At 52.9% G+C, this 140,668-nt stretch overlaps 4 protein-coding genes across 6 annotated transcripts in view; 2 read left to right on the top strand and 2 right to left on the bottom strand.

Moving 5' to 3' along the window:
• The first annotated feature begins 202 nt into the window (after positions 1–202).
• On the top strand, positions 203–26,268 carry LOC122206112 (GRB2 related adaptor protein). Of its 2 annotated transcripts, XM_042914955.1 has the most exons (6): positions 203–475; positions 9,395–9,492; positions 13,493–13,615; positions 22,876–23,044; positions 24,885–25,058; positions 25,757–26,268. In XM_042914955.1, exons 1-6 carry the CDS (start codon positions 398–400, stop codon positions 25,838–25,840), a joined length of 726 nt encoding a protein of 241 aa, XP_042770889.1. In that variant the 5' UTR covers positions 203–397; the 3' UTR covers positions 25,841–26,268. The 2 variants fall into 2 exon arrangements, with proteins under 2 accessions (XP_042770889.1, XP_042770887.1); XM_042914953.1 differs by having other exon boundaries at positions 204–475; positions 24,885–26,267.
• Positions 26,269–26,493: 225 nt separating this feature from the next.
• SLC5A10 (solute carrier family 5 member 10) lies at positions 26,494–84,420 on the bottom strand. The gene is made up of 15 exons (XM_042914952.1): positions 84,307–84,420; positions 79,307–79,378; positions 78,943–79,047; positions 78,560–78,619; positions 77,884–77,988; positions 73,063–73,168; positions 72,682–72,762; positions 70,980–71,185; positions 67,078–67,213; positions 34,053–34,160; positions 31,612–31,762; positions 27,584–27,752; positions 27,201–27,416; positions 26,760–26,817; positions 26,494–26,638 (listed from the first exon to the last, which is right to left on the bottom strand). The coding sequence occupies exons 1-15, from the start codon at positions 84,418–84,420 to the stop codon at positions 26,532–26,534; spliced, it is 1,794 nt and encodes a 597-aa protein (XP_042770886.1). The 3' UTR covers positions 26,494–26,531.
• Positions 43,097–71,060, top strand: FAM83G (family with sequence similarity 83 member G). The gene is made up of 6 exons (XM_042914951.1): positions 43,097–43,164; positions 43,620–44,282; positions 56,985–57,152; positions 64,376–64,500; positions 65,240–66,497; positions 70,397–71,060. The coding sequence occupies exons 2-6, from the start codon at positions 43,761–43,763 to the stop codon at positions 70,805–70,807; spliced, it is 2,484 nt and encodes an 827-aa protein (XP_042770885.1). The 5' UTR covers positions 43,097–43,164; positions 43,620–43,760; the 3' UTR covers positions 70,808–71,060.
• Positions 84,421–99,419: 14,999 nt separating the features above from the next.
• The window catches only part of PRPSAP2 (phosphoribosyl pyrophosphate synthetase associated protein 2), a 45,461-nt gene continuing 4,212 nt past the window's right edge, over positions 99,420–140,668 (bottom strand). Inside the window, exons 2-12 of one of the 2 annotated variants that reach the window (XM_042915224.1) lie at positions 139,820–139,915; positions 139,414–139,564; positions 137,960–138,012; positions 135,508–135,574; positions 132,416–132,588; positions 129,360–129,475; positions 122,418–122,473; positions 114,975–115,123; positions 108,964–109,034; positions 103,550–103,696; positions 99,420–100,093 (exon numbers count right to left, since the gene is read on the bottom strand). In XM_042915224.1, coding sequence (XP_042771158.1) covers positions 99,935–100,093; positions 103,550–103,696; positions 108,964–109,034; positions 114,975–115,123; positions 122,418–122,473; positions 129,360–129,475; positions 132,416–132,588; positions 135,508–135,574; positions 137,960–138,012; positions 139,414–139,532 — 1,110 coding nt within the window. In that variant the 5' untranslated portion in view covers positions 139,533–139,564; positions 139,820–139,915 and the 3' untranslated portion in view covers positions 99,420–99,934. The remainder of the gene's footprint in view (positions 100,094–103,549; positions 103,697–108,963; positions 109,035–114,974; positions 115,124–122,417; positions 122,474–129,359; positions 129,476–132,415; positions 132,589–135,507; positions 135,575–137,959; positions 138,013–139,413; positions 139,565–139,819; positions 139,916–140,668) is intronic. The other variant, XM_042915225.1, reaches the window with a different exon arrangement.

The raw sequence follows: 140,668 nt of genomic DNA on the forward strand, positions 1-140,668 counted from the left end.
GAGTCCTGAGGGGCACTGGGCTTTACAAAATGTGCAGGGCAGATCGGCAAGTTGGTGGGGGTGATTGGGACCTTGAGATGCGATGCCCGAGCTGCCGGGGCGGCTTTGGGGTCACTTCTCTGGAAACCTCCGTATCTCGTCTGTGACTTGGGCCAAAGAGAGGATCCACTCCCGGGGCTCCCCGGGGACTCCCCAAGAGCCCTACCTGGCCTTTGGGGCCTGAGGCAGAGGCTCTCTGTGTTCTGTGACATGTCTGCTTCCTGTTTCTCCTCCCTCAGGGGAAGCCTCAAAGAAAAACGCGCTCTCAAAACAAAGGAAGACGGGTCCTCGACTGCAGAGGAAGCAGGAAGCTCTGACCCTGCTCTGAGCCCAGCTGCCGGGGCCTGGGGACAGCGGGATGGAGTCCGTGGCCCTGTACAGCTTCCAGGCCACGGAGAGTGATGAGCTGGCCTTCAACAAGGGGGACACGCTCAAGGTAGGGTGGCCGGGATGTGCTGAGTTGGTCACACATGGAATGGGGGGGGTGGTTAAGAATGAGGGCCCGGGACAGCCCCCCAAACAGAGTCCAGCTTCTACAGGAGGACGGGCCCGGCTTCCCCAGTTATTGTGATTCTGGACAAGCCACTTGCTTCCTCTGAGCCTCAGTTTCCTCATCTAGGAAATGGGGGGATAATTAATTAGGACCCGTCCTTTGGGGGCTGTTGTGAGGGTTCAAGGAGACGTTACCATAGTGCCTGGCAGGGGTTGGTTCAACACCCAGTTTTCCGGGCGAAGAATTTGAAAAGACAGCTGAAAGGAGGGAGGGAGGGAGGGAAGGACAGAAAAGCTCTTAGGAAAGGATCGCGTGGGCACACTAACCTCCTGGGGCTGAAAGAAATGTGCCCGAAGTGTAAGAATGAGCTTCCCAGCAGTGTGGAGAAAAGGGAAAGGAGAGTCCTACCACAGCTTGTGTCTCCTTGTCTGCCCCCCCTTTTCTTTTTTTAGTTTTTATTGTTTATCTTTGATTTTAGAGAGAGAGCGAGAGAGCACGTGTGCGAGCAGGGGAGAGGGACAGAGGGAGAGAGAGAGAGAGAGAAAATCTTAAGCAGGCTCCATTCCACAACCCTGGGATCATGACTTGAGCCAAAATCAGGAGGCAGACAGACAACCGACTGAGCCAACCCAGGTTCCCCTTTTGATGCACATCGCACCCCTCTAAGGTGGTCCGGGCCGACGGGTTTGTGGGCGCTCTCTCTGGCAACGTCCCTGCTTATAAGTCTGCATATGCAAGCAGAGGTCAGGGGCCAGATTCAGAAGCGGCCATGCCAAGATTTAGGCACTGGAGTCCCGCTGACGTATGTTAAGGAAGTCACTGCCCCCTCCCTGGGCCTCAGTCTCCACACTGGAGCAGCAGCCATTAGACGGGGTGTCTCTCCCCGCTGCTGGGCCCCGCTCTTGGCCCCAAGCTTCAAGCACAAGAGGAGGGGACAGGAATGCCCATTTGCTGACACCCCACCAGAGCCAGGTCCCGAGCTCAGCAACGCACACTAACGTCCCAGTTAAGCTGCCGAGGTGGGGAGAATCAGTGCCCCCTTTCACAGGTGACTAAACTGAGGCACAGGGAGGTGACACGACTTGCTCGGCATGGGGCCAAATGTGGGGTGCACCTACGTCCTTTGCCTCTGGAACCTTCATTCTGTCCCCGTGGGTCTGGGCTGGGGTTTGGGGAGCTCATGACGCTCCCCAAGAGGAACAGTGTCCCCTTAGGGGGCTCCCTTCCTCTCTATGCTGGGATGCCTGCCCTCAGGTCCACCTGAGGTGCCGGCTGGGGGCCCCGGGGACACGTGGCCATGTGGGGACGGGGGCAGGCTTAGCACCAGCACCACCTATAGCCAGGGTATGAGACCTTTGGTGAGAATCATGTCTAGTTGAGAGATCTTACTAATCTGAGAGCAGTTTGGGGTCTGTAGACCCAGATGTAGGGCTTGGAGGGGAGCAGGACAGGGAGGAAATAGGAATGAGGTGGGTGCTGGGCTCCAGCTGAGGGTCAGAGTGACCGGCCAGCGGTGGATGGGGATCAGTGGGCGTCCCCCAAGCGACCGCAGCGAAGGCTGTGAAATCTCCACTTTCCTCCCAGATTCCTGTGCCCGCGACCCCCACCCCCATGTCAGTCAAGTTTCCCCGCTAACTTCTGCTAAAGCGTCAGCCGACTCCTGGTGTGTTTCTTTTACCAGAAGTGCTGGCTAAGGCAGGAGTGAGTGAGCTCATGAGGACAGGGACCACACCAGGGCACCAGGACGTGAAACGGTGCCTGGCATGCAGTAGCCTCTTAGTAAGACATGGGGAATGTTGCAGGGAAGAAGGAAGGAAGGATTAAAGCGTTAGCTGAAACTTGGGCATCCCTTATGTCCACAGAGACTGACGAGGGGAGCTTTCAAGCTCCAAGAACAATGGAGGAATGCCAGGCAATGGGAAGAGTGGCCTTTTCTCCCCTTCCTTCCTTCCTTCCTTCCTTCCTTCCTTCTTTCCACAAACACTTGTCAAGCTATGGAGCACATACTTAGGCATTGTCCTAAGTGCTGAGGGTGTAGCAATGGAACAAGGCAAAGTCCCTGCCCTCCTGGAGCTGACATTCCAGAGAGTGAGTGACACCAGGAGGTGATAAATGGATTGACGAAATCAACCCAGGGAGATGAAATGCAGAGGGCCAGTGGGTGGGAGGGGACAATGGGACAGCTTTAGGTGGGGTCGTCAGGACAGTCTCTCAAAAGAGGTAACATCTAGTGGTGCCTGGCTGGCTCAGTCAACAGAACATGAGATTCTTGATCTCAGGTCATGAGTTGGAGCCCCACATTGGGCATAGAACTTACAAAAAAAAAAAAAAAAGAGGTAACACCTTAGCTGAGACCTGAAGGATGAGTTGGAACCAGCCAGGCAAAGAGCCGGGGGAAGAGAGCAGCAGGTGGGAGGGAACAGCTGGTGCAAAGGCCCTGAGGCAGGACCGTGTCAGTGTGTTTGAAGAGTTGAAAGAAAGGTCTGTGGCTGAAGTGCAATGAGGGAAGAGAATCACAGGGTAAGGGTGATGTTGGGAGGTAAGCAGGAATTAGGACCTGTGAAGGATTTGTATTTCATTCCAAATTTGAGGCATACTCACGGAAGAGTTTTCAGTAGGGACAAAGACTGGATCGAGTTTACGTTTTGAAAAGATACCAGAGGGGACAGGAATGGAAGCAGGAAGGGGCTCTTGCAGTCCACTAAGTAAGAAATAAAGGTGGCTTAACCTGAAAAAAAAAAAAGACAAGATATTAATGTCCTTAATATGTAAAGAGCTCTTATAAATCAACAAGAAAATCACAAACAGCATAATAGAAAAATGGGCAAAGGATATGAATGGGAAAATTGCCGAAGAAGCAACGTAAGCAAGTAAGTGCCCAATTTCACCAATAACAAAAGACGTGCGCCTTAAACCAAGTAATCGTTCCCCATTTGCCAGACCAGTGAACTTTTATTTTAAAAAGAATCTCCAAGTTTGTTGAGGATGTGAGAAAACATGCACTTTTACATGTGGGAGGTGGACAGGGTAAAGTGACGATCATTTTGATGGGAACTTGGGAAACATATAAAAAGCCGTAAAAATATCCATGTGTGTGAGCCGGAAATTCTGCCTCTGGGAACCCGAGATGTAATCAGAGATGTATGTGTGTTCTCTCATAAAGGACTCAGGGAGCACTCAGTGTGTCCCTGGTCCCATTCTCCGCCCTGGAGACTCAGCAAGGAGAAAACGGGCACAGTCGCTGCTCACGCAGCTGGTATTCTGGTGGCAGACGTGGGCCACAAACCAGATAACGAAGGAAAACACAGAGTTTGTCAGATGGGGAAGGTGTATAGGGAAAAATAGAGCAGGTGAGAGGTGGGGCACGTTGGCAAAAGCGTCTGCAGTGTGAAATTAACCTGCGTTACCGGCTTAGTGCCAAATATTACGCAGTCCTGAAAATGCTCTTTGGGGAGAGTGTTTCATGCTTTTTCTGCACATCTCACATGTTCTGCAACGAGCAAGCATTCCTTCGAGGGCCAGCTGAGGCGGTGGGATAGCACGTTCACGGTTGTGCAGGTGCAAGGTCACATTTATTTATTTCGGATTTGGATGGATTTTTTTTTTTTTTTGTATTAGCTTTATTTTGTTGGTTTTTTATTTATTTTTGTGTTAGCTTTTAAATTTTTTTTAACGTTTATTTTTTTATTTTTGGGACAGAGAGAGACAGAGCATGAACGGGGGAGGGGCAGAGAGAGAGGGAGACACAGAATCGGAAGCAGGCTCCAGGCTCTGAGCCATCAGCCCAGAGCCTGACGCGGGGCTCGAACTCACGAACCGCGAGATCGTGACCTGAGCCGAAGTCGGACGCTCAACCGACTGAGCCACCCAGGCGCCCCTTGTGTTAGCTTTTAAACAGACTTTATTTTTCAGAAGTTTTTGTTTTGTTTTGTTTTTTTACTTTTTAACGTTAATTTATTTTTGAGACACAGAGCGCTAGCCGGGGAAGGGCAGAGAGAGAGGGAGACATGGAATCTGAAGCAGGCTCCAGGCTCTGAGCTGTCAGCACAGAGCCCCACACAGCACTCGAACTCACAAACTGTGAGATCATGACTTGAGCCAAAGTCGGACGCTTAACCGACGGAGCCACCCAGGCGCTCCTTAGAAGTTTTCTTTTCTTTTCTTTCTTTTTTTTTAACGTTTATTTATTTTTGAGAGAGAGAGGCGGGGGCCGGGAGGGGCAGAGAGAGGATCTGAAGCCGGCTTTGCGCTGACAGCACAGAACCGGATGCGGGGCTCGAACTCACGGACCGGGAGATCATGACCTGAGCTGAAGTTGGTGCTTAACCGGCTGAGCCACCCAGGACCCCCCAGAACAGCTTCAGATTCACACGAAAATCGAGGAGACAGTACAGTGGCATCTGGGCCCATCTCTCCCTATCCGTAACATCTTACATTATTAACCCCATGCCATTTTTTCCCCCACGACTGTGACAAAGTGTATCAGGGGACACCAGAGAGGACAAAGTGGAGGGGACAGGGTGGGCAGGGGGCAGATTAGGCACCGTCTCTAAATATATAATAACCACAGCTGGTTCGTAATGGTTCGCTGTCCATTTCAAATTTCAGACCGACTGTCCTCTGTGTCCAAGCGATTTTGAGTTATTGCAATGGGATCGTCTGTTCTCCTCTATGCAGTTTGTCTTCTACAATATATCTGTGGCCTTGGATGAGCACTTAATTGTGTGGCTGCATTCGTGTGTCTACCTTGTCTTTCTCTGCATCCCTGGCAGAGACACAACCGATGTCCCCACGGGAGCTGCGTCACGTCCTGGGTCTCGTAAAGGCTGGAGGTGGATGGAGGTTGCTTCTGACTTGCATAGGTGCTCAGATCATCTTTCCAGATGGTGGAGGTGGAGGGTGAGGTCCCAGAGGCCACCAGGGTGGAGAAGGTGGGGGTGGCCCAAAGCCCACGGATGGTGATAAAGGGCAGCCCACGGGGTACGACACGGAGGGCACTTCTGGGAAAGGAGGAAATGCTCTGGCAGCCCCATTGACCTTAGGTGCCTGAGTGGCTCTGTCAGTTAAGCGTCTGACTCTCGGTTTGGGCTCAGGTCATGCTCTCACAGTTCAGGAGTTCAAGCCCCCCGTGAGGCTCTGGGACAACAAATCTTGAAGCTGCAGAAACCTACAACCACCATGCAATTTTTACCTTAATGGGCTGATGTGGCTACGTTATTAACTAACGAACATACTCAGAGTTTCTGCCTGGCTTTTATTTTTTTAACATGCTGTCTTAAAACATTCTTTACCCCGATTCCCGAGTTTCTTGGGGCCCCCTTAAGTTTTGCTCCCGAGGTGCCTCACCCCCCTCACTCTTGCGGAGCCCTTCCTCTGTGCAACTGTAAAATCGTGAGCATGATGTCACCCTGTGTGCCCCCTTCTCCCGGGGCGCAGCTCCTGCAGCCATCCCGTTGATCCTTCCAACCGGTGCTTCCTGAGCGCCCCTGAGGGCCAGGCCCTGTCCCAGAAGTGCCCACAGGCAGATCCCAGCCTCTGGGAGCCCAAGATGAGAACATCTGAGCTCTGGTCTTGGAAGAGACCTGGGTGGCACATAGACCCACACTGGACACACCCAGACATCACTTCCTGGAACAAAGCATCCTCCCCGGTTGGCTGGGCACGTCCGGGTGCACAGGACCCCACTGTTCCCAGCTGAAGGAGGGGGGCCGGGTGGTGGCTTCACCCCCATCTCTCCACGGATGACCTGGCCCCCAAGACCCAGACTCGGGGAGCCCACAGCCTCCTCGGCATCTCCAGAGACAAGGTCGATGGCACCTCGGACCCAATGCCGACAACCCTGAGCCCTCTAACCTGCTCCCCGACAGCCATTCCCGTGGCAGCCTGCCAGCACTCGGCCCAACCCCCTCGAGTCGTCCTGGCTGCTCCCCAACTGTCTCGTACCCGGCCGGTTGTTGAGTCCTGTCAGCGACTCTGCCGAAACCTATCCGGAACCTGACCGCCTCTCCACACCCCCTCCCCGACTGCCCTCCTCCTCCAGGCCTCCCCGGACCCCGGGCAGGTGCACAAGCTGCTCACTGCCCCACCTGCCTCTGCTCCTAGCCTCCCCAGTCTCCACACGGTGGCCATAACTCAGAGCCTGAGCCTCCCCTGCTGCCCCTCCCTGGCTTCTCTTGGCTTTTATTTTTTTTTTTTAAGTTTAAATTTATTTATTTTGAGAGAAAGAGTGAGAGCACGAGCAGGAGAGGGGCAGAGAGAGAGAGAGAGAGAGAGAGATAATCCCAAGCAGGCTCCGCACTGTCAGCACAGAGCCCGACGTGGGGCTCGATCCCACAGACGGTGAGGTCATGACCTGAGTCGAAATCAAGAGTTGGATGCCTAACGGACTGAGCCACCTGGGCGCCCCTTCTCTTGGCTTTTAAAGGAAAATCTGAACAGCTTCCCGTGGCATACAAGTCCTACGTGCTCTTGCCTGGCTGGCCTTCCCCACTTCTCCTCACAGTTCTGCCCTCCTGAGTCAACTCCAGACCCTCTGGACTCCTCTCGTTTCCGAGAGCAGGGCTTGCTACCACCTCAGGGCCCCCTGCACTGGCTGTTCCCTCTGTCTTGGACACCGTTCCCCGCATTTTCTCACATCCGGTTCCTTCCTGTAACCGGGGTCTCCGTTCGCATATCACCTCTTCAGGGAGGGTTTTCTGGACCACCCCCATCTGTCCCCTGTTGACAATCTGCCTGCCCTCAACCAGACATCCTCGATCTATTTCGGAGCACTTGCCACTAATTTAAGGTACCTGTTCAGTTGTTTCCTTCCTTCTTTATTGTCCGCCTCTGCCCACAATGTAAGCTTGTTCCCTGCTGTCTCTCTAGGACTTTGCATGGTATCTGGCACACAGCAGGTGCTCAGGAAATAACTCATGAGTGAATTCCCTGGCTGGGGACCTTGGGGTAGGACAGTGTCCTGGGTGGAGGGCACCCATGGGGGTAAAAGCCGGGGGCAAGCCAAGGTGTGAATTTCACCAGGGAGGAGCTGATCTGTCTCCTTGGTGTCAGTTTTCATGGCCCAGAGGGTCTGTAGCTTTTGGACAATTTTAACGGTAAGAATTCAGCCAATCTGGGGCACCTGGGTGGCTCGGTCGCTTAAGGGTCCAATTCTGGATTTCGGCTCGGGTCATGATCCCGTGGTTTGTGAGTCTGAGCCCCGCATCAGGCTCTGTGCTGTCCCTGGCTTGGGATTCTCTCTCTCCCTCTCTCTCTCTCTGCCCCTCCCTCGCACGCACTCTCTCTCTCTCTCTCAAAATAAATAAATTAACTTAAAAAAAAAAGAATTCAGCTAACGTAGCTAATGAGAACATCACAGATGAGAAAACTGATGCCAAGACTAGAGAGAGAGTCGGAAGCAGACGGACTAGCCCAGCCCCAGGCTCCAGGGCATCTTCCTTGAATCTGTGGCCATGGAAGACAGCCCACAGGCTTTAATTCTCCCATTAAGTTGGGGAATTATTTTTGTTTTGTTTTCAGCAAAAGTTTTCCTGAGTCAGCCACCTGCTTCCGTCTGTCCCCGGGGCTGCTGACCTTGCCCAGGCTACAGACTCAGGAAGGAAGGAGTCAACGGGGCCTGGCAGACAGACAAGGGGGTGCCTGCCTGCACGGCCTGGGCCCAAGGCAGCAAATCCCAGCTCTTCCTGGCAAAATGGAACTAAGTTGATGCCCTTGCGTCTGCCTGCCCCCCGGCCCTTTGCACCTGCAATGCCCCCATGGTAGCATGCTCTTCTATATCTGATGTTTTTTTTTCTCTCAACAAATACCCACTAGGATTGAGCCGATGTGCGCATCTGCTCCAGGACTGACAGGAGCGATGCCCCCTTGGCCTTGGGTCCAGACACAAATGGGAGGTAGAGTGGAGGTAAAAACCAGTGGGCCAGGGTCCCCCCAGACCAGCTGAGCCAGGAACCCCAGGCCCCAGAGTCCTGGCTTGCTGTATGGGCTCTGCCTCCCCGCTGCTGGGTGGCCTTGCTCGCCCCCCCACCTCTGGGCCTCGGTGTCCCCATCTGTGAAATAGCCTTTGGTGATGAGCTGTCCCACGGAAGGCTTGCCCCGGGGAAAGGAGGAAGGGGCCCCAAGATTCATTCTGTACATACTGTTCCTCCCTGCGGCTGCTTGGTTGCTCATCCACTGTAACTACCAGCCCGACTCGGGCTGTTTCAGTTCCTCTCGACCCACCTGTGGGGCTGCAGAGATCTCACGCCATGGACGAGGAGCCCATGTGACCTGGGCAGGCCAGGCCTCGGCCACGTCTCAGCCCAAAGACCTCCTTTATTTTGCTCTCTGGTGCCTGAATCCCCACCACCCTGCATTGTCACCCCTGAACTCAGATTATAAGGGTTGTTTAAGTGTAAGTGACCCCAGGTGACCACCGGTAGGTGCTGAGCTCAGGCTGGGGCTCCCCGACCTTCCAGGGTCCCTCCGACCTTCACCCCATGGCTCGGTGCACGGCATGCAAATGCTGCAGAAACCCCACGTTCAGAGGCACAGCTCAGGAACTGAGGCACCCCAGATCTGCCCCCCCCAGATCTGCCTGGGAGTCCAGCTCCGGCCCCCCTAAAGTTCAACGCACCAAAACCTCACTGGGTCCCCAGCTGTCCAACCTGGGGAGTCTGTGACCCTCTTGGGGACAGGCTGTCCCGGGCCCTGAAATCAGACACGGCCCTCGTGAACTGGGGCAGGTCCCCAACCCTCCCCTGTGAAGTGGGTCCTGGGCTGGCATGGGTGATGCCCACCTGGGGTCCTTGAGCGGCGAGACCTCAGCTGGTGGCAGCCGTGCCTCTTCGGTAAGCAAGTGACCGTTGTCCCTCCCGCCCGCAGATCCTGAACATGGAAGATGATCAGAACTGGTACAAGGCTGAGCTGCGAGGTGCTGAGGGCTTTATTCCCAAGAACTACATCCGCGTCAAGCCCCACCCGTGAGTGGCTGCCCCCCCCCCCCCTGCCCCGGCCCTACCCTCAAGGTGGCCCCAGCCCCTGCAGTCAAGTGTCCTCACCTGGCCTGGCCTGGGCGAGCCGAGCTGCCCGAAGGGCACCCCTTAAGCATGCCCCTGGCTTCTAGTCATCAGTGTCTATGCTGAGCAGGGGCAGAGGACAGAGATTCGAGGACCAAAGTGGTGGCAGGGTCAGGGCCAGCCCAGGCCACGCCCCTGAGGGCCTGGAACACCAGAGAACACCCAGGAGAGTGCTGAAGGGGACAGGGCCCCGGGCTCTCAGCCAGCTGGGCCACTGGCTGCGGTGGGGTCTCTGGCAGGTCCTGCTGTCTCTATGCCTCAGTTTCCTTACCTGTAATACAAGAAGGGCCGAGGCTTCAATCTGCAGAGGATTCTAGAGCTCTCTTTAAGAGTGGGTGTCATGTGTGGGGCCAGGCATCCTGGGACCTGGGACCTGCTGGCCCAGGGAAGCTCCCAGCACGCCCTCAGCAGGTGGCCTCCCACGCTGCTGCCCTGAGAAGGACCGGGGCCGACCCCGGCCCCAGAACAGGCCCAAGTGGCCGAGAACCTATGAAAAACCGACTGGATATGCCTGAGATGATGGTGGAGGTAGGCCCCTCACTCAGTCACTCGTCAAACACTAGCCGCAGCCCCAGGGGGCCTAGCTGGGTGATGCCAGAGACACATGATGAGACGCTGGGGTCGGAGCAGCCCCATCCTGTGGGAGCGACAGGTCATAAAGAAAGCACGAGATGGGAAGGCCGTCAGCATTGAGGTAACTGGGGAAGGCTCCTCAGAAGAGGTGACAATGAATGGGGTTTTGAAGGGTGTGTAGGAGTTAGCTAAGCAGCAGAAGAGGGAGGCATTCCTGGAAGAGGGGACAGAGAGGACAATGAGGAAGAGCCTGTGGCAGGAGGGCCTCAGATGCCAGGCTCACGGTGGTGGGGAGCGTGGCGATGGCTGAGCAGGGGAGGGACCCTGTCACAGGTGGAGGCGTGTGACAGGGCCGTGCAGGCTGGAGGGGACAGACTGGAAGCCATGAGGTGTGTGTGACGGTGAGTTAGCAGGGGAGGGCAGTGCAGGGTCAGGGTGGGAACTGGAGGGTATTTCCTCTTTATCTGCCTTCGAGTTATTTCCAAGCTGCTACCACCTCCGGCTTCCTGTGCGGGCAAGGCCCCGTCCCACCCACATCCCCAGCTACCCTGCCTGGGTTCCAGGCATCCCCAGCCTCCCCACGCAGAGGCCGCTGCCTCTAGCCGACATCCTGGGCTGCAGCTATGACATCCAGGCCCTGCGGTGGCCCTGTGGGCAGGTATCTGTCCCTCTGGCCTTATAGTCTTTCGGTCAATAAAGGGAGAGCACGAGGGGAGAGAGAGAGAGAGAGAAATGCCAGGTGTCCCAGGGAATCCATAAGCCAATGGAGGACACAGGCAGGAGTGACCACCGTGGGCCAGTGGGTCAGAGAGAGGCCGCCAGGGGGAGGAAATGGCCTGGTGAAGGCCAGAAGCCCGGAAGGCACAAAGCTGCTGAGGAGCCCTGAAGAGAAGCTCGCATTTGCTGACCCAAGATTTCGGTGCAGGGCCAGGCCTATCTGGGTGACGCTGGTGGCTGAGACAAGACCACACCTGTTGGAAGCAATGGAGGGTCCCCGTGTCTGAGGCCCTTGGGGTCCCGGGGGTCAGTTCTAGCCACCTACATCTGGGACAGAGCAGGGACAGGGGTGAGGCCCCCAACCCACCCACCAGGTCATGCCCAGATGTGTTCTTGGCTAACCTCAGCACCTTCCCTGGCCCCAAAATAGCGGTGGGGAAACTCGGCATCTGACTCAGCCCGTCGGGCCCCCGGGTGGGGGGGGAAGGGGAGGGGGAGGGCTGGGGAGGGCTGGGGCGGGCTGGGGTCCCAGAAGGCCTCATCCTACACCAGCCCCACTCCTTCCCTGAGCACCCCCACTGTCTCCCCTGCCTGCCCGGGGAGCCCCTGGGGGAACCGTGATACCGACCAGGGGCCCCAGAGGCACCCACCCGGCCGTGTGCCCGCGGCGGCCGTCAGGGAGGGCTTCCCAGAGGAAGGGCATGGTCCGCGGGGCCTGGAAGTTACAGTAGAAGTTTGCCAGGGAGGGCAGCAGACAGGCCTAAGCGAGTGCTGTGCGGGGAGGGGCGTGAGCCATTTCACAGCAGCCGAGGCGCCTGCAATCTCTCCAGGGCAGACAGTGGAGACAGCTGGATTCTGGGGGCTTCGGGAAGTGCTTGTCCCGCACCCCGTCCTTCAAGCCACCTGAGGACCAGCCCTGCCTTCTCCTGACGGGGGGCAGGGCTGGCCTCCTCAGAGGGTGTGGTTGCCGAAGGCTTTGAGGGTGACGGCCGCCCACACACTGACGCCTCCTATGGGGTTTTGTGGGTTCTTTGGAGACACCCGAGCCCTCAGGAAACGCCCACTCAGGGCCCCACTGGGCCCCTGCTCCTGAACGGTGCCTGCACCTGTGTCCTGCTGGGGGCCGCGGCCTCCCAGCTCAGCCTCCCGAACTCCGGGGACCCGGGCCGAGCTTTCCAGATGGTGGCCTTGAGCCCCCACACTCAGCAGCCGTCTTCTCTGCCTCCCCTCCCAGGAAATCCACCGTGAGATGGGCTCGGGGTCCCCACCAGTCTGGGGACAGCAGTAGGCTAAGCCTCGCTTCTGGGTGTGGTTTCCTCAGAAGCAGCACCTGAGCCGCAGTGGGAGGACGAGAACTTTCTTTTGGAGCGGGAGGCGGGCAGGGTAAGTAGGGCTGTGCCGTCCACACGGCCGCGGACGGCGGCAACAGACAGGAGGGGCACCGGAGGGAGAGGACGCGACACAGGCACCCCAGAGTGTTCCATCGGGGCAGGGAGGTGACTGTCCACATGCTCATCTCAGAGAATGTTCCGGGGGCTCGGTCTACCCTGCACACAGGCCTGTGTTAGTCGCCAGAAAAAAAGCCCCGGGGCCGAACCCTGGTGTTCGCATTTGGCCCAGCCCCGTGCGGGGACGGCGGGGACGGTGGGGATGCGGTGGGACACCACCGGCAGCTGCCGCTCCACCTATCGCCCTGGCTCTGGGCTTCGAGGGCTCGTCAACATCCTGACACAACAGGAAAAGTCCCACCTCACATCCGCCCCCGGTGCCAAACTCAGACTCAGGAAACATTTGCTGAAAGAGGGAAGGGAAGCTTGACAAGGGACAGAGTCTCTGGACCCCACCCGGGGTTGGCCATGGTGCCACCATGAGACTCTGGCTGTTCTGGGCCTCAGTTTCCCCAGCTGAACAAGAAAGGGCCCAGCCAGAAACCACCTGGACGCTACAAGGGTGGGCAAGGCCCAAAGAGGCCGGGGCTGCATGGGCCACACAGCGAGATGGGCAGGCCTGGCAGAGAAGCTGAGCCCCAGCCTTTTGTCTCCAGGTACTGGGGGCAGAGGGGCAGTGGGGGTCTTGTAGGACTTTAAGCATCTACCAATCACTTCTGCATTACCCAGTTCTATTTGGTCAGCTAGAAAAGGGGCTTGGACCTGTGAGCAAAAGTCCAGGCGGCCTCAGTCCGTGCATCTGTGAAATGGGTGCAGGGAAACTGCCCTCCATTTTCTCTTCTTTTTTTTTTTTTTTTTTTTTTTTTTCCACTTTTCAGAATCTCTCATCTAAAACAGAAGAGCTCAGCTGGGGTTGGCCAGGTCGAGGTGCCCTAAATTTTGATTTTTCTCCTTTCATAATTTCTCATTTCATAATATGTTTGCCTGGCTTGGGCTCAGGAGCCAGAACGCCGGGATCGGGTCCCCACTCCTGCCTGCCATGGCGTGTACCCTTGGGTTCGTTGCTGTGCGATTCTGAGCCTCGGGCTCCTCATCTGTGAAATGGGTGCAATCACATCTCCTGTGTCTCGGGACCGCCGTGAGGATCCGCGATGTTGGACGCCCGGCCCACGGGGAAGGGGTAGCCTGGCCTCCCCACTGCCCTCACTCGCCCCCTCTCTCTGCAGGTGGTACTCGGGCAGGATTTCCCGGCAACTGGCCGAAGAGATTCTGATGAAGCGGAACCACCTGGGAGCCTTCCTGATCCGGGAGAGTGAGAGCTCCCCAGGGGAGTTCTCTGTCTCCGTGAAGTGAGTTCTGACCCATGGGGGAGCGCAGAGAAGGGTGGAGAGAGTAGTCTCCCTGAGGGAGGAACAGCCAGAACCTGGAAGCAGGTGACTGTCGGGGGCGGGGTGGGGGAATGGCACGCACCCTGGCGTGTGGTCCAGAGTGGTGGGAATATGCTTGGAAAGGGGGTCGGGGCTGCCTGCAAGGCCTCAAGTCCCGGCGTGAAGGGTCTCTGGACATTATTCTCTGGGCAGTAGGGAGCCATCATAGACTCATCATGAGCGGAGGAAGAAGGATGCTAGGGTTTGATGTAATGGAGGCCAATGGGGGCGGGAGAAGCATTGAGACACCCAGGGCAGGTGTCCAGGACGTGCTATGTGGACAGGGTGCCACCATATGGTGCCGTGATTGAGATGAGGGACTGTGGGGCCAGGCTGCTTGGGTTCAGGTTCTAGTTCTGCCCTTTCCTGGCTGTGTGACCTTGGGCAAGTCACTTAACTTCTCTGTGCCTGCTTCCTCTGATGTGAAATGAGTAATTGCAAGGAATATGAGTCAATATATATATATTTTTTGAGTCAATATATTCAGAGCGATTGGAATACTGCCTGACATTGAAGCAGGGTCGCCGTGATGGGAGGGTCTGGCTTTGTGACCAGCAGCTCCTCGGGCATGACGTGGCAGTCTCTGGGCAGCGCAGAACCCAATCCCAAAGGCCACAACTAGGGCCATGGAGGAATCCAGGCTGGAAGGTAGAAACAGGAACAGGCATCGGGGCGAAGGGGTCTGGTCTCTGTGTTTCCTATTCTCAGGACCTGGGACAGTAGGACATAGATGCATAAATTCAAGGAATATTTTGTTGAGCTACATGTCCTGTGCCAGGCTATTCTAGAAGCTGGGGAAATGACGGTAAAAAAAAAAACCAAAGTTGCTGCCCTGATGGGTTTATGTCCTGGTGGGAGAGACAGACAGCATACAAGGAAGCAAAGGAATAGAGCAGGAGCCAAGGTGGTCAGAGATGGCCTCTCTGAAGAGGTAGTATGTTTTTAAATGTTTATTTTTGAGAGAGAGGCAGAGACAGAGCATGAGTTGGGGAGAGAGAGGGAGGGAGATGCACAGAATCCAAAGCAGGCTCCAAGCTCTGAGCTGTCAGCACAGAGCCCGACGCGGGGCTCGAACTCACAAACCACGAGATCGTGACCTGAGCCGAAGTCGGACGCTTAACCGTCAGAGCCACCCAGGCGCCCCAAAGGTAGCATTTGAACAAAGATCTGAACTTGGAAGTGGAGGCTGCCCAGGTCTCCAGGAATGAGGACCTGGGAGGAGAGACTTCTACGCAGAGGGAATAGCAAATGCAAAGGCCCTGGGGTAGGAATGCACCCGGGCCGTGTTGGAGTCCACAGGAGGTGGTGTGATAAGAGCAGAGAAGCAAAGGGGGAGAGGGTGAGGGATGTGGTCAAAGAGATGGAGCTGACAGGTCCTGACCGGGAGTTTTCTCTGGGAGCAGTAGGGAGCCATGGAGGGTCTTGAGCAGGGGGAGATGTGATTGGCTTCCATTTTTTGGCAGATCCCTCCGGCTGCTATGAGGAGGAGGGATGGTTGGGAGTAAGCAGAGCACTTGGAGGCCAGTGAGGAGCCAGGCCGGAGGTGGCGGTATCTGGGACTCTGGAGGGGGCTGAGGACATGAAAAGCGACCGGGGAGGGGAGTGGTGTGGATCTGCGAAGTCAGGGCCCCCAGCAAGATGCCGACTGTCAGGGTCTCCGCGGGAGGCGCCCACGGTGCCAGCTTTTCCTGTCACTGACCGCGGTATTGGGGTGGCAAGGTTGCCAGCGGGAGGGAGGGAACAAGCAGCGGACCCTGGAGCTTGGCAGTGTGGCCCCTAGGAGGCCGTTCTCCCGGGACTGGGTTGGTTCACGGCCAATGGCTTGATTGTCCAAAGGATAAATGAACACGGGGCCACTTTGTTGGTTAATGTGGGGGCTGGGGGGGGGGGGTGTGACAGGGCGCTGGGGTCCGGGGAATCCCAAAGAAGCAGAGAAAGAAAGACACGGACAGGGAGGCTGCTGGGGCATGTGTGTAAAAATGACCCAACATCGCGAGAGTTCTGGGCACTTACCTGATCCCCTCCAAGCTATGCAAGCAGCCGGCCAGTTCCTTTTACTTCCCTTCCGTCCTTGACCTCCAGGGAACAGACCGGTTATCCCAGGGGATGGGAATGGCTCTGGCCCTCTTTGAGCCTCTATTTCCCCATCTTAAAAATGGGAGCACTGTTGAGGCGCCTGGGTGGCTCAGTCGGTTGGGCGTCCGACTTCAGCTCAGGTCATGATCTCCCGGTCTGTGGGTTCGAGCCCCACGTCGGGCTCTGTGCTGACAGCTCAGAGCCTGGAGCCTGCTTCAAATTCTGTATCTCTCTCTCTCTCTCTGCCCCTCTCCTGCTTGCACGCCATCTATCTGTCTCCCCCAAACAAATAAGTCTTTAAAAAAAATTTTTTTAATGGGAGCACTGTCAGTGTGCATGTGTATGGGGGTGGGGGGGATGCTGTGAGTTCTTAGCTCTGATCCACCACCCCGCCCCCCGCCCCAGGATGGTCGTGGGCATCTGGAGTGCCCCCTGGGTCACTTCCCACTTCCACAGCTCAGCCTCCACTCCCCAGGATCCGTGCAAAAGCAGGAAATGGAAATTTTCCGTGTGCTGGCTGGCCAAGGGCCTGGTCAGCTGGGAATGGCGCCACCAGGTGGGCTGGTCCAGCTTCGAGGGGCTCCTGGAATCAGTTCAAAAGCCCAAGATCACCCAGCAAAGCAGGGGCACAGGGGACTCAGCCGGACAGCTTCTGCAGCTGGAGCTGAGGGGAGGTGGTGGCCCTGCCAACCCCCACCCTGCCTCTCCCTCCTCTGTGATCAAATCACACCTCCATGCACTGCCCTCTTCTGGCGATTCTTTGTAAGTGCAGCCCGGCTGGTGCAGGTTCAGACGCTGCTGTGTGTGTGTGTGTGTGTGTGTGTGTGTAAGTAAGAGAGAGAGAGAGAGAAAAGAGAAGAGAGAGGGAGGGGGAGAGAGAGAGAGAGAGAGAGAACCAAAGAGTGGGACAGAGAGAGGAGTCAAACCAAGGAGTGTGGTGGGAATGTAGACACGGCCTGGCCCAGGCGTCTCCACGATGAATGAATAAATACGGGCAATTCAGAGACAGGGGACACTTTCCACATGGTGAAGGAGGTGATATCTGAGCTGGGCCCTGAAGCCCGAGTAGGAGTTTGGTGTACAAAGAGAGGAGAGGCATGTCAGGCACAGGGACTAGCCAGTTGGACCCGGAGTTGGGGTGGGGCAGGGATGGGTTTGGATAGCAACAAGTCCGACCAGGAGGGGAGACAGGCAGTACTAGGAAGTAGTTGTTGAGCAGGGGAGCCAGCACCCACGTCCTGGGAAAAGGCCTGGGAGCATCTTTCGGAGAAATCCTAGCACATGCCCTTCCGCACGTCCCCCAGGGCATCCTGGCCGAGCCCCCCTCCCCCTCTCCCCCCCCCCCCCCCAGGTCAGAACCAGAAGGAGCTTCCAGGGCTCAGCTAGCTGTGGTTTTGTGCACAGCGTCACCAGGTGGCGTCCTCCACCCCCCAGTTTCGTCCCAGCTGAGCCACTCCTCCCAGGTCCTCCTCCCATTCCTGGTCCATTGTTTCTCCCGGGGGCCTTTCAGTGGCCCTTGGAGGATCACAGGCCAGGGATTAGAGTTGGAAACTGAGACTCAGAGGGCGTATATGGCTGGGAGTGTGGGCTTTTGAGCCAGAATCTCAGCTCTGATACTAGCTGTATAACCCTGGGCAAATTACCCTCTGAGCCTCAGTTAGTAAGTGCTCCAAAAATGCAAGTTATGCTAGTTATTATATTACCTTCTAAGGGCCACACTGCTTCCCAGCCCCCTGTCCCACGAACCCAGGGCTACTAGAGAAGGGGCAGTGACAGAGTGGCAGGGAACCCAGTTTTCGTCCTGACTTCGCTTCCCGTCCCCCCCACCCCACCCCGTGCCCCCGGGCAGGTCCTGGCTTTCTCTTGGCTGTAACGGCCTCATCTACATCATAGAGACAGCAACCCCCAGGTTGTGAAGTCCAGTGACTCGATGGCCATCCAGCAAAGTGACAGCTGTGCAGGTTCACGTGTGAGAGCATTTCCGCCTGCATCGGCTTGGCTCTCGGGGACTCTGACCCCATTCCACGTGGCATCTCCCGCATGCTCACGCCAAGCCCCATAAAGCTGTCAGAGGTGGGGTTTATGGGCCTGGGCTGCCTCTCGGAGCGAGAGCGGCCACGGCTGACTGCCCTTTGTGAATTTACAAAGGGCCGTCCGCCACCACTTCCAGGGGCATGTCTGAGCTGGCAGGCAGCAAGCCAGGGACCAAGGCTGGGGCGCAGTGCCCGGGCTGTGTCGCTTTTGTCCCACACTCCCAGCCAGCCTGAGGTGGACTTCTCCGCCTTAAACGGCAGGTTGCTCCCAAGCGAGGCATTTTGCTTCCGTTCAGGCCGGAAGCGCCCTGGAGTCAATGCACGTATGTTTGCTCTGGTCACCGAGTACCTACTGTGTGCCAGGCCTTGTCCCAGGTGCTTGGGATTCGGCCATGAACAAAATAGGACAAAGCTCCCTGTCCTTCGGGCACCCATTTCTACTGGGGTGACCGACAGGAAACAGTTATACAAATTATATAAAGTCTTGGAAGATGATAAAGGCTCTTGGGAAAGTGAAGCAGGAAAGAAATGGTAGCAGAAGGTGGAGGGTGCAATACTTTGCAGGCAAAGACAGAGAAGAAGTGATCCCCAGAAACCCCACTGGCAGGAAACGGGGGCCCAGAGAAGTGCAGTAACTTACCCAAGGTCACACAGCAAGGAAGAGCGGAGCGAGTGCCCATTGACCCTCTGCGCCCTGACAGACCCACCTTTCCTGAGTCCCAAAGACCCAGGGGTCCCTGCCAAGGTCCCTTTGGTTCGATTTCATGTCTGCTGCGGCACGTGTATTCCGCCCCAGCCCTTTTCTGAGGCTAGAGAAGGGCCATGCCTAATGGAGATCACCCGGTGGGGGTGAGCACCCAGACCTCTGCCCCGGAGGGCCCACAGGCCCCAGCCGGGGCAGTCCTGGGGCTCCTGACCTTACCCCAGCCTTGTTTATCCTGTCCCTTTGCTGCTGCCACTGTCCCTTTGCTGCTGCCACCAGGCCAGAAAAACCAGCCGGGCAGGACAGGCTGTTTCGAGCATCAGGACTCAGTTGGTCCTTGAGGCTTTTGTTACAGCCCAGAGGCCAGGCCCTGCCCCTCGTTCCCCCCACCCCGCCCACAGTGGGCGGGTGTGGGGGTCACACACAGAGACAAACACACCCACGGCTGCAAAGAAAGGGACTCACACATACAGTCATACAGTCGCACTCACGGAGCAGAGAGAGAAGGAGACCTCCCCCTCCCCCCCACACCCCTAGACACGAGAGACACGGACACCAGGCACACGCAGGCCAGGACACTCACACAAACACCGTGGGCACTGCCCACTGTTGTGGACCAGCTCCACATGGCCCCTCCTCTGGCCTCGCCCAGGTCGAGACCCCTTCCTGGCCGCCCTTCCCGCCTCCAGCTCAGCAGGGCTCACAGGGCACGGCTGTCTGCACTCAAGCCATCCCCCCTGCCCAGTTCGGGGGTCATCTGGAGTCAGACATGGATCCCCCTATGTGCCCTGCAGCTCCCCTGGGCCGGGGGGAGGGAGGGAGAGTCCACAGACGGTCTAAAGGGTTCTCAAACACCTCAAGGCTCCACCCGGGCCTTGAAGGATGGCTAAGGCCAAGACCACAGAGGAAAGGGAAGGTGTTCCTGGGGAGATCACTAGCAAGGGCCCCACGAGGCTGGAAGATAAGCTGGCTAGAGAGAGGGAGACTGCCCCAGATGCTGAGTCCTTGGGGCCACCCGATGGAAGTGGCCCTGCTCAGCCTCAGACAAGCGTGATCACTGATCAGGAGGGGCCACGCCTGGCTTACATGGCCGCCCCTGGCTGTGGGCAGGCCTCTCTCCTTTCTGGGTCCTGCTCTCCTCACTACAGAACAGGAAGGTTGGACCAGGTGGGAGAAGGGACAAGGCCCGTCATTTACTGAGGACCTACTATGCACCACACACAGGTGAGGGGCTGGAACACGCAAGCATCCCAGATTTGAGAATTCTCCCAATTCTCAGATTGGAAGGTTCTAGAATTCCTGGGTCCCTTGTCCCTTTCCTGTCTCATCTCCTCTTCTCTGCTCACCGATCGTCCTGTGTGATCAGGGAATGCTTTGTTCCTGATAACTTTCCTGGTAACTGAAGGTAACCTCCAAGCACCAAAAAGTTCAAAGTTGTGGTCCGTTGGGGTCGAGGTCATTTTCTTTTTCTTTCTTTCTTTCTTTCTTTCTTTCTTTCTTTCTTTTTCTAATGTTTAATGTTTATTTTAATTTTAGAGAGAGAGGGAGAGAGACGGATCACAAGCGGGGAAGGGGCAGAGAGAGAGGGAGACATAGAATCTGAAGCAGGCTCTAGGCTCTGAGCTGTCAGCACAGAGCCCGACGTGGGGCTCGAACCCATGAACCGTGAGATCAGGACCTGAGCTGAAGTCCGAAAGTTGGACGCTTCACTGACTGAGCCACCTGGGCGCCCCCTGGAGATCATTTTCACAGCTACTACCCCCTTATCTGTCCCCTTACCCAAAGGGGAGGGGCCGTCCTTACCCCAGGTTCCTCCTCCTGCCTCTGCACCAGGTGGCCCAGACCTGACATGGAGTCCTTGGGGTCCGTTTCCTGGTTTCTCACTTGCCCGGCTTCGGGTTGCCTCACTCCGCTGCTGGGAGAGACACTCCTCCCCGAACTCCCCTGCCAAAGTCTAGGGACCCGGGGAAAACCTGATCTCGCAGGGACCGGACACTAGGGAGTCATAGGGCTTAGAGGCTGCCTCAAGGGGAGCGTGTGGCCTCTGGGAGGCTGTGGCAGACCAGACAGGGCAGGAGGCACCGTCCGCCTGCCCGCCCTAGTTCCATCCCAGGAACACGGGCATGCATGTCGGCCGGCCGGCCGACAGCATGAGCGGCTTAGTCACCTGGGAACAATGCTTGCTGATGAGCGCCTTTGTCTCGGGTCTGGGGATCACTGCTCCACCCGGTCCCAAAACTGGCTCTCCTTGGAGCTAAGCTGCCCTGAGATCTGGATGTGTCTTAGAGAGGGTGTCGGGTCTATTTCAGGGTCAGGACACCTGGAGGGCTGGAATCACAGCTCAGAGCGGACCGGACAGGAGAGGGTTTCAAGAACAAAGCACCTGATGAGCATTTAAGCCTTGGGCCTTGACGCTCTAGTCCCTGGGTCTAGCCTCTCCCAGCTGGGCTAGCCCTCAGGGCCCACTCCGGCCTCCCTGCCTTTTCGGTGTGTAGTATGCAAGCCATTCTGTGCAGTGGGTCAGAAGAAGGCCGTACAAGGGGCTGAGGAACCCAGGGAGACCTCTGACTCTGACTGAGCTTGGGCCATTTTACCTGGGCTTTGAGGCATGAGTAGGAGCTTGACTCGAGAAGAATTTGGAGAAAACTGTGTATGCAAAGGCTTGGGGGGGGAGGTATGTTGGAGTGGAGAGAGAGATTCTGTGTGGTTTGGACCCCTTAACATGGGCAGGGTGGGAGGCATCCCACTTTGACCACCCCCCCCCCCCACACACTCCCAACACACGAACAGAACAGATTCACCTTAAACAATTATCTTCAGTCTTTAATCTTAAACCTTCAACCGAGCAGCACACCCGCCCCAGGACTGACGCTGGAGGAACCACGGGTCCCAGGCCTTCTGGGCTCTCAGCTCCACCAGCCACCTGGGCAGGAAGCCCTTCCACGGGCAGGTTCCTAAGCTGGCTTCTTTCTGCTGGGGAGCCGGGGTTCTGCTGTGTTCTCCCAGCAGATTCCCCCGCCTCCTGCAACCCCCCTCCGGGGAGTGCATCAGAGCCCCCCGTTGGGCAGGTGAGGAGGCCGAGGCCCAGAGGCCCAGGTGAGCTGACCAGAGCAAGGAAGGGTGGCCGTGGTCTTTTGGCCAGGCCCAGAGGATGAGAGGGAAGGCCTCCTGGGGATCACAGCCCAGGGAACAACGTGGTGCAGTAGCAGTCCTGGACTGGGGCTGACAAGGTCTGCGATGTTCCCCGTATCACAATTAGAATTATGATTATTGCTATTGTCGTACGACGAGAACCAGCAGGGGAGCATGCTAGAATGACGCTTCACACGTGGGAGCTTGGATGTGGCCCCAGCTCCGGTTTCTGTTGCCGCGTGTGACCCTGGGGGGGGTCACGGTTTGCACTCGGGGCCTCAGTTTCCCCACCGTACAAAGGGCTCGGTTTGCACCTCCTGGACCACGTGGTGGGGCCGGCCACCCTTGCAGAAGGGAGGGGAACCGCAGTGGTTTGTGCTGCCCATTGTCCTAACGCTGGCCCCACCTCTGGTCCCAGCCCATCATGGCCTGTCCTGGCCTATGGGACATGCTGTGTGCAGGAAGAGAGTATATGAAGCATATGAAGGTGAGGCTGGGCAGGTAATCAGAGCCAGATCTCGAGTCCGAGGTGTTAAGATTTTCTCCCGAGGGCAATGGGGAGCCATAGAAGGTTCTTGAGGTAGGGGGCAGATAGAGACATGAAGCATCCGACACACCTGAGCTCCTCTCCCACCTGCAGGCTTTGGTCTGAGTCAGCATGGTCTGAGGACTCACTCTTCGTGGGACTGTGAGGGCCGGGAGGGGGCTAGGGGAGATTGTCACGTCTGAGGGGCATATTGAAGAGGTGTGAGAAGAGAAGGCCGTTTATTGATTGATTGATTTTTAAAGTTTATTTATTTTGAGAGAGAGAGAGAGAACGAGTGGGGAAGAAGGGCAGAGAATCCCAAGCAGGCTCTGCACTGTCAGCACAGAGCACGAGTCGGGGCTTGAACCCACGGACCGTGAGCCCACGACCTGAGCCGAAATCAAGAGTCGGACGCTCAACCGACTGAGCCACCCAGGCAACCCCCTCCTCCGAGAGGAACCCGTTCAATGCTGCCAATTAGCCACAGGCAGCATTTTCTGAACCCTTTTCCAGAAGGAAGGTGCTACCATTATCCAGAAGCTGAGGTTTAGAGAAGTTCAGTGACCTGCCTAAGGTCTCACGTCGACCTGCCCTCCTGCCCTGCACCTTCTCCCCCGACTGCGGGTCTCAACCAGGGCTGAGAGGGGCGAGCTTCCAGGGGGAGGCAGAAGGGGGGCCCCCGGGCCCCGCTGAGGCTGCCCCTCTCCGCTAGCTACGGCGACCAGGTACAGCACTTCAAGGTGCTGCGCGAGGCCTCGGGCAAGTACTACCTGTGGGAAGAGAAGTTCAACTCCCTGAATGAGCTGGTCGACTTCTACCGCACCACCACCATCGCCAAGCAGCGGCAGGTTTTCCTGCGGGATGAGGAGCCCCTGCTCAAGGTAGAGCCCCCTCCCGCCCCCCCCCCCACATGAGCCTCCGCGGGGGGCCGGGACACCTGCCGGGTCTGGCCACCCCCCACCCCCACCGGCAGCCCCGCATCCAGCCCAGGCTCTAGAGTCCGACTCTGGTGGCACTGCGGTGAGACACGCAAGGGTGGGGACGGAGAGGGAAAGGAAAGGAAGGAAGAGAACGGACGTGACGCGGGGCCACCAGTGTCTGGCTTGTTCTCAGCTCCTGGCGCAGTGCGTGGGTCACAGTAGGCACTCGGTGTGAATTTGCGTGAATGAAGGTACAGACACCTGCCGAGCCTACTGGGTGCCGTGTGCGCTGAGCTGGGCTTAGTATGCTGGGGTCCTCATCTGGCCATTGCCCAGGTGAGGAAACTGAGGCGCAACCAAGACCACCCACCGGGTAGGCTCTGTCCGGGGTTCTGGTCCCGAGGAGCTGGTGTTGGGTGGGGTGGAGGCAGTGTGAGCGCTCGTGGGTGAGGGCCTGGCTGGGCTCAGGGTGTGTGTGTGTGTGTGTGTGTGTGTGTGTGTGTGTGTAGTGGGGGGTGGGTACCCAGCCGCCACTGGTCCTCGCAAGAACAGCAATTTGCTAGCCAGCCCTTTCATCAAGGGGCCCCTAGGACCAGCCCTCGTTCTCATCAGAATGATGATAGCAGCCAACAGGGTTATTAGCCCCGGTGTGCTGTTTCCTCTGGGAGGGGGGGTTCGGCAAGGCCTGGGGCTAGAGGTCAGGACCCTGGGACGGCCCAGTTGAGCCTGGGCTCTGCAGGGGAACCAGGGAGCATAGCCTGGGGCGGGGGAGAAGGGAGGCTGACGGACTGCTACAGAGAAGCTCCAGTCCTGCCTGTCCCTAGACCCCCACCACGCGTGACCTTCGTCCGTTCCTCAACTGGGCCTCGGTTTCCCGTCTCATGTGCCAGGAGGGTCAAACGGTGCCTCGGGAGACCCCCATTCGTGCACTCTGGGCCTCCAGGAAGCTGCCGGGCCTCTTAAATCTGATCCTGGGGCTGGGTCGGTGGCGAGCTCTCTGTCTGAGCCACCTTCCCTCCCCCTCCCCCTCCCCCCGCCAGGCCTCTGTCCCAGACCTCCTGCAACCTCTCCCCTTCACCGCCGTGGGCCAGGTCTGCCCTTGGAGAATGTGAGGGAGCCAGTGTGGAGCTGGCTGAGGGCTCCCCACACCGCCCCCCCCCCCCACCACTGCCTCACTCTGGCCTGGGCCCTGGGGGCACCCACCCTGTGGGAGAACTCCAGAGCTGGCTCAGTCCCCTAGGACCCATGCCACCTCCTACTTCCTGGGCAGAGAGCCGCTAATTACAGCCTGTCCACTGATCCTATCACCCATCCTGGATAAGATTCCGCAGGCTCAGAACAGAGATGCTGGTGGGACCGGTAGGGCCGGGACACCGGGTATAATCGTCACGGCGACAGGCTGACGTGCCTGCAGAGAGCTCTTGTCCGCCTGCCATTTGCGGGGGGGGGCGGGGGGGGGGAACTAAGTCCCACGAGGGTGGGGACTTACCCGAGGTCACCTCGGGGTATAGATAGGACAGGAACCCAGGCCTGAGAGCTGGGAGCGGCCCTGAGTGACATCCTCTCCCTCGAAGCTCGGTCAAGGGCACAGCGGTAAACTCTGTTCTTAGCTATGCACCACTTTACAGCTTACAAGGCCTGTTCCTGTGGCCAGGACAGTGGTGTTGGTCTGTGGAGAGGGTGGCGTAGACTTGGAGTGAGAACAGAGTCCAAGCTCAATTCTGCCCTCCCACCCACAGCAAATCACTTCTCTTGTTGGGGCCTCCTGAAAACCCCCACTAACCACCTCCTCCCCTCGCAGGGCCCCCGGGCCTGCTTTGCCCAGGCCCAGTTTGACTTCTCGGCCCAGGACCCCTCACAGCTCAGCTTCCACCGCGGTGACATCATCGAGGTCCTGGAGCGCCCGGACCCCCACTGGTGGCGGGGCCGGTTCTGCGGACGCGTGGGCTTCTTCCCACGGAGCTACGTCCAGCCGGTACAACTGTGACCGGGGTGGGGGCCCGGGGCGGGGGCAGAGCCAGCAGGCCATCCGCCCACCAGACACTGAGGTCCCCAGAGAGGACGCGGACGCCCCGCCCCGGGGTCCCACGGGGCTCAGCCTCACTGGAACGTGGACCTCCTCACTGCCAGGCCCGGGCTCCCGCTGCTTCATACAAACGGAGACGGGGCCTCGGTGCCCGAGGACCGCTGCGATGTTCAGTGCCCACCAGGCAGGGGGAGCTCCCAGAGCTTCCTGCTGGCCTCTTCCTGTTGGCTGCCAGCTGCATGGTGTCACGGGGCAGGGGGACAGAAGCCCCACTCACTCCAACCATCGATGGCCGCGGTCTCGGGGCTCTTGTATTTGGGGGCTCTACCCGAGGAAGCATGGGGGACGGGTTCACCTGGGGCTGACCATCTTCTGGGCCTCCCTGCCCACCCTCAGATGGCCCCTTGAGGTGTTCTGGCTACCGGGAAAGTGGCTTAGAGGTGAGGGACAGGCAAGGGGACTGCACGCACATTGACCTGGACCGATGGACGGACTCCAGGTGGAGACTGACTTCTCAGCAGCCCCCTGACGACTTCGGGCCCCACTTGGGTGTCCAACACCCTCACCCCACCACAGACACTTTGGGGAGGGCCTGCGGGAGGGGAGTGCAGGGATGAAAGAAACAGGCAGCTGTCCCTCTCCCATAGGCCCGACACGATGGACAAGCTCCGAGGGCAGGCCCCGGGCACAGCCACTTGGGGGACCTGGCTGCTCTGGCCTTCTCTGTTTAGGCCCAACTTCTGCCCGGACTGGGGTTCCCGGAGCTCAGGGAAGCTACAGGCCAGGCGGGAGGCCAGGGCCACCGCCGGACTTTGAGGTCTAACAGCATCTGGGATGGGACACTGGCCTGAGCACCGGCGGGGCGTCCGCATGGAATGTGCCACCAGCAGCCGGTACTGACTAGCCCCTGCCCAGGGCCTGGGCACTTTGGGGAGCAGGACGCATGAAACGGGGCTCCGAAAGTGCTTCGAATGCCAGGCTGATGGTGGAAGGGGCAGGGAGCGGGGAGGGAGGGAGGGGACGGCCTCGTGGCAGCCAGGAGCAGCTGGGATGGGAGGCAGGAGTCCAGGGAGGGGGACTCCCCTCTGCCCAGGGCCGTCTGGAGACCCTTCAAGCCCCAAGCTGCTCCTGACCTGGGCCCGTGTATTCAAAATAAAAACAGGAAAATGAGTATAAGGATGTCGATCGGAAACCTCATTTTCTTTGCTTTGTGCTGGTTTTGAAATACCGCCTTCTTTCTGTCCGTCGCCCCCCGACCTTTTTAGGACTCCTCCTTTGCCGGCTCAACTGGTGTGCGGGCACCGGACCGGCTACGCAGTCGCGAGGGGAGTCCCTGGGTCTCTGGGCCTCGGTGTCCTCAGTGAAAGCGAGGTAGGCCCGAGGATTCCGAGCGCTCCGGCCTTCCTGGCCACGGGGCCAGCGTCAGGCGAAGTAGGCGTAGAAGAAGATGTTGACACACATGAGCAGAATGGCGTTGAAGCCACACACACGGGCCCAGAAAGCGTGTTTCTGGGGTGTCCGGCCATCGCCTGGAGGAGGTAGGAGGAGGAGAGGGAGACAGATGAGGCCCACAGGGCCACACTTCGTACTCCTACGTCCAGGGTGCCTTGGGGTGGGAGACAGACTCAGAGCCTAGGCTCACACACGTACCTGCTTTGGCTCCCACGAGCACATCCTGAGCCAAGGTCCACCAGGTAAGGTTCTCAATCTGCGGAGAACGATCGGGACATGGGGGGGTGGCAGGACGGGGGCGGGCCCAGACAGGGTCAGGGGTCGGTGACGGAAAGTGGGCAGCTGGGTTCAAAAGGGGACGGGGGGGTCAAGAGCTAGGAAATTCTGTTTATTTTTTTTAAGTTGATTATTTATTTTGAGAGAGAGAGCAGGGGCGGGGCAGAGAGAGAGGGAGAGAGAGAATCCCAAGCGCTGTCAGCCCGACGTGGGGCTTGAACTCATAACCCACGAGATCACGCCCTGAGCTGAAGTCAACAGTCGGATACTTAACCGACTGCACCACCCAGGCGCCCCAAGAGCTGGAAGATTCTCGAGTCGCAGAGGGTCAGGGGTCAGAGTCAGGGGCCGGGGCAGGCTCACCTGGATTCCCTGGGGGGGTGACGTCAGCAGGCTCCCAGCCACCACAACGACCCCGCTGAGCACAAAGAGGGCGACGGCAAAATGCAAGTAGTGAATGCTCCTGAGGATGGCAGGCCGCGTGTCCGGGTCGCCGCAGCGGGGGGCGGGGTGCAGGAATTCCAGGACCAGCCGAGTGGCACCCAGGGCCAGCCCCACCATCAGGCCCCAGAAGGCCCCCTGGGGAAGGGGAGGCAGGGCAGGTGGACGGTGAGGGCCCAGGTTCCCCCAGCACGCACACGGGCGGCAGGGGAAGATGTGAGCCAGACGCAGCCCATCCGCGGGGAGGGGACCGAGCCCCGACCCCCCGGTCCTGTCTGCCCCGGTGCTGCCCATCCCCCACCCACCTGCTCATTGGCACGCCGCCAGAAGATGCCCAGAACAAAGACTGCGGTCACTGGGGGGGCCAGGGAGCTGGTCACCGACTGCATGTAGATAAAGAGCTGCCCGCTGTTGGAGTCCTGCAGGATGGGGATCCAGGCCACGCTGACGCCGACGAGCACCACGATGACCAGCCTGTGGGCAGGCAGTGGGCGTGCTCGTCCCGGAAGACCCTCCCTCAGTTCTCCCGCATCTCCCGCAGCCACTAAGATGCGCTCTCCAGCCGTCCCCTGCCACCCCAGCCTCCTCCCTGGCCTCTGGTCCGCTCCTCTAGGGATGTGGCCGGCCCTGCCCTGCCCCCACCCTTCCATGGCTTCCTGCCGCCTGCAGGTCCGCCCCGACTCCACCTGTCCCTGGGGTCTCCACTGCGTCAGCCCTCAGGGAGCCCCCGGCCATGGCCCCCCAGGCTCTCCTCTTTGTCTTCAAGGCACTCATCCCAGTGGACATACAGAGGTATGTTCGGGGGGTTTACATGCTCCCTGTCTGTCTCCCCGGCCCGGCTGGAAGCACCAGGGGAGGTGGGAGCCTCATCCATGGAGCCCACTGCTGCATCCCCTGGCATACAATAGGTGCTCAATAAACACTTGCCGGCTTCCTGAGAGGCCTGCGGCCCTCACATTCCAGCCAGACTGACCCCCCCCCCCCCCAGCTTCTCTAGTGCTGGTGGCCTCTGGCTGAAACCCTCCTTGCCACTAGAGCCTGAGGCTGCAGACCACCCATCACAGGGTGACCTCTGTCCTAAGAGTGCAAGGCTTGGGTCGGGGCCCGGACTCCTCAGCTCTGAAGCCTGAGACCTCTGGCCCGAATGAGCCCCTCTGCCTCCCTCCCCTGTGTGGACCCCTCCTTCCGGCCCCTGCCTGCCTCCCCTCTCGGTGCAAGGCCTCCGCCGCGGGGACGTGCTTCGCTGACTCATTCAGCAGTCGCCCGTTCAGAAGCCCACCGGAGTGCAGGGCACCGTGCGAGAAGCCCAGACTGGGTGACGAGTGGGCCCTGTCCCTCCCCAGCACGGACAGCAGGGCAAAGGAAGTAGATGAGTCTGTTACTCTGTCCTAAGGGCTGGGCTCAGGGAGCCCAGAGGAAGTATCGATCCCAGAGGGCTTCTAGGCAGAGGAGGGCCGCCCTCCAGCCTCGAAGAGGTGTGGGGCCCAGCTAAGGAGGCAGAGCTGGGGTCAAGTGTCCTATCTGCTCCTCCTTGGCTGAGTGCCCCTTGCCCCTGTGTCTTGGGTCACTTGGGCACACCTCACCCCCAAGGAGGGTGGTGGGTGAGACCCCCCTGGAACCCTAGACGGGACAGCAAGGGCGAGAGAGGCTACGTCTGCAGCTGGGGCGGGTCCTTCCTGTGTGCCTGTCCGCCCGCCTCCCTTTCTTCCCTTCCAGGCCTGAGGGAGAGGGTGGAGGAAGGAGGTACCACCTTGATTAAGGCTAATTAACCCTTAGCCTGGCAGGCAGGCGGGCGCTGCCCTCTTCAAAGGCATAGGCGGGCTCCACGGACACCCAGCCCACCCCGCCCTCCCCACACAGTCTTCTGCAGCCCACACCGGGCTCAGCGTCTGTGCGCGGGGCCTGGCCTCTCCGGGCCGGCCTGGACTGCGGCCCTGGCCTTCCCCCTGCTCTCCAGGGCTTCCCCTTCCAACTCAGTCACCATCAGGCTGCCAGAGAGACCCCAGGCCCAGAGGCTGTTCCTTCTGCCTGGAATGTCCTTCTCCAATTCCTCCCCTGGCTGACCTCCTCACCCTCCAAGGCTCAGCTCAAGGCCTTCCTCCTCCAGGAAGCCTTCCAACCCCACCCCTTCCTGCACACACACTGCTGTCGGGATGACTGACCCTCTCCATCATTCCTGGGCTACAGCTGCGGTGGTGGGGGGGGTGGCCCTCAAGGGCTTTGAGATCTCTCTGGCTCCCCCATATTGTTGAGCTTGATGCAGGATAATAGGGAGGCGTCGGGCACTCCTTGTGGACTGGATAACAGAGAATGGCAGACAGAAGGGGGGAGCAGGAGCAAAAGGCCCTGGCAAAGATCAGGGCCCCAGATGTGGGACTGTCACTTGCCCCAGGCCTGTGATGGCTCCTCTGGTGCCACCCCAACCTGATGAGACTGTCAGGGTCACTGGCATGCCCCTGCCTGTCCCTGCCCCACGATGGCCTCCTCCCCAGGCTTCTGGACATGCTCTGTTACCCCTCTCTGTGAGTCCCACACCTCCTTGGATTGAGGCTCCAGAGACCCAGGACCCCACACCATCTAGGAAACACAGCTTAAACGGTGTTGTTTTAAGCAGGAAGAGGCTGGAGGTGTTGGGGGGTGTCCCCGTGCTGCACGAAGGAGGCCTTTTCGAGCTGAACCCTGGCCCAACACCTAGCATGAGATCCTTTCCACTGCACCAAACTGGCAGCTGAGGGAACTGGGACCCAGAGAGGGTGAGCAACCTGCCCTGTATCACACAGCCTTATGCCCACAGGCAGGTTGGTGGAGCCTGGGTTGGCTGGGGCTTGACATGGTAGAAGAGGTGGGAAGGAGGGTCAAGGGCACCATGGCGGGGGGGGGGGCACCATGGCATGGCAGTTAGGACTTTGGCTTCAGGTGGGAAGAGGAGAGAAGCCTGCTTCTGAGGAAGCCAGGAAGTCAGGGGCACGAGACATGGGGGCCACTGAGCGGGCACTGAGGCTACCCGTGTCCCAGACCCGGGGACCCGGTCACACTCTGGGCAGCTGGAGGGCACTTGGTCCCGGGATGCCGAGCCTGGAAGGGCTTTGGAGGAGTCTGCCAGATAGGGGCAGGTTTTCGGGGCCACTGAGGAGGGGCGGGGGAACAATGCAGGGGGGGAGAGGAGGTCAAGGGGCCAGGACCTGCTGACACAGAAGCTTCGTGCAAGGCCGGAGGGAGAGGCTCCTTGTTTTGGAGGAGGCTGTGAGCCTACAGATGAGCTCACACTCGCCTGCTGAATGGCGTGTCCCGACAGAGCCCTTCTGACAGCAGTGTGGCTGACTTACGTCACTGGGCCACCTGCCTGGAGTTGCAGCAGAGACCCCGCCCTGAGGATGAGAGCCAAGGGCAGGGGGCCGCAGGGTGCGCTGTCGGTCAGACACGCACCAGAGGCTGGGCCCCTCGACCGGACGGGCGGAGTTGGGGGAGCAAGCCTCGGAGGGGCACGGGAGGGTGGGAGCTGGGAGAGGGCCCAAGCGGGCGGGCACGTTCACACACTAGGCACCAACCTCTCATTACCCGTTGCTGAGTTCACCCCAAAGGACTCTCCGCCGAGTACAGGGATGGAGGGCTGGGCCAGACATGGCCCCTGCCTGTCTTTGGGGGGGTGGGGGGCATCAGGGAGACAGGTGGACCTATAGGGGCCACATGTCCTGCGGGAGGAATCGGACCATGGTCCCTGTGGGAGGCTTAGAGGGGAGAGGGGCTCACTCCTCAGTCAGGCCTATCAGGGAGGGCTGCGTGGAGGAGGGGGGACACTTGGGCAAAGTCTAGAAAGATCAGGGAGGCTCTTCAAGGCGATAAGGAGGAGACAAGCAGGGCTAGGAGGAAACGGGAAGAAACTCAGTGGGGCCAGGGACAGCTGTGGCCTGAGTGTGGCCATCCTGAGAACTGGCTCTGGGCCCTCTGTGGGGCAGCTGGAAACCATCAGGAGGGCTAAGGGCTCAGATTTTAGGAAGACAGACAGATCCACAGGGTGACTGGGGAAGGGGGACTCTACCCAGCAGAAATGCCCTCAGAGATTCAGCTCAGAGTCCAAGATACATCTAAGATGAGGGCCGTGACCATGAACGGGTGGCCAGAGCGATGTGGGATGTGGGATGGACAGGACACTCTGGCTCCTTGTATCCTCTCCTTCCTGGGAAGTTCCTCTGCAACTGGCAAACTCCTACTCACCCCTCAAAGCCCCCCGTTGGTGGGGTCCCACGGGCCGTCGTGTGGCTGGGGAAGCCTGGGTCCCAGCCTGTCCCCGGTGCCTGGCACGACCCCTCCCAGCGCCCACCCCCAACCGTACCGGCCAATGAGCAGCAGCTCCCGCTCGCCGGCGAGGGGCCTCAGCCGCCTCCAGATGTCCATGGTGACAAGTGTGCTGCTGCTGTTGAAGATGGAAGTCAGCGACGACATAAGTGCGGCCATCATCACTGCAATCATCAGCCCCCGCAGACCTGGGGGTCGGGAAGACAGGGCCGCTGTGACTCTGCTTGGGAGCCCCTCCTGCCCGTGTCCTACTGGCTGAGGCCCCCCTGGTCAGCATCGGCCATGCACAAGTCCTCGAGAGCAGAGCCCCAGGGGGAGGGAGGCTGGAGGTTTCCGGGGACAGAGACCCAAACACAAGAGGCTGGGAGGTCAAGGGCCAATGGCGGGGTGGTGGGGGGAGGCGGGGGGGAGTGGAAACTTCTGGATTTGTGGCTTGCTGTGATTGCTTCTGCTCTTGAGGGTGCAGTTACCAGCACCTTGTTTCCACAAAGCCTTGCAGGTGAAAAAGCACTTTCACACCTAGGACTTCAAGTGACGGAAGCATTATTAACCCGTCTGACTGATGAGGAAGTGGAAGGTCCTAGCGGGAGGAGAGGTGCCCAGGGACTCTCCGCAGCCAGAGGCAAAACTCTGGGGTGGGGTGGGGAGAGGAAGGCCTGGGGCGGGACCCTCTGCCTGGAGGTCACAACTCGGTCAGGGCGCAGTGGCCCAGTGTCTGGGGTTTCCTGCCATTTCTTGTGGGTGGCAGGCCCCAGCAGGCACTGGGGGGGGGTCCCCTTTCTTGTTGGCTCTGTAGAAAAGGAAATGCAGTTCCAGGGGAAAACAAGGGGGCGTCCCCACCGAGGTGGGCAAGGCCCTTCTTTGCAAAGCCTTCTGGGGAGTCATGGGCTTGAGCGGAGCTGAGGGTGGGGAGCCCTGAGAGACAGAAGGACGCTCACTTTGTAACTCAGTGCTGTGTGGCGTAAGGCTGGTCGCCTCCCCTCTCTGGTTCTATCTCCAAGGCTTCTCGTACTTTTTCTTCAAGTGTCTAAGCCCCTCCTCCACCTCCGCAGATTCTCTGTCTCTCCTCCAACCCCTGCCCTAGGATAAACTTGACACAGGCCCCCTCCCCTGAGGACTCAGCCTCCTGGGTGCCATTTTGGCCTGGCCTTGCTTCTGTGCCTGACCTGCTGTGTGACTTACAAGCATCCCATGGCCTTCTCTGTTCACTTATCAGGCTGACTGGGCTGGCCCCCAAAGAAAAGCGAGTTAGGCCATGGTTTTCCCCCAAACATTTGTCCATCCTGTGTCTCTTGCTCGGGGAGCTGGATTAACTCGGGGTTTATTCTCTACCCGTTTTTCAGACAGGGAGCCGAAGGCCTAGAGAGAGGTTATGGTCCAACCATGGCTGGGGGCTTAGCGAGTTCCTCCCAGCCCCCAGAACAGAAGAGGAAGGTGAGGCCCAGAGGTGGGAACCCACAGTGAGGCCAAGCCTTGCGCCAGGCACCGTCCCTACATTCTTAGGTTTAATCCCAGCAACCACGCTGAGGGGTGGGTAGGCGTCACGATCTCCCAATTTACAAAGGAGGACGCTGAAAGGGACACGCCCCAAATATCTCAGCCAGCAAGTGGCAGAGCGGAGTTTTGATCCCAGGTCCGTGCACCCACATCCCCTGGGCCTCGGCACCCCGGGAGGGAGGGAGCGTGGGGCCAGGAATCCAGCTTCCACAGAGGAAGCCACAGGGAGGGAGGGAGACACTTAGGGTTGGAGAATCTGGTGGTGAAACCAGGCCGCGGAGGGTCTCAGAAGGCTCGGAGAGGCCCAAACCTGCCCACTGCTGCTACCAGCTGGGGGAGGCAGGAAGTCATGGGGGGCTTGAGCCCCGGATCCTAGCGGAGTGAGCAGTGGGCTTGGAGCCCCGGCAGACGGACTGGGGCATCTCAGCCACTCTAGCCATGGAGACGTCACTTTCCCCTCTTTGTGCCTCACTTTCCCTATCTGTAAAATGGAGCTAATAACTACCTCATAGCCATAACTGGGAAGCGGTCCGTAAAAGGGTCTGGCACCCAGCAGGCTGGAAGAAGAGACAGCGGCGACCTTACTCAAGGGCTCCGACAGCACAGGTTAAGAGGACGAGTTCTGTCTGGAGGCAGATTATCCGGGTTCAGAGCCCAGCTCTGCAGCCCAGCTGCCACGTGACCTTGGGCAGGTCTCTTAAGCTCTCTGGGTCTCAGTTTCCCCACCTTTAAAGTGGGGATGATAATAACAGCACTTAGGGTTCCTGAGAAGAAGAAGATGCAAATTGGTCACGTGGAAAGTCCTCGGAACAATGCCTGGCCCCTGGGGGGGGTGCCGTGAGCGTGTTCTCTGTTATACTATTTCCTCTTTTCCCCTAGGAGGGGAACGTCCCACGTGGGAGTGGCCTCCGCAGCCCCCAGGGCCCCTGGCCCTCACTGGTCCCGCCCCACAGGCCGCCCAGACCCCACCCCGAATCTCACCTACGGGCATCAGTTCCATGACCAGCTTGGGGTAGGCGATGTTGGAGCAGCCGATCTCGGCCCCACAGGCCCGAAGGCACTCAGACGGCACCACGCAGCCCACGTCATCTGCAGGAAAGGGACGCAGTATGTTCCACCTGCCCCACCCCATCCTCCCGACACACCTGAGCCCCTGGTGTGGCCGAGACCCTGGGCCTGACCTGCTCTGTCCGTCACCACCTCTGACCAGCAGCTACTCGGCCCCAGGTCTGTTTTCCAGGCTGGGTCACGAGGAGGGGGCTGGCCTCTATTCTGGTCCCTAATGCCTTGATTTTTTTTTTTTTTTTTTTTTCCTGTCGTCCTCTGTCACAACGCCTTCTCCCCCTCCCCGGCCAGGCCAGGGGGTTGCCTGCAGTGTGGCCCTGCCCATGTGAGCAGTCCGCCGTCTGTACCCATCTGGGGCGCTAGTCTCCCTCACCCCCCTCAGGCCCCCAGCTCTTCTCCCCAGAGGGGCAAATGCAGGCTAGAGGGGCACCTTCCTCCACCCCTGGGCTCAGAGCTTCAGGCTGGGGCCTTTCCTCCTGACCCTGACCTGGAGCTATGTCTGGGTGTTGAGGGAAGACCCCTAAAACACAGGGCAGTCAGATCATGTCCTGGTCAGAACTACCCGGCAGTTCAGCTGTCAACAAAACCCCTCCAGTCGTCGTGATGCCGGGCTCTTCCGGGCTCCTCTGGGCTTGTCCCCTTCCCACCTTGCCCCAGCCACAGGGGCCCCCCTGCCACCTGAGGCCTTCTCCACCAGCCCCTCTTCCCAGGCCTTCCCAGGGGAGGGAAGATTTTCCTCATCTCTTTACTCCGGACCACTGGGGACTGCTTGTTTGTTTTTGCTTTTCCAAGGGGCTGGTGAGCCGGTGAGGAGGGGGCTTGGTCTCACCGAGGCCACCTCCCCAAGGCCGGAGCAGCGCACACTAACTACTCTTTTGTTGAGTGAACGCGGGATTAACGGGTGTCCTGGACTGAACCCTACGCCCAGGCCGCCCTAGCAAGCTGTCTCAGCAGAACCCTGTTTGGAGGCAGGAACCACGGTGCCTGGCTCCCGTGTGACCCTGTTCCTCCACCGCCCCCCCGGCAGCCGGGACTCCCCAGCACAGTGTGGGTAATGGCGGTCAACCCCGCGGTCACGTGCTCCTCCCGTGGAACATTCTCTAAACACCTCGTGGCCCCCGTCCCTTGGGATTTTCCGCAGGGGCCTGCAGAAAGCAGAGTAGACGAGAAGATGGTGATTGTGGGGGAAGTTCAGAAACAGAAGCTCCAAGGGGACAGGAGTGAGAGCCGCTCTGAGGGGAGGGGGGCAGTTTGGGGGCTTAAATTTCAATATGGCGGCAGGCACCGGCATTCTTGGGACGCGCTGCTTCCTTTGCAGACCAGGCACTTCTGAGTTAAGTACTGTCCCCTCCGATGCTCTTTCTGAAAAGTTCCTCTATAGATGCCCAACCCACTGCAGGGGGGGGGTCTCAGATCCCCTTCCTCCAGGCCAGCGGGGCTGGAGCAGCATCACCCCACCCCCAATGACCTGGGATCCCGGTCTCTAGCCCAGACCCTCTCTTGAGCTCAGGGTATCGGGGACACCTGCTGCCTGTCATCCCTGGCACCTCCCACTCAGAGTGTCCAATCAGACGTGTCCTCTTCCCTCTCCCTGGCCCAGTAAGAGCTCACTGCCTTCTCTCCTCTCCCCCCATCCAGTCCCCCAGCCCCACGGTCTTCTTCTCCCACGGCCCTGCTGGCCTCACTTGGCCCCTTGCTCTGCTCTGTCTCCTCTCATACAGTTTGGGCCCCAGCTCCCCACTGCCTCCCTTCCATCCGTCCCATCCTTGCGAAATTACAGTTTCACTCAGGAGCCCCCTCCCCCCACACCCCTGGAGCCCTTGGCTTCCTGGAAACAAAATCCTTCCCACAGCATCTAAGGTCCTTGACAACTGGTCCCATCCAGCATGCACGCATCAGCCACCCTGACCTGCTTGCGTTTTCTCCTACACACCCAGCCCTTTGCCACCTCCGTGCCTCTGCAGACGAGGTCCCCTCCTCCCAGGGCTCTGTCCTACCCTTGTTTACCTCCTGCTCCATGGCCCATTGCAAAGGGCTTGTCCTCTGAGGCTTCCTCTGACACCCCCCTTTCCAAATCCTCCCCCCACAACCAGGGCAAAGCAGCTTCCTCTCAAAGGCTCCTGTGGCCAAGGACTGAATCACAATTGTTTGTATATTTTACCTCCCCCATTAGACTGGGAGCTCCCCAAGGGCGGACACTGGGTCTGAATCATCTCCCAGTCCTAGCTCTCAGTCAGTTCAGGGCTCGCCCAGAGGAGAGATCCTGTGAACATTTGCGAATGAATGAGTGAGTAACCAAGTAAGTGGTAGGGAGGAAGGAGGAAAGGCCTAGGAGGAAAGGAGGAGATGGAGAAAGGATGCCAGAAAGAGCCATGATGAAGGTCAGGCACTGTTTGATCCAGCTGCCCTATTTTCCCACCTGCAGCCCAGCGGGTGAGCAGATGAGAGCCAGAAAGGGCATAACTTGCCTGGGACCCATAGTCGGGCCCAGGACAAAGCCCAGGGCCCCACGGCAGGACTTCAGGGAGCACTGGGGTCCAGCACACAGAGGGCAGGTGATGGGTCCCTCCTGACAGGTTCTGGGCCTGCACTGGCTGGCTGTGGTGCTTGGAGGACCCAGCCCTCTTGGGAGAGTCACAGCCACATAATGGCTCAGAAAGCCGGAGTCAGGAGATTCTGGTCGAGTTTATTCAGCCCATTCCAGGCTCTGGGCTTGGGCCACCGCCTCTGGGCACCACTGGCTCACTTGCCAGAGTTTGTGCTGAACAGCAAGAAGAACCTCTCCTTTATGACAGCCGCAGAGGTGTCTCCACTTAAAGTCCCCCGAATATGCCACATTCAGGAGTGAGCAGCCTCAGGACAGTGAGGGCCAGAGAACTGAGAATGGGGCTTCTGAGTTTGCCAGAGAACCAGCTTCTGTGGGCCTGGGAGCTCCCCAACTAGGCTCTACTTTTGCATTGGCACCTCCGTCAGCCAGGGCTGACACCAGAAGCCTGGGAGTTGTCCCTCTCCTTGTCCCCCATGTTCTCCCTCCCTGCGGCCAATGCCACGTCCAGCCACTGGGCTTGGTGCCCAGGTGAACTCCACCTCCTTACTGTACTGTCTTGTCCCCTCTAACCCACCCACCCTGCAAGCCGCAGAGGAAACATCTAAAACCACTAACCTGCCCACCACCCTCCCTGCTCATATACTTCCGTGGCTCTCCATCCCTTGCAGGAGGGATCACAAGCCTCTAATTGTGCCATTCGTGGCCCTCTACCCACCTAGCCACTTTCAGCCACACCTCTGGGCCTCTGTGTTTTCTGTTCCCTCTCTCTGGAATACCCTTCTTTCCTTCATAAACTCAGGGAATTCATATGAATTCATACTCTCAACTTGTGGATGTCTGCAGGCTTTGGGCAATGGTACCAATAACTCGGTGACCTGTGACAGCTTCCGCCGGTGTTTGTTGATGGATTGAATGACTCTTCCCAATGAGGCCACTGGACACAACACCCTGAGGGCCAATCAAGGTGCTCCCCACTCCCTATCGAGGCCTGGCCCATCCCTGGGAGACAGTCCAGATGTGGATGTTGCAGTAAGGAGTAGGAGAAAAGCACACAGACCTGGGTTTAAGTCCAGCTATCCCAGTGCCCTACTGTGTGATCCTGGGTGATTATTTAAGGTCTCTGAGGCTGTTTCCTCCTCTGTAAAGTCCTTCTAGGGGACTTCCAGAGGCCAGAATTCAACCTCAACCTAAATGTCACACCTGATACAAAAATTAATTCAAAATAGATCACAGATTTAAATGTAAGATGTAAAAACTATCAAGCTTTTTCAGGGGGGAAATAGGAGAAAATCTTCAGGACTTATGGCTAGGCAAAGAGTTCTTAGACTTGACATCAAAAACAATATCCATAAAAGAAAAAATGGATAAAGTAGACTTCATCACAATTAAAAGTTCTGGGTAAGACACCTGTGAAAAGGATAAAAAAGAAAAGCTACAGAACAAATCAGTAAAGTTGCAGGATACGCAGTCAATATATGAAGATCAGTCGTGTTTCTAGACACTAGCAATGAACCATCAGAGTAATTAAGAAAACAGTCCCATTTATGATGGCATCAAAAATAATAAAATACCTGGGAACAAATTTAACCAAGGAGATTAAAGACTCGTGATGAAAATTATAAGACACTGATGAAAGAAATTGCAGATGATGCAAATAAATAGAAAGGTATACCATGTTCATGGATTGGAACAATTCATGTTGTTAAAATGCTCCTATCACCAAAAGCCATCGACAGATTCGATGTAGTCCCTATCAAAATTCCAACAGCATTTTTCACATAAATAGAGAAAAATAATCCAAAATATTCCTATACAACCACAGAAAACCCCAAATAGCCAAAGTAATCTTAAGAAAGAAGAGAAAAACTGGAGACATCACACTTTCTGATTTCAAACTATATTACAAACCTATAGTAATCAAAACAGTACAGTATTGGCACAAAAACAGACACATAGATCAATATAACACAACAGAGACTATATATATGTGTATGTATGGTCTCTCTCTATATATATATTCAATCAATTTATGACAAAAGAGCCAAGAATATACAATGGGGAAAGGATAGTCTCTTCAATAAATAGTGTTGGAAAAACGGGACAGCTACATGCACATGAATTAAACTGGACTGCTATCTCATAACATACACAAAACCAACTCAAAATGGACTAAGGATTTGAATGTAAAATTCCTAGAAGAAAACATGGGGGGGGGGGGTGGGAGTAAGCTCTTTGACGTTGATCATGGCAATGATTTTTTTTTATTTGACACTGAAAGCAAAGATCTTCAAAAAGACAAAACAAAACAAAAAAATGCCCCCAAATGAGACAATATCAGATTTAAAAGCCTCCGCACAGCAAAGGAAACCATCCACAAAATGAAAAGGCAACCTATGGATTGGGAAGAAATATTTGCAAACCATATATCTGATAAGGGGTTAATAGCCAAAATATATAAAGAACTCATACAACTCAATAGCAAACAAAACAAAAAACAATAACAACACGATCCAATTAAAAAATGGGCAGGGGTGCCTCAGTCAGTTAAGTGTCCGACTTCAGCTCAGGTCATGATCTCTCAGTTCGTGGGTTTGAGCCCCACATCGGGCTCTGTGAGCACAGAGCCTGGAGCCTGCTTCAGATTCTTCCCCGCCCCTGCTCATGCTCTGTCTCTATCAAAAATGAATATTAAAAATTTTTTGAAAACAAATTTTTTTTAAATAATAATAAAAAATGGGCAGAAGATCTGAGTAGACATTTTTCCAAAGGAGACATACAAATGGTCAATGGGTACCTGAAAAAAAAAATGCTCAATATCACTAGTCATCAGGGATATGCAAATCAAAACCACAATGAAATACCACCTCACACCTATTAGAATGGCTATCATCAAAAAGACAAGAGATAACGTGTTGGCAAAGATGTAGAGAAAAGGGAACCCGTTGTGTGTGTGTGTGTGTGTGTGTGTGTGTGTGTGTACTACCAATAAGAACATAAGTCAGTGCAGCAACTAAGGAAAACAAGAAAACAGTATGGAGGTTTCTCAAGGAATTAAGAATAGAAGAGTGTCTGGCTAGCTCAGTCTGTAGAGCATGGGACTCTTGGTCTCTGGATTGTGAGTTTGAGCCTCATATTTGGTGTAGAGATTACTTAAAAATAAAATCTTAAAAAAATAAAAATAGAACTACCATATGATCCAGCAATGCCACATCTGAGTATATCTATCTTTTTTTTTTTTTTTTTTGAGAGAGAGAGAGAGAGCACACACAGGAGTGCAAGCAAGTGGGGGAGGAGCAGAGAGAGGGAGAGGGAATCCCAAGCAGGCTCCATTGACTCGGGGCTTGATCTCACAAAGTGTGAGATCATGACCTGAGCCTAAATCAAGAGTCAGATGCTTAACTGACTGAGCCACCCAGGCACCCCGGGCATGTATCTTAAGGAAATGAAGTCACTATGTTGAAGAGATATCTGCACTCCATGTTCATTGAAGCATAGTTACAGTAGCCAAGACATGGAAACAACCTAAAGGGTCCATCAACACATGAATGGGTAAAGATGTGGTATATATATATGTACACACACACACACACACACACACACACACACACACACGTATATATACATATATATAATGGAATACTATTCAGCCCTGAGAAAGAAAATCCTACCATTTGTGACAACATTGGTGGACTTTGAGGGCATTACGCTAAGTGAAGTAAGTCAGACAGAGAAAGTCAAATACTGTCCGATCTCACAAGTGGAATCTAAAAAAGTCAAACTCATAGAAAAAGAGAGTAGAATGATGGTTACCAAGGGCGGAGGGTGGGGTGGGGTGGGAGGAAGAGGCGAGATGTTAGTCAGAGGGTACAAACTTCCAATTATAAGATGAATAAATTCAGAGGATCTAACGTACAGTGTAGTGATTATAGTTAATAATATTATATTCTATACCTTAAAAAAGAAGAAAAAACAGAAAAAGTTACAGACCAGCAGAAAATATATGTGGACTATATACCTGACAAAGACCTTGTATTTGGAATATATAAAAAGCTCTCAAAAGTCAAACAATCCAATTAGAAAATGGGCAAAACACATGAACAGACATTTCACCCAAGAGAACATACAGTGGCAAATAAGCATATGAAAATATGTTGCGTATCATTAGTCATTAGGAAAACGCAAATTAACACCATAATAAGAGATTATTACACACTTACAAGCATGGAAAAAATAAAAAAATTGTGACAACATAAAATGCCATCACGGATGTGGATAAATTAGATCACGCAGATGTTGTTGGCAGGAAAATAGACATAATACAGTACCTACACAAATGAATATGTATAATATGTATATGAATGTTCATGGCAGCTTTACTCGTAATAACCAAAAACTGGAAACAACCCAGTGTCCTTCAACAGGAGAGACTGTTAAGCGAGCTCTGGTGCATCCAGGCCATGGGATACTTGTCAGCCACAGAAATGAACAAGCTACTGATATACACGATGATCTGGATGATTCACCAGAGAATTATGCTGGGTGGAAGAAAAAGCTAATCCCTAAAGGTTAAATGCTGTGTTTTCCATTTATATAACGTTCTTGAAATAACAAAATTGTAGACATGGAGAACAGACCAGTGGCTGACAGGGGTTAGGGATGGAGATGTGGGTATGGCTGGCAAGAGGGAGGTCTTGGTGATGACAGAAGGGTTCTGCATCCCAATTGCAGGGGTGGCCACCCAAATCTACACAGGTGGTAAGGTTGCACGTGTGCATGAGCGTGCACGCCCGCACACACACGCACACACACACACGAACACATGTAAACTGGTGAAATCTGAACAAGTTCTGGAATGCACCAATGTCAACTTTCTGGCTACCGCATTATTGTACGATAGTTCTACAAGATGATACCACGGGCAGAAACAGGGTGAAGGCTGCACGCAACCTCTCTGTTGGTGGTTGGTTGGTTTGTGTTTTGTCTTTTTGTCTTAACAACTTCCTGTGCATCTGTAACTATGGACAGGTAACTGTAGAGGTTGGAGGGCTACGTGCCTTTCAGCCCTGAGAGTCAGGGCTCCCTTCATGAGCCTCCAGGCCCCTGTGCAGTCATAAGAACAAAAAGAGAGGCCGATGCCCAGAGAGATTCTTGATCTGGGCCCTCAGTGGCAGTGACATAAATCAGGCTTCAGGACTCCCAAGGCAGTGCTTGCTCACTGGGACTGTCTGCCTCTCCCTTCTGACTGAGTCTGGTAGGGAGGATGTGGGTGTATGTGTGCCTACCTGGGAGGAGCTAGGGGCAACTGTGGGGCTCTGCTCAGGGAGAGGCAGGGGCCTGGCTTCTGGGGCCAACCAGACACAGTGTGAAGCCCCTGTGGCTGGGGTGGGGGTTTCACGGCAGGGAGTATAGGACATGAGGCTTGAGGGGTCAGTGATGGGGACCACAGGGGTGCTGGGCCTGGAGAGAGCAGACACTGCTCCGGGCGACAGACCCAGGTGGATAGATGGTGGGGGGTTCTGGAACGGGGGAGGCCTAGAGATGCCACCAGCCAGCCCTCAGCAACACAGACCAGTGTCCTCAGGGCCCCCATCCCCACCCAAGCATGCCACAGCCCTGTCCAGATCCAGGTTTAATAGGCTCTGTTGTCCCTGCCCTTGCAGCCTGCTGTTAGATTTGGTCCCCACACCCCCACCCCCCAACCAGGGTCCCAAGCCCCAGGACACCGAGCAGATAGTTGGGCCTGACTCCAGCCCACCAGCAGCCCTCTCTGGCCCTCCCCACGCCAGGGTTCGGGTGGGCGCTGCTCATCATGCAGGACCAGTCCTGGGTAGGTACCCCTCCCAGCAGGGAGCCGGGCTCAGGGACTAAGAACTGGCTATCTATCTGCTCTGTCCACACGTGGCTCTGTAAAGGCTCCTTCCTGAGTTTGGGTCAGACTGTGCCCTATCCCTCCGCTGGGGGCTCCCAGCCCAGTACCCTAACTCTACTTCCACAACTGGACAGCTGCGTATCTGCACGGACTTCCCGTCCCACCCGGGAAACAAGGCACTGGTAGGGTTGGACCAAGGGTACGAACAGGTCCTCCCACCCCGGGGGCAGGGGGAGGAGCGGTGCGCTGGAGCGGTGCAAAGTTGTTGATCTGCTGTGTGTTCTCAGTAAGAACACTTTCCCTCTCTGGGCTGCATAGTTCCAAGACTTCTTGGACTTTGGTCCCTGAGCTTTCCAGAACTCGGCCACCTGGGGCTGGAGGCAGCGGAGGAAACCGGGAGCGCAACCACCCGAAGTCGGTGTCTCTCAGGGATTGGTGGGGGGGATGGGGGGTGGGTGAATCAGCTTCCGGCCCCGCCCCCCAGAGCGGCACGTGACCGCAGGTGGGGTGGGCGGGGCGGCATTAGTCACCAGCCCGCCGCCTGCCTGTGCGCTTCGTTCTCGCCGCAGGGCTCTCCTTGCCGGCTCTGTCCCCGCGCCCGCGTCCGCCCGGTAAGCGAGTCCTCCCGGATCCCGGACCTCCAACGCGCCGTCTGCCAGCCGCGCTTCCCCGAGCCTCCTCCGAGCAGGCCTCTTGGGTTGCCGGTCGTGGCGCCCGGAGATTTTAAGACCCCGCTCCCTTCCCGGAAGCCGTCGGAATGCTGGGCGCCGCTGAGCTGGGCCAGAGGCCATCCGAGTTGTCTCCTGCCTCCCACTCTTGGAAACTTCTGGGAAGTTCCCTGCTGGCTCTAGTTCCTCCCAGAAGTTGCCCAGGACTTTGGGCAGCTCCAGAATTCCTCTGGGATGTGGGTGCCCCCCGGCCCCCACTGATAGAGGCGCAGCGCGCCCTGGCGTGGGTCGCGCCCCGCCGTCTCTCCCACTGCCGCCCCACCCCCGCCCTGTCGCCCCTCCCTAGTCCCCGCCTGCACTCTGACCTGACCTCCGCGTTCTCTTGGACTCCCTCGCAGGTTCCCTATGGGCAGAGTTGCTGAGACGCCGGTGAAGCCCCAAGAGCGCGCGGGGCCGCAGTCGCGCGGGAATTAGGATCCCGACCTTGCTGAGTGCTGTGTCGCCCGCCCACCCAGCAGAAGCGTCGGGGCAGAGGCACCATGGCCTTCTCTCAGGTGCAGTGTCTGGACGACAACCACGTCAACTGGCGCTCCAGCGAGTCCAAGCCCGAGTTCTTCTACAGCGAGGAGCAGCGGCTGGCCCTGGAGGCCCTGGTGGCCCACGGCCGCGAGGCCTTCTACGAGGTGCTGAAGCGCGAGAACATCCGTGACTTCCTCTCGGAGCTGGAGCTCAAGCGCATCCTGGAGACCATCGAGGTGTACGACCCGGGCTCGGAGGACCCGAGGGGTGCCAAGTGGCCCCGGGGGCCCGAGGACAATGGGGTTGGTGACAGCGAGGAGGCCAGCAGGGCAGGTGGGACCCCCACCGAGGCCGAGCCACCGCCCTCTCTGGAGTACTGGCCCCAGAAGTCCGACCGATCCATCCCGCAGCTGGACCTGGGCTGGCCCGACACCATTGCCTACCGCGGTGTGACCCGGGCCAGCGTCTACATGCAGCCCCCCATCGATGGGCAGGCCCACATCAAAGAGGTGGTGCGAAAGATGATCAGCCAGGCCCAGAAGGTGAGGCAGCTGCTGGGCGGGAGTCCCCGGAAGGGAAGCTGGCTCAGTGGGCCTGCGTCCGGCCCCCAGCATATACGGAGACCGCAACACTGTCTCTCTCGTGGGTCACTTTGCTTCCTCCCTGGCTGCCTCCTCCCCTGCCCTCATCGGGTTCCTCAGTTTCTTTGCACAGGGATAGGGTACCCAGGTTCTCTGACAGGAGATGGTGGGTTACCCCATCTCAAAGGGCCTTTGTGCATTGTTGGGGGAGGGCTCTGATCTCCCCAGACGCTGCAAGCACGTTCCCCAGAAGAAGGTGCTGTGATGGGGTGGGGCCGGGAGAAATCTCCGGGTTTTCTCTCACTTACTGTCCCTCAGGATGGCTCTGATTCACCCCTGAGAAGCAGGACGCTCTCACACACGCCGTGAACCCTCTGGTGTTGCTTTTTCCTGGGTAGTGGAGAGAGTCTGGAGTGGTGGAGAAGGCCTGGAGACTAAAACACAGCCTGAGTCCATCTGAGGCTGGCCTGGAGGTCCGAGTTCAAAGGTGCCTTTTTCCTGGCTGTGCTGGGCGACGGAGAGCGCCTTGCTCGCCCTCTCTGAGCCTCTGTGTGAGCTTTGCAATGGCAGAATCTTTCCAGGCTGGGATGTAGGGGATGGGGGTGGGCCCTGGGTGGAAGGGGAGTGAATTCAGCTCAGGGTTGTCCGCCTGTGCATTTTGCCAGTGAAGGGACCTCAGGCTTTGCCTGTTCTCGACCCCTGCCGAGCCGTGCTGTACCCTGGTGCTGGTAGTCGTTCTCAGCCGACGCACTGACACACATCCTCGGAAGGGCCAGGCCGGGAACCGGTGCGCCTTCTTACTGAGAGGAATTCTCGGTTTCCAAGCACATCCTGACATGATTGGTAAAGCCTGCGTGGCGAACAGTGTTGAGAAATGTTCTGAAGCCAGGTCCGAGCTCAGTAGAGAGCAGCGAGTGATGAGCAATGTGTGTGTCCGCGGAGGTCTTTCTAGCAGAGTCTAACCCGTCCCCGGGCCCAGAGCGGGGCAGCAAATCGCACAAGCCCAGAACGCTGGCTTTGGGGACCATCCTGGCTGACAGGGCCTGGGGGAGCTCTTGGGCAGGGAACCCAGAAGTGGGTCAGGAGCTGACAAGGTGGCCACGGGTTACGTTTCTAGAAAGGTGGAGTCCCTGTCCCCTGAGGGGGCTGGCAGAGTCAGATAGCCCGTGTCTCGGAGCCTGGCTCTCGGCCTGATCCCAGGCAGCTTTGGGGCTTCGGGTTTCTTCTGGTATGTCAGCTGGAGGTGGTTAGGACCAAAGCTGAGTCTTTGGCGGTTGTAAAGATGGAATCGGGTGAGGAGGAGTTTCAGGAAGAGGAGGGAAAGGGGGAGGGGGAAGGGGCCTTCATAGTTCCTGGGCTGAATAACCCGCCCCGCACCTGCCATGGAGGGTGCTGCTGACACGGTGCCTGACCCGAGGGCCTGCAAACCAGTCCCCTGGGAGGGTCTGTTGGGATCCCATGACCCCTTTTTCAAAAATGGGAGAACGGAGGCCCTGGGTGGGGCTTGACCTGCTATGCCAGGGTTCCCCGTCCTCTGCTCCTCGCCTCCCCACCAGGAGTAGGAAGGAGGCAGACACCAGATCTCTGCTTGGCATGGGAACAGCCAGCCAGTCTAATCTCCCCCAGACAGAAGGACTGATGGCCTGGCCCAGTGATGGGGGCCAGATAGGGGCGCCTGGGGCCAGGCTGGGCACCGGCGCACCCTCCCCACGTGTCTGTGTCCGGGGCTAAGCCCCAGCCACCCCATGCAGTTCCATGGGCCCCCGAAACTTTGTTCCCCACAAAGGCCGTACCAGGTTACTGGCGTCGCTTAAGAGGACGTGGCTGGGGGGGGGGGGGGGACATCTGTCTCAGGTTTGAACCCCAGTCTGTGTGGTAACTGCGGTTGGCGCGGCCCCCTGATCGGCTGGCGTTGCCCCCTGTTCCCCTCAGAATGGGGCCCCCCTGCTGAGACTGCCCCATGCTGTCAGCCGGCAGGAGCCTTCCAGACCCAGAAGGAGGGTCTGAGGCAGTAGAGGCTCATCTGTCAGATGAGAGCACTGAGGCATGGAGGACAGGGATTTGTTCACACCCCGCCGCACCAGGGTGAGCCACGCCCCTGCTTTCCATCCTGGCTGCTTCCCTGTCAACTCCGTCCAGGGGGCCCGTGGCCAGCATGGTGTGTGGGTGGGCGGGCAATAATAACAGCCACTGTTTTCTGAGTGCGAGGCACTTTATAATTTCAGGTAGTGTTATCTGCCCATTTTTCAGATGTAGAAACTGAGGCCTGACAGCTGAGTCCCTGCCAGCGTCACCTAGCTAGTTCTTGCGTGGAGGGGTGGGGACCAGGCCTGTGTTGTCCTCAGACTCTAGGACGGGTCCCCTGCCCATCCTGGCCTGACAGAGCACAGCGACAGGCAGGGCAGGGAGGGGCGGCTCAGCCAAGCTGCCTGCGATCCTCCCATCGGCCCTGCCCCGGCTGCTTCCCAGGCCCCGGCGCTGGGCTGTGCCGCTGACGGATGCTGACGGGGGCTGACGAGGTGCTTTGCCTGGCCCGCCCGCCGCCACGGGGACCTCTCCCTGCCTTATCTCTCCCCATGAATCACCTCTTCCCCTGCGCCCCCGCATCCTCTCCTCGCCCCCCCAGCAGCAACGCGCGGAGAACACTCCCCCTCCCCAGGCCTGGGACGGGGAGCCCGCCGTCCAGCCGCTGGGCCCGAACACTGCCCGCCCCCTGCCCGCCGGGGCACCTGGGCCGGGGCGGCTGGTGCTGACTCAGGGCGGCCCAGCCCGCCACCTCCTCACGGCGGGCAGACCCTGGGGCAGGGAAGTGACACAGCACACGCTCAACCCGCCCCGGCTTGGCCGTCAGGGAGCGGCTGTGTGTCTCCGTCAAGACTTCTGAACCCCCCTCTTTCCCCAAAGACTAGAATGGAACTGGTACCAGGAGCCAAGAGTGCTGGGATCGGGTCCCTGCTCTGCCTCCGCCACTGTGCGACCCTAGACGAGCCTCAGTCATTTCATCTGTAAAATGGGTAACACTGAAGATTGTCAGGAGTCCCTTCAGCTCTGACACCCTGTTGCCCTGCGATTCTGGACTTCTCTGGGACGAGAGACCGGAGGGTCTTGGGTCTAACTCTACCGGCTGTGTGGCCCTGAGCAGGCAGCCTGTGCTCTGAGCTTTCTTCTAGCCCCATTGGGCTCCCAGTCTCTGAGATGGAAGGCCATCTGCCTGCCGCTCCCCCCCGGCCCCTGGGGAACCAGTGATTTCCCTGGGGGAAAACCTGCTTTGGGGTTCCAACTGCATACCAGAGGCCAGGCCTGTAGTATCATGCCCAGGAGGGATGAGCCCCAGTCTCTCTCTGTTGCAGCCTCGGAGAGAGGGGTGAGGCTGGGCTGGGTCCGGGAGGGGGCTGAGGAGGGAGTGCCCCCCTCCATGACATGGGCCCCCCCCGAAGGATCACTTCACCAGACCCAGACAGCCCAGGGAAGATCCCAGGGGCAGGTGGGAATCACGGACAGGTGAGAAGACGGATGGAGCACGAGGGAGAATGAGTTTCGAAGGTCGGACTAGAACCCACTTCTCGTGCCTGCCAGGCCAGGGCTTGGGAACGGAGACCCAGAGAAGTTAAGTTTCTTGCCTAGGGCTACACAGCAGGAGGAGACGGCAACCTCACGATGCCTGATTAACCCCACATCTTTTCTGTCAACCCCCTGCCTTCACACGCCGAAGTCTTGGCTCACGGCTTGGCTCCAGGAGAATAAAAGCAGCTTAATGAGGCATTTATTAAATGCCAGCTATATGCCAGGTGCTGAGCGGGCACTTTACCCCCATTGTAATCCTCCCGGCAACACCATAAAGTAGGTGTTGTCTCCTTAGTGCAGATGAGGAAACTGAGGCTTGGTGGAGTTCAGAGAGGGCAGGTATCCCGCTCACAGAGCTAACAGCGGGAGGAGCTGGACCCAGCACCCAGGTCTGTGGGCTCTGAGCCTCTTTTCCCCGGGAGAAAATGCATCACGGCCGATGTCTCTGAGCCCTGCCTCTGATGGGAGCTTTGGCGCCTTGCTGCTGGCCCCCAGCTTGACTCAGGACAGTAAAAGCACTTTCACGAGGCTCCTTGTCCCCAGCAGGCTCCCAGACACGGTGCTGTCCCCAGCGGGGATGGGGGTGGGGGCACAAGTATGACCAACACAGGACTGGGGAGACCAGGGCTACCGGCAGCTGAGGCCCCGGCGGGTCCCTTTGGAGCAGGAGGGAGGGCCCCAGGGACGGCCCGGTCAGCTGTTCGCGGGCCCCCGCCGGAGCACGGCTGGCCCAGGCTCGCGCCGCGAATCCGGGGAGTTGTCTCCTGCCCGCTCCAACAATTCCCAGCCCAGGCCCAGGGCCCTCACCTGCCAGGTGGGGAACATCTGATAACATCGTTCCAGGTGTCAGCTCCGTGTCTCCCCAGGCTTCCTACCCGACGGCGTTTGCATCTTAATTGAGAGTTTGAGGAGAGCCAGGAGGAGCCCTGCCAGGAAGGAGGGCACCGGCCAGCCTCTTGGAGCACTGGGGCAGGGGCGGCGCTCCCTCCCACAACCCCTGCCGACGTTATTCGCGTCGCAGAGGAGGACGCTGAGGTTAGGGCGCTCAGAGCGGGCCAGGGCCTGCGCGGGGCTCCACAGAGCCCCGGTCCCCCGGCTCGGCTGGCTCACCTCGAGGCCACCCGTCCTCGCCTTGGGCCAGCAGAGAGGGGCCGGTCCTCTCACGGGCCCCCGGCTCTCCTCTCCAGCTCGGCCACCCCCTTGCTATGTGACCGTGAGCCTCCGTTTCTTCATCTGCAAAATGGGGACTGGCCACGTGTCTTGCGGCAGTAACAGTGAGCCACCCACAAGCTATCGAGTGATCCGAGGATGCTCGGTGCGGGGCAGGGCCGCCCCTCCACACTGGGACCACGCCCTGCGTCCTGGCAGGCGCTGGTCTGCATGGGCTGCTCTAGCCTCCTTCGTGGCTCCCGAATGATCTCCAGGCTCAGGGATCTTCCCAGGGTAAACGCCACAGGGGGTGGGGGGCAGATGGGCTTGCATACCACTCAGACCCACACCCAGGCCTCTGCTGCTGTCTTGCCATGCTGTCCCAAGATAGTTGCTTTGCCCCTCTGACAGCACCTGTCTCAAAGCGTGCTGGGACTCAAATGGGAAAAGAGGTTATGTCAGGCCCTCGGTGTAATGTCTGGCATGGAGCTGGCATTTCATAAATACCAGTTCTCTTGGGTCTTCCTCCTTCCCTCTCGCCTGATAGCCTCTCTCAGGGAATAGCCTGGGTTGAGAAGTGGTGAGCTCCCCGTCCTGGAGGAGTTCAAGCAGGGGCTTGGTGGCATCCAGTAGAGGGGAGTGGGCATCAGGTGGCCCGGAGGCCTCAGGCAAGGAAGTCCTTTCCAGGCCAGTCTTCCTGGCGGATTAGGATGCTCAAGGACACCTCAGCATCTGTCACCCTTGGATCCCAGAGAAGCTGAGATTTTACAGGCTTTTGAATTTACGAGTCCGAGATTTTCCAGTTTGAAGATCCTCAGCTTGTGCCACGCGCTGATGACTGCGTGGTGGTCTGGTTGGCTGGACTCTGTGACTGCGGGACTCTGGGGCCCCTTGGGGCCAACGGGAAGGGGGAGGGGCCTGTCTTATCCACAGGGCGCAGCCCTGGTCACCTGGCCCTCCCCCATGCTCTGCCCTTTCCTCTGCAGCATTCCTGAGCCTTGGTGAGGAGGCCGATGTCTATCTGGGGAGGGCTGGAGACTCAGGGCAGGGCCCACGCGGCTGGATGGGGCTGGGCCGGGCCCCTGGACAGAGGGCTCTGGGTGTGACCAGTATAGTATGTGCTTCGACCCCGTCCGCTGCAGTCATTTGGCACTCAGGAGGCCCCAGCCTCCTTTAATTGGCCTTAATGAGGCTTCTGTTTTAATAATCCAGAGGGTGGGGAAGGTGCCAGGGCTGATGAATGTCAGAGGGGAGAGACCTCGGGTTATCCATTCCATCCCCCCCCCTCCCCGCCCCGTGTTATCGAGAAGAGAAACCAAGGCTTGGAGAATGGAAGTGCTGGGCTACGGGCTACCCAGGGAAGGAGTGGCAAATGCCCCAGGGCAGTGCTGATGGTCAGGAATTTGTTTCAGAACCCAGAGTGGGCTCTGGGGGGCGGTGGGTGGAGTCACAGCTAGAATGTACACAGGATCCCCCACGAGGGGAAGAGCCCTAAACAGGAGGTCTCTGCCACCAGCCGACTGTGTGGCTCTGGGACGGGGATTCCTCTCTCTGGACAATGGGAGTGGTCATCACTGCCCCCACTTAGTCCCTGGAAAAGGGACGCCTGTATGAGTGTCAGAAAGCTGGCCTGGTTATCCCGACCCTGGCTTGGGTCAGCACGTGTTATGACATACACAGACTCCCCCGCCAGGCCGCAGGACCAGGCTGTGCCCTCGGCGACAGGCCTTTGGAGCCAGAGGATGGGCAAACTGGTTTGGAGAATGCCAGAAGTCAGGGGGAGAGTCCCTCACAGTGGGGCCAGCGGCTTCCAGGTGTCCTCCTCAATGCCTGGAGAACCTTCTAGGCCTTTCAGACAGTGTCGCCTTAATCCTGCTACCACCAAGGGAGGGGTGGGGTGCAGGTGCAGGGGTTGGGGTATCTGTGGGGGGGGGGGTAGCAAAGTAATTGCCCTGCCAGTGAGGGAGGAGGAGCCTGTGGCTCCAACAGGGAGCCTTAACCCCTCCATGTGTACAAGGGGGTGGTGATAACTACAGGGGAGGTCTGCCCGAGATGAATCCTCCCAGTCTTTGTAGGTCTGAAGGGTCTCAAAATTTTGGTTTTGAAAGCTCTTTTCACCGGGTAGAGAATTCTAGGTTAAGAGTTTTTTGCGTTTAGTGCCTTAGAGATGTTGCTCCGGTGTTCCCTGGCTTGCGATGATTCTGTGGAGAAGCCTCCGTTTCTTTGTTCCTCACCATGTAATGGTCTTTTCCCCCCACTGCCTGCTTTACACATTTTCTCTTCATCACGGACTTCAAGTGATGTGATTATGATGTGCCTCGGTGAGGTTTTCTTCACGTCTCTTCTGCCTGGAATTCACTGAGCTTCCCCGACTCTGGATGTAAGTTTTCATCAAATGTTGAAATGCTATAGACACTATTTTTCAAACGTTCTTCTATCCTCCCCACCCCTCTCCACCTCAGCACTTTTGAGACTCCAGTAACATGCCTCCTGGACCTTCTAGGTGGACTCCCAGTCTGCTGATGCTCTGAGCTGATCCTGGTTGTTCAGTTCCTTACCATGTGTCATTTGGGATAGTTCCTATTGTGTGTCTTCAAGGTCATTCATCTTTTCTTCTATGGTGTCTAATCTGTTATTAATCTCATCCGGTGTATTTTTCATCTTAAATGTTGAATCGTTTTACATCTTGAGATTCAGTTGGTGGAGGGGAGCAGGGGAGAGGGGCAGAGGGAGAGAGAAAGAGAATCTTAAGCAGGCTCCACGCTCACCATGGAGCTTGATGCCGGACTTGATCCCACAACCCTGGGATCAGGACCTGAGCTGAAATCAAGAGTCGGATGATCTACCGACTGAGCCACCCAGTCACCCTTGGTTTGGTGTTTTTTACGCTTTATTAAGTGGGACTAGAGAAGACTTAATCCAGGGTAGAAGTTGGACTAAGGACCACCTCTGGCCTGCTGCCTGCTTGTAAATAATGAAACACAGATGCGTACATTTGCTAGTGTGCCGTCTGTGTTTGTTTTCATGCTGTAATAGCAGAGTTGAGTGGGTCAGAGCGATATGGCCTGCAAAGCCTGAAGTATTTACCATGTGGCCTTTACAGAAAAAGTTAGTTGGCCTCTGGTCTAGGCCTTATTTGCCCACTGCTCACGTACTATCCTTCTGAGGACTCTCCTGCAGGCCCTGAGTTTTAGAGGGGTGTGTGGTCTAGCTGAGGTGGGGACGTAAAAGATTCATGGTCCTGTGTGAGCACTGGTGACTGTCCCAGCTGCTCTTTTCTAGCAGTTTTGTCCCAGCCTGCGTGGTTTCCTCTGTGCATGTGATACTTGGTCACCAGCTGAGGGCTCGAGGGGAGGCCCTGTAGCGTCTGGTGCTCACTCTCTGCAGCCCCCTCTCCTCCAGTACTCCATCCTGAAAATTCTAGCTGCCGTGCTCCGGGCATGACTTGTCTCCTCAACTCCTGGAGACTGCCGGACCCCACCAGGGTCTCCCCCTCCGCTCTGCTGCATCCCAGAGGTAGCTGAGGTGGTCCTGGGGCTGACCTCATTCATGTCCCTTCTCTCAAGGGTCACTGTGCTTGCTGCAATCCTGTTGGCCACGGTTTCACAGATTGTGCCTGGTTTTTGTCGTGTTGTTGTTTATTGTTAAGGCGGGAGGGTCAGTGTGGGCTCTGTTCCTCTGCTGTGGCTTGAAGTGGAAGTCAAATCCAGGGTCTAGAGAGTCATCGTTCCAAACTTTAGAACAGTCTGCAGCATTCTCTGTGTTGTTCCCACGAACTGCCGCCATGCACCAGCCTTCCAGCTGGCTCGGAGGGAGGTAGGGATGGCGAGTGGTGATGCCTGGCCTGTCCACCCCGGAGTGCACTGTGGGTCTGGTGGGTCAGGACTCAGGTTTGTGTGCCAAGGAGGCAGGAAAGTGACAGCGGAGGCTCTGAGCTTGCCCCGTTCCCGCATTAATTCACACACACACACACACACACACACACACACACACACACACCACCCCCCACCAGGACACTAAGGTTCTTGCCCAAGGCCATGCGTCTTCCCATGCCGCCACCCTCTGCCTTAAATTGACAGACCCGCCTATATTTCCCAAGACCCAGCGAGGGCCAGGGACTTGGGTCCTTGTGCACCCTTGCTGTGACTGCGTCTGGGCTCCAGGGTGGGCGGGCTGCTTCTGTCTCCCCTGTCTGCTCTGAGCACTTTGAAGGGACAGACCACGGCTGGCTCTCTCTGAGCCTTCTCCACGCATCTCCGTGGCCGAGGAGGGCGGGGCAGGTGTTACAGGGAGCTCTGGGAACCTCTGACTTGGGTCTCAGAGTCCAGGCCTTCAGAAGACAGGTTGCCACTCAGCAGGTTGCTGTGGCACTTCCAGAAGTGCACAAGCGATTTGCGTTCAAATGGCAGAGAGGAGCTGGGAGCGGTATTTAAGTTGGGGTTTGACCATGGATAGGAGTCGTCCGTGTGGAAGAGAAAAGGAAGGTGGCCCAGCAAGGAGAATAGTGTGTGTGGCTCCAGGCCCGGGGTTTTAGGGAGGGGTCAGCTGGGTCAGGGGCCCCTGGGGAGAGATGCTGCTGCGGAGCCTGGGCCCACGGTCCGCAGTTTTCCGGGTTTTCCAGTTGCGTGCAGAACCCCCTAGCCGTCTCACTCCTGCCCTTCCTCCCCCGGTGCTTCCACAGACCTACTCTACCCACCGGTCCCGTGAGCACACTTCTGCTCCAAGAGTGGTTCCTGTGGCCACAGGGAATCTGAGAAACAGCTCTGGGGGTGCCAGGAGTTGCAGACTGGGTGTCGACCCAGGGAGGCGGGGAGTCCCGTGCCGCTGGTGCAGAGCTGGAGGCAGGGCAGTGGTGGGCACTGTGAGATGCTCCAGCTGGCCCAGACAAGCCAGGCAGGGCACCTGGGCAGGGCACAGGGTCACCTCCAGCTTCCAGCCTCCCCCTCCATCTTCTCCCCGGCTTTGGCCCTGGCCTTGCCCAGGACCTCTGCAGAGTGTGTCTCAGCTGGGACAGCAGGAGGTGGCTGGTGTTGCCCTCTGGGTGGGGCCAGCAGCTTTGCGCTCAAGCCACACTGTGGGCTGGATAGACCACAGCAGTGAGCCAGGCCGACACCCCCATGTGGCAGATACGGAAACCCGGGGCCCGGGAGGAGCTGTGGCTTGTCCCTGGCTTCCCTCATTGCTGCGGCCCAAGCCACTTGGTCACATTCTCTGTTGACAGAAGCTCCCTGAGGCCCGCCTTAAGCCAGGCTCCCTCCACGAGGGATCTGAACGGGGGGCTCTGCCCTTGATGAGGTCACCGTGTTATGGGCAGGCTGAGCCACCCAGACAATCAGGCAAGGGAGTGAATCCCTCCGTGCCTCAGTTTCCTCATCTGTAAAACGGGAGTAACAACCACTGCCTCACAGCATGTTTGAGAATTGAACGAGGTAGCCGTTATTGGGGCTCATTATACCATCCCACGGCGTGAGGGCCTGGGACCGCTCTCACTTTCTTAAGCAGAAGGCATGCTGGGTGGGGCGAGAGACCCGGGTTCTGGTCTCGAGTCTCTGGCCCCTGCTCTTCCATGCACAGAATGGGGATCTGCATGCAGAAGTCAAGGGCCTCCAGGAAGCCTCTGGTTCTGACTGGGCAAGCTGTGGGGGCCTCCGTGGGGAGCACCAAGCCCCCGCCCCCAGCATCATCCCAGGGCCTAGGGGGCACCAAGCACCCCTCCCTGCTCCCGGCGTCAGCTGGCACCTGTTACAAGCCCTCCTTTGACCACCCCCTGGCACTGAACCCAGTGTTTGGGGAGAGCTGGCGCTCAGCCCGGGGACCCTGTGGAAGGGATGCACCATGGGGGGCTGGCCCCAACAGGTCCAGCCCAACAGCAGATGATCCCTGGATCAAGCGCCCTACCTGCTAGAGGGCGACTGGGGAAGGACACACGTGGAGTGGGTCCTGCTGGGGCATGTCCCCCAGCCCAGGCCCAGGGCAGGTCCCCATCTGCCACAGCAGGCAGGGCCTGGAACCGGGCCTGACCGATCTGGTGGGGGAGACAAGGAAACGAGGGGTGATGGCTGCCTCGGAGGAGAAATGGGTTGGCTCTGCCCTTTCCAGGGGCGGCTTTATCCAAGGGGATCCCAGGGCTGGCTCTAGGGCTGTGGGATCCCAGGCGGGGAAGTCCCTGCCACCACCCCAGCCACCTCAGGGTCTCATCACGCTCCACCGGTGAGATCCAAGGCTGTTGTGAGCCCACCCGGCTTCCCTCGTGTCTCATCTGCCCTCTCATCCACCCCCTCGCCAAGCAATCTCTGGCCTTTCCTTAAACATCGCCTGGGACGGGGAACTCACTCTCTATCAATACCCTTTGCCTAACGTCGGGTCAGAAAGCGCCTCCTCAACTGGTACCAACGTCTGCCTCGACTGGCTCCTCCCTGCTTACCCTATAGCCCCTGCGTAGTCCGTACAAACTCCCTCTGCCCCACCCGAAACAGCCCCTCAGAGACTCAGAGCCAGCGAGCGGCTGTCCCCCAGAGAACGGAGTGAATCCTGGGCCTCAGCCACCATGGCGCCCTGGCTGGGCCCACAGCTCCACTGCACCCGTTGTGCCAAAGAGAAAGCTGGGCCCAGAGAAGCTAGGCGTCTTGCTCAGGGTCACACAGATCGAGTCCGGGGCAGGGCAGGGCAGGGAGGAGCCCAAATGGGCCTGCAGGGACCAGCTGGGTGAGCTCACCGGAGTGTGCAGACTCATCCCCAGCAGGTCCCAGGCTGCCTCTCCTTCACCCTGTGCCTGCGGATCCCAGTGAGGGGAGCCGGGCAGGCCACTCTCATGGTGGGGGTGGGGGTGAACTTGGCTCCCTAGCGGGCCTGGGTACGTTCTAGCCTGACTGTTCCCAGTTCATTGTATGGCCGAGTCCCTGGCCTCTCTGTGTAAGGCTTTTCCAGAAGGTTCTCAGACCCTGGACAGGGCAGTGGTGCCAGCCTTGAAGGATTGGAGGGGCTGGATGTCTGTGTTGGTTGTCAGCATCAGGCCCTGATTCTCATGGGCTCCCCCTTAGTGCCTGCTGGGACAGGGACGGACGGGGGACGAGAGAGAAGGCCAAAGATGGTCACCGAGCCCCACCAGGCCCGAGCGTCTGCTGACCACACAGGGGAGCTCATCCCAACCACCCTGTCCTTTCCCTGTTGCTTCTTCCTTCCTTGTGCTTTGACTCAGGCCAGTGCCCCTGCCTGTCCGGCCTGGAGCGTGTCACTGCCCACGTCGGGCTAGGGCTTGGGGTAGATGCACTCTGACGTCTTGGGGTCTCACCCTGAGCCCGGTCCAGGAGGCTTGAGGTCAGCCATTGTGAGGACAGATGTCACACGTGCTGGTTTGGACTCTGTCCAGCCAGGTAGGAGAGGTGGCAGCAGAAAGCCTGCCAAAGTCCACAGCAGCCCCGAGCTGCACGGGTGACCTCAAGAACAGCTGTGCCAGATGCTGCCTTCCTAGCTGTTGATACATCGGGTTGATCTCGGCGTCCCAGGGTGGCAGGTGGAGGGCGATGGTGTGGGCTGCTGTTCTGGCTCGGGAATGCAGCCCAGGAAGGGACCAAAACAGGGCGCCCCCGTGCTGAGCCCTGACACCCACAAGGAAGGCTGCTCTGGGGACTGGCCCTGACACGCTCCAAACCTCAGGCTGCAGCCCCCGACTCCAAGGTGTTCTGTCTTCCCTGCACCTGCCTCCCCGGCCAGGATACACAGGCTTTGTTCTCTGCAGTCTCGTGTTACGGAAACGGCGGGCACGTTGAATGTGCTGCTCCTCTATTTGCCGCTGCTCCAGAGAGTCCAGTCCCAGCCCCGAGGCCGTGGGGGGCAGGGCGAGCGGGGCGCCCAGAGAGGGTGGTGGGCGCGGGAGGGCTGAGTGTCCTGCCGAGGCACCTGTCCCCACCGCCGCGCTGCCCAACAGCCCCGGTCTCTTCCTGCTCGCAGGTGATCGCCGTGGTCATGGACATGTTCACTGACGTGGACATCTTCAAGGACCTGCTGGAGGCCGGCTTCAAGAGGAAGGTGGCCGTGTACATCATCGTGGACGAGAGCAATGTCAAGTACTTCCTGCACATGTGTGAGCGGGCCCGCATGCACCTGGGGCACCTCAAGGTGAGCTTGCCTGGTCATGAATGACCAAGCGGTCATTCAGTTGGTCAACAAACACTTGGAGCACCTGCCTGCTAGGGATGGAGTCCTGTGCTTGGCACAGAGAGTTCAGTGACCCTAGAGCCTCCTGCCAAGTGGTTGCCTGACCTCTGGCTGAATGCCCAGAGGGACGGGACACTACTTCCAACAGTCAGAGATAAGATAAATGTTGATCAAGGGTTGATCAGACACTGGAACCCACGCAAGGTGCCACATCACATGTTATTTCAAAGCAGCCCATGCCACACTGGTTACCTGTCTTTGCTTGCACACTGCCAGTGACAGGGTGCTCACCACCTGATCTCCAGCAGCTTCTTACATCCTATCTGGAGAGCTGTGACTCCCAGGAAGTTATTTTTGGGGGCTTAAGCCAGAATCTTTCTCTGTGTGACACCCACCCACCGGTGGATCTGGCTCTGACAGAGGCAGCTTCCTCGGGTTGAGGTCAGGCAAGGCTTCCTTGATGGCTGCAGAGTTGAAATAAACTTGAGGAGGGAGAGCAGAGTAGAAAGGGTTTTCTAGAGAAGGTCACCACGGAGCAGAGGTGGAGGGATCGGGGTGAACCTGGGTTCTTCACACTGCTTTGCTGTGTGTCCTTGAGCACATCACTTCCTGTCTCTGGGCTCTAGGGTGTCACTGGTCCCAAAGAGAGGCAGATGGGCCAGGGGGCTGGGCTCTTCCGCTCAGATACCCTGCACTTGATCCCTCGCTTGCGGGCAGGAGGAGCCCTCCTTCCACCCAGCTGTCATTTGGCACCTACGGTGGGCAGCACGTTCCCCAGAGAGTACAGATCAGTACGCATGACAACAGCTGACACTTCCATAGTATTTCACTTGGGTCGGCCCCATCCTAGACACTTCACATGGTTATTTTATTTATTCTGCATGATGACCCGATGGGATAGGGCAGTTGTTCCCATTTCACAGATGGGGAAATGGAGGCACCTGTGCAGGTGTTTAACTTGCTGCCCATTAGGTTAAACATATGGGGTGTGGGGGCTTCCTGGCTGAGCCCCAGCTTTTGACAGGTCAGAATCCCCTGGGCTTCAGGCCTGTGATCTGAGCAAAGTCCCTGGAGAAGGGGCGACGCCGGGCTGGTCAGTGAGGGGCTGGGCTCCTGTGCCTGTAATTTGTCAGTATCTGTCAGTTGTGCCCACCCATCCCCACTGAGGCCTTTCAAGTGGCTGTGGGCTCTCCAGGCGGAGAGTCTGTGGCTGTGGGGCCATTTTTATGTGGTCTCTCCGGCGGGCTGACCCCAAGCCCCGCGCTCACCCACCACCGCGCTGCCCGCCGTGTAATTAGCACCGAGCGTCGACTCCCGGGGCAGACAGCTCATGCTGGAGAGGTCCAGAGCGTGTAAGAGGCGTCTTTTGAAAGGTGACCACAGAAGCCTCTGCCCTGTGGGCAGCAGATCAGAGAACCTCCGGGCCCATCCCCACTGCACCCTTGCCGCGTGCCCAGTGCACACCCGACGCCCATCCCATTGCTCAGCGCCTGCATGCTCCTGGGGCAGGATGAAGAAGCTTGTCCATGCCAGGCGGGATCTGAACCCAGGATTGGCCGCTCCGAGGCCCAGCCCCCTGTCTAGTGCCTTTCCTCAGCAGCAGAGGCTCAGATGCGAGTCTGCTCGGAGCGTTCGGAGCTCCCAGGAGGTGGGGGGGAGGCAGGACTGGGCTGAGAACGTGACCCAGAAGGCTGCACGGCTCACTGTGCCAAGCCAGCGTGGGCCTTGGGCACGTGGCTCCACCTGTCTGAGCCTCCGGTGCCTCGTGGCCGTAATGATGTCTCATAGGGTTGTTTGAGGATGAAATGAGAGGAGACAATGGCTGTAAAAGCGCTCTGTGCGCTGAGGGGAGTTACGCGGCTGTTGGCAATAACAAGAAATTATAAACCCCAGGCCCCAGGCGGGGGAGGGTGTGTGTGAGGCCAACCCCCCAACACTTGAGCTTGAAATGAGGCCATAGCCCGAAGCATGGGAGGGGCAGCTCACCCCAGGGGTCCTTGGCACATTCTGCCCTGCTCACCACCTCCCTGCTCTGGGGAATGTTAGCAGGCTCTGCAGAGTGATGGGCCCAGGAGCTGGGTGCCAACGGAGGGTCAGGTACCTTCCTGGGAAAGAACGTGTGACCCTGACCTCCTCATTCTTGCTGTTGAGCCCGCCCGCTCCACAGCCTGGGCAGGTGGCCAGAGGCTCCTGTGCGCCCAGCCCTGGCCAAGTGTCACCTTGTCGAGGGCCTGCCTGCTCGGCCTACCTCCCTGCCCGCGGGCCAGCTGGGCCCGGACCTGTCTCAGGAGCACTTCCTTTGCCGGTAATCCCTGGCCCGCCCTCGGCTGCCCGCCACCCCTGCCCAGCTCTGCAGCGACCTGCCCTCAGCTCCTACGGGCCCAGGATACAGGTCTGACCCTGGTGGGGTCATCCTTGTGACTGTGGGGGTGTCGGGCACCAGTCTGGGCAACGCCAGGAGCCAGGCCTGCGCCCATCTCTGCCACCTGCACTGTAACCTTGGGCAGAGATACTGAATCTTTCTGGGCCTCGTTTTCCCTTTCCCTTCCCCTTCAAGCTGTGTTCCGGCTGGGGACTGCCCTCACACCCTCACCTCCAGGCAGCCCACCACCCTGCACCCGAGCCTCCTGCCTCCTGAGCCTCGAGCTCACACAACACATTCTGCAAACAGATTGTGTGGGCCAACCCCTCTCTTGCTCTTGATTTTGAGGTCAAGTGGGAAGACATGCACCAGCACCTTCCCGGGTGTGAGGGTCCCGGCCATCCCCGAGCACCCCAGCCTGCTGGCTCAGCTGGCCCCTGACTCTCTCAAGCAGGGAGTGTGGGAATGAGCCACGCCAGGTGACCCAGTCACATTTGGGGTGAGACTGAGGGCTGAGGGATGCCCCAGAGGCAGGGGGAGCCAGGCTGGGCCTCCAGCCTCACAGCTGAGACAGGACCAGAGCTGTGAGATGCCTGACTGATCTGAAAAGCGAGTCGGCTCTGTGCGGCCAAACTGGAAAAACCAGCAGCTACTTGGGCTAAGGCCGGACCTATTTCTGATGAACAAGAAAACTCCAGCCACCGTGGCCGTGGGAAGGCACTTGATGAGGATACAGGATTCAGCCTGTGGCTTGGGTTCCACGCTGGCCGGGCCAGCCTTGGCCCCCTTCTGGTGCCCCTCCCCTCCCGTCCGGCCGTCTCTGATCCTGGCCCGGGTCTGTAACGGACTCGGGGTGTGGGGCAATGCTTCTCAACCAAGCGGGGTTTGCCTGGCTTGGGATATTTGGCAATGTTTGGAGACTTTTTTAACGGTTGTGACTGGGAGGGTACTCTTGGAACCTGGCAGGTAGCAGCCAGGGACACTGTTAAGCGTGCACAGGACAGTCCCCACAACAGGGAATCGCCTAGCCCGGAATACCAGCAGTGAGCAGCCCACCGTAGGGGAAGAGCCAGGGGCCCCTCAGACATCAGGGTCCTGGAGCTGGGCTGGCTCAGCCCTGCCCCATCCCCTACCCCTGAGGGTGCTGCTCATCTCAGCTTCTTGTTGTTCATCCCAGCATGGGGACACGGGTGCTCTGTCCCCTGCAGTCTGCACGGTTGGCCCGATCTCGCTGTCACCGGCCAGACCCGGTCAGGATGTGTCTCCGGGCCTCCCCACTTCTCCTCGGGCCCAGGAGATGTTAGCAGGTCCCTGCAGAGAGCCACTATGGTCCAGCTGGGGGCTGGACTCCACCTACTGGGAGACCATGGGTCGGTCACTCCCCCTCCCTGAGCCCACCTGGCAGTCACACACGGCCGACAGTCCTGGCCTCTCTGGGCCTGACCTGTGACACTCTAGATATTTTCTGGTCCTCTGTGTCAGTCCCCTCTTGCCCCTTGAGCGGAACGGATCGTATCCCGGGCACACTGCATGTGGTGTCACATCCTACTTTGGCACCTCAAATTATGGAGCCCCCACTGGGTGCCGGGCACCTTGCTGGCCCTCAGCCACGTGCACCGTGGCTTCCTTCAGTCTTCGCAGCAGCCCCGAAGCATAAGAGCGGGTAGGCCCATTTCACAGGTGAGAAAACTGAGGTGTAGGGAGGCCCAGCTGGCATCCGTTTGGTGCCAGGACTGGAGCCATGTTTGACCAGAGCTCCGGGGGGAGGGGCACTGGGCTGGTCCCCTTTGCCTACCACTGTCCCCCGTGTGGGCCACGGCCAGCTCAGTACAGGGTCAAGTGGCATCTTTGTGAGCTTAAGAGGCCCCGCGGGGGATACAGGCAGGGCGCTACAGGTTTGCCCCAGCCTAGCGTCCCCCACGCCGTGCCCCATACGTGGCTGGGGCAAGAGCTGCTCTTGGAGCGGATGAAACGCTGCCCAGCCGTCCCCCCGATGTCCTCTCAGGGACCCATCACTGCCCCTTTGACACACGAGCAAGTTGAGGTTCCAGAGGGTCCACGGGCTTGCCCCGGCCACTCCTCTTGAGCCAGCCTGGGTGCCCTCCACCCTGCCTGCTCCGTGCTCTGCTGGGGGTGCCCCGGGGCTCGGAGACAATGCAGCTTTGTGGGATCCTCTCCCTGCGCTCACCCGAGCCCTGACTCCCGAGACGTTACCTCATCTGGGCCAGGCCCCATGGGGCGGGACCCACCCGGGAACAAACAGCCCCGGGATTGGATGGGCCTGAGAGTCGGGGCCATCCGTGCAGCATGCAGACAGGGAAACTAAGGCCCAGAGAGGGCCAGAGACCCACTTAGAGTCCCACAGCGAATCTGGCACAGCCAAGGCTGCCTCTCTCCTGGAGTTGAGTCACTCTGAGATGTAGGTGGTGACCTCCTGGGCCCTTCACGGGGCCACGCTTTGAGGTGGGCGGGGGCAGACACCGGTGAGGGGGGAATTGAGGCTGGTCTTCCGGGCTGAGGAGAGGCCTGTGGCCCAGCATGCAGAGCTCTGGGCCGGGAGCCCACAGAAGCCACAGAACCAGGCTGTGGTCGGGCGCAGGTGACTGGAAAAGGCCTCGAATCGCCTCCAGGATCTTTGTTACAACTTCTGGTCCCTGAGCATGCTCCGCGTTGGGTACAAAGTCACGAGCACTAATTGTCCTGGGTCACGGCCAGCTTCCTGCTGAGCTGGCTGTGTACAGACAGGCAGCCTGGGGGGCAGGGGAGCCGGCCCTGGGAGTAAAGGCTTATCTGCCTACTGGGCTGGGCCCAACACCCAGCGATTATTCAGCCCACAGCCAGGTGGACATCCATGCCCACCCCATGAGCTCTGGGTACTGCCCTGGGGCTGCCCAGCGGAGAGGGGTCTGAGACCTATCACAGAGGGAACAGACACAGGAGCGCCCTTGGGCCATGGGCCCGAGCGGAGGGCAGGCTCCTGCTCCCTTCTCTCTGCTGCCCCTGCCCTGACTCAGGCCGTCCCTCCCTGTCCTCCACTTCCTGCTTCTCATTCACTTCATGCGCCCTCCCCCCCTGCCCCACCGTTGGGTGCCAGAACTGTTCTTGAGGGGCAGCTCCAACCCGGTCACTCCTGCTCTGAATCCTTCCATGGCTCCCTACTGCCCACAGGGCTGAGCCAGGCCCTTAAGCAGGTGTGGGGTCTTGCATGGGCATCTGGCTGAGCCTGTTCTACAGGCTCCATCACCCACCCTCCTCCTGCGACGTCCTCTCGGGTCTTAGGCTGCTTTTGTTACCAGGCCTTTGTGTTCCCACGTCTGGAATGCTGCACCCTCTTCCTGCCTGCCCCACTCATCCTCTCGCCCTCTTTTGATGGCAGGCTTTCCCTGGAGCCTGTCCCGGCCCCCCACACTGGGGGCTCTAACTCATCTGCCTCCTCCCTCACCTCCAGCGGGGCGTCCTGGTCACAGTCCTTTCTGCGTGTGTGGCTGGGGGCTTGGCAGGGTTGAGGAATGAGTGTACGAGTGGGCAGTTAGTAAGCGGGGGCCAGTGAGTGGGCGAGGGCGACGGGGAAGCCACAGAGGTATGATGCCCTCTGGAGGGAGTGACTCCTGTCACAGTGACCCGTAGGCAGACCGATCAGGATGCTGTCAAGGGGGTTCCTGCCCCGGACAGGTGTCAGATTCACTGGGGCTTGTGTTAAAAATGAAATTCCCGGGGTGCCTGGGTGGCTCAGTCAGTGAAGCATCTGACTTCGGCTCAGGGCGTGATCTCGAGGTTCATGAGTTTGAGCCCCGCGTCGAGCTCTGCACCGGTGGTACAGAGCCCGCTTGGGATTCTCTCTCTCTCCCTGTCTCTCTCTGCCCCGTCCCCACTTGTGCTCTCTCTCTCTGTCTCTCAAAATAAATAGATAAAACAATGAAATTCCCAGCCTGACCCCAGTCCTCCGGAGGCACATCTCTGGGGGCACCCGGGAGCCTGGGTTTCTAACACACTCTGGGGAATTACCTGCACCAGATGAGCACAAGTGTCCTTCCCATCCTGAGGCTCTACTTTGGGGTCTCCTCAACTGTCCCCTCCACTCCTGGGCCTCAGCCGCACTCGCTTTGCCCTTCCTGGGGTCTGCTGTGCCCCAACTCTCCTGGTGGAAAGAGAGTGCCACAGGGTCCCACAGACTGCGCACCAGGGAGGCCTCAGGTGGTCAGAGAGTCCAGAGAAAGGCAGGAGCGACCTGGCTCTGACGGGAGGCAGTGGTGGCCCCGGGTCTGCTCCCTCTGGGTCTTCCCTTCCCTTCCCATGGTCTCTCGGGGCCCTTCTAGCTTGCTTGGAGCCACAGGGCCACTCACTCACCCTGGGAAGGCCACAGACTTGCCCGCGTGCAATCCCCAGGTTCCCCGAGAGCAGGCCCCCCCATCCCCAGCTGCACAGCCGCCAGAGGACTTTTCTAAATTGTGTCTGCACGCCCCTCCTGCTCAAGACCCTGCAATAGCCTCCCGCCACCTGCACCGGCTTTTCCCAAGCTGGCCTGGCCACGCAGGTCTTCTCCTGCCCAGGGCTGCCCTGTGGACAGCCTTCGGGTCACACCCAGACCACCCTGCCCCATCCCCTTTGTCACTGTCACCCCCCCCCCCCCCCCACTTTCTACCTTCATATCACTGCACTCGCCACCTTGGTCTAGACCCTGTGGTCCCCACGTACAGCACCCCCTTTCTCCAGGCCTCACTGCCCCATCCTTCCCCATCCGAGCCCCTGTCCCCCGCACACCCTGCCAGTGTGGTCAGTGCTCTGATCACATGTAATTCTGCCTCCTGTCGCCCCAACACAGAATCTCAGGGTGCGGAGCAGCGGGGGAACAGAGTTCTTCACACGGTCGGCCACCAAGTTCAAGGGTGCCCTGGCCCAGAAGTTCATGTTCGTGGATGGAGACCGGGCCATCTGCGGCTCCTACAGGTGACTCTCCAGCTTTCTGGGGGCTGGGGACAGAGGTGGCTCCGGTTCCCAGATGGTTTCTGCCCTTAATCCTGCCTTATGACACCCTGGTTATTCCGGTTCACTGGTCCCCAAACTGCTGAGGTGTGAGCGGGGCTGGGGCACGCCCTCACGCCGCCCGCCTGTCTCCGGAAACGGGCTGGGGAGGGCTTTTGTCTTTAAGACTGTTGTTCCAGCCTAAGGTGTCACCAGCCTAGAGATGGGTGTGGGCCAGGCGCACAGGGCGGTCACTCCTAGAGCCGCCTTCGAGGATGGGCCATGATGAGGATGGCTGTGGCCCAGCTCTGCAAGCCCCACCGAGCAGGGGGCACAGGGCGGGGGCTGCCCACAGCCACGCTGGGCTTGGCGGCAAAGTCACGGGCGATAGCACCTGCCATGTGCACGGGATGACAGCAGGGATGTTCCGGGCATTCTGTGAGCGGCCTTACAGGGGGCCCTAACCCCCAAGAGGAGCCCCACGCTGTGCTGTTTTACACAGGTGGGAGCGGCCTCGGTGTGAGCGACTTGTCCCAGACTCATGTCTGACCCCAAGGCTTGTGCCGTTCCCTGCCCCTGCTCGCTTCTTGGTTCCATCCGGGGCCCCGTGGCCACAGTCTGATGAACACCGGCCTGTGGGTGCATGGTGGGGGGCCCCAGGCTGGAGGGAGGGGGGCAGGCCCCCACGTGCCTGACCGGGCTGCCCCCTCCCCCTGTGTTGCAGCTTCACGTGGTCGGCCGCGAGGACAGACCGCAACGTGATCTCCGTGCTGTCTGGCCAGGTGGTGGAGATGTTTGACCGGCAGTTCCAGGAGCTGTACCTCATGTCCCACGGTGTCAGCCTCAAGGGCGTCCCCATGGAGAAGGAGCCGGAGCCGGAGCCCATCGTGCTGCCCTCCATGGTACCACTGGTGCCCTCGGGCACGGTAGCCAAGAAGCTCGTCAACCCCAAGTACGCGCTGGTCAAGGCCAAGAGTGCCGACGAGATCGCCAAGACCTCCTCTGAGAAGCAGGAGGGGAAGAAGCCCCCGGGGCTGCGGGGCGCGGCGCTGGCCGAGCGGCCGGGAGACCTCGCCGAGGCGCCCCCGCCTATCCACCCTGGGCTGCTCAACCTGGAGCGGGCCAACATGTTCGAGTACCTGCCCACGTGGGTGGAGCCGGACCCGGAGCCCGGCAGTGACATCCTGGGCTACATCAATATCATTGACCCCAACATCTGGAACCCCCAGCCCAGCCAGATGAACCGCATCAAGATCCGAGACACTTCCCAAGCTGGCACCCAGCTGTGGAGGCAAAGCCAGGACTGTGGCCCCACCCCCGGGCCCGGTGCCCCCGAGGACAGGGTCCCAGCTGAGAACGCTAAGAACGGCCTTCCCCAGGGGGACCCTGAGCCACAGCCCCCCGTGCCCAAGCCCCGGACAGTCCCTGTGGCAGAGCTGCTTGCCCAGCACGGCGGCGACGGTGTGGACTGGGCCCTGGAGGCCCCAGGGGAGGAGACGCCCCAGAATGGGACAGACCATGAGCCGCCCAGGACACCGGGCCCAGGCCATGCCCCACTCCAGCGGCAGGTGTCTGTGACCCAGGATGACCCTGACGGCCACGGAGCGGTGATCCCCAATGGGCTAGATGGGGACGAGGAGGAAGATGATGATGACTATGTGACCCTCAGTGACCAGGACAGCCTCTCAGGCAGCTCTGGCCTCGGCCCTGGCCCCCGGCGGCCCTCGGCGGCCTCCTCTTCTGTGTCAGACGAGTACTTTGAGGTGAGGGGGCGCTCAGCCCCTCTGCAGAGGCGCCACTCGGAGCAGGTAGCCAACGGGCCAGCCCAGCCCCCCCGACGACAGCTGAGTGCCCCCCACATGACCCGCGGGACCTTTGGTGGACCCCTGGGTGGCTCGCCGTGGGTCCCAGGTCGGGAGAGAGAAGAAGCGGGTACTCCAAGGAGGATGCAGGCTCCGCACTCCACGGACAAGGAGACCCAGGTGGGTCGGGGTCCCCGCACGTGAGGGGTCCTGGGAGCCCCTCCCCCAGCCCCAAGCACCCAGTGTGGTCACCTGCTGGGGTGCCGCATCCCCAGATCAGACAGCTTTGCACGCTATGTACAGATGGGGAAACTGACGAGCAGAGGGAGGGGGTAGGTGGCAACCACCCAGGGCCACACGCGTGGCTGGTCCCAACCCACGCTGGGCATCCACAGCCTCAGCGCCCCACAAAGTCAACCTAACATACCCAGAGATTTCAGACACTGGTGTTACAGGCAGTCAACTCTGCCCTGCCATAGCGGTTGACCCCCTCCCTTGTTTGCTGAGCGCACCGAGATGGTTCTTTCTAGCCCTGAGGTCACACGGCAGTAAGTGGTCCTTGTCTGGACCTTATGCCAAGCCACCTCCATGTCAATCCCTTTGATTATGGCCCTGGGGAGCACTCTCCTCCCCTCTCCCCTAAGGCTAGGAAACACCTCACATTCGTCCTTTGCCTCTCCTCCCGGTGAGCACTGCAGGTCAGGGACCCAGAACCCTGGACCCCCTGCAGCCCCGGCCCAGCCCCCGGTGTCTGTTCTACCTGGAAACAGTGCACGGCTGATCATGCCTGGCATGATGATCAGGCCCATGGGCAGCATCTTGAGGTAGCTGGCCAGGATGGAGCCCGCCTTGGCGTGGTTCAGGTCCCGGGCGGACAGCGACCGCTGCACGATGACCTGGGGGCACGAGGAGGGGGTGAGTCTCAGCCCCGCTTGGGGGTGCCTCTGTTCTGTATCACTGGCCTGGAGCTTTAAACCCAGGGATTTGGGGAAGCTTGTGGTCAAGTAGCAGAGGGGTGCTAGAAGTTGCCTGAGCGTGGCTCCCCATGTAGCCCGAGGCAAATCCTAACTGGGCCTCAGTTTGCAGATCTGCAGCATGGGAGGAGGGACAGATAATTGGAATCGATGGCATCTGAGATCCCTCCCAGCTCTGACATTATGAGTTTCTTTCTTTCTTTCCCTGTCTTTCTTTCTTCTTTCTTTTTCTTTCTTCTTTCCTTCCTTCCTTCCTTTTTCTTTCTTTGTTTCTCTGTGTCTTTCTTCTCTTTCTCTTTCTTTCTTTCTTTCTTCTTTTATTCTTTCTTCTTTCTTTCTTTCTTTCTTTCTTTCTTTCTTTCTTTCTTTCTTTCTTTCTTTCTTTCCTTCCTTCCTTCCTTCCTTCCTTCCTTCCTTCCTTCCTTCCTTTCACAGCTTTACGGATCGGGGCGCCTGAGTGGCTCAGTTGGTTAAGCGTCCAACTTTGGCTCAGGCCGTGATCTCGCGGTCCGTGAGTTCGAGCCCCGCGTCGGGCTCTGTGCTGACAGCTCAGAGCCTGGAGCCTGTTTCAGATTCTGTGTCTCCCTCTCTCTGACCCTCCCCTGTTCATGCTCTGTCTCTCTCTGTCTCAAAAGTAAGTAAACGTTAAAAAAGTAATAATAAATAAATAAATAAACAGCTTTGCGGAAGTATAATTCACATAGAGTTCAGCCACATAAACTGTACAAAACTAATACACAGTTTTAGTGTGTTTGTTCACAGAGTTGTACAATCTACACCTTCTAAATCGAAGCATTTTTCTTTTGGTGCTCTGCAGTTTAAGTCACCAGCTGCAGTTCAGAAGTAAGAATGTGTGATTTTAACCTATTTTCCAGACATGCTGGTTGAACGGAGAGCTCCCAGCATTTATTTTCCTCTGAGACATGATAGAGCATTCGTTACAGGGTCTGGAGGGGCAACCCTGAGTATGAAGGACAAGCTGACCTCAATCCTGCTTTGGCACCGGCTACCTCTGACTTGGGACAAGTCGTGGCCTCACTTGGGGCCTCGGTTTCCCTGTCTGGACGATGAGGGGGTTAGACGCAATTCTCTGATGTCCTGCGGGTGCAAGAGCCCAGGGCTGCGCTCCTCACGGAAGAGAAAAAGCAGTTCCCTAAAACCCTGTGTATTGTATTCCCATCATTTCGTTCTGTGCTCGTGGCGGGCAGCCCTGGGAGGCAGGGGTGGGGGGCAGCTGCCGTCACCCCATTCTGCAGCTGGAGAAGCTGAGGCGAGCGGCAGGGCCGGGCCCTTCCCTGCAGTGTCAGCGGGCTGCTGCGTCCCCACGACCTCTCAGCCCGGGCTGGGCCGGCAGCTGTTGCCCACTCCCCGTGCTCGGCCGCTTAACCTCCCTGATCCCCTGTGCCTTCATCTCTAAAGTGGGCTACTAACACTGACCCGCAGGGTTGCTGCAAGGACCGAGCGAGGCACCATGCAGGTGGCCCAGCTCACGCCCGGCCGGTCGCGAGTTCCCCAAGTTTAGGCTTCCCTTGGGGTGCGGCCTCGGGGTCAGCCACGGCTCAGTGCTGGCCCGGGCGCCACTCTGGGAAAGTCCTGAACTGGCCTGGTTGTCTGTCTGTCTCGGCCGTGAGGTGAAGGCGAGAGAACCTTCCCGTGGGTGAAACCAGGTTACGGGTGCCGCGCACTCACACCGGGAAAAATGGCGCTCGCTGTCCTGATTAACGTAGCTGCTGCTGTCACCTGAAAGGGACACTCCCCGTGAAACCGCAGGAGCAGCAGGTGACAGAAGGTGCATCGCCACAGCAGGCAGGACCCCAGGAGGCCCCCTGGCCCGAGTGCCTCCCTGCGTTTCAGACAGGGACACTGAGGTCAGAGAGGGGCTCCGTAGAGCTCTCTGCCCGTTGGGCCTTTCGCCTCCTGCCGTATTGGGTCAGTTTGTTTCTGAGTTCGAGTGTCAGTGACACATGGGAGATGAGCCAGGAGGTAGTGAAAAGTCTAAAGACCATGAAAAGCCCTGTGGCCCCAGCACACACAGCTGCCTTCTGGTGCTGACCAGAGTGGGCATCCTGGGGGGCTGGCCTGGCCCAGTGGCTGGGTGGAGTCAGGCAAAGCCCCTGCTTGCTGGTGAGGGTCACAGCAGAGCAGCACCAGGCACGTGGGATCCGGTGCAAAGGTACCTATGTCGCAGGGGTTCTGGTCCCAGTCCTGGTTGTGCCCCAGGCAGACCCAGCGGGACCCGGGGTGCAGGTGCCTGTATTGAGGGGTTTTGGTCCGAGGCCTGAGCGGGAAGACGCCAGGGAAGTGAGGCCGCAGCCGGGCCGTGAAGCCCCAGTGTCAGCGGCGTTCGGCCTCGGCCTCCCTGTGTGACCCTCCTCTCCAGGCAGCAAGGCCCATTCAGCCCTGACCTCGAGGCCAGGCAGCGTGCTGACTCACTTGGCCTTCGTGGGAAAATCTCCTGCCCTGTGTCCCGCCCAGAGACGGCAGTGTCAGCCAGGCCCACGCTGCGTGGCGAGGAAAGCAGAGGTGCCCGAGGGGAGTGGAGGGGCATGTCTTGCAGGGAAGGCTCTCTTCATTCATCCCATGGTGGCCGACCGGGTCGGCCCTTGGGCCTTGCTGCCTCACTCGCGCGGTGGGGTCCTTGGGTAAGATGGTTGTCTGAGGCTTTGCTGGCACAAGACCTTTTGCTGCCTGAACTGCCCACGGCCTTCCCGGGCAGGCGGAGCGGGGGGCATTGCCCGCCGCTGCCCAGAGGGGTAGGTGGCTGGCGGAGGTGACCTGATGCGTTCACAGCCCAGGGAGGACAAGATTCAGACTCCAGAAGAAGACCCAGCCCACGCAGTCACCAGCACTGCACCACCCGCGGTGGACGGGTGGAGAAGGCTGGGGCAGGAACGGTAGGAACTCGCCTTACCGTAACCGTGAAAGGCGGGACCCATCGCTGTGTGACACGAGGGGAGACTGAGGCACAAAGTAGTGAGGCGAACTTGTCTAGGACCGCCCGCTGGTGAGTGGCAAGGCCAAGAGGCATAAACCCAGGTGAGCCGGCTGCCGCCTGCCCCTGGCCCTTGGGGGGTCTCCTCACTGTCTCTGCTCTTTCTCTCCTAGGGCCAACAGATCCCCCATTATAGAGTCCCTGCCTCGGGGACCAGGGATAAAGATGGCTTCCTGCGGCCCGTGAGGACCTCGGGACCCCCGCGGTACCGCGTTGCGGCTGCCGATGGCACCCAGAGCTCTACCAGGAAAGCGAGCCCAGCCGTAACAAGCACGTACCCCTGGCAGGCCAAGGCTGGCCCCGTGCCCCGCACGCTGGCAGATCCCGGGACTCCAAGGCGGGCCCGAAATGCCAGCCCCCAGGCCGATGGCAGGGTCGCTGAAGAGCATCCAAGTCCTTTTGGAATCCCCTACTCCAAACTGTCCCAGTCAAAGCACCTGAAGGCCAGGACGGGCAGCGGCCAGTGGGCCTCATCTGATTCTAAACGGAGGGCCCAGGCCCCCCGGCACCACAAGGAACCCTAGCACCCTGTCCCTGGGCCTGGAGCCGTGCAGTCCGTGGCCTGTGCCCCAGCCCAGACTCACCACGCAGGTGTTCCTGGGGCCGCGCCAGGGATCGGCAGATGGGCCGCCCAGACTCTCCAGGGCCCATCCCGGAAGGCAGGAAGGTAGGGCGGGTGGCGACAGCGACACTCACCTGGTCAGTGCACCAGTACCAGGTGGCCATGATGGTCAGACCGAAGGTCATCCCAGTCCACGGGAGGTCCCCTGCGTGGGGGTCTCGGAACATGTGCATGGCGTCTGCACGGGGCAGGTGGCAGGTCGTGTTTGCGATGGTCCTGGATGGGACGGCCTGGGCGTAGGCTGCCGCCAGCTGCTCATAGCCGCCGATCTGGTCAAAGGCTGGAGGGGTCGGGGTGGGACGGGGACGGGCTGGTGGCCGATGGCCCTGACTCCGGGCCCCCACTTCCCGATGTACCAAACTTGACTTTTTCCCATCCACCTTTCCCAGTGTCTGGAGAGGCGTGGAGGGTAGAGGGTTTTCCAGAACAGGGGAATTCAAATGACTATTTTATTTGTATTTAAAAATAATACTATTAAATGAGCATTTTGCACGTGGACACCACAGTGTCCTCTTGGCCCCCGGACGCCTGTTGGCCTCGGGCAGGGGTTCTCTGCCAAGCTTCAGACTGTCGAATCAAGGAAGCAAAAGTATTTTTTCTTGGCATTGGAGGACCTTCCCGGGGAGTCTAAAAGTGTTAAAGTCCTGACCTGGGGCTCCTAAAGGATGTGATTTTGGCAGAGCTGAGGATGGCTGGCACGTAGCACTGAGAACAGAAACAAGTCCCAGAAGGGACAAGGGCATGACCAAAGCCACCTGGCCCACCGGCCGGGGCTCGAGCCAGAAGTCTTTCCTCTCGAGGCCAGAGCACATTCACTCCCTCACTGTTCCCGTCTACCTCAGAGTCAGGGCCCTGTGTGGCCAAACCCTGGCCCATCTGCGGCTTTTGCTGTGTCTGTAACCACCCCTCCCGTCCAGGCTGGGCCCGGCTGCCTGGGTCCCTCTCCTGCAGTGGGGTCTCCTCCCTGGTCTGAAAGCAAGCAGGTACACAAAGTCTGGATACAGGAAAATCCCTAGTCTCACCTGCAAGCCCCTCTCCCCTGCCTTTCCCAAGCAGGAAGCCTGCTCCCGGACTCCGGGCCCCCAGCCTCATTGCCGCCCGGAGCCCAGGCCGGGCCGGGTACTCAGAGCAAACGTACAAACACTATACAAAGATCGGAAATTACCAGGCTGGAGGATCCTACAGTCTGAGTCTGGAGGAGGCTTTCAAGGCCTCTGTTCACCCTCTGTGGGATCCTCCTGGCTCTGATCGCATACTTCCCAGGACGGGGAGTTCACTACCTATTTATTGAGGGAGCCCTCTGAGCTTCCTCCGGGTTCCTTGACTAGTATCACCGAGCTGTCTAAACCCTCTTCTCTCCTCCCCTGCCATCGGCCAGCAACCCGTAGCAGGACTTCTTGGGATTATGCACATGATTTTAAACAGTTGGAGCCCATCAATGCCCTGGCAGTGTTCGTGGAGTCCTGATGGTGTGCGCACCTGCCCTCGGCCCTACGTCACCATCTAGTCCTGAGCCAGGGCAGGTGCCGTGGCCCTGCATTCTTGAGTCCCTCCACACCAGACCGGAGCCGGCCCGGAGCTGGTGACAAGTGGCAGCTGGGCGACAGGTGGGAAAGGAACACACAGCCTCTTGTCACCCAGGGGAGGCTGACGGGCTGACCGCCTCGTGGCTCGGCCTTGCGAGTCCACCACCCCCTCCTCCCCGCCCAGGGCTGGCATCTGGGTCCTAACAGGGCAGACCCCCAAAAGCGCTGGCTGCGGGGGGCTACCCCTCACCTTTGACGGTCAGGATGACGGCCCCCACCACCATGATGAGCGTTTGCAGGGCGTCCGTGTAGATCACAGCAGCCAAACCCCCTGTGGGTAGAAAAAAGGGAGCTGGAGAAAGCTGTGCCCCGAGGGAGGAGGGACGGCGGTTCCACGTATGTGTCCCCTGCCCTCTCACAGGTGGGTGAGCTGTGGACCGCTCAGCTGGGCCGGCGGAGCCCGATTCAAATCTCCACCGGCCAGGCTGTGCGGGGAGGTGGCCCCCCGGCTCCTGCCCACCTCTCAGGCCCCTGCACACCTCTGCCCAGCCACGTGGACCTCCCCCCCCCGGGCTGGTGGTCAGGTCCTCTGTCCGCGGGCCCCCGCCCGACCCCCGCGAGGGCGCCGTACCTGCGATGGTGTACAGGGCCGTGATGGCGAGCATGAGGGTGGTGGAGAGGTAGAAGTTCCAGCCCAGACAGATGTGCACAAAGAGGGCCCCTGCGTACAGGTCGATCTGCGGGAGGGGAGAGGAAGTTGTGCGGAGGCCCGAGGTGACCGCAGGACTCAGGGCACCGCTCACTCGACGTGCGGCCTCAGTGCCCCCTGGACACGGAGGGAGAGACGCCCCACGCACACACCCACCGGTGCTGCTGGGAGGGCGGGAGGGGGTCGTGGCCGTGGACGAGCGGTTGTGCAGGGGATGCTGCTGATTTAATAAAGTCCCGAGTGGCCGATGTCCACCAAGGAGCAGTGTTGTTATTGAGTCTGGCCCCTGCCTGGAGATGTAAAGGAGGAGCCCTGTGTCCTTGGTTCCCAGGGGTCCGTGACAAGGAGGAGTCCAGGAGGGCTTCCTGAAGGAGGCCCGAGAAGCCTTACGGGCCTGAAGAAACAGATCTGCAGCCTAGGGCTCCAGGCCCATATCCGTTTGGGTGTGCCCCCTGTTCTCTGCTCCCCATTAGACAGGCGGCCCTGAAAAAAGACCAGACGTGTTCTGGGGGCAGGCCGGGGAGGGCAGGGGGGCAGTCTTGCTCACTGCCCTCCGGTAGGGTTGGAACTGAAGCCAGGACCGTGTCTCGGGCCAAGGCTGGTCCCCAGAGGCTGCACTGGATACAGACGCTGCCATCCCAGACCCTGGGGCAGCCTATGGGGCTGGAGTCCTAGTCCTGGGGTGAGCCTCACACCCCTAATTCTACCCCCACCCCCATACTGTACTGGGAGCCCAGGGAAGGAGGGCAGGACTGTCCTGTGAGCTCAAGGGGGCTCTACCCTGCCAGGTTTCCAAATGTGCCATTCTGGGCTTGCTCAGTTCGGGGGAGATGACCTGAAATACAACCTTTGGGGGGCCAACAGGCTCCCGAGAAGGCTGAGCGAGGCTGCGTGGGACCAGGGGGCACGGGGCCCCTTCGAACTACTGCAGTGCCTGGCCCGACATCCAGCTGACCAGCACCGCCCCGTCGGTCTTGTGGACCCCCGGTTCCCCCAGGCTCCAAGCCCTAAGGACACAGAGCCCCGGCCGAGCCCGGGTGTCACTCCAGAGCCTGTGTTCCCTGTCCCTCTCCCTCCAGGCCCCTCCTTTACCCTCCCTTGGAGAGACCAGCCAGTGTGGACTCTTGACAAGGTGCTTTGAGGAGATCGGCAGCCCGTCACTCTGGTCCCTGGCTTTGGTGGTGTGTGAGAGTGTGTGTGTGTGTGTGTGTGTGTGTGCATTCGTACGTGTGTCTACCTCCAGCTCCAGGAGAGAAGCCCAGGGTTGTGAATATCAGAGCAGGAAGGACTCTTCAAGCCCCCTCCCCCATCAGACCGGAGGAGACACAGAAGCCTGGGGAGGGGACGGACTTCCCCGAGGTCAGGTTCCAACAGGTATCAGAGATTGGAGTTGCCAGGTGAATGGGGAACAAGAGGTCTCTAGAAAGCAGCAGCCCCTTCCTCCCGCCCGCTCATCCTCCTGCCACCCAAGACCCCTCTCCGCACCCAGGCCGCCCTCAGAGCGGAGCCCTGATCTGTGTGGCTGGCCTTCAGGCCCCGGCCACTCATCTCTAAGCCCAGGTGACTCTGGCCACACCAGACTGGCCACCATTCCAGGCCCAGCACTTCACGGCCTCCAGGCCTCGGTTGGCCAGGTCCCTGTGCCTTGGGGCTGCCCAGTCCGCAGGCTCCATCTTCCAGAACTATCTTCTCCGACGCCCTGCTCCCCTAACCTCTACTCAGGGACTCCCGTCTGGGGCGGTGGGCCGCGAGGAGCCATGAGGACTTGGACAGTGTCAGCAGCAGTACAGGCCCAAGTGTGGAGGTGGGACTCAGCCGCTGTCCTCACTCCAGGACCCTGCACGGCATCCAGCGACAGCCTGTGCCGCAGCGAATATGAGATTGCCTACAGGCTCCCGGGGAGTCCCCGACCAGGAACTTTAGACACCACCCAGCCCGACTGGACCTCCCCTTCTGCAGCCCGAGCCCAGTCTCTTGGGGGCCCAGGAGAGCTGTGGCCTCGTAGAAGCTAAGAGCCCTAAACTGTGTCCCTGATCACATGGCTTTGTGGAGGTCATGCCGCCTCCTGGGCCTTGGTGGCTCTTATCTGGAAAATGGGTGAGCAGATATGGAGACCGGCCCAGGGGCAGGCCCAGCCTCCTCCATCCCTCTACAGAGCCCTGCCCTCAGTGGAGGCTGGCAGAAGCGGGGAGCGGGACCTCCAGGGGTGGCGCATCCCCATCGAGGCCACCACTGTCCCTTCAGGGCTCCAGAAACTTCTCACCTTTGCCACACCCCCTGGCACCTGACCCACCGGCCACTGCTGTTGATTCTGTTTCCAAAATACTCCCATGTCTACCCTCTGGCCCATCCCTTGGGAAGCCCCTCCCCGCCTCCTCCTGCACTCAGCTTGTTCAGAGGAAAATCAAGTTCTCTGCATTTCCACCACACACGGAATAAAATCCAGCTAGCCAGGCCCAGAGGTCCAGGCGTCGTCCACCAGACCCCCTCTGTCCCCTTCAGCGCTCACCCCTCCCCGAGCTCCACGGCTCCCTGCGCTCCCGCCTCGCCCCTTCCCTCAGCTGCCGCAAGCCTGGCCTTTCCCACAGAGACCACTCTCTCCAAAGGGAGCCTGCTCTCATCCTTGTAGATTTCAGCCTCGCCTCTGCTTCTTTGATCAACGTTTTTACTGTTATAATTGTATTCGTCTGTTTACTTATCTGTCTGGAACACTAAGCTCCCAGAAAGCAGGGAATGTGTTTATCATCCGGTGCTCAGCCAGGGCACACATTATGTATGTCAGGGGTTGGCACAGCAGAGACCACAGGCCAGATCCAGTCCACACACATTGGTGTGGAGTTTCTCCCTCCAGCAGCAAATCTGAGCAGCTCGTGTGTGTCCTGCAAAGCCAAAACTACTTACTTTCCAGCCCGCCGCAGACCAACTTAGCTGGCCCCTGGCGTGTATTTTTTTCATTCAGTCCTATGAGCTATGCCAGGCATGTAGCACTGGGGGCGCATCCATGAACAGAGAGAAGAAATGAGGGAGGCAGACAATAGACATTCTAAGTGAATTATGCAGACTGTCTTCAGACCAGAAGATAGTCGGTGTACAGAGAAGAGGGAGAGCGGGGAAGGGGCAGGCCTCACTGAGAAGGTGAAATTTGAAAGACTTGACACAGGTGAGGACGTGAGCCATGTGGATATCCAGGGGAAGAAGGTTCCAGGCAGAGAACACAAGGGCAAAGGCCCTGAGGCAGGGTCACGTCTGGTGTGTTCATGGATGTGCAAGGAAGCCAGTGTGGCTGCGATGATGTGTGTGACAGAAGAGGGACAGGTGAGGGTAGCAGGGGAGCAGGGGCCCCTTCTTGGAGGATCTTGTTGGCCATGGTTGGCCTTTGCTCCAAGTGGCCTAGGGTATTGTGCCCCGTTTCTCTATTTTCCAGAGGTTAAATGACTAGCCCAGGGCCACGCAGTGATTGGGGCTCAGTGGCCCCCGACCCCATCTGAGGGTCGGGGTGGTGATCCCCGCACCCTGCTATCGAATGTTCTCTGCACACCAGCATCCCCACCCAAGGGATGACAGCAGGTGAGCCCTGCAGTCTCTGTCAGGACAGGCTGCAGCTGGGGTGGGTGCTGAACGCACAGACACCCGGGGCATTCGCGGGGCTCCGCCCAGTGAGGTCAGGGCCTCTGGGGGCCAGCTGGGCGCACGCACTTCAAACAGTTTCAGCCCAAAGCCATCAGCCAAGGCGTCCCCGGTCCTGCCCAAACCAAGCCGGGCAATTAGCGTTCCTCCCGCTTCCCTCTCGGCCTCATCCGGAAGCCCAGCATTGGCGTTGGAGCCCCAGCCTTGACGTCAGTGGGTTGCTTTCCATTTTATAGGAGGGTAAGTCCACTCATCTCCCATCACAGTGTGGAGTTTGAAGTGCCAAGTCCTGGCTGCCTCGGTGCAGCAGAGCAGCGGCCGGGGGCCTCCCCGGGGACTGGGAGGCTGGGAGACAGAGGTCTGGGTTCTTTGGTCTCCGCCTGACTCACCATGACCTTGAGCTAGTCGCCATCACTCTCTGGGCCTCAACGGCCTCATCTGCACACAGGGGTTGCAGGATGAGATTGTCTGTAAGGACCTTCCCTCTGAACCCTCCTTCCTTCTGGAATCCCACGCAAGCCACCCCGACATTTGAGGTGCGCTTTCTGCCCTTACCCTTCCAGGGGGACCGGGTCCAGGCTCCCAAGGGAAAAGAGGCCTGGGGTGCCCACTAGGGAGGCACCCCAATACCAGGAGGCCACCGCCAGGGGTCAGCTTCTCCAAGGAGTTGACCGGCCACGGGATGGGCTCCCTGCGGCCGCTGAACCGCCAGAGACCATGAAGGCTCTCAGCGCCCCCTAGTGGGCAGTCCTGGTTCACCTCCGCGCTGGCCCAGGGAAGACATCCAGGCTGACCCCCAGGCTCCCACCAGTGACCTCTCATAGCGAGAACCCTGAACGCCCTCATATCTAGACCCAGGGCAAAGCAGAAGTCAGAAGGCCTGCTTTCTGCCCCCAACTATGCCAGCTGCCGAACCCGCCTTCTGGAAGCCCTCGTCAAGCTATCCCACTCACTGTGTGGGCAAATCATTGTCCCTCTCTGGGCCTCAGTTTCCCCAGCTGTTGAACAAGAGACAGATGAGAGGATGTCAGGTGTGTCTGAGGGGCCCTCAGAACAGGGATGATTCCAGGCGATGCTGGCTGGATGCTGGGAGTTGGGGGGTGGGGGGCAGCTCACCGATATCTTGGTGAAGACGGACAGCAGCAGAGACAGGATAGACAGGTACATGCAAATCCGCTGGCCTCCGTAGCGCTTCTGAATGTATTCAGGCATGGTGACGATCTGGGGAGGCACAGGGGGGCAGGAACTAAGCACTCCCCCGAGATCTCACCCAGTTGTCAGGGCCCAGAGCTTCTCAAGGGCAAGGCCAGACCCACATACCCATTACCATCCCACAACCGGGGACGGTGACTAGGGACAGAGGCACAAGTCTGAAGGCTGTGGTGACAAATCCGGATGAGCTACTGACGCGACTCGATGGGGAAGGACTGGGAGAGATCCAGGGAATGGAAACTACTGGATCCAGTGGCTGCCCAGTGGGGCTGAAGGAGTGGGCAGAGTCAGGGACAGTGTCGCCCAGGCGTGTGCTCGGGTAGAGGGAGCATCACCCCCCAGATGCGGCGAACAGGGGCGGTGGAAACCAGCAGACACGGCTCCCAGGCTGAGGACCTCGGGAACGTGTCTTCATGAGTTGACAGGAACGTTAGTTGGCCTAAGAAGAAACGCAGCCCTGGGAGCAGTGGGCTGGCTCTATCACGTGAAGCCGGGGTTCCTGTTCATCAGCATCACCAAGCCAGGGGAGCAAGGCCCCGATGCAGGTGAGGCCACCCTGAGTCCCCGGGAGTAGACTCACCTCCGAGGAGATGTAGATGGGCACGAACACCCACGCCAGGGCCAGCAGCACATACGTGGCCTGAGGGGGACAGGGACAGGGTGAGGACGGCAGTCCCCAGCTCCCACAGACCCTGCATCCGGGCCCAGCGGACTGGAGACCTGACCCGCCAGAGAACCTGAAGAGGGGAAGAATTTGCCTCTTCCTCCCTCTGTGGCCAAGGCTAAGCTCCCTATCCAGCACTCTGGCATTCTGAAGGCCATCCATCCCCGGGAACAACCCCCGTCTAGACACTGGCTGCCCTGAGTGGCCAAGGGCAGACCCCACTGGAGCCCTATCAAGGTCTCTGCGCCTTTCAAGGTCTCTGCACCCTCCCGCAGCTGCGTCCACCCCTGCCTGCTTACATTCCACTCGAAGCCCGCCACGGCCAGGCCCCCGGCCGCACCCGAGCCCGCCAGTCCAATAAAGAGGCCCGAGCCCTCGCTGCTGGCAAAGAGAGAGGCTCCAATCTGGAGGACAGAGGGGAAAAAGAATCAGCAGAGGCAGCCGCCCCCACCAGACGCCAGAGCCAATTCCCGGCACCCCATCCCGACGCTCCCAGCTTGGGGGCCCCTTGCCAGCCTCAACCTGCCCCATCGCTGGGCCCCCCACCCCCACCCCGGGCGGTGACCTCGGGTGAGGAAGACACACAAAGTGACCGCAGGGATGAGCCCCTAGGCAGCACCTGCATCCGGGATCAGATGCGGGGCAGGGGGAGAGAACACTCACCGGCCACCAGGTCATGTCCCGGCCCGCCAGGAAGTAGCCTCTCACCGTGTTCCTGCTGGCCCGGCATGAAGACTGCAAGAACAGAGGCAGAAAGGAGCTCAGCAGGTGTTCGAACAAAACTCGTGCCTGAATGTTCACAGCAGCCAAAAGGTGGAAACAAACCAGACGCTCAACAACTGATTAACACAACGTGGTCTATCCGTACGACGGAATATTACCCCACCCTCGGAAGGCATGAAGTTCTGACACCTGCTACAGCACGATGGCCCTCGAGAACATTCTGCTAAGTAAAAGGAGTCAGACACAAAAGGCCACATATTGTATGATTCCGTCTATATGAAATGTCCAGGACAGGTGGATCCACGGAGGCAGGAAGTAGATTAGTGGTTTCCAGGGGCCGAGGAGAGAGGGCAAGGGGCAATGATTGCTAATAGGTATGGGGTTTCCTTTCGGGGTGATGAAAAAGTTTCGGAAGCAGATACAGGTAATGGTTGTAAAACAGAATGAATGTACTAGATACCTCTGAGTTATACAGTTTAAAATGGTTTAAATGGTGAGTTTCATGTGATGTGAAATTACATCAATAAAACAGAAAGGACAGAGGGAACCAGAATCTTATCCACAGCCTTCCACCCCAGCTCCCGGGCCCCGTGGTCCCGTTCCTTCCCTTCACTCACTTCCAGCCTGCTCTGGACCATGGCCCAAGCCCCCGGTGGCTCCCCGCTGGCCCCCCACTGGGGGAGGGATGGACACACCAGGGAGCTGGGGGCCTTGAGCACGGCTGTCGCCATTGACTAAGATGCCCTGTGCTGGCCCAAGACGGGATCCTCCACACTTCTTATCCCAGGCCCGCCAAACTGCCTCAGGGCAGTTACTGTAGCCTTACAGGTCAAAGTCTAAGTTTTGATCATTCCACAGTGCGTAACTAAACTGAGATTTTTTTTTTTAAGATTTTTATTTTTAAGTAATCTTTACACCCAATGCGGGGTTCGAATTTATAAGCCCAAGATCAAGCGTTGCATGCTCTGAGACAGCCAGGTGCCCTGAAGCTGAGATTTTTGCCTCTTGATGACGACTTTGAGCTAAGGATTTTGAGAGCCTTTTGGCCTTGATTTCTAACTTCTAGTATTCTAATCTCTGATACATTTCGAAGAATTATCACTCAAGTATTCTTGCATACCTTTTGTGTTGGTGGGAGTATAGAGTTTTGTGCTCCATAATATAATTAAAAATCTGAAATCAGAATGCCTGGGAGCAAATCCTGGCCGCCTTGCTTCCTGTGTACGATCTTGGGCAAATTACCTCACCTCTGTGCCTCAGTTTCCTCATCTGTCATGCGGGCCTTCCCTTGCAGGGCTTCTGTGAGGTTTAACGAGTTAATACATGTGACACTCTAACAACAGTGCCTGGTACCTAGTAAGTAAGCCCAATAAAGGTCAGTGATTATATGGGTTTTTCAAGCCCTCAGTGCTATCTGGACAGGAGAAAGTGAATAGATGTGAACTTGAGGGCAGAAGAAATTTGAAAAGAGGGACCCTGGAGGTATATTTAGGTATATATTTTGCATTCCTTTCTCCCAACATATACATCCTAACATAAGACTGGATCACAAAGTATCGATCAATATACAGGCCTCTTTCTTCCTGACTTTAATTGCCGCCCCCCTCCTCCCACCAGATTCAAGATGGTTCACCTGAATTGTCTGCATCTGACATTCAAAGCTTTGGATATGGCTCCTGCTTGCCTCTCTCCCACCCCATCTTCCATCACTTTCTGTGAGCTGTGACCCAGCCATACTGAATACAATAGTATCTGAAGACTCTCACGGTCTTGGCCAGGATGGCCGCATCCAGCTTTGTGGGCTGTGCACTGTGCAACTTCCACAGCGGCTCTGTTCTTAGCCCGGGATTTTTCCAAACATGTCCTTTCATCTTTCAGGGATGTGGTAGGCGTGGCCAATTGCCTCCTTCTTGCCCCTTCCCTTCCTAAAGGGGTCTCATTTTTCCTAGCAATTGGCCTGAGTGGCCCCGGCCCGGTCTCCAGTTCCAGGAGCCCTGAGTCATCTAAGCCATGGAGACTATCACATTCCTTAGCTGCCGCACCTGGTTCAGGACAGTTGTGGACTTAAGCTGGGATTGCTCCTGGCCTCCTGGGAGGCGGAGGAAGAAGCCAGGACTCTGAGGGTGCTGGCAGCCAAGTTCACCTAGTTAATATTCACCGAGTGCCCCTCTGTGGCAGAGTTGGTCCCAAGTGCTTTACCTTTATGAGGTGTTTAGTCTTTTTTTTATATATAATTTTATTTAAAAAAATTTTTTGGGGGCGCCTGGGTGGCTCAGTCCATTAAAAGTCCGACTTCAGCTCAGGTCACGATCTCGCGGTCCTTGAGTTCGAGCCCCGAGTCGGGCTCTGGGCTGATGGCTCAGGGCCTGGAGCCTGCTTCCGATTCGGTGTCTCCCTCTCTCTCTCTGCCCCTGCCCCATTCATGCTCTGTCTCTCTCTGTCTCAAAAATAAATAAACGTTAAAAAAAATTTTTTTTAATTAAAACAAAATTTTTTTAAGTTTTTAATTTAATTGATTTATTTTTTAACATTTATTCATTTTTGAGAGACAGAGAGAGAGACAGATCGTGAGCAGGGGAGGGGCAGAGAGAGAGACACACACACAGAATCCAAAGCAGGCTCCAGGCTCCAGGCTCCGAGCTGTCAGCACAGAGCCCGATGTGGGGCTCAAACCCACGAACTGTGAGATCAGGACCTGAGCCAAAGTCAGATGCTTAACTGACTGAGCCACCCAAGTGCCCCTAAAAATTTTTTTTTAATGTTTATTTTTGAGAGAGAGAGAGAGAGAGAACGGGGAAGTGGCAGAGAGGGGGGGGAAACACAGATGCAGAATCCGAAGCAGGCTCCAGGCTCTGAGCTGTCAGCACAGAGCCTGATGCGGGGCTCGAACCCACGAACCACGAGATCATGGCCTGAGCCAAAAATCAAGAGACAAACGCTTACCCGACTGAGCCACCCAGGTGCCCCAAGGTGTTGAGTCTTTGCAGCAGCCCCATGAAGTACGTACTGTGACCATCTTCGTATTACCAATGAGAAAGTCAAGGCTTTCACAGATGAAAGTGCCTAGTAAGTGATGGAGTCAGGATTTGAACACAGGCTAACCAGACAGGCTGGGCATCTCAACTCTGTGAGGGAAACTGGACTCAGGACAATGCCACACATGCATGGGAGGCTGAGAAAATCAAAGTGAAGTGCAGCGACAGCCTTGATGCAACTCCGGAAACCCCTGGATCCTACCGTACCTGAAGCCTTCACTATTGCTGGACTTTTCAGAATGGACGTCATTATATTTCCTTCATTGTGCAAGCTCATCTGATACAGGTTTTCGGTCCCTTACTCACAGATACCCTAAGAGATGCAAAAGCTCAGCCCAAGGTCGCTTGTGACGCCTCCTTAAAGGCCCTCCCCTGGGTTCTCCTAACCCCACCGTCAGCACCTTTGCAGGTGCACCTGCCCAGCCCAGCCCAGCTTGTTCCATCTGCTTTTGGGTGATGAACGCCTACATCTGACCCCTGTGGGATCCGGCTCCGGGGTGTACTCCTTGAGTGGCTCTCTTCTTTTCTGCCTGTGCTCACAGCCCTGTGGCCTTGGAGGGGCAGGGTGGAACTCCCACAGCCCCGCTGCACACAGCACCAGCCTGCAGGGGAAGGCTGAGCTGGGAGGGGGCGAGTCCTGGGCGGCAAGGCTGATGGGCCGTGTCACCGGGTGGCAAAGGGCCTGGCCTCAGATACCCAAAACATTTTCTTACGTGTGCACTTGCAAGTAAATTCTCCCACCCACACCGACTGGGGAGGCCTTCTCTCCCTCCTCTTCCCTCTCTCTCCCCTCCTCTTCCCTCTTTAGGTCTTGCTGACCTCTGGCCCTCTGGCTTAAATCAGCGGCCAGGGAAGACAAGATAGGGATACTCATTCTCCCCCAGTAGATAAAGACCATGTGTCAGCACTCAGGGCTGCTGGCCCGGGCACTCCTGGGGACAAGGAGGACGAGCCTGACTTCTGCAAACCCACAGCTGGTTTCTGTGTTCACGTCCTCACCAGAAAGGCCTCCAAGGTCAGCATTATGAGTACACAGGAGGGACCCCTCCCCTATGTACCGGGACCTGGGGTTCGCTGGGGAAGTCCCAGACCCCAGAGCGCTGGGGTTCATCTGTAAATGGGGCTGGCCTTTGCCCCGGGGCGGTGGGGACCAGGTGCCGAGCACAGCGCCTGCCTAGCAGGACCCTCACTGCCACTGGAGTCTGTGATGGCCTGAATCACTTCTCTTTCCTATAGAAAGTGAGAGAAACTCGCTTAGGAACTAGGCTAGGCTGGTGGACAGGGAGCTCTTTTTTTTTTAAGGTTTTATTTTTATTTTTGAGAGACAGTGCAAGCAGGGGAGGATGAGAGTGGCGGGGGGGGGGGGGGGGGGGAGACAGAGAATCCAAAGCAGGCTCTGTGATGACAGCAGCGAGCCGGATGCAGGGCTTGAACTCAGCAAGTGGGAGATCACGACCTGAGCTGAAGTCGGACGCTCAAATGACAGAGCCGCCCGGGGGCCCCGGACACAGAGCTTTTAAAAGTAAAGATCCCCAGGCTCCGTGTGCCTCTCCCCTCCTCTGAACAGACCATGAGCCCATCTGACATGGGGGAAACAGAGGCCAAGAAGGCGATGAGCCGTGCCGGGCCCCCAGCTTGTCCGCACAGACGCTCAGTGAACTTCCCGCGAAGCCTGCCTGTCACAGAGAAGCCCTCCTCCTCCTCACTTTGTAGACTGAGAAGCCACTGCCCAAAGAGAAGGGGGCTTGGTCAAGGTCCCAGATGAATCTACCCCAGGGCTGGGAGGAGGGCCCCGGGGGACCCCCGGCCTCCAGGGGACACGATACAGATGCCTTGGGGACCTGCCAGCCCAGTTCCCACCCCCCGGTGCCCACCCTGGCTGGCCGCCCACCGCAGGCCTCTCACCCATATGCCCACAGCCAGGTTCAGGGCGAAATACACGGTGATGACGATGAGGTCGGTCACGCTCAGCTGCGGGCTGGGAGCACGGGGGTCGCCAGTGGAGTTGTCCGCCTCCATCCCGAGGCAGGCGCCAGCCCTGAGCAAAAGGAGCTAACTGAGGGCCGAACCGGGTCAGAAAGGGCTTCCCGGCAGGCAATAAATTGATCATTAAACCGAGCACGATGGTGGCATCTCCAGCCCACAATGTGGTCGCGTGCTTGAGAGCGGCTTCAAAGTGCGGCTCAGTGTCCTCCACCCCCTCCCCCCAGTGGGGAGCAAGTCCCGACCATGAGAATGGGGGAGAGCTCGAAGGGGGCTGGAGGAGGGGAGCCCTCCTGCACTCAGAGGGGGTTTGGGAAAAATAAAGGGGAGGCCTGGCTGGCTCAGTCAGTAGAGCGTGCGACTCTTAATCTCAGGCTTGGGAGTTCAATCCCCACACTGGGCGTGAAGTCTCGTGACTTGACCTGTATTTAATTTGTATAGGAAGCATGGCAGGTGGGGGACAGATGCCTCACCTCCGGGGACATCAGGCAACCATGCCCTGTGGCCATCAGGCCACGAGTAGCCTGAGAGGGACTTGGAATGGCGACCCCCTGTGTCACGTGGTCCACTTCTAGCCACGACAGACAGTCCCAGCCCCAGAACGTCCCAGTATTGAACAATAAAGTCCTGTTGCCAAATTCTGTGCTTTCTTTATCTAGACTTAGTTGAAACAATCCCAAGCCCCTCATTTGACCATCTGTTCGGGTCCCCGTGGTCCCCTCGGGACATCCACGGAAGGTCACAATATCTAGCAAGTACCTGCCGAGAGCTGAGGACAATGCTTAGCTTAGGTGATATCCTATCGCAGTCAAGGAATGGAGGCCAGGAGGGTGAGCCATCTGTCATTATCTAGCCCCGTAAGGGACCGAGCTGGGATTCAGCTCCAGAACTGACCCCAGAGGCTCCCCGTTGGTGGCAGTGAGGGCTCTGACTCCATCTAGGGTCCTAGATGCTTGCTCACGAATTAAGTCATCATGCACAGCCTGGTGGATGTCTCCGGCATGGCCCGTGGCTTTGCAAAACATTTGAAGTTTAACCAGGACGCGCAGCTCTTCCAGAAGTGTTAATGAGTGAGCAGCAGCCCCCGGGAACACACTGACCCGCAAAACCCAGCTCTGCCTGTTACTCGGTAACTGGAGGTAGACTGTTTAAAGATTACATGCAAAACTAGACAGAGGAGAACAATTAAGTCACTGTTTATAGTAAATTCGGGCGGGCTCAGACTGCCCCCTCCCCAACTACCCTCACCTTCAGCCAACTAGCCTCTCGGATGGTGTTGACTTTCCAAGCCATCGCTGAGAAGCATATCATGAATCAAAAGATCACTTTATACGAGTCAGAAGGACCCAGCTGGGTACTGTCCAGATCTTGTAAGCCAGCCGCCTAAAGATAAAGTGGTTGAAAAATAGTATTTGGTCCCCTCTCCTCAGCCTGGATCTCAGAAGGAAACAAACCACCGAGGGATAAAACCCCCTGCCGTCTGATGAAAGTTCTGGGGAAAAGAGGTCACGAGGAGCACATGGGTGGGACGGGGAGAGGGTGGCAGTGAAGGAGGTGAGAAATTCCACACGTAAGCCCAATCACATTCCATATTCCCACCCCATCCTACCCAACACGACCACATGCAGATCAAACTCTTCTGGCCCAGCTCACCCAGGACAGAATACGGGGCCAGCCTAGCCAAGGAGCCGTCCGTATCACACCCTGTAAGCCGCATCTATCCCAAGAGGAAGCCCTGAGGTCATGTTTTCCACTACAACCAACTCCATATCTCTGGATACCAACTGGATGTCCTACAATTTGACTCAACTGTCACTACCTACCTGAGTTACTGCAGACCCCACAGGTTGAGCCCTCAGTCTGCCAGAACTGTGCCCCACCTCAGATGCCAGGCGCAAATCTTAGGCCTCCCATACTTCTGGCTGACCATCTATAAATGTTGGAAGGTCCCATGACCCCTTTCAAAGATGTCATAATTTGCTACATGGCTCACAGAACTCAGGGAAACATTTACAATTACCAGTTGATGATAAAGCTTATTATAAAGGATACTGATGAACAGCCAGTTGAAGAGGTACATAGAAGTGAGGTCCAGGGGCGCCTGGGTGGCTCAGTCAGTTAAGGGTCCGACTTCAGGTCAGGTCATGATCTCACGGTCCGTGAGTTCGAGCCCTGCGTCGGGCTCTGTGCTAAGGGGGTTTTATGTAGGTTTCTTTACCTAGCACGATGGATTCAATCACTGGCCACGGATGATTAACGCAAGGCTGAAAGTTCCAACCCTCGCATCATGCCTTGGTCTCGTCATCAGTTCCCATCTTGAAGCTCTCCAACGGCCACTGAATTGTACACCTTAAAATGTTGAAAATGTTGTGGGGCACCTGGGTGTCTCCGTCGGTTAACTGTCCAACTCTTTCGGCTCAGGTCATGATCTCGCGGTTCAGGAGTTCGAGCCCCACATCAGGCTCCGTGCTGACAGCTCAGAGCCTGGAGCCTGCTTCTGATTCTGTGACTCCCTCTCTCCCTCCCCTGCTCGTGCTCTGTTTCTGTCTCTCAAAACATGAATAAATATTTTTTAAAAATTTTTAATGTTGAAAATGTTGAATTTTATGTTATGGGCATGGTACCTTGATAATAAAAAAATAGACTTATGGGATTTAGAAGGCTTCAGAGGTCTTGGTATTATGTACAGATGTACTAAACCAAGGTAAAATCCTGTAACCATTAAGAAGTTTCTCTTCAGGGATGCCTGGATGGCTCAGTCAGTTAAGCTGCTGAGTCTTGACCTCGGCTCAGGTCATGATCTTGTGGTTCGTGAGTTTGAGCCATGCATTGGGTTCTATGCTGACAGTGTGGAGCCTCCTTGGAATTCTCTGTCTCCCTCTCTCTCTGCTCCTCCCCTGCTCGTGCTCTCTCCCCCCCCATCCCCCCCCCCCCAAAAAAAAACCTTAAAAAAAAAAAAAAGAAGTTTCTCTTCAAATATGGGTTGCCTGGGTGGCTCGGTTGGCTGAGTGGCCAACTTCAGCTCCGATCATGATCTCGCACTTTCTGAGTTCAAGCCCAGCCTCGGGCTCGCTGCTGTCATCACAGAGCCCACTTCGGATCCTCTGTCCTCCTCTCTCTCTGGCCCTCCCCTGCTTGCACTTTCTCTCTCTCAAAAATAAAGAAGTTTCACCTCAAATAGGAACACAATTATACTTGGGACCTTAATGCCTGACTCCCAGCAATGGATAGATCGTCCAGAGAATCAATAAGGAAACAGCAGATTTGAGCAACGTTATAGACCAGATGGACCTACCATACACAGAACATTATACTCAACAACAATAGAATACAGATTCTTCTCGAGTGCACATGGAACATTTTCTAGGATAGACCATATGCTGGGCCAGACATATGTTAGACAAAACAAATCTTAGCAATTTCAAGAAAACTGAATTCCTACCAAGTATCTTCTCTGACCACAAGGGCATGAAACTAGAAATCAATAAGGAGAATACTGAAAAATTCATGAATACGTAGAAATTAAAACAACACTCTCCTGAACAACAGTGGATCAAAGAAGACATTAAAGGGGAAATAAAAAACAAGTACCTTGAAACAAATGAAAATGGAAACACATCATATCAAGACTCATGGGATGCAGTGAAAAGCCGTTCTAAGAAGGAACTCTATAGCCACAAACACTTGCATTAAGAAGGAAGAATGATGTGGGGCGCCTGGGTGACTCAGTCGGTTAAGCGTCCAACCCTTGGTTTCGGCTCAGGACAAGATCTCACAGTTTGTGCAATCAAGCCCCGCGTCAGGCTCCGTGCTGACAGCGCGGAGCCCGCTTAGGATTCTCTCTCTCCCTCTCTCTGCCACTTCCCCACTCTCTCTCTCCCTTTCTCTTAAAATAAATAAATAGGGGCGCCTGGGTGGCTCAGGTGGTTAAGCGGCCGACTTCGGCTCAGGTCACGATCTCGCGGTCCGTGAGTTCGAGCCCCGCGTCGGGATCTGTGCTGACGGTCAGAGCCTGGAGCCTGTTTCCGATTCTGTGTCTCCCTCTCTCTGACCCACCCCCGTTCATGCTCTGTCTCTCTCTGTCTCAAAAATAAATAAACGTTAAAAAAAATTAAAAAAATAAATAAATAAACTTTAAAAAATTAAAAAAAAAATGATGAGCACCCGCACTGTATTGTACACCTGAAACTAATAAAACACGGTATGTTAACTACTGGAACTCAAATAAAAACTTCAAAAAGAAAATAAGTAAGAAAGATCTCAAATAAGCAACCGAACACCATGCCTCAGGGAACTAGAAAAAGAAGAACAAACTGAGACCAGTTGGCAGGAGGAATGAAATAATAAAGGTTGGAGGAGAAATCAGTGAAATAGAAAATGGAAAACCAGTGGAAAAGATTAATTAAACTGAGAGTTGGATGTGAAAAGATAAACAAAATTGATGAACCTTTAACTAGACTAACCAAGGAAAATAATAGAGAAGACCCAAATCAACAGAATTATAAATGAAAATGAGACAGAAATATAATGGATCCTAAGAGGCCATTATGAAAATTTACACACCGAAAAACTGGGCAACATAGAAGAACATGAAAAAAAAATTCATAGAAACATACAAACTACCAAGACTGAATCAGGAAGACAGAAAGTCTGAATAGACTGATTCCTAGTAAGGAGATTGAATCAGTAATCAAAAAGCTCCAAATAAAGAAAAACCCAGGACCAGAAGGCTTTACGGCTGAATTTTACCAAACAGTTAAAGGATTAACACCGGTCCTTCTCAAACCCTTCCAAAAATGGAGGAGGAAACATGCCCAAATTCATTTTATTAGGCCAACATTACCCTGATTCCAAAGCCAGAAAAAAAGACACTACCAGAAAAGAAAACTACAGACCGGTATTCTTGATGAATATAGATGCAAAAATTCTCAATAAAATACTAGCAAACAGAACTTAAGAGCACATTAAAAGAATCATTTACATGATCGAGTAGAATTTATACATGGAGTGCAAAGAAAGTTCAACATAATGCAAATCAGCCAATGCAATACATCACATTAATAGAACGAAAGGAAAAATCCTAGGATCATCTCAATAGATGCAGAGAAAGCATGTGACAAAATTCAATGTCCATTCATGGTAAAAACTCTTAACAAATTAGAGATAGAAGGAACTTCCTCAACATAATAAAGACCGTGTATTGATAAGTTCACAGCTAACATCATATTCAAGGATGAAAGTTTGAAAGCTTTTCCTCTAAGACAAGGGTGCCCACTCTCGCCAATCCTATTCAACATAGTACTAGAAGTCCTTGCCAGATCAGTCAGGCAAGAAAAAAAATAAAAGTCATCAGCATTGGAAAGGGAGAAGTAAAATTGTAAAGACGATCCATTTACAATAGCATCAAAAACAATCAAATACTTAGGAATAAATTCAGCCAAGGAAGTGAGAGAGCTCTAGTGTGAAAATTAAGACACTGATGAAAGAAATTGAAGATACAAATAAATAGAAAGGTATCCCATATTTATGGATTGGAAGAATTAATATTATTATTTTTTTAATTTTAAACGTTTATTCTTTTTTTTAATGTTTATTTTTCAGACAGAGAGAGACAGAGCATGAATGGGGGAGGGTCAGAGAGAGAGAGACACAGAATCCAAAGCAGGCTCCAGGCATGAGCTGTCAGCACAGAGCCCAGTACGGGGCTTGAACTCACAAGCTGTGAGATCACGACCTGAGCCAAGTTGGACACGCAACCGACTGAGCCACCCAGGTGCCCCTGCACATTTTTAACTAGGTTGTTCGATTTTTTTATTATTGAGTTTTAGTAGTTCTCTCTATATTTTGGACCTATAAATTTGTTAATATATATTTGGACATAATATAATATAATGAATATATCCTGCAAGAAATCATTGCCCAATATGTGAAGCTTCTGCACTGTTTTCTTAAAATTTTATAGTCTCAGTTCAGGTTTTTAAATCAATGTGGAGTTCATTGTTGTATATGCTGTGAGGTAAGGGTCCACGTTCATTCCTCTGCATGTGGACATCCAGTTTTCCCAGCACCATTTATTAAAGAGACTATCTTTCCCCCATTGAATGGTCCTGGCACCCTTACCAAAAGTCATTTGACCATATATGCAGGGGTGTGATTCCGGGCTCTACTCTATTCCATTGGTCTGTTTGCCTTTATGCCAGTACCACACTGACCACCATAGCTTTGTAGTAAGCTTTGATATCAGGAAGTGAGAGTCATCTAGCTTAGTTCTTCTTTTTCAAGATCGTTTTGGCTATTTGGGGTCCCTTGATATTCGATATGAATTTTAGGATGGGTTGTCCTACTTCTGCAAAAAAACATCATTGGGGTTTGGGTAGAGATTGCACTGAATCTGTAGTTTGCATTGAGCAATATTGACCCTTTAACAATAGTTAATCCACGAATCAGGGATATGTTCCCATTTATGTCTTTTCTAATTTCTTTCAGCAATGGTTTGTAGTTTTTATTACACAAGTCTATCATCTCCTTGGTTAAGCCAATTCCTAAGTATTTTATTCTTTTTGATGCTATGGTTACTGGAATCATTTTCTCCATATTTCCCTTTCAAGTTGTTGATTGTCGGTGCTTAGAAATGCAACTGATTAGCGGTGCCTGGGTGGTTCAGTTGCTTAAGCATCCGACTTCAGGTCAGGTCACGATCTCACGGTTTGTGGGTTCGAGCCCCGCGTCGAGCTCCGTGCTGACAGCTCAGAGCCTGGAGCCTGCTTCGGATTCTGTGTCTCCCCCTCTCTTTACCCCTCCCCTGCTCACACTCTGTGTCTCTCTGTCTCTCAATAATAAACATTTAAAAAAACTTTTTAAAAATACAACTGATTATCGCATGTCCACTTTGTATCCCATTTTCCTGTTTGTTCTAACAGATTGTGTGTGTGTGTGTGTGTGTGTGTGTGTGTGTGTCTGTGTGTGTGTCTGTGTGTGTGTCTGTGTGTAATCTTCAGGGTTTTCTAAATAGAAGATCATATCAGCTGCAAACATAATTTTATTTCTTCCTTTCCAGTTTGGAGGTCTTTTATTTTATTTTATTTTTTTTTTGTTTTATTTTTTTATTTTATTTATTTTATTTTTTTATTTTACTTCATTTTATTTTTATTTTATTATTTTATTTTATTATTCTATTTTATTATTCATTTTATTTTATTTTATTTTATTTTATTTTATTTTATTTTATTTTATTTTATTTTATTTTATTTTATTACTTTGCACTTCATCGAATAGAAGCAGTGAAAGCAGGCATCCTTGCCTTGCCGTTAATCTTAGAAGAAAAGCTCTCTGTCTTTCACCATTGACTATGATGATCACTGTGGAGTTTTCATCCATGGCTTTTATTATGTTGCGGTAGTTTCTAGTATTCCTAATTTTCTGAGTGTTTTTTTTTTAAGTTTATTTTAATTTTTGAGACAGAGATAGAGCACGAGCCAGGGAGGGGCAGAGAGAGAGGGAGACACAGAATCTGAAGCAGGCTCCAGTCTCCCAGCTGTCAGCACAGAGCTCGAGCTAGGGCTCGAACTCTCAAGCTTCAAGATCATGACCTGAGCCAAGGTCAGATGCTGAACTGACTGAGCCACCCAGGGGCTCCATTCTGAGTGTTTTTATCATAAAAAGTTACCGCTTTTTCCAAACACATTTTCTGTAACAGGATGATCATGTGGTTATTTTTCTTCATTCTATACCAGTTTTCATATGTTGAACCATCTTGCATTCCAGGTATAAATCTCACTTGGTTATAGTGTATAATCCTTTAAGAAAAATTTTTTTAATGTTTATTTATTTTTGAGAGAGAGACAGAGAGACAGAGCAGAGCATAAGCGGGGGAGGGGCAGAGAAAGAGGGAGAGAATCTGAAGCAGGCTCCAGGCTCTGAGCTATCAGCAGAGAGCCTGACATGGGGCTCAAACTCACGAACTGCGAGATCATGACCTGAGCTGAAGTTGGATGCCCAACCGACTGAGCCATCCAGGTGCCCCAATGGTGTATAATCCTTTTGTTATGCTGCTGAAACCCAGTTTTGTAGTATTTTGTTGATGTTTTTGTATCAATGGTCATAAGGGATACCGATCTGTACTTTCTTATAGTGTCTTTAGCTTTGTTATCGGGGTAAATCCGTCTCATAGAATGAGCTAGAAATTGTTCTTTCCTCTTACTTTTTGGGGGGAAAGTTTGAAAAGGACTGGTGTTACTTATTTTATTTTTTAAGTAATCTCTATACCCAACGTGAGCCTTGAACTTACAACCCCAAGATCAAGAGTCACACACTCCACTGACTGAGACAGCCAGGCATGCCGGACTGGTGTCACTTCTTTAAATGTTGGGTAGAATTCACCAGTGAAACCATGGGATCCTGGGTTTTTCTCTGTTGGGAATTTTTAAATAATTGACTCAATCTTCTATTAGTTATATGTCTATTCTGATTTTCTAGTGCTCCCTTTAATTTTGTTCACTTTTGCTTCATTTATTCTGATAGTCTGTTACTAGGCATGTAAATACTTATCATTATTATGTCTTCTTGCTGTGTTGAACCTTTTACTAATATATAATGTCCTTCATTGTCTTTTGCAGGAATTTTTGTCTTAGTCTACTCTGATATTACTTTAGCTATACTTTTTCTCTTTTGGTTACTATTTGCATGGAATATCTTTTTCTGTCCTCTCACTTTCAATCTATTTTTGTCTTTGGATCTAAAGTGAGTCTTCTGTAGACAGCATATACGTGGATTGTATCTGTATTGTATTGTATTATTTTTATCTATTCTGCCTATCTCTTTTACTTGGATAGTTTAATCCATTTACATTTAAAGTAATTAATGATAAGGAAGGACTTGTTATTTTGCTATTGATCTTCCATATGCCTTATAGCTTTTCTGTTCATGTCCTACATTACTGTCTTTTGTGCTTCATTTTTTGTAGTAAAACATTTAAATTCATTTCCAATTTCCTTTGATATACATTCTCTGGCTATTTTCTTCATAGTTACCATGGGATTATATTTAATATCCTAAGGTGTTTTTTTTAGTTTATATTTTTAAAATTTACATCCAAGTTAGTTAGCATATAGTGCAACAATGTTTTCGGGAGTAGATTCCTTAGTGCCCTTTACCCATTTAGCCCATCCCCCCTCCCAAAACCCCTCCCATAACCCTCAGTTTGTTCTCCGTATTTATGAGTCTCTTCTGTTTTGTCCCCCTCCATGTTTTCATATTATTTTTGTTTCCCTTCCCTTATGTTCATCTGTTCTGTGTCTTAAAGTCCTCATATGAGTGAAGTCATATGATTTTTGTCTTTCTCTAATTTCACTTAGCATAATACCCTCCAGTTCCATCCACATAGTTGCAAATGGCAAGATTGCATTCTTTTTGATTGCCAACTAATACTCCATTGTGTGTGTATATGTATGTATGTATGTGTGTGTGTGTATATATATATATATACACACACACACACACACACCCCACATCTTCTTTATCCATTCATCCATCGATGGACATGTGGGCTGTTTCCATACTTTGCCTATTGTCAATAGTGCTGCTATGAACATGGGGGTGCATGTGTCCCTTCAAAACAGCACACCTGTACCCCGTGGATAAATGCCTAGCAGTGCAACTGCTGGGTCATAGGGTAGTTCTATTTTTAGTTTTTTGAGGAACCTCCATACTGTTTTCCAGAGTGGCTGCACCAGCTTGCATTCCCATAATATCCTAAGGTTATGACACACTAATTTGAATTTATACCAGCTTAACTTTAAGAGCATACAAAAGTTGTTTCTTTGACAGTTTTGTTTATACCTCTTTTCAGTGGTCAACATAAAATTAAATCTTTATACGTTTTGTTCCACAAAACATAACCTTTTGGGGATGCCTGGGTGGCTCAATCAGTTGAGTGTCTGGCTCTTGATTTTGGCTCAGGTCATGATCTCATGGGTTTGGGAGCCCCGCATCAGGCTCTGTACTGATAGCCTGGAGCCTGCTTGGGATTCTGTCTCTCTCTCTCTCTGCCCCTCCCTGCTCACACTCTAAACAAACAAAGCTTTAAAACATAATCTTTTGGGGCACCTGGGTGGCTCAGTCAGTTAAGCATCCGACTTCGGCTCAGGTCATGATCTCATGGTCCGTGAGTCTGAGCCCCGTGTCGGGGTCTGTGCTGACAGCTCAGAGCCTGGAGCCTGTTTCAGATTCTGTGTCTCCTTCTCTCTGACCCTCCCCCATTCACGCTCTGTCTCTCTCTGTCTCAAAAATAAATAAACATTAAAAAAATTTAAAAAAATTAAAATAAAACAATCTTTTAAATGCATTAGTCTCTTAAATTATATAGAAAACAAAAAGTGAAGTTACACACCAATGTTATAATAATATTAGCTTTTAGACTAATAATTTCTAAAATATATTTGTCTCTTAAATCATACAGGAAACAAAAGGCAGAGTTAGAAGCCATGGTTACCATAATAGCAACTTTTATAATTATTTGTGTATTTGCCTTTACTGAGATCTTTATTTTTAGTTTTTTTAATCTTTATTTATTTTTGAGACAGAGAGAGACAGAGAGACAGAGTGTGAGCAGGGGAGGGGCAGAGAGAGGAGACACAGAATCTGAAGCAGGCTCCAGGCTCCAAGCTGTCAACACAGAGCCCAACACAGGGCTCAAATCCACGGTTTGGGGGATCATGACCTGAGCCGAAGTCGGATGCTCAGCTGACTTCATTTCACCTTAAGGACTCCTCTGAGCATTTCTTGCAGAGCAGATGGAACTCCAAAGTTCCAAGGAGAAATCTGCGGATAGTCTTACTGAGAATCCCTTGTATGTGACTCATCACTTCTCTCTTGCTGCCTTCAAGATTGACTTTTTAAAGTTTGGTCATAAGGTGTCTTGGTGTGGGTCTCCCTGACATCTTACTTGGAGATCATGGAGCTTGGATGTCTATATTCACGTCTTTCATAAAATGCTGAAGTTTTCAGCCATTATTTATTCAAATATTCTCTCTACCCCTTTCCCTCTTCTTCTGGAAGAGGTCTCCCACAATGTGTATGTTCAGCCACTTAATGGAGTAACACAGGTGTTTCCTTGTCTTCAATCTCTCTTCTTTCTGTTCCTCAGACGTAGTTCCATTGTCTCATCTTCAAGTTCACTGATCCTTTCTTCCGCCTGCTCAAATCTGCCTTTGAATCCCTCTAGTGAATGTTTTGTTTTAGCTATTGTACTTTTCAGAATTTCTTTTGGTTTCTTTTTAGGGTTTCTGTTGATTGGTATCTCCATTTGGTTCATACATTATTTTCATGTTTTCCACACCTGTTTTTTTTTAGTTCTTTGAGCATCTTTAAGACAGTTGTTTTAAAGTCTGTCTAGTAGACCTACCATCAAGTCTTTTTCAGAAACCATTTCTGTTGATTTTTCCCCTTTGAATGAACCATATCCTTTGATTTTTTTTTTCAATTAAAAGCTGGACTTTTGAATATAATAACGTGATAGCCCTGGAAATTAGCGTCTTTCCATTTCCCAATATTACTAAATTACCATCACCACCACCACCACATTTTTTGTTGTTGTCATAGCCTGTCTCTGTGCCAAGGATCAACCTGAGGGACAAGCTTAGGGTCTCTTCGGTTCTATCCTGAGCCTGCACTTCCTCTGGGCACGTGCAGTGACTTTCTCATCTTCCCTGTATATGCAATTGCTTTTGAACACTCTAGAGTGTTTACTATTTGGCTCCCAAAAAGGGGAAAAGGAGAAAATTGGGAACGGGGGTGGGGAATAAGTGTACTGGCTTTTAAATGTCCTGGAATTCTCATCAGCTGGAGGGGGAGGGCTTGCAACCAATGAGGGAAGTGCAATCACAGTGGCTGCTCGCCTCTCACACCTCTGCGACCAGAGGCAGCAGTCAGCTATCAGAGCACAGATCCCCACTATTGGAAGGACAGAGTCCTTTCCCCCTACCCTAACACTCACAAACGTGTGCAGGTGGCTCCAAGACTACAGATGCAGCTGCCTGCCACAAGGCTGGGGGGGGTGGGGGGGGGTGGGGACGACGAGGTAACTGCAACCGTACTAAGAGCTGAATTGGACCAAAAGTAACGACAATTTCCTGTCCAAGACTCCCCACCCCACCCCCCCCGGAAGTTGCAAATCAATAGACTCCAGAGTTCCAAAACCATCAGACAGGTTTTGCCACAGAAAATGTCTGTGTGCAGAGACAGATTCCTGGTGCTTCTCACTCTACCGTCTTCCCCAAACCCTGTTTCTTTTTTATTATTTCTTACTGATATGCTCTGTTTGGTGAGACATCATTCTCATGATTTCCTTTAGCTCTTTGAGTATATTTAAAATCATTGATTTAAAGTCTAGTAAAGGGGCAGCTGGGTGGCTCAGTCAGTTAAGCATCTGATTTCAGCTCAGGTCATGATCTCACAATTCATGAGTTTGAGCCCCGTGTTGGGCTCTGCACTGACAGAATCCCCGCTTGGGAGTCTCGTTTTCTCCTCTCTGCCCCTTCCCTACTCGCACTTTTTCTCTCAAATACATAAAAAAATAAGGCCTTTAGTAAATATGTGTATACTTCTTCAAGGATGGTTTCTTCTAAGTTTTTTTCCTGTGTATGGGCCCAACCTTGTGTATTTCCATGCCTCAGAACTTTTTTGGTTGATAACTGGGCATTTTTATAACAGGGGAAGTCTGGAATCAGAGTCTCCTCCTTCCCCAGGGTTTATTGCTGCTTGTAGTTGCCTGTTTGGTGGCGTTTCTCAACTAATGTTTGTAAAGTCTGTATCGTCATGTATGGTAACTGAAATCTCTGTTCAGTCAGCTGAATGGTGAGTCATCATAGACTTCCTTAAATGCCTGAAAACAAGAGAAGGGGAAGGGGAAGGGGAAAGGGGAAGGTGGGAGGGGAGGGTGGGAAGGAGGAAGGAAAATCACCCACTCTGCAGATGGGCTGCTGTCTTGGGACACACCTTCAACGCTCAGACAGACTATAATTCTGCTTTAGCCCACACTTCATGCTTGCACAGAGCCCGAAGGTCAGCCCGAAGTGAGAGTCTAAGGCTTTCTTGGGTCTTTTCCGGGCATGTGCTCAGCCCTGTGCAATCCCGTGCCCTTCATATCCCCAGGAACATACGGGAGCTTTGTAAAGTCCTTTCCCCCCCCAACCCCTGATGTACCTCATTCTCTAGCCTTTCCTCCAAGCTTTTAATGGTCTCCCTGTTTGCCCCAACAGGGGTGGCTAATACATTTGCCTTTATACTTTTTCAACAACTGTCCCTCTGCTCTGAAGAGTTCTGAGTTGGGTAAAACCAAGGCAAGTCCTTTGAGCCATCCTTCGAGGAGCCAGGAAACAGGCCCAAACAAATAACCACGGTTCTGTGAGAACGGTATTCTACTCCCACTGGTACCAGGAACACGTACCAGGAATGCAGGCCACTGTCCTCAAGGCTGCCAGGAAGCAGGTAACAAATGGGACCGGGGGTAAGTTAAAGTGCCACAAAGCAGTTTTGTCAAGATTCAGCCGTTTGGCGGTGGTGGTGGAGTGGTTTGGTTTGACTAACAATTTTCTGGGTTGCCATAAACTTTTGGTTATTTTCTAGAGTCCCAATAATGTTGATTCTGACAGTTTCTGCCGATTTCTTCTTTTTTACAGAGGAAGGGACTTTCGGAGTTCCCCATTCCACCATCCCGTAGACATCTGCCAGCTTACTCTTTTTGAGCTAAAAGGAAAACTTGGTTACTTTCCAGGGTTTCGTAAAGCAGAGACAATCATGCTCGCAAACTGTAAAGGAGAGAGCGTAAGGCCGCACTGTTCTGAGCCAAGAGTTAATGTGCCATGTTAACAATGCAGACTTCCACTTTGATCAGACCCGAGCATCTGTGTGTATTACGTCATGCGATTAGCAAAATATGTCTTCCTTTCATGCACCTGTAGGAGCACAATCATCACGGGGTGTTTGGCTGAGACATGGCATCGGGAGGGGTCTGGACACTGCCGGCTGTGACGAGCACAGAGAGATGAGCAGGAGACCATCCAATACCCAGGGCAGCTGACAGAAGCAGAGGCCTCGATGATTTTGCACACGCGGGCCCCCAGACCTGCTCCAGAGCAAGCCCCCAAGAGTCAGGCTTCTCTCTTGGGAGCTGCAAGAAACCCTGATACGGCAAACGGTAAGTGACTCGTCTTTAATTTTGTGCCAAGGCAACTGCTGTTTTATTCCGGGTTCTAACACAGGCAGAAAGCACAGGTTTAGGTTTTCTTTGGAAGGAAAAATAATTCTGGGGTGCCTGGCTGACTCAGTCAGTAGAGCATGCTTGATCTTGGGGTCGTGAGTTCGAGCCCCACAAAGCAGGGTGGAGCTGACTTGGAAAAAAAAAGCAAAAGTAATCCTTTTCTTTGTGAGAAAATCTTAATCTCTTCCTCCATGAATTTGACGGGACTGCCATTACACGAGCTTAGCCGGAGAACGTGCTGGCCTAACTCACGGGACCCCAGTGTTCCGGAGTCTGACAAAACTCCAGTGTAGAAGTTCTGAGTTCTGCACTCCGAACTGGAGGGCAGACGGTCCTCAGAGGCCTGATGTTAACCAGGGTCGTGTCATTTGCCCTCTGTGACCGCCCTCCAGCATGTCCTCGTCCAGAGCATGCACGGGTGAGTTTTGTTCAGAGAATGGCTGTGCTGTCGAACAGGGAGCAGAACAAAGCCATGCCGAGATGCAGGTGGCAACTCACACCAACTCGCTGACCTGCCCCCCGTGGCTCACAGCCTGGGACTCGAGTTCCTCTCCTGCCACAGCCATTACACGTCAGAAATGTGCGGGTCCTGGACAAACAGAACAGGAAATATTACATCCCCGAGAGGCCACTGGCTCACCCCGACAAGATGCAGAAGACAAAACAGAGCGGGCGGACGGACATTTCAACACCCACGGCACGTATATTCAGCTTTCTTTTTATTTTAATTATAAAACAATGGCCAATACACAAAGTTTAAAAAAAAAACACACACACACACAACGTAAGTTTTTATTCCCTCTTTTTTTGCAGAAAATAAATAATGGTCACGTAATAATCACTCACATGTGCTTGTCTATAAAAGCATTTCTAAAAATGTCACTTACTGGATTTAATGGTATTATCTTTTTGGCTTTTCAACTGCAAGTAACACACAGTAGATCATTTTATTTCATTAACTTGTTTAAGCACTTGGGCTCTAGCAACTTTGGAAAAAGGCTGTCTGTGAGCTTAAAAAAATCATATTCCAAGCTATTTTTGAAATAAACTACAAACAACCAGATCGTTAATTTATTTAGGAGGAGAATATAGTTTTTCTCTTATAAAAATCGCCCCAAAAACTCACGAACACCTAACCCGACATAAAAAGTTGGTCTATCTTCATAGGAATTAACAAAGAGAAAGGAAGAAAGCATAATCGGCCCCCGTGAAGTGCATCAAATCAGGTGTGAGCCCTCACAGTACGCTCCGCTTCCAGTTTGGCCCTCGGGAGTTTTAAGAAAGGAAAGCTGTTCAGTCATCTAAACCTATGTTTCTGAAAAGGTAGGACATGGACTCCCCATTGTGAATCCGACGGATGGCTTCCGAAAGGATCATGCTGATATCCACCGTTTTAATTTTGGGGCACTGGAGCTTCTGGATTTCATGTGGAATCGTATTGGTAACCACCACCTGCAAATCGAGAGGAGAAAAACCAAGAGCATCATAAAACCAGGTAGCTTCCCGGCTGGATGTGAAAATGTGGTATGTTCTCAAATCTCTGTAGTTTGACTTGACAGGACAGTGGGTCTACCGTACCTTTGATGGTGTTTTCAGTCAATGTGAACACTACTTGTGATTCTTAGGTCAAGATCTGATAACCTTATGTCCACTAAGATGGCTACAGGCAAAAAGAGAATAAGAACTACTGGTAAGGTGGGAATGCAAACTGGTGGGGCCACTCTGGAAAACAGTATGGAGGTTCCTCAAAAAACTAAAAGCAGAACTACCCTATGACCCAGCAATTGCACTACTAGGCATTTCTCCACGGGATACAGGTGTGCTGTTTCGAAGGGACACATGCACCCCCATGTTTATAGCAGCACTATCAACAATAGGCAAAGTATGGAAAGAGCCCACATGTCCGTCAGTGGATGAATGGATAAAGAAGATGTGGTATATATATACAAGGGAGTATTACTCGGCAATCAAAAAGAATGACATCTTGCCATTTGCAACTACGTGGGTGGAACTGGAGGGTATTATGGTAGGTGAAATTAGAGAAAGACAAAAATCATATGACTTCGCTCATATGAGGACTTTAAGACACAGAACAGATGAACATAAGGGAAGGGAAACAAAAATAATATAAAAACATGGAGGGGGACAAAACAGAAGAGACTCATAAATACGGAGAACAAACTGAGGGTTACAGGAGGGGTTGTGGGAGGGTGGATGGGCTCAATGGGTAAGGGGCATTAAGGAATCTACTCCTGAAATCATTGTTGCACTATATGCTAATTTGGATGTAAATTTTAAAAAATAAAAACAAAGAACTACTGGTAAGGATGTGGGGAAACTGGAACCCTCAGGTACCTCTGGTGGGAATGTAAAATGGTTTGGCTACTTTGGAAAGCAGTCTGGAAGTTCCTCAAAAGGTTAAACACAGAGTTGCCATACGACCCAAGAGAAATGAAAACCAATCTTCGTTCAGAAACTTGTACACAAGGAGCCCCTGGGTGGCTCGGTTGGTTAAGCGTCCAACCTCAGCTCAGGTCATGGTCCTGCAGTTCACAGGTTCAAGCCGCATCGGGCTCTCTGCTGACAGCACAAAGCCCACTTTGGATCCTCTGTCCCCTTCTCTCTGTGCCCCTCCCCAACTTGTGCTCTCTCTCAAAAATAAATAAACATTTTAAAAAAGAACAAAAAAACTTGTACACAAATGTTTGTAACAGTATTTTTTTAAGTAGGCTCCATGCCCAACGTGGGGCTTGAACTCACAACCCGTAAGATCAAGAGTCCTATGCTCTACTGACTGAGCCAGCCGGGCACCCCTATAGCAGTATTATTTACAACAGTCAAAAAGTGGAAGCAACCCAAATTTCCTTAAAGTTATGAATGAAAAAAAATTGGTATATCCATTCAATGAAATATTCAACAACAAATAAAAAGGAAGTACTGATACTCTACTACGGCAAGGATGAACTTTCACAACAGTATCTTCACTGAAAGAAGCCAGACGCAAAAGGTCACACATCACACAATTCATGTATGTGAAATGTCCCAATTAAGTAAACCTATAGAGTCAGAAAGCAGATTACTAGATGCCTAAGGCTGAGTGGAAACGAAGGGGGGGTGCTGCTAATGAGAACAGGGTTTTTTTTTGGGGGGGGAGCGAATGAGAATGATGGCTATAAAATTCTGTGGATATACTAAAACCACTGAATTTTATACTCTAAATGGGTGAACTGTACGGTATGTGAATTATATCTCAATAAAGTTGTTTCTTAAAGTTAAGATTTGATAAAGATCAAAAAAAGATAAACAGGCACTTTCCAACAGCTACAAATGGAAAAAATATTAAAATACTCAGCTTTCTTAAAAAAACAAACAACAACAACAACAACAACAAAACAGGGGATTTGGGGCACCTGGGGCTCAGTGCTGACGGTGTGGAGCCTGCTTGAGATTCTCTCTTTCCCTCTCTCTCTCAAAATAAATAAACTTTAAATTTAAAAAAAGGGATGGGAATAATTTTTAGATCATATTTATAATATACATTCCTTGCTTCCAAAACAAGCTTCATGACAACTTATAATAGAGACGCATATACACAATGAGATTGTTGAAACAGACATAACAACCAGGAATTATTCAGAACCAGCACCAGGGACAGGAAAACCTAGCCTCATGCAATTATTGTGACTCATCATTTTGTATTTCATATTCCTAGCAACTGAGGCAAAAATGGAAACATGAAGAGGAATGTAAGCATAGCTTGTACAAGACACAACAGGTCCCGCCCCACAAAAAAAATCCACCAACTGGTATCAAACACAGAACTTTCTACACCATTCACGTGAAATCACAGCTTCCACTACTTTTACGCCTCCTCTGAAGTCCAGTGGGCTCTGGGAGGCGTGGCTCTCCAGCAGCTCCCCCACAGGCCTCTGGCTTGCTCTGCCCGCAAACAGCACCCGTGAGAACCACACGGACAGACCAGTGAGAGCTGCTGTGGGCCTGAAGTCTTCCTAGCCTACTTAGCATGCAAATTCCATATTGAGTCTCCAGCCCTGGATGCCTGTAGCATCATTCTTGGTCCCTTAGTATGTCTGTCCAGCTGAGTAAGGAGGCTGGATCTGACCTGAGCCACGTGAGCCTGGCCTGTCTGTGTGAAGGCACCTTGGACCCATAAACACAGGGCCAAGCTCAAGGAAATCTGCCGCTGAAGAGTCCAAAAGCGGAACTCGGAAAAGTAAATCCAATGTAAGATTTAACCAATCTTACAATTCTGGCCAATGTACGATTCAATACCCAGGAACATACACGGCAAAACACTTCCATTTCTTAAGACATAATGAAAATGTGACGTATGCCGTCAAAGCACACAAGCCAGCGGACCCAGGGGGGTGGACGGAGCGAGGTGAGTAAACCCGAATGGCCTGGCTTCAGCCTCAAGGGAGCCGCCTGCAACTGGGAAATGTGCCCCGTTTGCCTGTCTCCCCCAGTCTCCCCCCACAGGCGTCTGCACCGGCGACAGAGCGGGGCTCTGCAGTCAGGCAAGTTAAGGTCTGATCACAAATGCTCAGCCTACTGGCTGTGTGGCCTTAAAAAGTCACTCACCCTTGCTGATGCTCTCTGAAAGTGGTGTCAACGGGGACCCTGCGGGGCTGTGATGGAGCTCGAGCGAGGGAGGGTGGGCACAGCACTGTGCACCACACGCACCATTTGTGAGAATTAGGAAGACTCTGAACTATTACCAGGGGCAAAAGGCAGAGAGAGGCTTACAGCCCACGAAATGCAAACATAACCCACATTTTCAGTCCATTCGTAACCACAAAAGAACTCCTCCTTCACCCGCTGTCTATAACCCGGACCGAGGGGGCACAGGAGTGCCAGGGCAGCAGTGCCCACGATGGCGGCTGTTACCTCGTCAATGGCGGACTCTTCGATCAGCCGCGGAGCATCCGAGGATAACAAGCCGTGAGTCGCCATCACAAAGATCTTGTATGCGCCTCTTTCCTTCAGGGTCTCTGCTGCAGCGAGGAAGCTGTCAACGTCATCGATGATGTCGTCCTGTCCAATCACAGAGCGAGTGGAAGGCACATGAACACATGCGCAAAGCCAGGAAAAAGAAAGGGTCCAATTCTACTCTAGCAAATCTGCTGCTGCGTGTTAATGCCCCGACGGCAAGGTCACACTGCGAGTCTAAGTGGCTGTGACGCCACCACATTCCCTGCTGGCTTTTTGCAGCAAAGCTCCTCTGCCAGGTGCCTGTCATCTACAGGTGGCGTCTTGGCCACACCCAAGGCTCCCTGGGGCCTCCCTCTCTGTCATCCCTTACTGTGCCTAGGACTGTGCCCTCACCCTGCAGGGGCTCCAGAAATGTTCACTGAAGGGTTTTTGGTTTTTGAAATGCATAATAAAGCTGTCAGGAAAGGCTTCTGACTCTACGTAGACCTCTCCTCTTTTCCTGTTAGTTTTCTTCAGTTTCCAAATTTTCTCTGCTGGGCATATGGCAAATATGCTTTTTACATACGTTTTTATAATGGGAAAAACACTAATAGTTATTATTTTAACAAAATATGCAATCCAGTGGTTTCCCTTCTATCGACCACATATTCCCAGTATGACAGGATAGAAAATATTGGCCTCCGCCCCGGATTCCTGGCACAGAGCTCCTAAAACTCTTGTAAATTCCTGTGATAAGGATACTAGGAACATGTCTTATTCTAGTATTTGTCTTTGACTCCATCCCTGACACAGGGCTCCTAAAACCCTTGTAAATTTGTACGTGGTAAGAATACTAGGAGCATCTTTTATTCTAAAGAGGGAAGTCTCGGTGGGCTCCCAAATGGGGGCTGGTCACCAGAAAGACGACGCCATGAGGAGAAGCTTGGAATTTCCAGCTCCCCCACCCATCCTCCAGAGAGAGGAGAGGGGCTGGAAACAGAGCTAATGATCCATCATGCCTCTGTGATGAACCCTCCATAAAAATCCCCACAGTACAAGGTGTGGAGAGCTTCTAGACTGGTGAAAACATCCACATACTGGGACGGTGACGTGCCCCCAACTTCACGGGGACGGGAGATTTTGTGCTCTGGACCCTCCCAGACCTCGCCCTATGCAGATCTCTTCATCTGTATCCTTTACAACATCCTTTAATAAACTGGTAAATGTGTTTCCCGGAGTTCCGTGAGCTGCTCTAGCAAATGAATCCAACCTGGGAACGGAATCATGGGAACCTCCAATTTGTAGTCATATTGTACAGAAGCTGTGGGTAACCTGGGGCAACTGAAGTAGGGTGGGAGCAGTCTTGGGGGACTGACCCTTAACCCCTGGGGCTTAGACCCTAGCTCTGAGTAGACAGTGTCAGAACCGAGTTAAATTGTAGGGCACCCAGCTGGTGTTGTAGACAAAAACCTCCACACATTTGTGTGAGCAATAAAGGAGACACACGGGAGAGAGACACAGGAGGTGGAAAACGGAGTCTTTCCTCATCACACCCAGGCTACCAAAGTTATTTGAACCCCATTACGGTATTAAGCATTGTCTAGAGTTGAATAAATATTCACGTATGTATGTATATGTGTGTGTGTATGTATACATATATATATAACGTCCTTGCCATATATATATATATATTCTTTTCAAATGTACACTGATATTACTATGATCAAAGAAAAAAATACTACTTTATATTTTTTTAATGTTTATTTTTGAGAGAAAGAGACAGCATGAGTTGGGGAGAGGCAAAGAGAGAGGGAGACACAGAATCCAAAGCAGGCTTCAGGCTCTGAACTGTCTGCATGAAGCCAATGCGGGGCTCGAACCCATGAACCATGAGATCGTGACCTGAGCTGAAGTCTGATGCTCAACCGACTGAGCCACCTAGGCGCCCCAATACATATTACTTTAATTTTTTTTTAATGTTTATTTATTTTTGAGAGACAGAGACAGAGTGCGAGTGGGGGAGGGGCAGAGAGAGAGAGAAAGACACAGAATCTGAAGAGACTCCAGGCTCTGAGCTGTCAGCTCAGAGCCCAACGCGGGGTTCGAACTCGCCAACCGTGGGATCATGACCTGAGCTGAAGTCGGACGCTTAACCGACTGAGCCACCCAGGCGCCCCCAATACATATTACTTTAAAAGTGCTACTGGTAAGGGCGCCTGGGTGGCTCAGTCGGTTAAGTGTCCAACTTGGTTTTGGCTTAGGTCATGGTCTCTTGGCTTCATGAGTTCAAGCCCCGCATCGGGCTCTGCCCTGGCAGTGTGGAGCCTGCTTGGGATTCTCTCTCTCTCCCTCTCTTTCTCTGTCCCTCCCCGACTTGCGCTGTCTCTGTGTCTCTCAAAATAATTTTTTTTTTCTTAAAAGTGCTGCTGGTAAAATTGTACAGCCACTCTGAAATAGAGCTTGACAGGTTCTTATAAAAGTGTATTTGCAATTACCATGCAACCCACCAATTGCACTTTTGGTCATTTATCCCACAAAAAGGAAAACTCTGTTCACACAAAAACCCATACACAAAAGCACAGAGCAATTTTATATCTAATAGCAGAGAACCAGAAACAATCCAAATGTCCTTTCATCAGTGAGTGGTTCAACTGGGGTACCAGCCTACATGGAATACTGTTCAGCACTAAAAGCAAATATTAATATACATAACAACTTGATGGATCTCCAGGGAGACGTGCTAAGTAAAAAAAAAAAAAAAAAAAAATCAATCTTAAAGGGCTACCTACTATATATTCCACTTATATGACTTTCTTGAAATAACCATTATAAAGACAGAGGACACAGGTGCCCGAGTGGCTCAGTCGGTGAAGCATTCGACTTCAGCTCAGGTCATGATCTCGTGGTTCATGAGTTCAAGCCCTGAATCTGGCTCTGCGCTGACAACTCAGAACCTGGAGCCTGCTTCACATTCTGTGTCTCCCTCTCTCTCTCTGCCCCTCCCCCATTCACGCTCTGTCTCTCCCTCTCTCTCCAAAATAAACACTAAAAAAAAAATTTTAAGTAAAAAGGAGGGCAGACTAGACACGGCCACAAGTTAGTGATCAGGTGGGCAGGAAGGGGGTGTGGCCATAAAGGAGTGGCACAAAGGAGCTTCGTGGTGATGGAACAGTTCCATATCTGGATTGCAGTGGTGGTTACACAAAGCTCCACGTCCATATGCACGTATGCAACACCGGCAATATCAGAAGCAGCTCTATGAGTGGTGGTGATCTGAATTTCCAGATTGTGGTACAGTTAAGCAAGGAGGAGGACGCTGGATAAAGAGGACACAAGATGTGTCTGTATAATCTGGGGGGAGCTACTTCCTATGAATCAATAATTACTTTAAAACAAAAAAGTTGTGGGGTACCTGGGTGGCTCAATCGGTTCAGCGTCCCAACTTCAGTTCAGGTCACGATCTCGAGATTGGCGGGTTCGAGCCCCGTGTCAGGCTGTGCAGACAGCTCAGAGCCTGAAGCCTGCTTCGGATTCTGTGTCTCCCTCTCTCTCTACCCCTCCCCCACTCATGAGCGCGCATTCTCTCTCTCTGTCTCTCTGTCTCTGTCTCTCTGTCTTAAAAATAAACATTAAAAAAAGTGTTTTTGTCTTAAATGTAGTTGCAGCAGAAAGGGGGCAAAGGCTTTACTGCATTCACAGCATCTTGTTACTATAGATTTTGCTGATTAAGGAATAAATTAATGGGCACAGCTATTATTACCCTACAGGGTGACATCAGAGATTTTCTGATTCAGAAAAAGTACAAACAAAACTATAAGCACCAGGGAGCCCTGGTTAATTGGCGCGGCCACTTTGGGAACAATTTGGCACCAGCCAGTGAAGTTGGGAATGTGTGTGCCTTAGACCCCCCAGCCCCACTCCCAGGCACCGAGGAAGTCTAACGTGTATGCACCAGAAAAGAGACGCAACACTGTTCAAAACAGTATTATTTGGAAACAGAAAAACTTTACGTTCAGGGGAGCCTGGGTGGCTCGGTCAGTTAAGCGTCTGACTTCGGCTCAGGTCATGGTCTCATGGTTTGTGAGTTCGAGTGCACAGCCTGCTTCGGATCTTCTGTTTCCCTCTCTGCCCCTTCCCTGCTCTTGCTCACTCGCTCTATCTCAAAAATAAACAATCAAGGGCCGCTGGGTAGCTAAGTCAGTTAAGCATCCAATTTCAGCTCAGGTCATCGTCTCACAGTTCGTGAGTTTGAGCCCCGCATTGGGCTCTGTGCTGACAGCTCAGAGCCTCGAGCCTGCTTCAGATTCTGCGTCTCCCTCCCTCTCTCTGCCCCCTCCCCAGCTCACACGCATGCACGCTCTCACTCTCTCTCAAAAATAAATAAACATTAAAAAAATAATACATAAGGACGTCTGGGTGGCTCAGTTGGTTAAGCGTCCGACTTCAGCTCAGGTCATCTCTCACAGCTTGCGAGTTCGAGCCCCGCGTCGGGCTCTGTGCTGACAGCTCAGAGCCTGGAGCCTGCTTCAGATTCTGCGTCTCCCTCTTTCTCTGCCCCTCCCCTGTGCTCTCTCTCTCAAAAATAAATAAAAAATTTTAAAATAATAACAACAAATAAACATTAAAAAAAAGAAAAACTGTATGTTCAATGCCTGGAGAACAGATCAGTAAGGTGAGTGTTGGCTGTACGATGGAATGGCACACAGCAATGAAGAAACGTAACGTGCAACCACATGTTAACTACACAGAGGAATCTCAAAACAGCGTTGAACAGAAAGTCACAAAGTACACAAAGACTTCATTATATAAACATGAAAAACCTGCAAACGAAAACAACCTAGTGTTTCGGACACACGCGCTCATGGCAGACTGCAACGGCAAGTAAGGGTACGAATGACGACTTTCAGGCTGCTGACAACTTCTGCGGGGAACAGAGGAAGGGGAGACCAGGGCAAAGCCCAGAGCTGGCTTCAGGGGGACAGGACAATGTTCTGATTCCAAGCTGAGTAATGGGGGACGCACGTGTTCATTTTATTCCTCTTGTAACTATACAGGCATTAAAGACGCTCCTTTCGTGTGCTAGTTTTATGAGGTGCAAGAGGATGTGTGTTTTAAACAGTCGTAATCAATTTCGGACGCTTTCAGCACAAAACAATTTCCCATGTTATGAACATCAGCTGCACAATATTTTAGTTGACTAAGGAGTTGTAATTTCTTAGTAAACTAATGATAACAACTTTCAATTTTTGGACCAAAGTAAACATTTAGCCCAGGTACCAACTTAAATGAGACTTACCTGGCCATACCGCTATCCCCACATCATTAGCAAATAATTCAGCAGAGTAACAATGGCAAAATACAACAATGAATAATAAAAGAGGTCTACATACCACAATGATGGCGATCCTTCCTCCCACATCGCCAACAACTGTGATTGGGGGCTTTTCTTTAGGAATTAGCACTGGTCAGAAGAAAACACACACACACACAAAAGTTTCTATATTAAAACGTACGATACAGCCTCTAAGAAGTTAATGTCTCATGATAAAAAGACTCAAGAAACTAGCAACAGATGGAAACTTCCTCAACCTGATAAAGGGCAACTGTGAAAAATTCACAGCTGACATCATGCTTAATGAAAGATTGAAAACTCTCCCCTAACATCCGGAACAAGACAAGGATGCCCATCCTCTCCACTGCTATTCGACATTGTACAGGAGGTGCTAGCCAGGGCAATTAGGCAAGAAAAAAGAATAATAAAAGGCATCCAGATTGGAAAGTAAGAAGTAACACTATTTCCATCAGCAAGTGACTTGATCCTACATATAAGAAATACCAAAGAATCCACAAGGAACTACAAAAGCTAATACACCAATGCAGCAAATATTGTAAGGTAACACACAAAAATCAGTTGTTTCTACATGCCAGCAATAAACAATCTAAAGAAGAAATTAAGAAAACAACTCCATTTATAAAAGCATCTAAAAGAATAAAATACCTAGGAATAAATTTAACCAAACAGGTGAAACACTTGTACACTAAAAACTATTAAAACACTGCTCAGGAGCGTCTGGGTGGCTCAGTTGGTTAAGCATCTGACATTGGCTCAGAGCCTGACAGCTGAAAGCCTGGAGCCTGCTTCAGATTCTGTGTCTCCCTTTCTCTCTGCCCCTCCCCCAGCTCACACTCTCTCTCTCAAAAATTAAAAAAAAAAAAAAAGAAAAAATTAAAACACTGCTCAAAGAAATTAAAGAAAACATACATAAATGGAAAAACAGCCCATGTTCATGGATGTATTAACACTGTTAAGATGGCAATGCTCCCGGTGACCTAGAGATTCAATACAATCCTTATCAGAATCCCAACTGCTTTTCTAACAGAAATGAACTGACCATAAATTCCTGAAATATGGAAATACAAGGGACCCCAAATATCCAGAACAATCTCAAAAAAGAACGAATCAAGGTGGAGGACTCACACTTCCCTATTTCAGAACTTATTACAAAGCTGCATTAATCGTATGTGGTACTAGCATAAGGATGAGGATATAGATCAAGGAAAAGAACTGAGTCAAGAAATAAACTCAAACATTTATAGTCAATCAATTTTCCTCCCAGCTTTACTGAGATGTCTCTGACAAAGAACACGGTGTTAAGTTCAAGGTGTACAACATAATGATTTGATACACATACATACGGCAAAATGATTACCACAGTAAGATTAATTAACACATCCATCACTTCACATGATTACAATTTGTGTGTGTGCGTGTGTGTGTAGTGAGAAACATTAAGAACTACTTTCTCAGTAACTTTTAAGTTTTCATGTATAAAATACAGTATTATTAATTTACAGTTATCATGTTGTACATTAGATCCCCAGAATTTGCTGAACTTATAACTGCAAGTGTGTACCCTTTGACCAACATCTCCCCATTTCCTCCACCACCCCAGGCCCTGGCAACTAACATTCTATTGTCTGTTTCTATGAGTTGAGCTTTTTCTTTAGATGCCACATATAAGTGGGGCACCTGGGTGGCTCGGTCAATTAAGCGTCCGACTCTTTCGGCTTAGGTCATGATCTCACAGTCACGCTAGTCTAGTGTCTAGAGTATATAAAGAACTCTTACAACTCAACAATAAAAAGGCAAACAAACCAATTTTAAAAATAAGCAAAACATCTGAATAGACACTTCTCCAAAGAAGACATACAAGTGGACAAGCACATGCAACATCATTAGCCATTAGAGAAATGCAGGTCAAAGCTACAGCAAAGTACCACTTCAACCTGCTAGGGAGACTATTATAAAAAAAATCAGGAGAGGCGCCTGGGTGGCTCCAGTCGGTTAAGCATCTGACTCTTGATTTCGGCTCAGGTCACGATCTCACAGTTCCTGAGAGGGAGCCCCACATCGGTGGGGCTGACAGCGCGGAGCCTGCTGGGGATTCTCTCTCTTCCCGTCCCTCCCCTGCTCCCTCTCTCTCTCAAAAAATAAACAAACATCTTTAAAAATCAGGAAATAAGTGTTGGGAAGGATATGGAGAAATCAGAACCTTTGTATACGGCTGGGAGGAATGTAAAATGGCACAGCTGTTGTGGAAAACAGTTCGAGGGCTCCTGAGAAAGTTAAACGTAAAGTTACGACGAGACCCAGCAATTCTAACCCTGGAGAAATGAAATCCTAGGTCTGTGGGAAGCGGGCACACGAATGAACGTCACAGCCTTAGAGCCAAAGGCAGATGCAACTCCAGTGCCCACCAGTGGGGGAATGACAAGCAAGCTGTGCCATATCCACACACAACGGAAAAGCATCCGGCCACGGAAAGGAATCAAGTCCCAGTACGCGCAACGACTTGGATGAACGTCAAAGACGTTACGCTCGGTGAAAGAAACTAGACGCAGGTCACAGACTGTATGATTCCGTTTCTATGAAATGTCCAACACAGGCAAATTCATAGCAACAGAAAGGGGGCATGGGGGTGATAATTTAGTGGGTAGGGGTGTTCTTCCGGGGGGATGAGGTGTTCGAAACCAGGGAGAAATGGTGGTTGCACCACGCTGCAGACGTACGAAACGCCAGTGAACTGTGTACCTTCGAAAATGGCTGATTCTAGGTTATGTGACTTTCACTCGATTTTTGCAGAAAGGTCAGGGTCACTGAAGGAAAAAGTAGGAGTGCTCCAGATCAGGGCTGCTCCACCTCGGCACCACTGACGTTTTGGGTTAGATAATTCTTTGTTGTGGGGGCTGTCCTGTGTGTCACAGGACCTTTACAGTGTCCTTGGCTTCTTCTCACTAGATGCCAGGAGCAGCCCCCTCACTTGTGACCTCCAAAAATGTCTGCAGACACCTCCAAATGTCCTCAATGGGACAAAATCCAATGGCACCCCCTGGTTGGGAATCACTGCTGTGGATTAAAAGGGTAGCTAAGGGGGTACGACAATTCAACGCAATGTGTGATCCTAGGTGGCAGGGCGGGCAGGGGGCAGCGGGGTACGACAGAAATGCAAAACCCAACAGAGCAAGACAAATCCCAAAACTGAAGTGACTTTTTCTTTTTTTTTTTTTTACATTTTCCACACTTTTCCCAGGCACCTGACACCAGTACCGGGGAAAGAGCACAGCGGTGTAGCCTTTAGGAAATCAACCCAACAAAGAGCCATACGAACACTCTCAGCTTGGGCCTCCTTAATCTCACTTTTAGAAACTCACAATGAAATAAACCCAAGTGCAGAAGTTTTTACCCACATACGCGCACTGCAACATTCTACTGGCAAGGAGCAGGTGAGAACAAGTACCAGCCAGACCCTGCTCAGGCTTAGGTTTAAGCCACATCTTTAAGATGGGATATTCAACAGCCATTAAAAATGCTGTTTACGCAAGTTTTTAATCACGTGGGCGAAGGTACGTTATGGAGGGAGGCGCACGTTCTGTGCCCAGGATGCACCGCATCTCCTTAACACAAGTAAGGAAAACCTGAGAAGAGACCCATGAAAAGAGAAATGGGTCTCTGGATGTAGCATTGATGATTATTTTCTTCCTTTATAACGGAATGTTTGGAGTATTTATATAACGTGTACACACTCTGGAAAAGAACTGTTTTCTGTTTTAGTTGGGAGTTTTTCATGTTTAAGAAACCAGAATGTACAAACTAACATTTTATTACTTTATTAAATTTTTTTTGTAGGCTCCACACCCAGTACGGAGCCTAAAGCAGGGCTTGAACTCACGACCTTGAGATCAAAACCTGAGCTGAGATCAAGAGTTGGATGCTTAACCGACTGAGCCACCCAGGGGCCCCACAAACTAATTTTTTAAATCTAACACTAAATATCAAAATCTTGTGATACAATCAAAATCTCAAAATAGATGCGTCAGATGCCACAGGAACAATGCTTTCTTTTGCTGTCATGTATCTATTTGCTATTAACTTTAACAAGTATTACAGAGAGGGTCAGGCCATCAAATGTGCAAAAGCAAAGCGCAACACATAGGAGCTGCGAAATTCAACTTCTCAATTATAATCCCCCCCAAATCTTCCAGCGTTCACCACCTGAGTTAAAACATAAGCATGGAAATGTTATAATTAAAATCGTGAATGAAATGAGCTGAAACAGAGAGAGCAAATAAACAGATGGAGGAAACGTCAGAGAGTCCCATTCCTTGGTTTTCATTTTTTTTTTTAATTAAAAAAGAAATTTTTTTAATGTTTATTTATTTTTGAGAGAGAGAGAGAGCGAGAGCGAGCAAGCATGTGCGGGAAAGGGGCAGAGAGAGAGGGAGACACAGAATCCAAAGCAGGTTCTAGGCTCTGAGCCATCAGCACAGACCCCAACATGGACCCAACAAGGACCACGAGATCATGACCTGAGCCAGAGTCGGACGCTTAACCGACTGAGCCACCCAGGCGCCCCCCATTCCCTGGTTTGCAGACGGGAAACCAGCAGCTCCATTTCTGCGGTCCAGAAACCACTAGCTAAGGCCACATTTAAAGCTAAGACCCAGAAGTTAAAAGGAGCTGATTCGTCTAAAGACTGCGGGATGTGTTCCTGAATGGAGCCCACGTGACTGCCAAACTGAACAGGAATGTGCTTTCCCCCACGCTCAGGGGTGGGGCTTATCCCTCGAGCCGAAGGCACTGGGGCTCCTGACATCCACTACTGCCTAAAAGCAGAGCCCCCCAAAAGAATGCCCATTCAAAAGAATGCCCATGTCAGAAACCCACTCCAAGAACAACCAGGAAGGACTGACCTACCATGGAGACTAGAGGTCAGCACCACAGCTCAACAGACACTGTCACAAAGCTATCCTACTGCCATCCGTGTTGAGGAGCCGCTCATCTCTCCTAAAAGTCACCTGTTTTCTAGCTTCCGCTTCCCCTGTTAAAATGGTACAGAGGCCCCCAATCCTAAACCCTGTCTTTTCTCGCACTAATCTATCTTTTGTGAGTTTTTTTTTTTAATGTTTACTTATGTATTTGAGAGAGAGTGTGCGCGAGCAAGTGTGGGGGAGGGCAGAGAGAGAGGGAGACAGAGGATCCTAAGAAAGCTCCACGCTGTCAGCACAGAGCTGGACACGGGGCTCGAACTCACAAGTTCGGAGCATGACCTGAGCCAAAACCGAGAGCCAGACACTTAACCAAATGAGCCACCCAGGTGCCTTCTTTTGTGAGTTTTATTGCAGGTCCCAAAGCCTGAACCTAAAGAGGGCAGAGGATAAGTTTTTCCTCCCCATCAGACTCAAACAAAGGCAGTATTTTTTTAATCAAGAAGATGTTAATAAAGCACGAAGGAAGTTTCTTAGAAACAAAAGCAAATTCACACATAACCCTACCACCCTGTCACCAGTATTTTCATCTTCCATATCCCCTCCCGGGCCTCACACAAACACAGGTATACCCTCTCGTGTTCTGCCCATTCCCATATGTTCCAGATTTTTCTCTTGTGTCCAGACAGTCTTAATTATGTCAACAGGCTGCATAATTAGCTGTGCTGATACAGCATAATTCAAGCCCTACCCTCTGCTAAGCCGTTTAGACTTTTCCAATATTCTGCATTCAAAATAACACTATAGTGAATAACTTGCACATACAAAGTTTTTTGCTTATGTTAAACCCTTCTCTAGGATATATTACTGAATGAATGAAATTCCCTGAAGTGCCAGAACGGAGTCTTTTCCTAGTTCTTGCTGTGATCACACCGACTGCTTCTAGAAGGCTCTACAGTCCACAGGGCTCTCTGAAATGCGCTTGTGACAACCAGGCCAGGCCAGGAAAAGTATTAGTCATTTTTGCCAACTTAAAGAAAAAACAGAGAAGAGGCAGTTCACAGCTGAAAAACGACAAATTCAGTCAGCCTTAAAACCAAAGCGGGAAGTGACAAAGAGGGGCCAGCGCACTTACTGGGGATCTCCAGGCTGGGGTGGATGGCAGCCACACTCCTGACCATGGGCGGGGAATGCCGTCCATCCACCAAGTCGGACTCGGCGTCCTGCGCTTCCCCGTGGATCACCGCAATTCCCAGTCGCAGGCGCTCCGCAAAAGACTGTGCCCTGAGGGAGAGCAGTAGACACAGTTCAGAAATCACGCAGCCCCCGTTCTCCAGCGTTCGCGGGAGAAACAGAAGACAACATAAATCAGACGCGGTTTCCGAAAGAATTCGTGAAAAGAGAAAGAAGGTGACCTGCAAGTGTTAGGATGCAGGACAAAGTGTGGAGTCCCCACGTGACGAGCGTGTCCCTCTGGCCGGGGCAGCGATGGGCGGCGGCCGGCCTGCTCTGTGCTCGGCCCACCGGGGAGCCTGCGGCAGCGACTCCGCGAAGCCTCGGCCTCCCGGCTTTTAATTGCTAATCCACCCGGCCACGTACTTCATAGTGAGAACCAACCGCAGGAGACAAGGTGCGTTACAGCCTCAGAAAAGCAGTGAGCGTCGATTTTTAAATTGTACTGAGTAGAACGAAGACACCATAAAATATACACGTTTACGCTGTACAATCTCATAGGCTCTGATGTGCGTACACATCCGTGCCACCATCAGCACAACGAAGACCAGGAAAATCTCTCTCACTGCCAGACACGTCCTGGTGCCCCTTTGTAATTTCTCCCTCCGGCACCAGGCAAACCAATAGTTTGTTCTCTGTCAGCATAGTTTTGCCTTTTCTAGAATTCTGTGAGTAGAATCAGAGTATCTTTTTTTTTTTTTTTGTCTTTCTTCGTTCACTAAGGATAACATGTTGGAGATCCATCCATTTTACATGGGACACCAAAGTCACCCCCTTACACTGCCACAATCTGTTGTTTGGGTCTATCAGTTTGCCCATTCACTTGAACTTCTGCATTGTTTCCAGTTTTGAACCATTACAAAACTGCTTTGAATATTCGTGTACAAATCTCTGCATGGACTTATGTTTTCTTTTCTCCAGGGTAAATACCTAGGCGTAGAATGGCCGGATCATAGGACAGGCATATATTTAGCTCTCTAAAGAAACAACCGTGAGGCACCTGGGTGGCTCAGATGGTTAACCGTCCAACTTCGGCTCAGATCATGATCTCACGGTTCATGGGTTCAAGCCCCGTGTCGGCTCTGTGCCGACAGCTCAGAGCCTGGAGCCTGCTTTGGATTCTGTCTCCCTCTCTCTCTCTCTGTCCCTCCCCACGTTGTGCTGTCTCTGTCTCTCCCCCTTAAAAAATAAAAAACATTAAAAAATGAAAAACACAACAACGAACTCTTTTCCAAAGCGGTTATACCATTTTACATTCCCACGAACTGCGCACGAGGGCTCCAGTGCCTCCAAGTTCTGCCACTCAGTGTGGTCAGTCGCTTCAACTACTACCCATGCTAACGGCGTGTACAGGTGCCTCACCGTGGCCTCGGTTTGGACTGGCCTCATAACAAATGGTGCTGAACATTCTCACGTGCTTACCTGCCATTTGAATATATACTTTGGGGTAAAGGGTCTGTTCATCTTTTGCCGATTTTTCAGTTGGGTTGTTAGTTCCCTAATAGGTTTTGGGAATTCTTTACATATTCTAAATACAAATTCTTTATCAGATACAGGCTTTCCCAATATTTCCTCCCACTCTGTGTCTTCTGTCATTCTCTTCATAAAGTCTTTGGAAGAGTAGTTTTAATTTTGATGACACATGATGTGACAACTTTCTTCTTATAAAACGGACTTCTGGTATCATATTTAAAAAATGTTTGTCCAGGGGCGCCTGGGTGGCTCGGTCGGTTAAGCGTCCGACTTCGGCTCAGGTCATGATCTCACGCTCCGTGAGTTCGAGCCCCGCATCGGGCTCTGTGCTGACGGCTCAGAGCCTGGAGCCTGTTTCAGATTCTGTGTCTCCCTCTCTCTCTGCCCCTCCCCTGTTCATGCTCTGTCTCTCTCTGTCCCAAAAATAAATAAACGTTAAAAAAAAAAAAATTTTTTTTAAATAAAAAAAAATAATAAAAAAATAAAAAAATGTTTGTCCAACCAAAGTCACAAAGATTTTTCTCCCATGTTTTCCTCTGGGAGCTTTATAGTTTTAGGTTCTACATTTAGGTATGGGATTCATTTTTAGTTGATGTTTGTATATGATGTAAAACATGGCTCAGAATTGATGATTTTGCACATGAATTTCCAGTCATTCCCACACCATTTGTTCAAAGGACTATCCTTTCTCCGTTCAGAATTGCCTCTGCCCCTCTGCTGGAAATCAGTATTCGAGATACACGTAGGTCTATTTCTGGACTCTGTTCTGTTCCACTGAGCTATTTTTCTATCTTTTCCCAATCACACACAATCACGATTGCTTTAGCTTTATGGTCAGTCCTGACTTCAGTGTTACATCTCCAACTTTGGTATCCTTTCTCAAAGTCTAAGTAGCACTTACATATCTACCGAGTGGAGGGGCAAGTCCACCTGAATCATATTTGGCCAACACCCAAATCCCATAATCACTGGTGTGGAAAACACCCTGAGAAGTGATTAGCGGTGCCATTACTTTCCAGTGAACATACACAGTTCAATCACCATGGATCGCCTTCTTCAGCCCCTTGGGTGTGTTTCTTCGTCTGAGAGAGAGAGAGAGAGAGAGAGAGAGAGAGAGACAGAAGACGCTGGCCTCCTAGCTAGAGAAGATCAAGTGAGGTAACACAGACGTCTTAGTTCCAGCTGCTGTAACTGGATAGCACAGACCGGGGGTGCTTAAACAGCAGAAATGTGTTTCTCACGGTTCTGGAGGCTACAGGTCCAAGATGAGGGCCTGCTTCCCGGTTTGCACACGGCCTCTGTCTCTCACTGTGCCCTCGCGGGGCAGAGAACAGACGGCCCCTGCAGCACTGGTCTCTTCTCCTAAGGGCACTAGGCCCATACATGACGGCTCCTCCTTCGTGACCTAATTACCTCCCAAAGGCCTCCCCTCCTAAAACCATCACAGTGGGGGTGAGGATTTCAAGATGAATGTTGGGGGGACACAAACATTCAGTCCACAATAGCAGCTAAAACATCTGCCGCTAAACGTAAGCTCCCTGAGGGCACCTTCTCGGGCCTCATCCACCCGGCACAATAGCTTCTCAATAAACATCTGAATGGGTAAATGACAAACTCAGTGTGGTACAGCCCACCCTTGAACAATATGGGTTTGAACTGCGTGGGTCCACTCATAGCCAATTTTTTTTTATATGCATACAGTGCAATACTGCAAATGTATTCTCTTCCTCATGATTTTCTTAATAACATTTTCTTTCCTCTAGCTTACTTTATTGTAAGAATACAGTATACTACACGTAACATACAAAATTTGTGTTAATTGACTGGTTACGCTATCAGTGAGGTTCTAGTCAACGGTGGTCTGTCAGTAGTTAAGTCCTGGGGGAGTCTAAGTTATGCGTGGATTCTGAAGCACGGGGGGGCGGCACCGCTAAAACCTGCGTTGCTCAAGAGTCAACTGTACCAACAAATGCCAAATAAACGAATCCAAAGGCTATTACGATGATAAAATCCCATCAACCCATGAAGTCAGATGTAAACTGAGTATTATAAAAGTTGCCAAAAGCCTATCCATATGGGCGAGTCAAATGAAAATTCATCATATTCTTTTGGTATTTAGTGGGAAAAAACCGATCGACACACACCGCTGCTACTCCGGTCTCCGCCGAGATGGAAGGCCCCCCACCACGGAGCGGAACTGAAAACCCGGATGTTACACATGAAACAAACCTCAGAAGCCTCTGAAGAGGACAGGAGACACAGACTGGCCGGGGACCTCGGGACTGCGGGGATAACAAGGTGCTGAGCCCTCTGGTCTTTCTGTCTTGTCATCCCATATCCCAGACTCGCAGCTGGAGAGGCGGGCGACCCAAAATGCCAAGAGGCACATACCAAAGAAGCGCAGACAAAAGCCTGCTTTCTCCAGCCACAGGACCAAGAGAGAGACCGCCTCCCACGTCAGAAAACTTTAACCCTACCCCCGGCCACCCCAGGAAAAACCAGCTATGCCACTCGCCCACACGAGTTTAGGTCAAGCAGGGGGCCTGCACCGCCTCCCTTGCCAGGTGATAACGATGAGCCCCAAACCCGCCAACGGGGCAGCTGAAGAGGCGGCCAAGCAGGGGGCTGGCACTCTTCATCCCCACCGGGCGGTCATCACCCCCCGCGCCCCGCCGGGTGTCAGTGCAGAGGGACACCTGGACTTCCACCCCGACTCGGCAGTAAAGAGGTGCCCTTCCCCCTCCCCTGTGAGGTGGCGTCAGATGGGGCCCCGTCAGTCAGTGGTAACAGGGCCACTCCCCACCTGTGTCAGCAGAGGATTCCCAGGGAGCGGTGCTCGCACTCTGACCCACTTGTGAGTGTCTTCATCCGACTCTTCCTACAAAGCCACGGCAACCACAACAGTGTGGTGCTGACATACAGTCAACGGAACAGATCTGAGAGTCCAGAAATACACACAAACATCTACGGCCGAGTGATTTTTGACAAGAATGCCAAAGCCATTCAAGGGGGGAAAGAACAGTCTTTTTGACAAATGGTGCTAGACAACCAGACAATCACGTGGAAAAGAAAGAAGCTGGACCCCTACCTACGCCTCCCTCCGATCGACAACCCAAACCTAAGAGCTAAAACTACACTATTGGGAGAAATCATAGGGGTAAAACTTAATGCCCTGGGTTTAGCGATGGCTGCTTAGATACGATGCCAGAAGCAAAAGCAGTAACAATAATGCCAAACCGGGCTCCATAAAATTAAAAACTTCTGTGCGTCAAAGGACCATATCAAGACGGAAAAAGACAACCTGCAAAATGGGGTAAAATATTTACAAACCACGTATCTGATAAGGATCTAGTCTCCAGAATACATAAAGGACTCCTACAATTCAACCACAAAAAGAAAAACCACCCAGTTAAAAAATGTGCAAAAAGGGGCACCTGGCTGGCTCAGTCGGTTGAACATCTGACTCTTGATTCTGACTCAGGTAGCGATCCCAGGGTCGTGGGATGGAGCCCCGCGTCAGGCTCTGCAGTGAGCATGAAGCCTGCTTAGGATTCATTCTCTCTCTCTTCCTCCCTCCCTCCCTCCCTCCCTCCCTCCCTCTGCCCCTCCCCTAGCTCATACTTGCTCTCTCTTAAAAAAAAAAAGTACAAATGACTTGAGTAGACATCTCTCCAAAGAAGCACATGAAAAGACATTCAACATCATTCATCACCAGGGAAGTACAAATCAAAACAACAATGAGACACGACTTCACACCCACTAGGATGGCTGTAACAGTAACGAAACAGTAAATAAGCGTCGGTCGGGATGTGGAGAGATTGGAATCCTCGTACGTTCCTGGTGAGAATGTGACATGGTGTGGCAGCCCCTCAAAAAGGTAAACACAGGGGGCACCTGGGGGGCTCAGCGGGTTGCACATCCAACTTCAGCTCAGGTCATGATCTCACAGTTCGTGAGTCCGAGCCCCGGATTGGGCTCTGCCCTGGCGGTGTCTCCCTCTCTCCACCCCGCCCCTGCTCACACTCTCGCTCTCAAAAATAAAGAAACATTTAAAAAAATGTAAACCTAGAATTATCATACGCCCAGCGCTTTCAATCCTAGGTATCCATCCAGGAGAAAGGAAACCACGCGTCCACACAGCAACGGGTACACAAATGTTTGCGGCAGTGCTACTCACAACAGCCACTAGTGGCAACAACCCAAACGTCCCTCAATACGTGGATGGCTAAACAGGCTGGAAGAGTAGTCAGCCATAAAACGGAATGAGATCTTGACACAGGCGACAACGTGAAGGAACCCCGAAAACATTGTGTCAAGTGAAAGAAACCAGATGCAAAAGGCCACCCAGTGTACGATTCCATTTATATAAAATGTCCAGAAGAGGCATATCCAGAGACAGAAAGCAGATCAGTGGTTGCCAGGGGCTGGGGAGAGAAGGGAATGGAGAGTGATTTCTTAACGGGTCCGGGGTGTCCTTCAGGAGTGATGAGAAAGTTCTGAAACAAGAGAGTGATGGTCGTTGCACAACACTGTGAGGGCGCTAACTGCCAATGAACTGTAGACTTTAAAACGATCAGTTCCACGTTCTACGATTTTCACCTTCACGACAACTGAAACCATGTGTATCAGAGAAAAACAAATTACTAAATTAAATCTGATCCAGCACGATGCTTGGAAAAATGGGATCTTATGTTCCAAGACGAGTCACGGTTGGCTCCAACTTAATCAAATGGACAAGACTCTGCTGATAAAGACTCTTAACGGAAGCGCTGTGTGGACACAGCACTGGCTGCACTGGACACAGCTTCATGTTTTTAGCAGTAATGCCAACCTCGTTAATAGACCCAATGTCATTCCTCGTTTACCACGGAAAACTACTTATCGTAATACCTTCGAAACCAGCGGCTTATTGTCCGCGAGCTCTCCTCATCCTTCGGTAGCAACGGTCTGCGGGCCCAGGCCAGAGGTAGGTGCCTGTGGCCTCCTTACACACCACAGGGCTGAACAGGGATCCAGTGACCAAAGGCAGGATAATTCCGGGACACAATTTTAAAAGAGCTTTTTTGGGAAAAAGCCTTTCTTCCAACATTCGCTTTTATTCTCTCCCTTTCCCGCTTTGTTGGAAACGCTGGCGTAGGAAATCCTCTCAACCCCAAGCCTCTTTAAGTCCTGTGTTACTGATTCATCAGTTACTCCAGGTGACACACAACCCTCAGCACTGCCCTATTTGTAGGCCTTTCAGTAAAATGTCACCTTTCAACACGTACCAGTAAGTGGCCTCTTGGCTGGATATAATTCTGTTAATAAATTACTGAGTTCTTCTCATAAAAGGCAGTGAACAGTCACAAAGTATATTCACTGGTATCTTAAAGGGCAGATCTGAAGACCGACGAGCGGCTGCCAATCAAGAACTAGGTCAGGCATCCCTACACCTGGAAGTTTCTGACTACTGGTCACATATTGGGATTGAAAAAAAAGACGAAAATACATCATCATTTTTAAAATGGAGCCAGCAGACAATCTTCTAAACTAAAAATCCACAGGGGTGCCTGGGGGGCTCAGTCAGTTAGGCATCCAACTCTTGACTTCAGCTCAGGACATGATCTCACAGTCTGTGAGTTCGAGCCCTACATCAGGCTCTGCACGGACAGTGCCAAGCCTGCTTGGAACTCTCTCTCCCTCTCTCTCTCGTCCCTCCCTGCTTGTGCGCGTGCACTCACTCTCTCTCTCAAAATAAATAAACTTAAAAAAAAAAAATTAAAAGCCCACAGAATTAAGGGAACCGCTGAGACAGAATCCAGAATGTCCAGGATCCAACTGGGGATGTGATTCTCCACATGGACCCAAGGAGTAGTCATGAGCTCCCACCTACCTTTTGGCCGAGGCTGGAGATTTGGCCACGATCACTGCATTCCTGTAGTCCGGGATCTGCGACAGATTAAGAGGTCAGGGATTACTCCAGAGGCTGTTCACGCCAGCACCTGACAGTCAATAAAAAGGAACATTCCTAGACTCAAAACTGTCATCTGGTCACATGAAAAGTCTTCCAAAAAGAGAAAAAGTTCAAAGTAAATTTCCCCTTTGGAAAATGAAGAAACTCCTACTACCTAGGAAAAAACATGACGGAGGTATGAGCCTCACAGACTTAAGGCAAAAAGTAATGCTAATCGGTGATTAGCTGATATCCAGGGGCAGTGAATACTGTAATGGGGTATAAAGACGTTTTTCTAAAGTCAACAGGAATTCCTCTCATGAATCCCCGTTACATGCAATTTCACAGTGCAAGGATGATATGCATCCAACCTGAATCCAAGGCAACTGTCACATTCCAAATCAGTACACTCCATACGAATGACTCCCGTATCTGAGTCATGGCATTTTGAAGAAACCAATTTGTTAAAGGATAGTCAGGATGGTGGGGTTTTTTAAAGATATGAAGAACCCTTAAGAAAATAACTAAAATATCAGTCTACTCTGCAGCCTTTTACTGTTGGAACATTTGAAGTGATTGTAATTGAAGATATACCCATTATCGACTTCTGAGAGTTTATAAGACAGAACTCTTTTTAAGCTGTGCAGTGATTTATTTCTGACTTCATCCTGGCAATCGTTTCAAATTACGCTCTTGACATTCAGACACTTCGTTAAATGGTATTATTTCATTCAATATACCCTCTTCACTTTTTTTCTCACAACTATGCTATATCAATGAATTTCTATATAAGCATTAATAACATCTAACACCTTGTACAATGCCTAGTACACGGGAAGCACTAAGTAATACTTAGTAGATAAACAGAACACTGATTTGAAGAAATCTCTAATACAGAAATACCCAGCATAACCACATGGATCAGGTATCTTTATAGGGCAGCCTAATTCGTCCAACACTACCAAGGAGTAAGGGAGCAAAAAATACACATGGGCATTTTCCTTATTTTCACCGGAAGTCTTCCTAAACTGTTTTATGGACTTCCTTGTCTCTCACCAAATATCATCAAACAGCGCAAACCCAGCCAAGAGGAGAAGTAACAATGAAGGAAAACAATTAATAAAGCAAATAAAAGGAGACTTTAAAAGAAAGGACTCTTTAATAAAAACAGGTCTATTTCGGGGGTACGTGGCTGGCTCAGTTGGTAGAGCATGAGACTCTTGATCTCAGGGTTGTGAGTTCAAGCCTATGTTGGGAGTAAAGTTTGCTTTAAAAAAAAAAAAAAGAAAGAAACGAAAACAGGTCTATTTTCTCCCCAGGAGCTACAACAGGAAACTGTACACTTAAAGAACTGGCTGTTAAGAAAAAGAACCAGGGGCGCCTGGGTGGCTCAGTCAGTTAAGTGTCTGACTTCAGCTTAGGTCATGATCTCGCAGTTCATGAGTTCAAGCCTGGCGTTGGGCTCTGGGTTGATGGCTCAGAGCCTGGAGCCTGCTTCAGATTCTGTGTCTCCCACTCTCTCTCTGCCCCTCCCCTGCCTGTGCTCGCTCGCTCTCTCTCTCTCTCTCTCTCTGTCTCTAAAAAATGAATAAACATTTTTAAAAAATTAAAAAGAAAGAAAAAGAACCAAAAAGAAACCTAGGCAGTGGAAATAAGAAACTCACTAACGGGCTTTTACGGTAGCAGAATGGACACAGATAAACAAGCCTGGGTCTTCAAGCCAAGGGATTTTCCCACAACACTATATATAACAATGCAAAACTTGAAAAAGACCAAATAACAAAAGTGAAACAACAGAAACTAGATCCAAAATTTTCAACATCTAACAGTTCCCAAAGCAAAGAATGAGAAAACAGAAGAGATGAGATACTCAAATAATAGGGGGGGGAAATGCCCAGAGAATGAAAGAGACCCAGGGAGTATCTAGTGACATGAAAGGAAAAAAGATCTACCCCAGACACATCATGCGGAAGTTTCGAAACCACAGCAGAAAAATGAGACACCATGGGGGCAATTCCTGCCTGCCCCCAAAAACACACTGGATGCACACTCACGCTAAAACTCAAGAAAGGGAAAAATTCAAATTATATAGCATTGTTTTGGTCATTAAGCTTGCAAAACTAAGTGCACAGGGAAATAGACACTATCATATGTACTGTTAGTGAAAGTATCAATTAATACAGCCCCTTCGGAGAACTGCAAGTTTCATGATATCATATTAAAATATTAAATTTTCATGATATTCAAATATTAAATTTTCAGAAAATTGAGATTTTTGCAATATCTACTAAAGCATTAAAAATGTAGATTACTTTTCTATCAAGCAATTCTACTCCCCAACATTTTTCAAAAAAACATGTAAGCAATCAGAAAGGTAAGTACAAGAATTTCCAATGCAGCATTATTTAACAATAAATTTTTAAGTAAAATATTTCATCTAAAAGAGTGAAAAATCGGGGCACCTGGGTGGCTCAGTTAGTTTAGTGTCCAACTTCAGCTCAGGTCATGATCTCATGGTTTGTGGGTTCAAGCCCTGTGTCAGGCTCTGTGCTGACAGCACAGAGCCTGCTTTGGATTCTCTATCTCCATCTCTCTGACCCTCCCCCACCTGCACGCTCTCTCTCTCTCTCAAAAATAAACATTAAAAAAAAAAAAGATACAACATTCACAGCCCTTTAAAAAAAAAAAAGGGTGAAAAATTAAAACAACCTATTATCCAATCAAGAGGAGGACGGTTGAAAAAACCGTGGCTCATTTAAACTTGAGCTTTAAACACTTAAACACGTAGCCATTTGATCTTAATTAAACTCAAAGAAAATGATTCAGTTCTCAGTCACACTAGCCACATGCAACGACCACGGGCGACCATACTAGACAGCGGCTAGAACATTTTCACAATCACAGAAAGTTCTACTGGCCATCACTGATCTAAACTCAGAACTACGATGTAGCAATTATGAATCTTAGCATGGCAAGACCTCCAGACACCAGCGTAGCAATGGAAAGAACAAGTTGCAGAACAAGGCAAACAATATGTTAACTGTTTTTTGTTCTTTGTTTTTTTCCAAAAAAGCACCCACAAATCAACATCTGTAACTATGTATATAGACAAGGAGACGAATACGAACAGAGAAGTCTGGGAGGACACAGGGCACAAAGCAAGCTGGCAACAAGGGCCACCCCTGCAGAGGGGCCAAGGACCAGGCTGGTGGCCCAGGGAAGCTGGGGCCTGACCAGTATGGTCAGAATTACTATATACACACATGCATGTCCCTGTCACTGCCACTGTCAACATAAAGTTTCATTTTTCACTTTAGAAGAAAATGACTCTATCAGGCAGAAGGGAAAACATACCCCATATCCAGTTTCCAGCTTCCAAACTCTGTAGTAATTTTCTCCTGAACCACTAAGGGAAAACAACATCAGGGCCACTGTGGAACCACAAAGAATCAAACTGCCCTACACCCTCATACTCCCTTGCTATACACCCCTACCCTGTCCTGATTTCTCATCCCCTGCCATATCTCATTTCTGTAAAGAGAGTGGCTGCATTCAAAGACACTAAGAAGAACACTGGGGTCGGGTGGGAGGTCAGGGGGAGGAGGGATGCAACTCAAGAATCAGAAACAGGATAGCTCCAGGGACACCTGGATGGCTCAGTCGGTTAAGCGTCCAACTTGGGCTCAGGTCACGATCTCATGGTTTGTGCGTTCAAGCCCCGCATCAGGCTCTGTGCCGACAGCTGAGCCTGGAGCCTGCTTTGGGTTCTGTGTCTCCCTCTCTCCCTGCCCCTTCCCCACTCTCACTCTGTCTCTTTCTTTCTCTCTCTCTCTCTCTCAAAAATAAACATTAAAAAATTAAAAAAAAAAAAAAAAAGAAACAAGATAACTCTAGAAGTTCCTATTTAAAAATTGATGAGATAGGATGGGATCTCTACGTACACCAAAGAAATATACTTGTGGCCCTCCTCTTCATCATTTCCTTAAGAATCCTGGTGCAGACCGATGATCTCTAGAACTATCACCATAATACCTCGTCATTTTTTAAAAATACGCATTGTGTTTAATCAATACCCAAGCCAATTTCGGTCATATTTTAGTATCTCTCTGATTTGGATGTCCTAAACTCAGTAGTGTCTTACAGCTGCTGTCGGCCCCACAGCAGCTGTGATGTGCTTTTCCAGCCCTTCACACATGTGAAGAAGGCCATGGCATTCATTTCAAACAAGCCACAGGCACTGCTGGTTCTGTACGGGCCGGGTTTGACTGCCATTTAAAACGTCTCCAGCAAGAGTTCCCTATGATTCGGCATTAAAACGAACAGCGACAGTGCATGCAGAAAGACACAGCACGTAGACAGCAGGGTGTAGATTTCACATTCGTGGCTCAAGCAGTCATGGCTGGAGGAATGACTGCAAGCGAGTATCTTCCCATAAGGCGATAATGGAATGCTCTGTGGGACCTAACGAAGGAAGACTGTGCACTGCCAGTGAAGCTGGAAAGGACTGAATCTCAAAGGACACCTAACACGCGCACCACAACGCGACTGAAGGAAGGAGAACCTGCCAAACACCCAGGAGAGAGGCCCAAAGCTTCAAGGCCATGAGCACCCAATTATCGGGACTTTCCTTCCAACTCTGGCAGAAAGGGCTTCAATTCCAGTGACGGCTCAAGAGAGAAACATGTGAGCTGTCAGATCAGAAAATGTCAGCATCAGCCTTGCAGAACAGGATCACTGAGGGACACAAAGGCACTATGTCACACAGCTAATCCACAGTGTTTCCTTCCTTCCTGATGACCTAAATAATGTAAACCTTAGCCGATGGCATCTTCGATTCGGTAAGATGTGGTCAACTAAAACAAGCACGCTGTAAAAGGCAAAAATAACAGAAGTCCTTTTAAACAGTGAGCTCCCGTAGAGTACTTCATTTTTTTTAAAGTTTATTTATTTTGAGAGAGAGAGAGCGAGCGAGCATGCATGTGCAATGTGTGAGCAGGGGAGAGGCAGAGAGAGAGAGGGAGAGACAAAATCCCAAGCAGGCTCTGAGCTATCAGCGCAGAACCCAACTTGGGACTAGATCTCCCAAACCGTGAGATCATGACCTGAGCCAACATCAAGAGTCAGACCCTTGGGATGCCGCCTAGGTGGCTCAGTCAGTTAAACATCCGACTTGAGTTCAGGTCATGATCTCACAGTTCGTGAGTTCAAGCCCCGCACTGGGCTCTGTGCTGACAGCTCAGAGCCTGGAGCCTGCTTCCGAGTCTATGTCTTCTTCTCTCTCTCTGCCCCTCCCCGGCTCGTGTTCTGTCTCTCAAAAACAAATAATCGTAAAAAAAATTTTTTTTTTTTTTAAAAAGTCACTTAACCGACTGAGCCACCCAGGTGCCCCTGAAGTGGTTAATTTTATGTTATGTGAATTTTACCTCAATGAAAAAAAAAATCTGAACATGTCTGGTTATGTAGACTCCCTAAAGAAAACTACAGGTTACAAACTGAGATATATGTGAAACAAATACTAACCAATGGCTACAATCAAGAATTAAAAAAGGATGCCTGTAGCACAGAAACACACAAAACCACTGAGGAAACACACAAACAAGAGGCATTAAGCACCTTTTCACAGAAAAGGAAATCTACGAAGAGACGCTCGATTTCTTACATCATCAGAGATATATCCATCGACGTGACAGCAACACACCAGGCCACAGCCATTCAACAGGCAAAAGTTTTAAATTCTGGTAATGTAAGTATTGAAACAAAGATGGATCCACAGACTACCTGACTCACTGCTGGTCAGAACGGAAAGGTATAACTGCTTTGGGAAAAATTAAACACAGACCATGCCATCTAGAGATGAATATAGAATCACTATACACTTGCTTGCACACCACAGGAGACACCTACAAGAGTGCTCACAGGACACAATCACAAGAGCAAAAACCTATGAGTAAACTGTGACAAGGCTGCACAGTGACTATTTCTCAACAGTCAAAATGGATGCACCGTGACACATAACATGGATGAGTCTTACTAACGTAACAGCAAGTGAAAACTGCCCCCAAATCACACAATCTGACTCTTTATAAACTTAAAAAAGTGTATTGTTTTTGTCTTTGAATAATACCTGTATGTGTATGTACGTATGCGATAAGACCATCTACAAAGGAAGTCAAGAAAACGATGAAGCAAGACTCAGGATAGTGGCTCCCTTGGGCAGGAGGAGGCAGGGGGATGTGACAGAAAAGGACCACATTAGTGGATGTCAGTTATGATGGATCTAGTTTTCTTCCTACGTGGGAGGATCACGGCCGGTGACCACTACAGACAGATGGACAGAGAGACAGGCAGAGTGATGGAAACACAAATGAGGGCCAGGTGCACGCGTGGACCAATGACGACAGTTATTTGACCATGATCACAACTAGTTCAATTCTAGGTACCTGAGGTCCAAAAGAAAACACAATTTAAAGAGCTTAACAAAAGAAACAAACTGCAGATTAAAAATTTGAAAACACAGGGGCACCTGGGTTGGCTCAGTCAGTGAAGCGTCCAACTCTCAATTTTGGCTCTGGTCACGATCTCATGGTTCATGGGATCGAGCCCCGTGTCAGGCTCTGTGCCGACAGTGTCGAGCCTGCTTTGGATTCTCTCTCCCTCTCTCTCTGCCCCTTTCCCACTCACGCTCTCTCTCAAAAATAAATAAACTTTAACAAAAAAAAAAAAAAAGAATTTTAAAATACACTGAATTACATTTATAAAGTAAATCGTGCTTTAAGCAGAATACACCAAATTTTAATCCTTGACAGGTGGCCCAAGGAAATGGAAATGCATCTTTTCAACCTTAAACAGAATGTTAAAATACAGAAGTATGAGCTAGCCCACCTCTTCTTGAATATACTGCAGTAAAAAGGGAGATGCTCTTAAATTATCAACAGGAATGTTGAAGAAGCCTTGAATTTCCTTCTGGTGCAAATCCATAGTAATAAGATGAGTTAGACCTTTGGAAACAAAGCAGACACAAACATATGAAGAGCTAAATAACCAGCTGTACTGCATGAAATAAGCATATATAAATACTATATATACTAGCATTTAAAAAACTGCTCTCTAATCAAAAAGACTCAGAGTCTCTCTCTCTCAGGTTTTTTAATTCAATGACACTGTGAGAGAACAGAAAACATATAGTGGTCTCTGACCCCTGTCCCTAACACAGAGCTCCTAAAACCCTGGTACATTCCTAAGAGAAAAGAGCGCTAGGAGCACCTTCTGTTCTAATGAGGTGACTTTTGGTTTTTTTTCAATTTTTTTTTAATGTTTATTTATTTTTGAGAGAGAGAGACAGAGAGAGACAGAGTATGAGTGGGTGAGGGGCAGAGAGGGAGGGAGACACAGAATCCAAAGCAGGCTCCATCCAGGCTCTGAGCTGTCGGCACAGGGCCCAATGCGGGGCTCGAACCCACAAACCATTGAGATCATGACCTGAGCTGAAGTCTCCCTACTGAGCTACTCAGGTGCCCCCTAATGAGGTGACTCTTGGTGGGCTATTGGAGCTTGGAATTTTCAGCCTTCACCCCATCCCCACCTCCATTCTCCAGAGGCAGGGGAAGGGGCCGGAAATGGAGCAGGCACGAGGAAGCAGAGGTTTCGGGCAGCTGCCAGGTAGGTGAACAGGTGGAGGTGCTGGCAGAGGTCATGGGCTCCGCAGCCCTCCCCACATGTGGGGCCTCGCATCCCCTCCAGCAGGACAATCGCCCGTATTCTTTATCTTACGCTTTTCCAATCAAGTGGCAAACAGTAAGTGGGCAGTTTTCCCGAGTTCTGTAAGTTGCTCCCGCAAATAATCAAATCTGAGGATGGGTCCTGGGAGCTTCTGATTCACAGCAGATTGGTCAGAAGCACAGGTGTCTACCTCCAGGTAGACAGTGTCAGAATTTAGTTAGATTGTAGGATACCCAGAGGCGTCTGGGTGGCACAGTCAGTTAAGCATCTGACTTCGGCTCAGGTCATGATCTCATGGTTTGTGAGTTCCAACCCCACACTGGGCTCTCTGCTGTCAGCACGGAGTCTGCTTCAGATCCTCTGTCCCCCTCTCTTTCTGCCCCTCCCCCGCTCACTCTCTCTCTCTCTCTCTCTCTCTCTCTTTCTCAAAAGTAATAAACATTAAAAACAAAAAACAAAAACCGTAGGATACCCAGCTGATGTCATGGAGAATTGCTAAGTGTAGGGAAAAAGCTCTACACATCTGGTGACCAAAAGTGACATCTTCTGCGTGAGTAGTACAAGAGATACACAGGAGGGGAACTGGCTTTTTCCCCACTTAGAAGGGAAAGACTGGGTGGTTTTCTTACACAGAGATACATGATTTTCACATCAATTTATAGTCTTAAAACAGCAAAGGTAATAGTAATGAAGAAAGGTCTCTTATAATTGTATTAGAGCAAGTTACATCTCCTTGAAGTTTCCTTAATAGGTACAGCAAAGCCATATTAAGACAAATATTGTCTTAAGATCTTAAGACAAACTGCACAGGCCTGTAACTAGAAGAAATGAAGAAACTTCACCTCCACTGGCTCTTCAAAATGATCATCATACTTGAAATGATCATCAGAAAAGTATAAGGAGGGGCACCTGGGTGGCTCAGTCAGTTAAGCGTCCGACTTCAGCTCAGGTCATGGTATCACGGTTTGTGAGTTCGAGCCCCGCGTCACGCTCTGTGCTGACAGCTCAGAGCCTGGAGCCTGCTTTCGATTCTGTGTCTCCCTCTCTCTGCCCCTCCCCTGCTTGCGCTCTCTCTCAAAAATTAACAAACATTTAAAAAATTAAAAAAAAGAAAGAAAGAAAGAAAATAAAAGTAGAAGGAAAATCTAATTGGAAAAGTTTTAAAAGCCAAACTTGACCCAAAAACCAGGAAAGTCAACCTGGTGGCCCATCCAGGATCAAGGCCAGAAGAGAAGACAAGCATCTTTTCGCAAGGCTCAGTGAGCCAGCCTGCTCCCTTCAGCCAGCTTTGAAAACTCTGAAAACTGACTTTTCAATAGGTTGTAACACTGAAGTTGCTGGGGTTCAAGTTTCACCAAGTTATGGTGTGTTTTGTTTGTTTCTTTGCCTTCTCTGGAATGCTACAGTAGAAAATTTATTCCACAGTAAGTGACTGTGTTCAAACGCAGTGATGTGGGAATATTTTAATCCTTCCCTCTCTGTGCCAATGCTCCAGGATATGTGGCTTCTACAATCATACACACGCATGCACGTGCCCACACAGGCATGTGCACAACTCTGAAGGTTATTCAGAAACAAGGGGGAGACAATTAGGCTACCTGAAAAGGCGCAACACAAATTACCACATATGGTTTGCAAAATATGCCAATGTGTGCTGCGAAGAGGCTAAAGGAAGTTGTTGCTGTTAAAATGCTCGGTTCCAAATGCCTTTTCCCCTTCAAAAATGACTTAAATGTGAGTGTAATTTGTTGCTTCAGTGTCATTTTTTAAACAAAGAAATTAGGAAAAAATAAGTCATTCTCCTTAATTCTGTGTTTCAGGGAGTTGGGAACAGGAGAGAATTATCTGCACTGCTTTCTCGTTATACATAAGCTGTCTTTAAAAACGGTCTTCCTGGGGCGCTGGGTGGCTCAGTCAGTTAAGCATCTGACTTCAGCTCAGCTCGTGATCTCATGGTTCATGGGCTCAGGCCCCGCATGGGGCTCTGTACTGACAGCTAGAGCTTGGAGCCTACTTCAGATTCTGCGTCTCCCTCTCCCTCTGCCCCTCCCCAACTTGTACTTGGTCTCTCTCAAAAATAAATAAAACACATTAAAAAACAAGAAAAAGTCTTTCACTCTGTTTAGCATTCGCATTTAGTTAAAACAAGGCTTTACAATTTCTAAGGTAAAAATAAACTTCCCGGGTCCCGCTAAGCATCAAATATCTGCCATTCTTACCCGCTTTGCACATCATCGAAGCCAGCAGTTTAGAAACAATGGAGCCTCTTTTTCTCATCTTGCACTGTTTGCTGTAAGGAAAGTAGGGAATCACGCCGATGATGCTTTTGGCACAGGAGGTCTTACACGCGTACACCATAATCAGGAGTTCCATGATGGTGGTGTTTACATCCCTGTGTTCCGAGAGAGAGAGGAGGGAGGGAGGGAGGGAGGGGGAGGGGGAGGGGGAGAGAGTGTCCCAGCAAGGAACGTGAGATGCCTGTTCCAACAAGATGTCAGCAGTGTGCTACTCCTGTCTCTACCAAGTCTCAAGGCTCGAGACGCAGAAGAGGAACCAACATGTCCCACATTCCCTCCCAGCCCATGACACTACTTCCTTTCTTCCTAAAAATAGCAGTCAGAAGAGCGAGCTTCCATGGGCTCCCACCGACACACGTATCTGCACCTACAGGTCTGCCCGCCCTCCGCCCTCAGTCAGAGACACACTTTCCACACCGAAGTTACTCTGAAATGAGCCCTCCAGATGGCCCACTAACCACCCCTACTCCACAGGACTCCAGTGATCCTCCCTCTCTTGCCTCCATCATCAGTCTGGTATGCCCCCCCCCGACCAGACTGTACCCATCGGACTATAAACATTCTGTTGTCACATTAAAAACAACTAGTGGGGCGCCTGAGTGGCTCAGTCGGGTAAGCATCCGACTTCGGCTCAGGTGATGATCTCACGATTCGTGGGTTCGAGCCCCGCGTCGGGCTCTGTGCTGACAGCTCAGAGCCTGGAGCCTGCTTCGGATTCTGTGTCTCCCTCTTTCTCTGCCCCTCCCCCACTCACGCGCTGTCTCCCTCTATCTCAAAAATAAACATTAAAAAAAAAATTTAAAAAAAACAACTAGTGGCCATTTTTCCCACTGCCCCCAAACTTCTTTGCTCCCCTGTGTATATGTCTCAAGGGAGCTGTCTACACTGCTATCATCAGCTCATCTCCACTCACTCTCTCCCAACACGTTCCAATCCAGGTCATCAACGACCTCCACGCAGCTAGATCCAAGGTCATTTCTCCTCCTCCTCTCACCTCAACTCCCCGGGCTGCTCACCCTGCTTGACCCACTTGGCTTCTAGGACTTCCTCCTGCGCTGCCCCACTTGGCTTCCTGTGCTGGTTCTCCTCTCCCCACCTTCCTGCCTAATGCCCATTCATTTGCCCTCTCCTGTGACCTCGCCTAATCCGCTGGGCTCCTCATCGAGTTTCATGGCTTTCTAGATGCCGGGCACTCAAGGTCACACACCCCCCCCCCCCCCCCCGAAAGTGAAAGAGTAGGAGGAGAGGACCCGACAGGGAGTACAGAGTTACACCAAGGGTCCCGAATCATGCGTGCGGGAGCACTTGTCTCCGGTGAACTGCTGACAGGCTGGCCAGCGCTAACCTCTGATCATGAACTTGTCTGAGTGACTGCAGAAGTTGAGCTACTGGACAGCACTGCCTCCATTTAAAATTTTTCTAATACTTTAGTGCCCACCATTAGCCTGTACTAAAATGAAACAGAAGATGTACTGACGACCTCAGATCTCAACGTTAACTATCTGGCAAAGACCACAACGGCCAGGCTTCCGGCAACCTGGCAAGACTAAGAACCGCAGAGCTCGCACAAGCCTACGGCGCGGCTCGGAACGATGCAGGATGAGACGAGCAGGTGGGTTTCACTACAGGAAGAAGAAACTAAAAAAAGGCGGGGGGCAAGATGATAAGTGTTGAAATAAACCAAAACACAGGAAAGGAATGCAAGGACCTGGAAACGGGAAGGACTACACGAGCCCCCCTCTGAAGCCCTGAATTCTAAGTCCGATTTGGCTTTCCATGCCCACTTCTCCCGTGTGACGCAAACACTTCCGTGCACTTCTCCAAAATGGAGTCACACGTGTCTCTGAGGAGGTAACAGCACCCAGACACGCAGGAGCCAGAAGCGACGGAAGTCGTCCTGTGCTCTGCGCTTTCCCCACCCCGATGCCGGAAGGTGAAGGGCAAGGGGTGCCCACAACGGAGTTCTCCACCAGCACCCTGGCCCTTCAGCATGCCAGGCGGAGAGGCCACAAGAACTCAGTGCCCCCAGCCCCGCCCAGGTCTGCCGAGGACGCTACGTGGCAGAGGGATCGAAACAAGCGGCCCCCGCCCTTCTCCACGGCACACATGCTCCCAGGAAGGCATGGGACGCGACGACAGGTCCCTGTCAACTGTTCTTCCCAGAGGAGCCAGGGGACTACGAGACTTCATCCCGATGAACCAAGGACCAGGATAGATGTTCAACATTCGGTGGAAGTATGTGTGTTGCGAGGCTAAATTCTCCCGAGACCAGGCTTTCTTTGGTATTTTTTACACATATAAACACAAATCTAACATGCAGCAAAATTTAGCATCTCTAAGCTCAAAAAATGGTACACGCTATATAAACTGATTTTCAGACATTATTAAAAGCCACTTTGAGTTGAAGAACTTTCATACACAGAGGCATTCGGAGGCGTCCGTGGACAGTGCGGCATTTGATAAAAAAAACGGTGCAGAGAACCTCGCCGCACAGACTCTTCCACACCCACCTTACACATCTGTGGCCTCGACAACTTTCCAAACACACACATACGTATGTCAAACGTCACACACCACACAGGAATACATCCTTCAATACATTATTTTACCTTCTCAGCTCATTTAATCTACATGATAATAAGTGGTGATTTTTCAATGACCTGCAGTCAAAGCTTTAAGAAGCCCAAGTAAGTAAACCCCTCTCCCCCTGCCTTTTTTGGGGGAACCAGAAGAGCTTCCCTGCAAGTTGTATAAGATTCCGGCTACTGAGAGGCAACGTCATAGGTCCTATTCTCGTTAAGAGCCTCTGCTCCAGTACCTGGCTACTTTCACCCTTCGAGAACCCTAAAAGAACACCTAAAAGTCAGCAGTTATGTCAGAAAAATTAGCAAAATAAAACATACCAATTTTAAAATGGTCATAATTCTTCCTGTCTAGTCAGCTCTTATGATTCCAAGCACTCTTGCCCAGAAAGAAACCCAGAGAGACCCCGTGTCTGTTGGCTAAGGACTCACTTTGAGACAGTCTGGATGATGAAAACATCCTTTCCCCTCACGGATTCTTGAATCTGTACTCTTGTTTCTGGCGGGAAAAGGAAAAAAAGAGGCGGTGGTGAAGATGGCACATAATTTAAATTTTTGAAAATGCACAAAAAAATCTTCCTCATCCCCAGTGTCACAAAATGTGGAGAACGGAACTGTTAAAAACATTCACAAGGCTTTTGGTGCTGTAAATGATAGTGAACACACTGGCATCAATCACCCTTTTTAAACATGTCAACGTTACAGTTCGTGCTACTGAGAGAATTCCATTTCCCACTTGGACCAAGTAATCTACCCTTCTTACTTCCATACAGGCAGGGAGCACTGAGCCACGCTGAGCAGGCTATCTCTATGGGAAACTACATACTCCTTCATAAAAGCAGCAACAATTAACTTATTTGGCAACAAGTGTTACAAAAACATTATAAGAATAAAGACAAAGAAGGTTTAACATCCCTACTCTCAAAAAATCTTGTGAATGGCCACAAGGAAACAATTAAACAAATGAAGAATGGGGCATTCTTCAAAGTATCACACGAAGAAAAGAAATGTCCTAGATGAGAAGAAACTAAAGAGATACAGAAAACACATCCCTTGAGGGGCGCCTGGGTGACTCAGTCGGTTGAGCATCCGACTTTGAGCTCAGGTCATGATCTCACGTGAGTTCTCTCATGAGTTCTCGCCCCACATCCGGCTGGCTGCTGTCAGCATGGAGCCCACTGTGGGTCCTTTGTCCCCTTCTCTCTGCTCCTCCCTGCTCATGTGCTCGCTCTCTCTCTCTCTCTCAAAAATAACATTAAAAAAAAAAAAAAACAGAAAAACAACAGTGAAAAAGAAAACACATTGCTTGAGCCAAGAATCCTGGTTTGGAAAAAAAAAAGAACCGAATAGCCATAAAAGGCTCTCCAGGACAACAAGGGAAATCTGAATATTGGCGAGATATTACATAATTAGAGAATGGTCACTTATTTCTTTAAACCAGACAACGTATTCATGCAGAACAAAGTCCTTTTCCTCGGGAGGGGCACAGCCAAGCATTCAGAGCTTAAGTGACCTGATGCCTGCAACTTACTTTCAAAAGGTTGCACGCATTCATATTCATGTCGCAAAATGTAAGCTGTTGAGTCCACGGCAGACATACACGTGGGATATTCACAGCTCTAGTCTCTTAACTTTTTTACAGGTCCAAACATTTTTGTTAAAAATGTTGGGAAAAAACAGAACGTGTGTTTACAAAGGAATATACGGTACCAAGGAAAGAAAATGAACTTTAGGGTCGGGGAGAGCTGGGTTTGAATCCTGACTCTGTCACTTCGGGGACTTGGGGACTTTGTACCTAACATCACCCCTGAACACAGGGCTTCAGTCCCTGGTAACAGCGAGGAATCCACAAACATCAGTTCCAGCCTTCCTTCCCGATAGACACCAAGTATTCTCCCCACCCTCAGGCAGGAACCCAGAGGGCAGACGAACTTTCCTCCTGGGACGAGACTCCCACCACCAGCTCTCCCTAACCCTCCCTTCCAGGCTACACAAAGGGCATCACGCAATCTGCTTTAGCAGCAGACCCTTCTCCAAACTCTCCCTGCGTATTTTCTTCAATTACACATTTTTCCTACTGAAGCCACATGGGGGATCTTGGGAGGCAGGAAAAAGGTGGCAGTGATGGCAGAAATAAACAGGGGGGAAACAAATTTGTGCCTTTTCATCAAAGCGTCTTGTAAGTTCTCCCAATATTTAGGTAACTGCCAAAATCCTACAGTGGAAAAGGACAGGGAACCAGTGTTTCCCGAGCACCTACTACGCACCAAGAAGTGCGAAGGCACACAAATTATCCCATTAAATCCTCAAAGCAGCACAAATCATTCGCAGTTTAGAAAAATTAAATAACTCGCCAAGGATAAGTCATCTGACCCTTGGGTCCTGGTAAGCTGTCCATCATTCCTGCTAGGATAATTTCAAATATCCACCATTTCTACAGAAATTACAAAGAGTAAGTAACACGTGAACAAGTGCACAATGTGGGGTGTTTATGTAATGACGGAAATCAATTAACAAAAGCATTTCCTAACGGCAATTTATGGGGAATAAAGAATGGCAACCAGTTAACACCGTGGCCACACAGGGCTTTCTCATCCCACCTAAGGGGACACAAATTCACACAACTGCTGAGCTAGATTTCCATTCAGTGGGCCAGCTGCGTGCATGTCTGCAGTCTTTACTGAATGAGGTCTGAGAACTGGAGTTCAAGCCCCCAGATGGTCTACGTCCAGTTGTATTCGCCCCCTTGCCCGCTGGACTTCCCGCAGGCGGAAATAACTGGCCGCTGGGTCCAACTATTTTAAGAGCAGAGGATGAAGGACAGAGCCAGAACGTCACATTCCACAAAAAGATCAACATCACACGCATGTCTGAGATAGCTCACCTCTGTTAGGTTCCTGGTAAACCTGCACTTTGCCCATCTCCACCCCCAGCCGCCTAGGGAAGAGAAAAGGGGGAAAAAGCTGAAAAGGTAATAGAAATAAAATCGACTCAACATCTTTACTATTTAAGGATGATTCATAAATTGATTAAAAATGAGACAAAGCGAAATAAAACAGAGGCACTCTTACTATAAAATTGAAAGTGGATACGATACTGTCTGTCGCTGCGTTACCTAACCCCCACCCCACGCCTCCCCAAGAAGGCCTCTGGAGGCCAGCTTAGCCTGATCGAGCCTGTCCCTGGGCTACACCAACCCCTCCTGCCTTTGAACCTTCTGTTCCCTCTGCCTGGAGGGTTTCCCAATTCACATACCATCCCCTGGGCTTAAAAGGCACCTGAGCTAAAACAGAACAACCTGCACAAACCTTTCCCTTCATCCCGTTTTCTTCACACCATCGCCACCTGAAATTCTCTTGTTTGTTTTGTTGACTTTCTTCTTGTCTGGCTCCCCTACTACATAGAAGAAAGGATCCTGACTGTTCAGTTCACCGTTAATCCCCAATATCTAGATCAAGGTCTAATACATAGTAGGGGGTTCAAACTTTATTTAATAAATAACTAAAACTAGACTGAACTACAATCTATGTAAACTATGTTCATACAGAATACACTTCATTGCTCTTCATACGCAAGTAATTCTCCACGTATGCAGCACCTAACACAATCCCTGGCACTTATAAAGACTCGATAAATGTCTGCCGAACGAACGTGTAGGGAGTTACGACAGTTCACAAAAAAAGTTAGCCCTTAATATACAGACGATACACAGACCAGCTACAAAACATCTGTTCTCAAGTTTAACAATCAGTTGCTATTCCGATAGTCAAATTTAAAACATGACATAATGAGGGCGCCTGTGACTGGAAGAAATGAAGAACCTTCACCTCCATTGGCTCCTCGAAATGATCATCATACTTGAAGTGATCATCAGAAAAGTATAAGGAGGGGAGCCTGGGGGGCTCAGTCAGCTAAGCATCTGACTTCAGCTCAGGTCATGACCTCACGGGTTGTGAGTTCGAGGCCGCATCAGGCTCTGTGCTGACAGCTCAGACCCTGGAGCCTGCTTCAGATTGTGTCTGCCTCTGCCTCTCTCTCTCTCAAAAATAAACATAAAAAATTTTTTCGGGGCGCCTGGGTGGCTTGGTCGGTTAAGCGTCCGACTTCAGCTCAGGTCATGATCTCACGGCCCGTGAGTTCGAGCCCCGCGTCGGGCTCTCTGCTGACCGCTCAGAGCCTGGAGCCTGTTTCAGATTCTGTGTCTCCCTCTCTCTCTGCCCCTCCCCTGTTCATGCTCTGTCTCTCTCTGTCTCAAAAATAAATTAAAAAATTAAAAAAAAAAAATTTTCTTACAACATGACATACTGAATATGGATTTTAATGGCACGAAGTACTCACTCAGCAATTTTCTTTGAAAGCTCCATACACGAGGAGTTAGAATTTGCTGAAAACAACACCAGACCTCCTTTCGTTATGTTCATCTTGGTTTCTAATTCAGGTGGCGCCACACAAAACATCAAAACCTTCTTGGTTTTCCAATTCTCAGAGCCTAGGAGGATTAAAAGTATATTAAGAACCGCCACAGAATATGAAATTCACCTGAATGAACTTTTTTTTTTTTTTTACTAGCAAATGACTTAAGCTGAAGGAAATTAGTTTTCGCCATGATGGAGTCTTTTATATTAAATATATGTATGGACAAATAAAAAGTTCATTTGGATTTCAGGGTTCCGGATTTATGGAAAAATGTTACTGCATGATTTAATTAGTTTTCATGACCACTGGGAACAAACGATAAACTTACAAGAAAGGCGGAGCTGAAGAGCTCAGTGTTTTACTGTTTGCTGCTTAAAGTCAATTATGGACAACCTCCTTTTATTCTCTGACAACAAAATTCCTCCTGGATTAACACACAGAAAAATGGCAGAGCCATTAGCAAGGACATGGACTGATCGATCCTTCAATGACGAATAAACAGCCCATCTGTGCCCAGCTTTTCCTATAATAACTATTTACCCCCAAACCTCCCCCTTGGCTGCCAGCTGCCTCTCTGATGCCCTGAGTCATGTCTAAGCTGGACCTTGGCATCTAAGTTTTTCTGAACTGGAACACAAGGCTGAGACCAAATAATAACCCCAAAGGGAAGGAAAGCAACCACCCGACTGACAGGCAGCAGGGCACAAACAGAAAAACCCCCGGCCCGAGAGTCATCAGAGCCGAGGTGGTAATCCCACGGGCCGTTCATGTGCTCCTCCACTCTCTGGGCTGAGTCCTTATCACCCAAGGAAGGTGCAGGACTAGATGCCGTAGCAATAACCTAGCAGGCCACGGGGCGGGGGACCTGCCCGGCGAGCCCACTGCATTTCCTCCGTTGATGGCTCCAGGAAGATTACAAAGGGACCGAAGCCAAGCGGATCTTTCTTGTTACTCTTAAATTTTAATTACACTGGTACACACACACATTCTCCTTGTGAGGAACTGAAACTTGATGTTTAGGCTAACGTCACTAGCACCAATCCCAGGCTCCTTCCCACCCACGTCCCCAGGAACGGACAGTTCTTATCAGTTTGGTACGGCCACCACCTGACCTGTACCCATTCACATGCGACCCCCACCCCATAAAAAAATATGTACAAAAATACCTTTCTAATGT

Source organism: Panthera leo, chromosome E1 (genome assembly GCF_018350215.1).
Source record: "Panthera leo isolate Ple1 chromosome E1, P.leo_Ple1_pat1.1, whole genome shotgun sequence".
NCBI classification, from domain to species: Eukaryota; Metazoa; Chordata; class Mammalia; order Carnivora; family Felidae; genus Panthera; species Panthera leo.

Coding starts and splice junctions, on each gene's coding strand:
- FAM83G (XM_042914951.1), top strand. CDS start 43,761: ATGGCCTTCTCTCAGGTGCAGTGTCTGGACGACAACCACGTCAACTGG. Junction 57,153..64,375: donor TGCACCTGGGGCACCTCAAG/GTGAGCTTGCCT, acceptor GCCCCAACACAG/AATCTCAGGGTGCGGAGCAG. Junction 66,498..70,396: donor CCACGGACAAGGAGACCCAG/GTGGGTCGGGGT, acceptor TTTCTCTCCTAG/GGCCAACAGATCCCCCATTA.
- SLC5A10 (XM_042914952.1), bottom strand. CDS start 84,420: ATGGAGGCGGACAACTCCACTGGCGACCCCCGTGCTCCCAGCCCGCAG. Junction 77,989..78,559: donor CCATCTACATCTCCTCGGAG/GTGAGTCTACTC, acceptor GTGCCTCCCCAG/ATCGTCACCATGCCTGAATA. Junction 26,639..26,759: donor GCTCGTGGGAGCCAAAGCAG/GTACGTGTGTGA, acceptor TACCTCCTCCAG/GCGATGGCCGGACACCCCAG.
- LOC122206112 (XM_042914955.1), top strand. CDS start 398: ATGGAGTCCGTGGCCCTGTACAGCTTCCAGGCCACGGAGAGTGATGAG. Junction 9,493..13,492: donor ATCCGCGTCAAGCCCCACCC/GTGAGTGGCTGC, acceptor CTCTCTCTGCAG/GTGGTACTCGGGCAGGATTT. Junction 23,045..24,884: donor ATGAGGAGCCCCTGCTCAAG/GTAGAGCCCCCT, acceptor CTCCCCTCGCAG/GGCCCCCGGGCCTGCTTTGC.